A 144179-nucleotide genomic window follows, 5' to 3' on the forward strand; every position below is an offset into this window, starting at 1 on the left:
CACCTCCATCCACTTAGCTTGCACAGGATGGCCTATTTATTTATTTTAAAATATGCATCTCTCAAATTTAAATCTAGTTACATGTTGAGCAGTGAAAACTCTCTCCAACTCCCCTAGGCCAAGATTTAATGTTTAGAGTCTGGGGGCTCCAAGTGTTAAATCAATCAGCTCTCTCCCTCTCTGCCCCCAGTTTTATCTGCTATCATCAGGGGCGGGCAGAAAAGGGAGACAAGGTGCAGGTGCATGGCTACACAAGTGAAGAAGTTGAAGGCATCATAGAGAAATATTTCAGCAGCATGGACTTTTCATCCAAGTGACTTCACAACAGGATGTAAAGTGTTGACCTCAAGAAAGGAATGAAGTCAGAAAGAATGGTACCCTGTTAAACACGCTTATAAATGCATGTTGTAAAAGAAACACCAAAGGATGGTTCTAGTTTGTGAATGTCCAGGATTCATTCTTAATTCACAGTGATATTACAATATTTGGATAATGTGGTTAATGAAAGGAATAATCACTAAAATAGATATTCTTTGTATCTTATACAATATCAGACTATTTTTAATAGACATTTGTTCCCCATCCCAAGTGTTTTCTCCTCCTACAAAATACTGAATGTACATTATCGGTCTAAGCTGTGGAAACCTGGGAGCGACACAGTAAGCTTTTCAGTTTGTCAACAGGATAGATATAAACGGAAAACAAAACTGTTTTTCTGGAGATTCTACAGTCATTGTTTAAGTAACTGTTTATATATATATACATTATATATACATACATATATATATATATATATACATATACACATATACATATCTATCTATATGAATATATCTACATATATATATATATATACATCAATATATATGATATATATAATATAATATATGTATTATATATGTGTATATATATATATATATATATATATATATATATATATATGTATATGTGTGTATATATATATATATATATATATATATATATATATATATATATATATATATAATATAGTATATATTATATAATATATATATATATATAATATATATATATATATAATATATATATATATATATATATATATATATATATATATATATATATATATATATATATATATATACACACACACACACACACACATACATACATACATACATACATACACACACACACATACATACATACATACACACAAACATATTTTCACTACCCATTTAAAAGACAATTAAAACCAGTACCAAAGAAATAACAAGCATCAATTAGCAGAAAAAGCACTTTATTTAGTGAACTGGAGTCACACAACTTCAATTTTATCTTTTATTTCTGAAAGACAGAACATTATAGGTGAACAATACAAGTATATGAATATAGAAGGATATCTCAACTTCCTGCTAGAACTAACCTGAATACTCCGTCAAACTGATCAGACTGAATCCAAGATATCTGTCAACAAATATCTCCAAGTCTATATAAGCGATCACTTAACATATTCAAAAACAAAATTTAAAATTATCATTTTTTTGTGTATTTAAAATAAAAAAAAAAGAAAGTTACATGAAGTGCTGCTTTGCAAGGAAAAAAAACGTAATTTACTATTTATTTTATTATGAGGAGCGGTATTTGCCAAATATTGCAGTGAAACCTCTGTACTTTAGAAGGTGATGCATGGAGTTTTGAGGGTTAAGAATCTCAGAAACCTATCAGTTTACTCTGATGAGGCACTTCAGCATCTAAACAACATCCACTCACCCCTTGGTTTACATTTGGTTTTCTTTTTTTGAGTCACTCTGTTGACTTTTTATATACATAGGGCCAACAAGGTTCAGGTTTAAGCCTTTTAATGTTTTTCAAATCATTTTCTATTGAAATGAGCACAGTTCCATTTCCTTTCACATTCAGAAGCTACAGGGTTGCAATATCATTACATCAAAAGATAAGTGTGCGTGTTCACGCATGTGTATTATATGTTTTTCTTGGTCTAGACATATACAATCAAATGATCAATAATACTTAAATCTTAAACCTCCGCCACAAAAAGGGTTATATTTGATTAGTCTGCCATTGAAACACAATTGTCCAATACATTTCTTAAACTAGAAATAGTCCTCCATAAAAAGACAACACTTACCTACCTCCCAAAGAACTTTAATATTAAAAAAAAAAATCTTCCTTTAAACAGTATTCTTACCAGTCAGGCTAAAGTGTAAACACATACACACACACACACACACACACACATACATATATATATATATATATATATATATATATATATATATATATATATATATATACACACACACACACACACACTCTGTTTATTTATATATATATATATATATATAAATAAATATTTATATTTAAGAGAGTATACTTTCTCATGGCATTCAAAAAACATTTGTTTAAAATTTTGAAGCGACTTTTTACTTGGAGAAAAAAAAAAAAAAGAACTAACCCATTTTGTGTGTGTGTTTATTTTTAAATACCTATTTTTTGTTGTTTTTGTTTAAACACAATGCTGTATACTTGCAATGGCATTCTGGATTTGTTCTTAAGTATTAATCGTAGGGGCTGAAGTCTTGCTCCAGGTTTTCTGACCCGTCGCCGTCTGAGAAGAACTCATCCTCGTCAATGTCATCATCATCGTAGTCTTCGTGCCACTCTGGGACGTGCTCATCGTCGTACTCCTCATCCTCGTCATCATCATCGTCATCCTCCTCCTCCTCCTCCTCACCTGCATTGTTGTTATTGTTAGAGTCAGAGTCAGACCCGCCATCAGACTTCTTCCTGCAGAGGAAGGAGGAGGAAGGAAAGAGTTAAAAAAAAAAAAAAAAAAAAAAAAGTTTGATCTTGAATGCCTGAGACAGCAGGTTGTGAACCACTGCCAAAGAAAAGACCTGGATGCAACATTGTGTGATACTTTCATAAACATAGCCCTAGAATGATTAAAAGTTTGTTTTTATTTTTTAGATGAAATATACTGCTGCCCATATAACCCCCCGCCTCGCCTAGAATTTTAGGATTGCGACAATTAAAAATAAATAAAATACAACAGGAACATAATTACATAATTTAGATCTTTCATTTAACATCATGTAATCAAATAAAACTACCAAATGAGATTGCAAGTGTCTACCGGAAGCCATAATAGTAGTACATGATTTCATGTTAGTTTCGAAAAGTCAAATCTTTCTCAGTTTTTTTGTATATGTAATTCAATATGTTAACATAACATTATTCAGCAGTTTTCATGCGACTATGAAGCAAAATCAGTTAATTCTATAGGGTGATGAAAAACTTGTGTCCATAGCTGTACACCTAGCATGCTAGGTCCTCCCCAGATATACTTACTCCTTGTTCAAGTCTGGCTGGTCAGCTATATTTGAAGACTGAGCCACCTCCTGATCTGCGCCTGTTTTTGACTGATACCCCACTCGAAAATCCTGGGATTAAAATGACAGACAGGTTGTTTACTACTTGTTTCTCTTCACTAGACTAAAAGAATGAGGGTTTGTTCACTGAATATAAAAATCAAATGACCCTTTCAAGAGAGTATGAAGCAGCTGCTCATGAGGACACATACAGTGGTGGTGGCAATGAACATTACAAGTTGTGAATAAAAATAATATATTAACTGAATACTGTTTTGCAAATCACAGATTACATACTATTCTCCTATTGCCTAGGCGTCATGGAGGAGCCACTGTAGCAACGTGTTAACTATTCAAAAATTGTATTCACTTTGTCATACTTAAATGCATTGTGTTGAAAAACTTGGATATATATAAGTAAAAAAGCAATATTCTAGACCACCCATGTAAATCTGCAAGGCTAGTCTGAGTAATAATAATAATAATATCAGCCAAGGATAATATCAGCAGGAGCACTTTTTCTGTGTTAATCTGCAGAACACACTCCACAAAAAAGGAAAGGATCCCTTACAGTTAGAGGCAGTCTTTAGGACGATGATGCGTCTTTTTTCTTCTTTGCTGGTGACAGAATCCTAATGCCAGTGATGTCTCCTCACAGAGTTCAGGTAATTTAATTGCGGCATGAGACATGCAAGTAATAAAGGAGCCTACACAAAACCCAGATAAATATCCTGCACTAGCCTACTTCACATTATTTTTTTTAGGCAAGGTGCAGAATGGTCCTATCATTTATTCTACTTTTATTTAGATTTTCTACCTATTACTTGACTTGCATTCATTTCCACTCTGGATTAACAGTCTAAATGTATTATTGATTAGCTCTGAATATTACAGGGATTCTTTCATGTGTGGGAGCACTGAATAATATTTTACAGCTAGACAGAGTGGGATTTGCATGGCATTTTAATCAAGTGTTCCTAAAATAAAGCACATTCCCTGAAGACTACCCATTTATAGATCTGCATGATGCCAATGGAAATCTGGTTGTTAAGTGTTCCCAGAACACTCCAGCGCATTCCATAACCAACCAGTCTTTGTTGGTTATAACATATTTTCAATATGTTTCAAGGATATCAGGCTGGGAATTGATCTGTCATCCAGTGATCTGCTGAAAAATGGAAGGCATCCAACAATTTTCTTACTCTTACTAAAACTAGTAGATGCTAACTGCACTGAATATCTTGCATGGTTCACTCCTACAGTCAGTCTGTGCAAGAGTGGCACTTTGATTAAAGTGGTCTGGATTGTATACTTATTTCCCATACTTAGTAATGCTCCCTTTTAAAGGTAAATTGTAAACATGCACCCACGCATAAGCTTGTCTACTTGTCTGGGAACTGTTTACCTGTGTGGAATGCTGAAGGATTGCTACCAGCCTTTCCTGGATCCTGCGAATCAGCTCCAGCCCAGTGTTCAAGTGCTCTGGCTTCAATAGACGGATGCATGATGCCAGGTCTGTACACTGCAACAGTGTCTCCTCTGGAAAAAGGAATTGAAGCTTACTGTTTTTGAAATTTCCAACATGGTGGATAATAGTTGACGGTGATAATATTTCACCAATAATCTTATTAAACTTTTTTTTAGTAAAAGTGTCAAATCTTATAATCCAAAGTTTAAGACTGTGAGCCACTCATGCCACTGTATGCCAGATTTGTTAATGCTGAAAAAAGCATAACATTCCATTAGAAATTGACAGGAAAGAGAAAATGGGATGTCAAAATAAATAAATATTGAAAAGGTTCACCTGAAAGATGTTGAATTTGTGAAAAAAATAAATAAAATAAAGAAAAAAAGCCTGGTAAAAAGGTAAAACAAGTAAGTAAATGTTGAGCAAACATCAGCAATGTAAACAGATGTATAGAATTTCTTCTTCTTACCCAGCAGTATCTGCAGTGCATTGGTATGAAGCTCCAAGGTTTCTGTCTGCTGCTCCATAATATCCATCTTCTCAGTGTCCTGGTTATAGTAGCTATAGACACATGAGTAAGCAAGAACCTGGAAACATTTGAATAAAAACACAAGGTCAGATTCAGACTGCACTAGCACAAAGCCTCCCACAGGTGTCTCTCACAGGTTAAAAAAGGGGTCTTATGGAAGATAAAGCTGGGAAAACTGGACAAGCTATATGGTCTCTACTTTTTACATTAAATCCCAGCACACTTAAAATAGGCTAGAACAACTGAAATAAGGTTTACAAGAGATGTGGTTGTCTTCCATAATGTCTGGTTCAAAAAAGGTAAAATGAATCACTGTTAATTTACATGATTACTTCTACAGATATAAGGCATGCTTCACTTTACAGAATTATTTAAACCTCTCACCTTGCGGGACTGTGCAAGAATCTTGCAGGCATCAATCACAAACGTTAGTGACTTCATCTGAAGGGCTTCATTGATGGCAGACACTTTGTTTTCCAGATTGATAGCAAAGTCCTGTTTAAACAAAAGTGTTATGAATACAAATCCCATATGCAATAGTCTTCAAAGTCCCAATTCATGTTCTGGATTAATCATACCAAAGATTACTCAATGAACTTACTCTCCCTTACCTTAGCCTGATTTTGGAAAGTACATCTTTCATTGTAATCCTGAAACTTCTTTTCCTGGCGTGCTGCTTTACTCACCTATAAAAGGGTATAAAATGAGTTATCACAGTAACAAACAATATCGACGCTCCTGTTAGTAAAGAAGTCCAATGAGCTAAAAATATAAATAAAAATATGCTATAAAGTTTCAATTAGGAATATGCTTACTCTATCACTCACCATAGCAGAGCAGTTGTAATAATCTTTGTGTGTTGGTTTCCAGGATTTGAGGCATCGCCAGCAGAATCCATGGTTACATTTGGCACAAGTCATACTGCAGAAAAAGATTAAGAATTTGTATGCCACCATCAAACAAAATGCTCCATGTTTATCAACAGGTGCAGCTCATCAGTATGGCCAGAACTTCTATAAAAATCAAGAATATTAGCAGCCAGTTTACAGCAGAATATTGGTTTGACTGCAGTGCTTCACTGTGAGAAACACTGTCCCACAGGAAGAGGCACAATGTGGTAGAATGGTTAAGACACCAAGAACCATCAGATCCCGGGACTGATTCCCAGTTCAGCCATTGAGAGACACTTGCGCCATGAGTCACAGGTGACAACGTTCCAGCTACGACTACTTACTGCAGACATCCCTCGTTTTTCTCAATTTGAGCCTGGCAGCTTGGGCACCGCTTAGAGATGAGCTTTGCCAGGTGTTTGCTCTGTGCTTCCATGCTCATTCCCTCATAATACCCACCATCGTCCATCCACTGAGACACATGGCTGCAGCTTGCGGGATAGTGAGCCTGAAAAATAAGAGTACACAGTTCAGAAAAAGCTGAACAACTGGAGGCATCCTATGGCCGACAAGGCGCCTGCGTGTCTGCTGTAGAAGTCACTCAGATCTGTGTTGTCCTCCGGCACTATGGGTCTGGCGGCTTCGCTGTAGACCTGCAGTGTGAAAAAAAGACTACTTGGCGGACGGGACACGTTTCGGAGGACGCGTGTGCCTGCCGCCATTTCCCGAGTCGGCGTGGGAGTTGCAGCTGTGAGCCAGGATAAAAATAATAATTGGGCATTCCAAATTGAGGAGGAAACTGGGGTAAAAACCATTGGCAACGACTAAATAAAAAAAAAAAAGAAGGATGAACATTCATGAGGTTACGTAAGGCATCATTACTATTGTGTTGCAACGCTTCAATAAAACTAGAAAGGTTTTACTGAAGTGCTGAACACAGAAAGAAATTGGATGAGACAAGTTTGATCCCCACTGCCCTGTCCAATATATTTCATTCTACTCCCCATTAAGAGACAAGACAAAAACCTAACAATTTTACTTTTTGCAACTAAAAAAGTCCTAGTATTTTCTGAACATCTGAAAAAACAATTTGGTCAATCCCAATACCAGTGTATATGCACTTTTTACAGAACTATAGTGGTCAATGTGGGAGGACTCCACTTACTTCTGGGAAGTTGCAGCTGAAACATGATGACCAGCAGCACTTGGAGCACATGCCCACACTGCCAATGCCTTCCTTACACAGGATCTGGTCGCAGCCCTGTGGGTTGGTGCACCAGGTCAAGTTGGAACAGCACTCCACATAACCTCGCAGAAGGGTGTTCTCATACTGGAAAGGAAAGAGAATTAAGATCTTCAAAATGTTAGTAGTTAAGACAACTGTCACAAACAACCCCAGAAGCAAAATAGGACACGGCACAAAGCTTGGCATTTTATAAAATGTTAGCAACTAGAATATATGCATTACACCTTCAGTGTGTCTTTTCACAAAATATAAACTGTTGTTGCTTACCTTGGCAATAACCTCCTTGTCTGTAATAATAGAGGAAATGAACTTTGTGGTCGGCTGGGCAGGGCAGTCTGAGATGGGACAGGTGCAATTTAAAACAAGGTTCTGTTCGATCCTACTTGTCAAGTACTCCTTCCAACAAGACTGACAAACAAAGGGGAAAAGATGCTGTCAGTGTTGACCATCACTGTTTTACCATTCAGGCATAGCGGTGTCATGTTTGTATATTTTCTAAACAAGGCAACATCACGAACAACAAGGTGCGACTTTAGACAGAAAAAGTCATCGTTAGGTAAATAAGACATAGGAGCATAACTCACTCTACAACAGTAGTGCATGCAGCTGAGGGTGGGGGTTACGTCGTGCTCTCCAGACTGCTGGCTCAGACACACCGGGCAGTTGATGACGGGGCTGGGCAATGGTTGGATGGCCTTGCCCTGCATGCCTGAGGCTAGTAGCAGGGAGTCCGAGTCCTCTGCATAGCGCTGGATCAGCAGGTCCACATTCCACTTGCAGTGCACCAGCAGGTGCTGGGCCTCGTCACTGGAGATGCTCAGAGTTTCGGCGACCTGCCCCACAGTCTGGTTCATCAGCTGCCGTACCTCATCCCGAGTCATTGTCCTGCCGACTGAGAAGAGCACTGCCTCCAGGACCCCGTCCTCAGAGCTCCGCGGGGCTGGGGAGAAGCCGTCCAAACTGGCGAACAATTAGGAAACCTCTCTTTAAATTGGAAAAGCAGGCAACATTCTAGGCTTGCTTAGAAATAACAATTCTGTTATCTGACCTAACGAGGTGTTCTCCACAGGTGACCAATGCAACTCGGTGGTTTTAAAACTGGGCTGCTCTATGTAAGATTCAGCCTCTGGTTTCAGTAAATCAACTGTTTTCATATACCCCTGTGACAAACCAGCCTTTCTAATGCAAAACTACAGCTCTGATTTGTGTGCTTTAGTTTTAGTGTAATCTAAAGGTGGTTGGGCATGACATGGTCCACTTTAATAGAAACTTCAAAAAGTAGATTCCCCAGTAGGACCTTCAGAGCAAGAACAGAAATGGCTAGGGAATTAATTCTCCAGGAAAACCACTTTGTGACCTCAACATTTAGAACATTTAAAAAAAAAACACACACACACAAGCAGTACAAGGGGGAGCTCAGTTTAAGCATAACATTCTACACATTATGAAGGCATACAAACAGCCTTCTAGTGTGACCACTCATTAGTTTTATACCTGAATGGGGACACATTCTCCTCATTGCGCGAGTTGGATTTCTTTATGTCATGCTTGGTAAAGGTTAAGTGAGCCTGGCCCTTCTGTGGGGTGGTGGGATCCTCGGGAACAAACTCCAGGATGTGGGGACTGTCTTCGTTTCTCCTGATGTAGCCCTTGTTGAGAAGGTGCATAATGCAGGACAGCACGTCTGTGTTACTGCAGCTGAAGCGCACCAGCAGTGGGGACTTGCTAGACTCCTGCTTTTGGCATATTTCGATCACCTGCCAGGAGACATTTCATTGGAAATTAAGGAATATTGTAAATTAATAGTTTTTCCTTAATTATACAACAGAATGAGATACAGAGAATTCAAAACAGTTGAAACCAAGTTTGCAATTACTACATGCATTTAAAATGCAGCTGTAGCTTTTGTTCAAAGCAGGTGCTGTATAAAGTCCTGCCACTGGGATAACTCATTTTTAACACAAACCCAGTAGTGCCCGTTTACAAGGCACACAAGTAAGCTATCTATTTTCACATCAAAAAAGACCTTCGGTATGAATAATGAAAACTGGGCTGCACTTTGCAAGATTCAATCCCAGGTTCATCTTACCCTAAACACCAAGTTATCAATGTGCAGCTCCTTCTCAGCCTTCATGATCTGAATAATCAGGCAGTAGATGAAGTTCCTCTTCCTCTCCAGTGTGCTGGCAGCATCTTCATCCACATTCAGGTAAGTCTGTTTTGGCAGCAGGCAGCAGTAGCTTTGTTCCTTGTTCCCACGGAACAGAGTTTCTTCATTCAGACTCAGAACCCCTGTATTACAAAAAAAAATGGGAAGGATTTGGTCATTTTAGTTTCTCAAAAAAAAGAAAAAATAGTACTAGTAACAAAGAACCGTTTGTAGATCATCCAAGCCCTTACCCTTCATTGAGTCCTGAGTAGAGCCAACCTTGATCAGAACTCCCTTGTCTGCAGTGAGGGGCTTCAGTGCCTGGCAGAGCAGGGCTGAAGACAGGCCTGTAGACTGCAGCAGGGACTCCACCGTCACCTCCTGAACAGGGGACATGATAAGACAACTGCTCAAGCTAAACACATTACTGAACTAATGGGTGCAAAAATGAACATAAACAAAAAAGGAGATGCTAACAATAATAGATAAGCAAGATGGGAGAAAGCCAAAGAATTGTTACAGGCAGTTTATAAAGCATGCCACTTAATATACAGGATTTCAATAGATTTATTAGGAGCGTCAATTAATACGCTCAGAAAAAAAAAAAGGAGGTATGTACAAATGTAATCAAGGCTTACATTTTGCTGGTTAAACTGCAGCAGGATGTACATCTGCAGTGTTGACACATAAAGGGTAAAGGACCCATACTTGAGCTCAGCGTGTCCCAGCCATGTCCACTGCAGGCGCCGGGGCTTGGTGTGGGTCAGACTGTACATATACTGACCTGAAAAGATGGAAAACTTTTTACAAATCCACTTCCATTCAAACATATCCTTACAAATATCAGCAGTACATGTAAAACGGCTGGTTTAAAGGGACAAATTGATCATATAGCCACATTTCTCCAGAACCCTTTTTACACTTATTACAGAAAGTCAACCCTGGTACAACAGTTCAATTTGAATATTTTTCACGCCTGGAGTCCTGAAACATTGAAAATATGGGTCTGCTGTTTTCATGGAGTCATCTTTCCTACTCACTGTTTGTGTAGAACTCTGAGAATTCTCCCAGGTAGCTGCAGAGCGGTGATGGAAAGTGTTTGCTGGGATTCTCCAGGTAACAGAGGGAAGAGATGACCCAGCAGCGTGGGGACAGCACCAGCACCTTCACCTCACTCTCATCTTCAGGGGATGATGACTGATCCTCCATCATCTGCAACAGAGCATTAGGTAAAGCTTAGAATACCAAAACTGGGGCATGTGTTCAGGGTTATATTTTCACCAACGTAATGCCTTATGGGTTTTGGATGTTTCTTGCATTTCTAAATATGAACAACTTGTAACCAGTTAGGTTAAGAAAGAACATTGGATGAGTTTCCGCCCCTCCAAAAGAACACTATGTGGTCTTAATCAATACACGGTCAAATTTAGGGTAAACTCACCTCTTCATCCAGGTGCTGCAAGGCCTTGTCAAGCTGCTGTAACCTATACAGGTGAAACTCCTGTTGCAAATCCTCCGACTCACTCAGGTTCTTCAGCATCTGCTGCGGGAAGCGGTTCGGGAAACACGTACCAATCTGTTCAATCACAGCTCTCTCCAACCACACCTTCCCCTGGCCCAGAAGTCGATCACCAAGGTAGTACCTGACATCAGGGAGGTAGGCAATGTCAATACAAGCATATTAAAAACTATATACAGTATACAACTCTAGATAACACTACTAGATGAAAAACCGTTTATTATGGACACTATTTGTTCAAAGAGCTACTAAGTGGTTATAAGTAAGTTACCCAGGGTGTTTGTTGTGATAGAGATACATTTTTAGTGGGCTTTTATCTATAAATTTACAACTTGATATAACAAGAGCAAAACCAAATAAAGTATTTTAATTTGTTTTTGTTGTTACCTGATGTTCTGTACAACAGCAGCAAATGCGTTTACTTTGAGAACAAATTCATGTCAATTGGATCAATTTAAAATCGAAAGTTTTGCCAACATGTACTATGAATAAGGCTAAGATTTTGGCACTTAATACATTTCACAGGGTGAGATGCATCAAAAAAACAAGAATTCACAGAAAGTTCACCAAATAATGTAGTTTTAGCTACATCGACATACACAAGAGCTTTAAAATTGTACACCACATTCTAAAATATAAAGACTGATTTGTATTTTCAGTGCATGACATGCTGCATTTAAAGGAAATAAAGGAAGCGCCTAATTCAGTGTTTACATCCATTTCCAACATTTCAGACTTTTTTCATATTTACGATTTCCGTGACAAAATTGTAGCCTTAACTATGAATATCATTATGTTAACTGTAGGAGAAATTGCAGATACAGTTTATATGGCTTGTGTGGCAAGACCAATATGTTACCTGTAAAAGTGCTCAAAGGTGTTAGACAGTTCAAGACCAGAGAGGAACAGCATGGGCTCCATGAATTGCTGCAGCTGGTTGAGCTTCTCCATGTTCCCAGAGTCTACAGCGCTCTCCTGGATCATCAGGTCGATGTGCTGAGCAAACCTTTCGCTCACCTGTGTGGGTAAAGAAGAGTAAGGCACTGGACTGGGAAAATGTCCGCATTATGAAAAGCTTGTAGTAAAGGCTGCACTAGTAGCTCATCAATTGGTTTACCTTGCCTAGAACTAGAGGAATGTATTACTAATGCCACACAGAGGGGTGCTGGTTACTCACATGCATGGCGGTCAGGACGGAGAGCTGCAGCAACGCGGCTGAGAAACCCTGACGCAGTGCCAGAACAAATGCCGTCTGCTGTCCAAAGAGCTCCTCCATGGTGGTCTTCAAACGCAGATACATGTTACGGTACCGCTCAACAAAATCGGCCGAGCTACAGGAAGAGTCCAGGAACTTCTTAACCTGAGCAGAAGGGGAAAATAGCAAAACATATGAAATGCACCCTTGTAGTTCCCCTTCCAATGCTGTTACATGTTGCAGACCTGTCACTCGGTGGATTTATATTCTGGAATATATAGGGCTAATAGCCATTCTGAAACCAATTACAAATTCGAAATGCAACTGCAAGTGGATTCCTGTTAATCAACTTTCTACTCCTTAGAAACCTGAAATGCATCTTGCTCTCAAAACAATAAAAGCATAAGTACGTATTTGGACAGCACAATCATTATTGGACTTACTTGCTGCTGCACCACCCATTGCCAGCACTGTGCTATTCCTGCAATGCTGCTGGCTTTCTTCACTTTGGGCCTGGCAGCAGATAATGCAGAAGTGGCCTCTTTATTCTTTCCTTCCTTTCCATCTGTAACAATAAATAAGATTAAAAAATACATACATACATATATATATATATATATATATATATATATATATATATATAATAATATATATATATATATATATATATATATACTATATATATATTATATAACACACACATACCACAACACATATAGATAATATATATATATATAATATATATATATATATATATATATATAATATATAAATATATATAAACAATCCTGTGTCTGTATTCATTTGCAGTTTATGTTAAATGAAAGACATTTAACTTGTTCAGAGAAGGAACAAAAAGAAGAAACTAATCTAAAAAGAGAAACAGAAAAAAAATGTACCAAATTAAACTAGACTTATAGCAAATGAGAAGAAATTCCAAGAAAACAAGCATCCTGGAAGCTCCTACCAAATGTAATGTCTCAATGTATGGGTAAAACAATATTTTTACATTTTAATTGAATTTTTATTTGTGTAATGTTTTAAAATGTTAGAATTAAGCTAACGGAACTCTTTTGATCACCAGATACACCGGCCAGATTAGCCATCGCTGGATTTTATTAGCGTATTCCACAGCCCTGGCAAATCCCCATGGACTGAATCAGCAATTTTAAGGATAACCACAGATAGATGCTGTAAAACGCTCTTTAAAAAAAAAAAAAGGGCATAGGTTGATCAAATCTAGCCCTAAGTGAGCTATCAAACTGAAATGTTATGGTAGGAAACTGGCCTGTGAGTTACAAAGTAAAGACAACTTACACTTAATAACTTTGCTTCTGTTGATAACCTCTGAAAATGAGAAAGATATCTTCAATACAGAAGGCGTAAATATAGCTTACTTACTTCCAGAGAGAAGTATTACGAACTTCCAACTGAGGCGTTACAATTTTAGCATGAAATAAATTAAATTTGGTAAAATAGGGTTCTAAAAAAATATAATTTATTGACAACCTTTGATGAGATCTGTAGTGTAGATCAGTCTATTTCCAAAGGAAAAATACTCAAGTACAGTGCTCACTATACATGGAACATCTGACACTACTTTGGGACCTAAATCTTTAACTTGAAGAGGTACAAAAACAGTCTTCTGAGAAAGTGCTGGACTGCTTACTTTCATATTGACAATAAATGCCTCTTGTTTTACAAAAAGGGGAGAAATTATAAAAGGGGCATAGCTTAACAGAGTTCACAATAATGACAAATTAATCCTTACTTGACTTCACGGGTGGTTTGAGCTCCTCTGTGTCCAGCAGGCTGGTGTCCACGTGGACCAGGAGGTGAGTCAGCCTCCGAACCCGAGAATTAAAGACAACTGCCCGACCCTTACAACGCTTCGCAATCTCAGAATTCTCCAGGTACTCATTCAGCAGCCAGGACAGCGGGCTCACCGTAATGTTATCTGTATAAGATACAAAGTAACCCAACTACTGATCACCAATAAATTTAAAACACCACCTACAAAATAATTTTGGTACTTAGACAGAACACACTCAGTATTGGCTAAATTTTTTTTTTTTTTTTTTTTTTTTTTTACAGCAATGGTTCATTAGGAGCAGCACAGGTGGTTTTTTTTTTTTTTTTTTTTTACAGCAATGGTTCATTAGGAGCAGCACAGGTGGTGGTTTTTTTTTTTTTTTTTTTTTTTAAGCAGACTTTCTCATATCAACCTTTTCATTAGTAAGGACTTTCAGCAAAGTCACAGTACTGGTATTTCATTGGGGGGTTACCAAGGAATAAGTCGATGATATAAAAGTTTATAACAATACATACAAACATTTATTTAGATTATATTTATATTAAAAAAAAAAAAAAAGCATCTACACATAGTGGCTCCCGAGTGGCGCATCCAGTAAAAGCACTCGCAAAGAGTGGAGGATACGCACTATAGTCTGGATGTCGAGTTCAGGTTATCCCTTTGCCGACCGAGGACGGGAGCTCCCAGGGGGCAGCCCACAATTGGCTGAGCACCGTTCGGGGGGGAGGGAGGGTTAGTCGTCTGCGGGCTTGCCTGTAAGCTGCCCAGGGCTGCGTTGTCCTCCGACACTGTAGCTCTGGGTGGCTGCATGGCGAGTCCGCAGTGTGTAAAGAAGCGGGCAGCTAACGGCACACGCTTCGGAGGACAGCATGTGTTGGTCTTCGCCGTTCCCAAGTCAGCGCAGGGGTGGTAGTGGTGAGAGGAGCTAAACAAAATAATTGGACACGACTAAATTGGGGAGAAAATAACAAAACACTAATTGACGACTACTAAATAAAAAAAAATCCAAACAAAATTAAACTTTCAGATTATTTTTCTTCAGGTTATAATACAGAAAAGGCGGCAGATATGTAGGGTACCTGACACAGTGACGCTCTGCACTATGGGAGTAATCAAAGCCTCCCAGCATGTACGCCCCAAGGCCTCAGCTGCCTCTGGGTCTGGGAGGAAACGGTCAGCAAACATCTGTTCGTGTCGAAGAGCACTGTTGAACCTGAAAGATAAAATGAATTCATCAACACAATTGTGACAGTCTGTTCGGCTGACGAGTCTTGTTTCTTGTTAGAACACTTCCCTTGTCTATAAAATTTAACTTTAGGGCAGGATTGTTTTAGATGTTATTACTCATTGTGGTAAAATTTTCCATGCATTTACAGCAGCATAAAAAGGTTAGAAAAACACAGTAATTTTTCACTCATAAAGTGTTACTCAACATACTTTAAAAAAAAAAAATTATATATATATATATATATATATATATATATATATATATATATATATATATATATATATATATACACACACACACACCCCTGCTTGAAACCAGGTTTTTCATGATTATCTATGCTTTTAACTGTATAAATTTGTCTATAAATATTTCATTATATGATACGTATACTTATATAAATCTTGTTAATTTCAATGAAATGGTCATCCAAAGCAAGGAGATTTCAGTCTGAAGCCCAAGTCAGTTAAAAGTCTGAAATGTGTACAACACGGTGTTAGAACACTGGCCTAAGTATAAAAGTGTCTTTGTTAGATGTTCTGAGTTAACTAGCATGTTACCTAATTAACCTTTTGTCACCAATTATTGTTAACAGGTGAGGGTCCATGATTACTACAAATATAGGTATCATAGGCACAAGTTTGTCATTCCTGAATGTAAGGGAGCAGAAAACGGCAAAATATGCGCAGTTAAGCAAAGAAAACAAGAGTCTGTAATTACTTCAAGAAATGAAGGTCAATCTTGCAAGAACTTTGCAAGTGTCTGTAACTGCTGTGGCCAAGACAATCAAACGATTTGAAGAAACTGGCACTCATGAGGACCGAACAAGGTCAGGCAGGCCAAGGGTGACCTCAGAATCAGAGAACAAGTTCATTCGAGTCACAAGTCTGCGAAACCGGCGATTAACTGCCCCTGAAATACAAGCTCAGCTAAATGCTACTAGAAGTACAGATGTTTCAACATCAACTGTTCAGAGGAGATTGTGTGAAGCTGGCCTAACTGGAAGAATTGCTGCAAAGAAACCATTGTTAAGAGTGCAGAATAAGAGGAAGAGACTTGCCTGGGCCAAAAAACACAGAAACTGGACGTTTGAGGAGTGGAAGTTAGTCTTATGGACCAATGAGTCAAAATCTAAAATATTTGGGTCCAAACACCGAGTATTTGTAAGACGCAGAGAGGGTGAGCGCATGAGTTCTGCATGTGTGGTTCCCACTGTCAAGCATGGAGGAGGCAGTGTCATGGTCTGGGGTTGCTTTGCTGGTGACAGAGTTGGTGATCTTTACCAAGTCCACGGCAAGCTCAACCAGCATGGTTATCATTGCATACTTCAGAGGCATGCCATTCCATCAGGATTACGGCTAGTTGGGCAGCCCTTTATTCTTCAGCAAGATAATGACCCGAAACACACCTCAAAGTTGTGCAAGAACTATCTGGCGAAGGAGGAAAGTGAAGGACAATTCAAATCTAATGACCTGGCCTGCCCAGTTTCCAGACCTCAATCCCATAGAACTTGTATGGGACGACCTGGACAGAAGAGTCAAAGCAAAGCTACCCACAAGTGCTCTACACCTCTGGGAATTGCTGCAGAAGAGCTGGGAAGACATGTTGGGTGATTGGGTGATGTTGACCGAATGCATCGTGTTTGTGAGGCTGTTATTAAGGCAAAGAGTGGTTATTTTGAGGAATCCAACATTTAGAGACAATTTTCAATTTTCTTGAACATTGCTTTGATACTCCTTATGTTTTCTTTTGTATATTGTAACATGTGTTTTCATTTTCAAGTATTTACAGAAACTCATACGACGTAAAACACGGTCTATGAAAAAAACTAGTTTCCAGCAAGTGTACTGAAACTTTTGACTGGTACTGTGTGTGTGTGTGTGTATATATATATACACACACACACACACACAGAAGCTATGGCACTATGGAGCCACGACTACCGTGTTATAACCGATTCTGCACTATAATGAGGCGCGTTATAACGGGTAAGCACTGCGTATATACAGTGCCTATAGAAAGTCTACGCCCCCTTGAACTTTTTTCACATTCTGTTGCGTCAGTACCTCAGTTTCATGCATTTAAATGAGGATTTTTTCCCCACTTATCCACATACCATACTCCACACTGTTAACAGGAAAAAGTTTTTATTGAGAAAAAAAATTATATATTAAATACAAAACTGAAAAATCATAATTGGATAAGTCTCCACCCTCCGAGTTAATACTTGGTGGAAGCACCTTTGGCAGCAATTACAGCTGTGAGTCTGTTGGGATAGGTCTCTACCAAGTTTGCACACCTAGATTTGGCAGTATTTGACCATTCTTCTTTACAAAACTGTTCAAGCTCTGTCAAGTTCCTTGGGGAGTGCTGATAGACAGCAATCTCATGCCACAAATTTTCGACTGGATTTAGGTCTGAGCTCCGACTGGGCCACTCAAGGACATTTACCTTTTTGATCCTTATCCACTCCGGTGTAGCTTTGGCTGTGTGCTTTGGGTCGTAGTCATGCTGAAAGGTGAACTTTGGTCCCAGTTTCGGCTTTCTTGCAGAGGGCAGCAGGTTTCCTCAAGGACTTCTCTGTACTTTGCTCCATTCATTTTCCCTTCTATCCTGACAAGTGCCCCAGTCCCTGCCGATGAGAAACATCCCCATAACATGATGCTGCCACCACCATGCTTCACAGTAGGGATGGTGTTCTTTGGGTGATGCGCTGTGTTGGGTTTGCACCAAACATAACGATTTGCATTTGCCAAAAATTTCTATTTTAGTTTCGTAAGACCACAAAACTTTTTGCATACTTCAAAATGGGATTCAAGGTGGGCTTTCTTAAAGGCTTATTGGCCACCCTACCATACAGGCCAGATTTGTGGAGTGCTTGGGATATTGTTGTCACATGCACAGTTTGACCAGTCTTGTCCATAAAAGTCTGTGCATTGGCCTCTTGGTAGCCTCTCTGATCAGTCTCTTTCTTGCTCGGTCATCCAGTTTGGAGGGACAGCCTGATCTTGGCAGGGTCTTGGTGGTGCCATGCACCTTTCACTTCTTAATAATAGTCTTGACCATGCTCCAAGGGATATTCAAGGCCTTTGATATTTTTTTTATACCCATCCCCTGATCTGTGCCTTTCAACAACTTTGTCCCGGAGTTCTTTTGAAAGAGCCTGGTTGAGTCTTTGCTTTGAAATGCACTACCCGGCAGAGGGAACCTACAGGAACTGCTGAATTTATCCTGAAATCATGTAAATCACTACAATTTAACACAGGTGGAGGCCACTTAACTTGGTGAAGGTGATTGGTTACACCTGAGCTAATTTAGGATTGCTATTACAAGGGGGATGGACACTTATCCAACCAAGCTATTTCAGTTTTTATTTTTAATTCATTTTCTACAAATTTCTAGAATATAATTTTCACTTGGAAGTTGTGGGGTAGGATGTGTAGATAGAAAAAAAAAAAAAAAAAAAAAAAAAAACCCCTACCATTTTAATTCCATGCTATAGGCAACAAATGGTGAACATTTTGAAAGGGGGTGTAGACTTTCTATAGGCACTGTGTGTATATATATATATATATATATATATATATATAATTAATCATTATTTACTTTTATTAGTGAAAGAGGAGCTGCTTTTTTTTTTTTTAAAATAATCACAATTATGAAAGAGGAGGAGCTGCTTACTTATTAAAGAGCTGCAGGAGCTGCATTTTGTCCTCCAGGATTTCCTGACACCAAGTGTGTGCCTTAGTTGTGTGGAAGAGGTATGTCCTACAGCACAACTGCTCCTTGAACACTGGCCAAAAGGTGGGCTTGGGCCCCAGGACTTCAAATCCATGGATTCGTGTGTCAATGCCACCCTGTCTCATGGGAAAACAATTAAGTATTCAATACTCTATATGAGACATTTGAGAAGTATGCTTCATTTTTCACTTCATTTTTTTTTTTTTTTTTTTTTAAACATAATAACCTAGTTGCAGAGGCAGTAAATTAACTGGTCAGACATAGACAGATTGCTTTCAGCATAAAATGTAAGCTGGTAAGTTGAAGTTAGAGGTACAAGTGTAACACCAACATATACTATTGCCTCACCTGCTGGCACCTTTTGATTCTGATCTGCACAATAGGCCAACTGCGCGTCATGTTCTCCACAAGGACAACACGGTTGGCTGACGGAGGTACATTCACCTGCATTGACAAGGAAGCACAATTAAAAGCGGTTTTAGCGAATTAAATAGTTCCAAAAATCTTGTTTTGCAGCCAGTGACATGCTTAGACAAGGAGCGAAACTGATCTGCGTTTAGTTACTTACTGTGTTAAGTTCAGTGCTGATGTTTGAGGGGTCTTCACCACCCATCACTATTATCCGTGCTGGCATGTAACTGGAGTCTTCACTAGCCACCAACACGGCCAACTGTCTGCGTTAGACATGCACAATGGTTCATTAGTTTAGGCTCAGGGATCATTTGAAAACACAAAATCGTGGAGAAATAGTTAACTTTTGTACGATAACATTTTTTGAATATGTATTTAACTAAATTCAATTCGAATAATAATAATAATAATAATAATAATAATAATAATAAGGAAAATAAATGACATATTCCATTATCAAATACCTGATCATCACCCCCTTGTACATGTAGATGTTGATAAAATGAGAACCTGTGCTGCCATTCGATTCCCAGTATGTTTTTGGGTTCTTATCTGTCAGCTTGTTAGCTCGATGATGATTGGAGGAAACTTCCACCTTTTCCCAGCACTTATCCTCCTTAAGCTCAACACTAGATCCTAAAGGATCAGAGAAAGTAAGACTTGGTTCTTCACTATGTATTCCAGTTCAGAGCCAAGATGTACGCATTTCTACAATAAAACATGCATTCCGACACCTAATTGTGTAGAAAAATACAATACAAAAATTTAGAAATTCTGATTATTTTTTGCGATAATGATGAAATTCTATATCAAGAACAGGACACTTTGGAAAACAGTGTCAGGTAACAGACTGGAAGACAGTCTGTGAAACAACGGAGGCACGGGGAGACGGAATCAGAGATGAGATGATTTTAACCCAGTTGCTCCTGTATAATAATTATTACACAAAAAAGTCATAAATCCCTCAGTTGAATTGCAGTAATTATAACACTTTGACATTGCATCTACTCATGAGAAAAAACAAAGCCTGTTTTCAGCAGTGAACAATCAGGAACGTAATTTAAAGGCTGCTTTCAAATAATGCAACTGCACTGACTACATCTCATAACTATGGGATGCAGTCTTATCTATAAGATTTTAATAGATAAAACAGTTCACTCAGACAACACAGACCTTGGCACAGGTTTCTCAGAAATACATCAAAGAAGGGGATGTTAATTTGTTGATGGCTCCTTCGATGTTCCTCGATCTGTCCCAATACCATCTGCATAAAACAACAAATTGCAAGAAGAAATATTAGACAGGGACCTTAAACAAATTACATACTCTATTCTAGTCATTACAATTGGTCACAGTCCTTGCAAAAAAGAAACTTGAGAGAATGCAGTATCACCGCTTTGATATTCCAAAAACTGCAAGAGGTACTTCACAGGTCTAGCCAGCGACTACTTAACTTAAACTTGGAATCAGCAAACAAGAAAAGCTATGCAGCTATACCAGCTAATAGGCACCTCTTAACAGTTAAGTAAATAAGAGTCATCCCAGCAATGTCCTAGTTAAAACAGACTGACAAAATTTTGCATACGCATCCCCATATACAAACATCACTAAGTGCGCTCCAAATGTACCTGTATGCAGCCAGCCAGTATACTGGTAGTCATTTTCTTGTAAAGGCTGGCGTATTTCTCACAGTCACTGATCAGGTCACGCAGCTCTGGCACCAGCAGCAAGTTTGTGTTGTGTTTGTCCAGGGCTTTGATCAGCACTTCCTTAGTGCCCAAGCGACACATTACCACAGCGTAGTCCTTATTGGTCGTGGCTAGTCGGTACAGGAAATGGATGAACTGCTGCACAACCTTATGCAAGTATAGAAAATAAATAAATGAGCAAGCTTTTACTGCAATTAGGATACTTAACAATAATTCTAAACTGACTATGTGCAAACAATAAAACGTGGTTAGGCTAGGTGTCTGCAATGAACATTGGAGTGGCTCTAGAGAAACACTCAAAGCTACAAGAAGATGCACTGAAGTGTCAAAAGTCAATGAATTAATCATACAACCTGGAGAAAAGGAGTGACGAGACAGTGGATGTTTTGCCAGCATGAACTACATGCGTTTACGTGCAAGGTTTGTTATTTCGTTTCCTTTACCTCAGGGACAGTGCAAAATACATAAATAAATTTTTTGCAGTGTAATGCCTACCAGGTTACAATAGAATTAAGTACTCCTCACACAGTTCTAGGGAAAATTCTAACAGGTCATCAATTTCAAATAAACACATTTAAGACTACTGCTCTTTAAGGGTCATGTAAAATTAACAACTGTACAACAAACAAAGCAAAAGCTAAAATACACCAAAAGTGCACCTTCACCAGCCACGTCTAATCTAAAGGTTTCGGTAAATATTTGTGTTCAAGTCAAAATGTTGTCACAGCCTATGATCCGGCCACTCCAATTAAAGGAGAGCTCTGGAATACTGAGACTAGTTTAATTTAGCAAACTTGACTGTGACAAAAAATGGATGTTACTAACTTGTTATGCCGAATGTTGCTTGTAACTGCGGTATTCATTTAAAAATTGTGTTTTACTCAAAGTGACATGAAACTTTCTAAAAATGAATACAAGTAATGGCATCTGTACGCCTAAGGTTCATACATTTTATATCTCTCTATATACACACACACACGTCTGTCTGTCTGTCTGTCTATATATGAAAACAGTGTGTGATCTGTGTTATTGATATAGATAGAGGTTAAAATAATGCGGCAGCGAAATTTTTGTTGGACAAAATCAATAATGAGAGAATCACAGAATACAGTGGAGTACATCTGTGTACCAATGGCCACTTCAAATGCCATCTGAAACAGAACGTTTTGACCATGTGGCCAGTACAAAACTATTGCCACAGAGGGTTTAATTTTACTTGTACCACATCCACACTAGAACGTGATCTAAAGAACAATTAAATAGTTATGCCACCAGTCTTATGACCACAATATTACAGCCAAATTAGGTCACAGGTCAAAGGTACTGTCTGATAGAGATTTTGCCTGAGGCTTTTTCCCCATAAAATTTAAAATACAAAAGTAGGCATCTTGGTTTACAAGATTTTAGCAGCTGAAATAGAGAAGACAGGGATGCATACTTATTACTGGTGCTTTTCCTTACCTCTCTGTCGCCAATGTGGGCTGTCATGGAAGATAGGCAGGGCTCAATGCTTTCATGCCAGGGCAGCACATCTTCTTGGTAGTTATCTAAAAACTTGTTTAAAGTCCTATACAGAAGAAAAAAAGAAAAGAAAAAAAATAACTAAAACAATGTATTATCCAGGATATATAGACAGTAGAAGTTGGAACTCTACTCGGTTGCAATTTTGACTTTGCAGCACTTATTAATTTCTTTCGGTAATTCATTACTGCACTTTGCATGTGGCTGTCGGAACACATTTGAGCAGATTCTCTGAGAAAGGAGAGAAGGGTTAAAATGGTCTCAGTTGGTATACCATCAGATCCCAGTTAAGAAGTTTGAACTGGCCAGACTGTAGTTTACTGGAGGAAGCTTGACATTGTGCCTAAATGGTTGTTCCTAACATTGACACTGGTTATAGCTTGCAACTGTGGAATTAATTTAAAATGTACACATAAGTGACTGAATTTCTCTAATGTTTGCGCATTACTTTAAACTGGAAATAGAATACACACCATAAAGAAAAAGTACTATGCAATTATTTAGCAGGTTAAGGATATTTCCAAACAGCTGCAAGGTAGAATCCTAGCTTCTGACAAATACAAATTTCAGAATCTGTAAATCTTCCGACAGAAAACTGTAGTTCCGAGCATTATGATGGGCTGCCCAAGAGATATACTAAATCTTAATGCCAAACTCCTGCTTGCTTAGTGGACATTTACAAGAATATAAAGTGACTTGCCTCTGGGTCAAATAAAATGTTTCCATTACAGCTTGGATCTCCTGACTGCTAGTTCTTATGTCTAATCACCATTACAAAACTGCCTGAAGGTTATATAGGGGAACTAGGCAACAGGTTTACAGTGTGCAAGAACAGAAGTACTTAAATCAGTACAGCGTACCAGTGGTTCTCAAATTAAAGTACATCTAATCACTTTAGCTACAGACAGTGTTAGAAGATGACAAAATGTTTAGATACTCTGCAAGTAATTTGACCCGCTTGTGATCAGGTCTTACCTCATCATTCCTGAATCTTTGAACACCATGATGTTAATGTACTACAGAGGTTCACACAGTTACTAGGAAAAGTCACTCACGATTTCTCAGAACTTCAGTGCTGCTGCTTTTAGGACAATGCTCGACCCATCACAGAACATAAAAGTGGTGACTTTACTGCAAGGTCCTTTCCACCCTAAAAGTGACCTCACACCCCAAAGCAGCACCCAGGTGGTAAACTGTTCAGGTCTGAGGATCATTTGAAAGCATGTGACCTGCATTCTTTATGCTGTATACAGTCTTGTAGTTCTGTATACAGAGCGAAGGGGATTACACCATGCAAGAGAGCACATAAAAATGTGTTGTTTGTAACGCACCCATCCTGGATTGATAAAGGCAAACAGTGTTGCCTACCTCAGGACAGAGAGCTGTACGGCCTTGTCCGTCCTATGGTGATCTAGCGCCCGCACCAGCGCCTGGTAGGTGTCCTTGTCTTTCATGATATCACTCAGCTCCAGTTCCAGCCGAGGCACCTCGTCACAGATCAGTCGCTCCAGAGTCAGGATGATCTCCTTGGTTGCAGTCATCTCCTTCAGACTCACCAGGAGCATCTTTAGTTCCATGTCCTTGAAATCCAGCTCTTCCTTGGAATCTGGAATCAACAAGATTGAAGTTAAGAATACACACTGAAGGTTTAAATCAAAACGTAACTGGTCTAAGACCCAAGTTAAATACAGTGAAAACTGAAGAAGAAACATTAAAAAATCTAAAAACAAAAAAAAAACAGCTCAAGAATCTGTGCAACAGATTCAGAACGTGGGAGGCAGCTTGTAAAAATTGAATGTCATGCTTGCTGACTCCATTAAAAAATCCAATTAAAGTGATTGGATTTTCACTATGTATATGATAAAGGTATCTTTCTTACCCAGTCCTGTCGGGAGCTTGTGGACCATTGAGATGTGGCTAAGGGCAATGATGGCCAGCTTTTGTTCTGGGCTTGCTGCAGAACAACTCTTTTTCCCTATGCAGCGGTTCAGGACAAGACAGACATCACAAGCCACCAGCTGCTCCGCCAGACTCTTGTGGTTCGACACCATCATGATGATCAGAAGCAGGCCATTGCATACTGCAAGGGAGCAACTTCGCAGAAAATAAATAAGTTTAAAAATACCAGAAAATGTACTTACTTTCTCTCATAGGACATGTAGGAAAGACTATGGATTGAGATAAATCCCAGCTGACCAGAAAGAACAGCAATATAGGTCAAACTTTACTTTAGCAAGCATGGCACTGTCCCTTTTTGAAGAGACTGAGAAAAGTGGAAAAAAGAGGGAGGGAAAAAAAGGGGAAAAAAAGGGGGGGGGGGAAACACCTGGTAAAGGCTCTACACCGATTCCACGCGGTGTACCTACGCGGTCGAAACAAGACTGTCGCGAAACAAGTATCCGTCTTGTTGATGAAGAAAAGATATCAAGCAGAGAGAGGGAGGGTGGGCTGGTTCTGACCGAAGTCTCTCTGTTCTGTACTGTAGGTATCGGTGATCGACGAGCGTCTGAGAACACCAAACCAAGCTGCTGGTAGCTAAATGATTCTTGGTAATAGACACAGAAAAGACTATAAAAACCTGCAACTTTCCTAGTCATGCACAATAGTTGGATCGCTAAATATTAATTTCAAGGAATGATAAGGGTGTCACAGTCTAAATAACAGCAAATCCCAGTAAACAGGAGTGCCGGAAAACTACTTAGACAGCAGTTTAATTCAGCAAGCCTGACACTGTGCCAAAAACCTTGCTGCTAACTTCTGACAGAGTGTAACTTGCCATTAATATATTTTTTAAACGTATGTTTACAACACTGAATTTAATAAACTTGTTGATTTGTTCGCCTTCTTTTACTTTGAGTTAGGACAATATAAACATCTTGCTAACCTCTATATTGCAATATACAAAGAAAGTTTACTCAGCTGCACAAATGATTCATTCTATTTACCATATAGAGCTGGAATACCAGACCTAAACTATGTACTTATTGGAACCCTAAGCAGAACATACACAAAAAAAAAAAAAAAAGGACTAGTTTTTCTTGGAAATTTTGTGCACATGGAAATCTTGTAAAATGTAACCAGTCATACACTCGCAAAATACATTTTTAAACAAGAGAACGATTTGCATGAAAGTTAAATATCCGAACCACACACTGGACCCCACGTACCCTTGAGTGTTTAACATTAGGTCGATGGCAGCTGGAATGGCATTGAGGAGACCTTTTGACCCTTCTGGGGTTGCAGAGCCAATACTGGCAAAGATCTCAAGCATCATCTGTGCTCCAGACTCAGAAAGTGGGAAGCAGCTTGTAAAACTGCGAATGTCATGCTTGCTGGCTCCAGTAACCACTTTTAAAGCCTATGGAAAAAACCCCCAAAAAAACAAAATGAAGATATCAGTTTTATGCAGTTTTGTTATTACAGTCGGCGCCGCCTTATCAGGATATTAATAAAAATCGGGATTTCTGCTTAAATGGGGACACTACTCTGGGAGATTATTCTTCCCAAGGCTATTACTATTACTGGGGACGGCACTTTGTTTAATTGGGATATAGTATTTTTGGTGAACAGAGATCTCTTTTCAGAGCAAGACAGGTTTGCGTAGCACAGTGCAGTAATTACGCTGTGACTTGCATAAACCACGTTGAACTCTTGAAGGAGCTGGAGTCTCCTGTGGTTTCTCAAGCTGCTGTTGCAAAGAAAGTTGGCATGTCGCCTTGTGTTTATGAATAAAAAAAACTGACTTATTTTAAATTATGTATTTAACATTTAATCATAATGTGATTTATGATTAATGTGATTTTTTTCTCTTTACTAAGTTTGTTTCAACTTCGTCTCATTTAATTAGGATAGTCACTTATTCTCCCTGAGGCATCCCGATAAAGCAGCGCCAACTCACTTATGATCATGGTCATACTCAGAACAGTGGAGTTACCTGATGTTACCTCTTAAAAAAAACATAGGTGTGGCTTATCTCGCCAGGGTATACATTTTTACCTCAACAAGTGTTTTTTAAAATATATATATATATATATATATATATATATATTTTCGGTTATCTTGAAGTTTCACAACTTACCGCCAGGGAAGCTTGCTGCACTTGAGCACAGCTGGAGTGCTCTTGCATGCAGGTGAGGATGGCTTTGACACCCCCCTCTGTGGCAAACATGACCCTCCATTCGTACTTGAGCATGAGGGCGTGGACCAGCCGCAGAGCGCTGACCACCTTCTCCTTCGACTCCGTGATGAGCATCTCCACCAGCATCTTCAACAGCTTTTCTCTGGGGACAGGAAACAATATTCATGTACTAAATAGTGAGGGAGGGCGACAATAGAAAATGGACAAGTGTGGCAGCAAAAAGGAAACTTAATTTCTTTTCTGCTGCGCATACAGCTCATACGTTTATAGGAAACACTCCATAGTATACAAACTCTTGAGATAGCTACAGAGGAATAACCAGAGAGAGACCCCTGTGTCAAGACAAATTACACACACACACCCCCTCACTTAAAAAGCACCAGATTCTGTCGAGTCAACGCCCCGGTTTGAACGATCGTCCTGTCCCCCCCCCCCCACCCCCGTATAGCATATGTTATATGTATATATATATAATAATATATATATATAATATATTATATATATATATATATATATATATATATGTATGTACACATTACTACTAATAGTGTATATATTATTATTATTATTATTATTATTATTATTATAATAATAATAATAATAATAATAATAATAATAATAATAATAATAAGTACATTAAAAATCAGCTTGATTGTATTTTGCTAAGTGCACCCCCTGAAATGTATATGTTTATGCGTGTGGGTGTACCTATTTTATTACTACTATTAAGAACATTAAGAATGGCCTTGACTATACTTCACTATGTGCGCACCCAGTTTAAAGTACTTATGTATGCTTGTGGGTGTACAGTATATGTATTTTATTATTAAGCTTCAGTGGGATAACACACTAGTCTGAGTGAATGGCCACTATCACAGAAAGGGTGGGCATATAATTAGGGAGATATATATATATTACACACACACACACACACACACACACACAAAAAATGTATTTATTTTTTTAGTTTGTATCAAGGCGCTGTTCTCATAGTTCAGAGTTAACTGGTTCAGTAACTGTGTTTTACCACTAAGGTTGATTGTTGTGTGTTTTGACTTGTGGAGGAGCAGATGACGAGTTCATGTCATGCACAAAGTCCGCAAAATGTATGCAAGACAAACGTTTGTTTGTGTGGGCATGCATCGTTTTCGTAAAGATGCTACCACGGTAGCTTTTTTTAAAATTTTATTTTTACTGTCTTTTTATCATTATTTTCATGCTCCCTTAGGTTTTTGGTTTCGCTACCTTTGTATACGTGGTCCGGAGCTGGGATGCGGTTATATTTCAAACAGTTGTTAATTTGTATAATTTTTTCAAATTCATAGACTACTATGACTACAAATGGTAATACTAATTGCTCTAGCCTACCTGTTAATTTCATTAGTTGGAATGTCAAGGGACTCAACCATCCAGTTAAACAGAATAAAGTATTATCACACCATCAACAATTTAAAGCAAGCATTGCATTCCGGCAGGAGACACATCTTCGCACATCAGACCACTTTTGTATAAGGGGTAGGTGGGTGAGGCAGCTCTTTAACTCAAACATTCACTGCAAGTTCAGAGGGGCAGGAATTTTGATCCATAAATCAACCCCTTTGTTAGCTCTTGTGTGACCGCAGACCCGAATGGTCATAAATTGTATTTTGTATTTCCTAAAAAAATCAATAAAAGCATTATAAAAAAGAAAAAACTGCCTAGAAGTACTTGCTCTGTGCATTAATGATTCAGACAATTGGTTGCATGCATGAATAAGCGTCAGACGACGAAGATGTGTTCAGCGGTTTCAGATCAGAGGCCACAGACTCCACAGTCTGATTGATTACGCTTTCCTGTTACGGTACAATCTATATTTTGGATTTTTTTTTTTTTTTTTTAAAAGACACTGCAAGAGCTTGTAACTAAGGCATTTTTTGTATTGAACATTTTAATACTATAGGGCTTTTAAAATGTAGGAACTTTTACTCTAGTGTTTTTGACCTACATGTGGTTTTTCATGATGTGCCTTTGCGCTGCACACTTTTCACACTTGTGAAAATATCTGAAATGACAAAACAGTGGATATACTGCAGAAACTTTGAATTGTAGCTCACCGCTCAATAAATATGCTAATTGTACTTCTTGATTATTTAGCGTGACTTTGTGGTGTGCTCTACCTTTGAATTTTAAGCATGGCTAATTGTAAACGTAACCTATCTACCTAATGTTAATAATGCCTGTAATTTCAACCCCTCCCTCTACACTTCTGCCTTAACAACAACTTTACGCACCCTGGGCACTGACTCACCAGAATCCGGTATATTAACAAACATTGTAACAATCGTTTTTGTGTCCCAATGTATTTAAATTAGGTTTGGGCATTTCAAGATAATATTACAAATAATTACTGAGCTACGCGTAAACATGCAAAGCATAATATAAATACATGCACATTTAATTACGTAGGTAAATAGATAGCTCGTAATTGAGCCATGTTTTATGTATTTTTGTGTAAAGTTTACGTATTGAAATCATACGCAGATCAATGCAATGTAAAGCATCCACAGGTGATAAATAACAACAGCAATAAAATAGCATAAACATTACAACTAAATACCGATAAACGCAAAAATAATTTAGTTTTTACTTGTTCACTCTGAATCATGAAACTAAATAGTCATGTGACTCGTTTACAACTACGGGGGAGATTTGGCAGGGGGCGACATTTTCCATGACACCACTATGGCTTTAAAAAGGTCTTAATACAGTTACAGTTAATTCATAAATAAAATAAAGACTCTGCACAAGACCTGCCAGAGCTATCCCAGTAGGTGGCACTATTCAGTTGTTTGAGAACTTAATAGAGAAATAGACAGAACAGGGTATGGCTTTACCGGATGGTTTGCGCAGAGTCTGTCCTCAGCATGATTTTTTCCTGGGTTCCATCCTCCTCCAGGATCTTGGTAATAAATTTGAGACCAGCCAGCTGCTGCCCCAAATCAGAACTGTTCTTTTTCATGATGTCAATCACCTCACCAAACTTATCCAGGTAGTTCTTTTTCCCCTGAATCTTTGGGTTACTGAACACTGTTTAAAAGAAAGAAATATGGATCATTTCTTCAGCTGGGTAGGAACTGAAGGCAGAGCTGGGATTTAAATCCAGTATCTGGTCAGACTCTGTGAAATAAAAATAAAAAAAATAAATAAAAATATATATTTTTGTATTTCTTCCGAAATACAAATGCAACTCACCTTTCATTTTTTCTTCAAGATCTTCAGGGAACTTGAGTTCATCGTCTTTAGGGAGCTCGCTCTCGGGCTTAGCTGAAGCAGAGCTTGCAAAGTCTGGCACAATCTCCTTCTTGGGTTTCTTAGAGACAGAGACCAGGCTCCCCAGGAATGAGGAGCTGCCTTCATCCCCATAATCCATGGAGTTCAAGATCTCAGGGAGCCTCTCCTGCTCAAGGCCCTCATTGCGCAAGTAGCGATTGATGTAGACCTGGGAGCTCTGCAGGTCACTCAGGCTGGCTGTCTGCGAGTGCTGGGTCAGGTATTTCAGCAACTTCTGGGCAACTTCCACCGGCACCGACAACTGGATTAAGGTAGCATCATCGATCTCAGACATCTGCCATACACAAACAGGGACAATTGTTTAATATTTTCCTAATTTTTGTAGCAAGCTACTGTTTTTTTATATATATATATATATATATATATATATATATATATATATATATATATATATATATATATATATATTTTTTTTTTTTTACAGACCCTAGATATGTGTGTCCTCTTTTTCTAAGAGGCTCTTACTCAGTCTCACCTGATCATCCAGGTTCTGTCGGATGATATTGTTTATCTCCTGCTGCTGCTTTGGTTCAAGTTTCTTGATGAAGAAGAGCACCTCCCACCACTCTGCCCGGCTCAGAGTCCCTGTGTCTTCCCTCACACTCTCAGCCAGGTAAGGCAATGAATACAATCCACCAGGGGGCTTGTAGAAAAACATCGGGCCTACTGCCGATCAAAGACAAACACAGTGTTCAATAGAAAGTGGGGGCTTTTATAGTAATTCAATTTATATACTGTAGAAAATGTGGATGCCGAAGCTACACAAGTGTTCAAGATCAGCTTTTAAAAACCTGCAGTGCCTCGTCCTGGGATATAGATAAAGAGTCTCCTCCAGTGAGAAACCCCATTAAAAGGAGAAATTAAGACAGTAACTCCCGTTTCAATTAAGTCCAAAGCCCCAAGGAATTCTCAATAAAAGCGAAAGTCTTTATTTCAACATATTTAAAACCACGGTAACTATCATAGGATTAGGTTATTCTTATATTAGAGTTCAAGGACAACAAAATGCATTCCTCATTCCGTCCAAAATGACTAGCATTTGGAATATAGATGTCCAGTGTGCCTCTCAAAAGAAAGCAATCAATTAATCTATTTCTGCACAGATTCAGAACGGAATTCTATTATTAGAAAGAAAACAAAGATTAAAGTTGACCAAACAATTTGCTTTTTGAGTTTAATTATCTATCGAATGATGTTAGGGGGGATCATTTTAAAACACTGGCACATTTTGAAGAGCGATCTTACCTTTAAGAAGATTATACAGGATTGACCACCACGCATTGCATTCAAACGTGCCAGGAATATTAGAGATTTGTTAGTTCATTTAGCCCTAAAACTGATCAAACTAAATCGTGGTTGCCAACCCCTCCTGATGGTAATTTTAAGTGCGGGCATTGTATTCATTGCTCTAATACAACTAACACTAAGTATTTTGTTCACCCCAGATCTGACAGAAAAATAAAAATTAAAAGGTTTTATTAACTGCAATACCCCTGGCGTAATTTACGTGCTGACATGCCTGTTTGGACAGGTATAAGTGCGCCAAACAAAAATAGCTTTAAAAATCACATATTGCTGAACATAAAGCAGCAATTAGAAATAATAACCAAGATTATAGGAAAACTGGACATGGATCTTCTCCACATTCACTAAGATTTGTGGGGGTGGAGAGGGTCACTGTTCCTACTCGGGGTGGCAATCTAGTTGACTTCCTTCTGTGACGAGAGGCACATTGGATACTTGCAATACAAGCGCTAAAACGATTTGGACTTAATGAGGAGTTGAATATGTCCCCTAATTTAAATAATGACTATATTTTATGTTATGTGATATTTGATGGATCATACTAACTGAAAGACATCGGAAAGTAACAATTCTGCTGTGTGTCATCTGGGTAATGTGCTAAATTATTGCTGTTCCTTATTAAGAAATGCATACTAGGAGTTAAATGCATACTAGGTGATAAATAGTAGAACTACTATACCTTTGAATTTTAAGCATGCCCAATTGTAATCGTAATCTACCTAATGTTAATAATCCCTACAATTTCTCCCTTAACCAAGGCATGATACTTCATCTCATCAGTATCAGATTATAGCAATAAAAAAATAAAACAATACAGAAAAAACAGGGGTCACACAACGACTTGAACAATGTACAACATGGACCATTTCAAAAGAAAACTAGTGTGTTCCTGCATCTTACTCACCTGTGTTTAGCTTCAGAGTCTCTGTGAGTGACAAGGCCTTCTCCTGAGCTTCCTTCTCCGCGTGCCCGCTCGTGCAACTGCCAACGATCTCAATCATGTGCCAGTGGACCCAGTACGTCCTGCTCAGGGAGTTCCAGTACACCTGCAGGATATGGAAAAGAACTACAGATCAACACTTGGACTCCAGCACATTTAACTTTTTCAACACAGTTAAAACAAGGTAAAATATGTACAGTATGCACCCCCCAAGGACAACAATCATATTAAAAAGGCTCAATAGCCTATACAAACACAGAATGTAGAATGGCACAATGCTGTATGTCCGACGTAACATATTTTGATCCTTTTTCAAGATATAGCCTTCTGAAACTCAGCTAGACAATTAGTACTATGAAAAAGCAGGCCACTGTGTGGAACAAATGTCCATGCAGACACTTGATCAAATACAGGCAAGTGTTTCTGAAGGTACAGCTTTCTTTCCTCTGATATGGTCAGGCTAATGAACTCAAATCTATCTGAGATAGATAGATAGAGATATATATATTTCCACAGTAATGCATATGCTGTCCTTTATTATTGTATCCCTGTAATTTGTAATCCATAACTTAGAGGAAGTAGCTTCCATTGACATTGTTATGATGTCTACAATCACGATTATTAGCTTGTTTCTTCATTGTTTGGCAGTGAGGATTGTTCAATCGTCCTCATTCCATTCAAATCATTTGTCAATGTTTTGGACATTAACAACGTTCACTATGTTAGGATTATCCAACCAAGCTGAGTAAAATGTCGGTTAAAGACAGATTGAGAACATTAACTCAAGACACATATGACGACACCAACTATCAAAGCACTACGCCAAAGTGTGTGGTCTGCATAGCAGACATATTGTCAGAGGTTAAAACAACGTGGCAGTGGATGGGTTTACTTTTACTGAACACTGGTAATGGAAGTTACAAGCTGAAATAGAAGTAGAAGGTGCCTCGGCAGAATGCACACACTGAACAGATGACCAACAGCAAAGATTCCTTCAAAACTGCTTTTCGATTACTAGGGCTGTGTTCAAAGGTTTGTTCGCTAACCAGAAATTCGAAGGTAGCTCTAAACCTTTGAAGGTTTATCAGGCAGCACTTCACACACTATGTTTTTTTCCCCTCTCTTTTTCTCTTAAAACAGAAACCGTTAGACAATGTGTGAATACTATAAAATCACACATTAAATGCCACTCGCATGCAAAATTCGATCTTTTGATTTGTATAATGTATATTACTTAAAAGCTGTTGTATTAAAATCTACTACCAAATTGTTATATGTAGCAACTATATGGAGCCACTGCAGTGTATGGCGCACAGTATAGTATGCCAAAGTACTTGGGTGTACATAGTGGTTGTAGTGCTTCAGTAAGATATGTACTGAATACCTAGTGTACAAGAAAGTGTAAGATAAGTGCCAAGGTAGAATATGTTTGAAACCATATAAAATATACGCTAACACTAATAACTTTAATTTAAAAAACTGAGCACAGTCCGCCCCTCCGCCCTCCAGCTCACGTTACCCAGAGGCAGAACTTTAATTTCTTCATTCACCATCTTGACAGCAGTGTTGTATAGTGTAAGTTGTATTGAAAAAAATGTCTTGAACCCCCTCATGTTATTATTATACTTAGTAATAGTAGTAAAATGTGACTGACTGATAACCTGCTTGGAATGGCGACTGTTAAATAAAGCTTTGTTTTGCGAAGTTCGCTGCAGTTCCTTTAATTGGCCGCAATAAGGTGCTGCTAGATATATGGCTTACTGGATATATTGCAAGCAGCAGCAATTAAATGTACACACACAGAGTGTATTTTAGTTAAATTATAAAAACATAACTCTATAGAAAGTATTTTAAACTACATGTGAATATTTTATTTCATTTATATGGATTACCTGTAAAATAATAGGATTTTCAATCAAATATAAACAAGTAGCTATGGGTGACATCACCAGTAAATTAGTACCATCGAAGGTTCGAACCTTCCTTCGGGAATGTGTTCCGAACCTTCGAAGGTCAAAATGTACCTTTCGTTGCAGCCCTACGAAGTACTGATAAACAATTATAAGACACATAAAGGCTTACCTGTACAGGAGGTGTACCATCGTTGCTGTACCGAAACTCTCCCTCATCCCCTGAGCTGACTTCTTCATAGTCCTCCAGCATGCGCACCATCATCCCGCTTTTTAGATTTTCCTGTACGTACTCCACGTAGGCGGTGCGGCTGGCAAAGTCTGTGCGTGTCTTGAAGCTGTTGGTCGTCGTCTTCTTGGGGGCGGCGGCGGCAGCAGCAGCTAGGATGGTTTGACAGGGGGTGCTGCGGGGCTGGAATATTGAGCGGATGACCTTCTGCTGCTCTTCCTCAGTGGAATTGAGCACAGATGCATATTCCGCCTGCCTGTTCCGATCCCAGCCCATCACCCGCACCAGCTCGGAGATGAGGTTAGCCATGGCCACGGTGAACTCAAACTCGCGCTGCAACCGTGACTGCTCCGTCTGGTGCGAAGAGGAAGCGCAGTCCGACCGCTCAGCATTCTGATCAGTCCCACTGTTATTCAGCTTGTCCATCAGTGATGTCACACAGAGGTAGCGCTTTACCAAGGAGAAGAGCAGCTTCCCAGGTATCTGCAGATCATTTATATACGTAGATATATTTATACACATAAAAAAGTGAAGCTCCTTCGTTTTACAGCATCCTATGACTAGACATTTGATAGCAGCAAAAGAAGATAGATTGCTTGAAGATAGGCAAACATCCATATTCCGTCATGTGACTGTTTTGCAAACCCAATCATTCAGTCTTAATTTTGACTTTAACCTTTCTACTTCCAATCCATCCACCCCAATTTCTTTTTTAACAATATATATATACACACACACACCACAATAAAGCATCATATAAAGACAGCATGATCATAAACTGTATGTGGACAAACTATGATCTATTATCCAACAGCAGAAACTGTTACTTAAAGAGAGTTTGGAACAAAGACCTGAACTAGACCAGCCATGGCCGTCTACCCATGTGTAAGACACTACTGGAGAAGTTATCACATGTCTATTCAGTGTTCCATGAATACAACTTACAAATGGACTTTGCCAATAACTAATCTCAGCTGCACAGTACCTGTGGGAGGTGTATCCCTTCAAAAGAGATACCATGTTCCTCAGAAGAGGTAGTTTCAGCAAACAGCTCCAGGAGGGTGTAGCGATTGTCAAAATCCATGTGCTGTTCAATCCCATCCTGCTGGCTGAGAGATAGGAGGACATAAGCACGACTCCCTGAGACAAGTAAAACAAAAACAAGTTAAAAGCGATAAGTACATTGCACCACCTACAGTAACAATAATCACAGGTTCACTGTATTTCAAAGGCTGTGCTGTGTGTTATGTGAATGAAAGCAAAAGCACACCACACCATTAAACATATTGTAATATATTACTTAATTTGCAACATAGCTGGTACTTCTCTGTGACTTAACAGTCGGTGAGACTGGTGGGGAATAGCTGTTCTAAAATAGTTTCTGTACTTTGCTAAAAAAAAACAAAAAAAAAAAAAAAAAACACAGGCGTGCATACCCCAATATCTCCCATTGACTTGTTTTCCAGTTTTGTATTGTGTTTTTTAAACAAAAGTTACTGTAAGTTTATACTTCAGTGCATTCCTTTTAAAACTACTATTTATTACTATTTTTTTTAAACATAGTATTTTATAGATTTCAATCTATATTCTAAGCAAGTCGAAGCCTCTGGTGTTGAACTGGCAAAGAGGTGAAGAAAGTAGGACATACCAAACTTGAAATTTGGTTTAACAGTGATTAAGTAATTGACAACATATCTTACAGTTTGCTTGTTGTCATCATCAAGTGAAAATAAAGCCTTCAAGCTTATACACTGTTATACTTCTTGGCAGGCAACTAGCCCTCCCTTCACTTTTAACAAAGTTATATGGAACCATGTTTAGTGAATCCCCAAACAGACCGAACTATAGCAGATGTTGTATACTGACAACATGTTACGTACTTTCCCACCACATCCACACATTCTGAGTCTTAATAACTTGTGATAAATTTTGTTCATCAAATTTCATTATAATTGCAATATATGCAAAAAGTGTTTTGTACACACCTCAACAATATGTATTCCCAGCTGAGGATAAAACCTGCTGGTTAACAATTGTAAAATGGCAACTTAAGTCCTGCTTGCTTAAATTGTGAACTTGACATCAGCACAACTGCACACATTAACACAACAAATAAAAACATGATTTAAACTTTCAAAAATAAAATATTGGGAGAGACTTCAGGAGGCCCTTATATTGCACAAGTATACAGTCAGCACTCACATACCCGACCCTATAAAATTTTGACTTCGGTGACAGTTAAACTAATATGACTCGTATCTGATAATTATCTCTGATCTGACGTGCATGTTGGTGAGCACGTTGTAACCTGCCCCCTCCCACTCAAACAACCCCCTGCCCTGCACACACACTTTACGTACGGAAAGAAAAAAGATGACTTGGGTTTGAGGAACTGTACAGAGAGACGTTGATTCTTTCATTGAAATGTTAGCGCACGAGTTGGAAGAATAACACAGCAGTAAGACAAAAACTTGTCTTTTTTCAGGGAACACAAAAAAAGATACAATGTCAAAAACACATAACGGAAGGGACCGTTTTTTAAAATAAGTAAGCTTCCATGTAGATGTACTGTAGTTGGTTTTATTGGTACAGTACTATATTTTCAACAGTAGTATTTTAATTCAGAACGATATGGTTCTGAAAATGTCACTTGCCAAAAGAGAAGACACATGGTCTGTAATACAGTACATACTACTAGCAGTATGTAAAATTCCCCGTTAACGACCCAACAGCAAAATTAAACCAAAAGGTTACCAATGCGCAGAACTGCTTAAAATGTAAAATTCAACTTAGCAAGATTTAAAAAAAAAATTAAAAAAGGTTTCCAGAATTAAAACTGTATCCAAAGTCATTATTCAATATTGCAGAATATAGTGCTTGATAAAGCCCTAATGTCACAGTTCACTTGCAAATGAAAATGCACAAAACCAACTAAAGAGCACAGATTTTAAAAAAATGCATTACAGTATCTAAAACTGTTTAATGATTAACTTTTACATTACCATGCCTTGCCTCATTCGCTTTGTTTTTGGAGGAAGCGCTGTGTAATTGCAATGCACAATAAAGATACTGACTTGCCATGCCAGAAAAACAGTTAAAAAAAGAAAAAAACGCAGGCTGTGATAGTTAAACAAGTCAATTGTAACACTGAAAAAATGGAAATCTCGTGCAATGGGTAAGTGCATTAATTTATTACATAAATATAACGGGGATTGATTTTATTCTTAATACAAGGACGGTGAAACAGGACTGATGTGTATCTGGGTAACGGAAATCCGAGTGCTGACTGATTAGTGTTCCATGGTATATCATGACACCAAAATACTACGATACCTTATATCGCGGTAAAAAAAAAAAAAAAAATAGCCAAGTATCGCAGTTTTTCAATATCGTGGGGTTTTTTTGTTTTGTTTTTGAGCTTTAAAACACAACATGAACTAAGCTTACTCATTTCCGCTTCACGGAAGTGACCAACTTCACACTCTGGGAAAATTAAAATTACTTCAGCTGTAATGGTTAATGCCGAAGAAAAAAGCTTGGTTGTGTGGAACTATTTTATATTTCAATGTTTGGTTGAAGGCGGGCAGTCAACATGTCAAAAGTGTTTTAAAGAACTAAAATGGAAATGCCATCAATTTACTGAAACATCTTTCAGATCGCTTCCCTGATCTCTTTGCCAAAGTTTACTTTTAATGCAGTTTTTTCCGTACTTTTAGTTTAAGTGAATCAGTGCATATTACTTATAAAAAGAAGTCACAGCAGAGATAACATACAACAGGAATGAGCTAGACGCTGATCAATTCATTGATGCTTGTTTGTTTATTTAGTAAAACTCTACTGCATGTCAAAAATTGAACCAATGTTTTTATAATCTTTGGATTTTGAGTTAATCTATTTTCTGTGCATGCAATGCGATAGATGTGAAAATCAGTCACACTGCAAAACTCTGCCAATGCAGTCGGCTACAGGTTCAGCATGAAAGCAATAAAAAGTACTTAGTTTATTATAGTAGCCAGACTGGTTGTCTTTTGTCTAATTTATTTTCACTGCAAGATTATTAACAACCAAATGAGCAAGATGGGCTGAATGGCCCCCTTTCACTAGTAAAATGTCTTTTGAATCAGAGAATATGTTCTTATTTAAGGTATACTGAGACATTTATACACTTAAAAACAATTGTTCTGATAGCACGTAAGAGGAAGGCATCTACATTAGTGTCCAGTTTGTTTTAGAAACGTAGCATTAAATATAATGCTTAATTTTGAATTTTTCACCACTGAATTGTGTATTTTAGAAGAGTTTTGAGTAAAGCAGTTCTTTTCCAAATACTTTTTTTTTTTTTTCCGCTGAACTAATTTTATTAAAATTATGTGGAAGTAGCGATTTTCAAAATATCTATTATAAAATTGTAAAATGAACGCATAGCGTTTAAAATTAAGGAATACAACGTTTGTGTGTATTCCCCAATGAAACACATACGTGTTCGTTTAAAAAAAATAAATGTTTTACAGTGTAAATGAATCAATCAGGCTAGTCTAGTTTAGCATTATACTCTTACAGTATAGATTCATGGTGGTGTTATGTTGTATGTGACTTTAAGAAAATAAGAAACGTTATAAACAAGGAGGTCCACTCGGCCCATCTTGCTCATTTGGTTGTTTACTGATCGAAGCAAGGACCTCATCAAGCCACGTCAATCAGCTTCCACAACAGAGATTCATCTTTTCATTCCTTGCTCACATATTTTGAGCACTTCTAAGATACTCCTGTATGGAAAACACCTCGCCTAATTATAAAAAATCTGCTTCAAGGAAAGTATTTCTGTGTTATTTTGTTATATATAAGAATTAAAATATTCCTTGAAATCGGAGTATTTAAAGCTGGCTGAAACGCCAGTTCACTTTTTATATGAAAGAAATAAAGAAAATGGTGTATTTTACACTAAGTGTTGTGCTTTCTTACCAGACCTGTAATACACTGGAACTTATTTTCAGGAGAAATTAGATTTTATTATATATAAAAAGCAGTTTATACCTCACACTGCTATCTGTCATTTGTGGGAAAGAAAAATAATTATAATACATTTAAATTAAGACAAAACCAGAAACTTATTGTGTATATATAAAATAAATAAATGTATTCATAATTTCAGATACTTCACGTTTATATTTTCTAGCCTCTGGATATATTGTCCAGCTACAGACCCGTCCCTAGCTCAGCGCCGTCTGTCAATTCCAGCTAACACTGTAGTTGCAGAGAGCTGTGTCTACATACGGACAGGTATTTACACCACAAAACACAGGGAATGAAAGAAAACAGCACTTCAGAATAGTTTGAGTTACTGTTGCATACAATGATTTTAAAACCAGAACAGTTTTTTTTTTTTTTTTTTTTCTTTTTAAAATACAATCACAGCGATCCTCTGGGTTTCAGTTTCATTTCCTTTCAGCGTTTCTTTGTTAGTCACATGACTTTTGTTAACTTTAAGGCTTGTTTATATTTTGCCGTTTTTAACTATATGTTCATACTTTGTTACACCACCATGAAATGCACAATTTTTTAAATGTTATTACCATGAAATTTATGAAAATGTACCGGAAGGGACTTATTCATGGGACAGAAAAAAAGGCAATCACTTCCCGAAAAGGTTGTGTAGTGATTTTTATATATAGATTGTACATATTATACATTTTTTTTATTGCAATTTTGTTATGTGGTTCCATGGTGTAATGGTTAGCACTCTGGAGGCTTAAAGAATTGAATCTATTCAGTCTTGAACAAAGAAGACTATGCGACGATCTGATTCAAGCATTCACAAATTCTAAAAGGTATTGACAACGTCGACCTTAGGGACTTTTTCAATTTGAAAAAAGAAACAAGTACCAGGGGTCACACATGGAGATTAGATAAAGGGGCATTCAGAACAGAAAATAGGAGGCACTTTTTTTTTTTTTTTTTTTTTCACAGAATCGTGGGAATCTGGAACCAACTCTGCAGTAATGTTGTTGAAGCTGACACCCTGGGATCCTTCGAGAAGCTGCTTGATGAGATTCTGGGATCAATAAGCCAAACAACCTCCTCTCGTTTGTACACTTTCTTACGTGGAATGTAATAAACGCCATCGCCATTTCCACGTTTGTTTTATTTGAAGTGTTTAAAGTTAAACTTCAGTTTTTGTTTACGTGTTAAGCTACACAAAGCACAAGAAAACATGATATTACTTTATGAAAACATGTCTATGGCCACTGTTTACTGTGAAGAAACGGCAATGGCAAGGAATTAAGAGAGAAATAAATGCGGTGTCAGCGTTATGTATTATTTATTTCTGGAGTAAACAAAACAACATTTAACTTGAGCTGCTATTTGGCTCCTTTGTTTTGCAGTTAATTCACTGGGGTAAAGCAAGGACTGCACAACGTGTTCTTTACTCCTGGGATATTTTTCTACTTTAACATGTTATATATTGTAAGGTCTTGTTGTAAAATAAAGGCTCACACAAAAGGACCACGCCCCCCTGCTATGCTGTCTCTGCCAGCGTTCAGAGCAATATAATGGCTTATTACTTTTTGAAAAACGAACACATATCCAAATGAATATTTAAATTATGAGCGAATATCCAAACATTAAAAAAATCCTGTGCAAGTCCCAGCACTAATATATATATATATATATATATATATATATATATATATATATATATATATATATATATATATATATATATATATATATATAGAGAGAGAGAGAGAGAGAGAGAGAGAGAGAGAGAGAGAGAGAGAGAGAGAGAGAGAGAGAGAGAGAGAGAGAGAGAGAGAGAGAGAGAGAGAGAGAGAGGAGAGAGAGAGAGAGAGAGAGAGAGAGAGAGAGATAGGAGGGGAGAAAGGAGAAAGATTGTAGTCTAAGGAGGGAGCTGCAGGACTACAAACCCCAGAATGCCACAGGTGGGAGCTAGGATGGGGTTCACCTGGCTCCAGCCTGTAATGATTATCACCTGGCCGCAATTAGCAGACAGGTATTTAAAAAAAGAATTTGGCAGCCATTTAACACGTAATGGACATAAAAGTACTGATTATCATGATCATGTACTGATATTCCCTAAACGAGGAATTACAGAACACTATGTGGTTGAATTCAAACTAAAAATACAATTGCTTACATATTGCACAACATAAATCTAAAAAAATAAAAAGACTCACTAAATACACAAGTTAAGTGATTGCTTGACTGGATTCAGTTCTGTGGGAACTAAACATGCAACTTGCCTCATGCAATCAAAACCAAACGTTGGCAACCTTCAGTTTATGACTGGGGCTTTTAACCACTGAAGGACAGAAGTCTTGTTCATACAGTCTACACTGTTTAAATTAAATTAAAAAATGATTCTGGTCAAAAGTACAGTGTCCTAATTTCAAGGCTTTCCCAAAACCGTATTGGAAACTAGTCTGGTTCTGTACCAGTTCTGAATTGAAGAACTGCAGTATCTTCAATTAAGCAGCCCTTAGCACAAGTCATCAAGTGTATCCTGATCTGGGGGTGGGGAAGGGCATGGGACAAGACAGGCTACCAGTAAATCAGACTTTCATTTTTACATATCTAGGAGTCACTGTTACGATGACAAGGACAGATCTGCATCTGACTATATACTTGCGTGTCACACAAAGTTTCTAGATATACCTAGCAAAGCATTTTTTTTTCTACTGTGATGAAACATGGCCTGGACATTGTTTAGACTACTGGAATATGGGGTATTTGAAGGCACCTGTCTATGTCAAGCTAAAACTTTTACATCATGGATATATGGCATGGCGAGCTACTGATGAATTCATAACCGTAGCAGGGGATAAATGCCACCAACATGCTTGTTTGTAAAGGCTAAAAGTATTCAAAAGACAAAACAAACACCAAGTTTCAAAGGTCTTTTCTGGCCTGACCTAGAACATGTGTAAACCTGCACTGCTATTGAAAATGCAGAGAGGAAGCAAGAGCTGTAAAAGAAATATAAATAACCATGCAGAGCTGTGGTGTTGGCACTTGACTGTCTTCATCCCCCTCCTTGTGACTCATCGCAACATGACTTTCTCAAACAAAGAGGAGTGTGGAATCGAGGCCCTCCCCTCCCTTCCTCATATTTCAACAGTGAAAGGGCCCTTCGTTCTCAGTCCACCCAATTTAAAAGCAGGGTGGGGCAGAAGAATGCAGAAGTCAATGTGTCAATAACTGAGCTGGGGGTAGCAGAATGCGTCAAATCTTCAGGGCACAGATTGCAAACCTTCTGGACACTAGAGGGGGTGATGGTGAGGAAGCCTGTGTGAGCATTGTTGTGGGTTGTAAACAGGATGTCTTTAATCAGAATAGATTTCAAATGGGACTATAATTAATTGTCACTACACAGCAAATAAACTAGCTGATCATGGGAATTATACTTTTAAAATACAGTATTTATAATTGAGAACTTTTGATGGAACGAATATATAGAAAGGCATAATGCATTTAACCAAATACTCACCATCCTGATAATAGTAAATATGGTCCCAAGTCTCTCAATGTAGTGTTTTGTAAAGAAAGCTGGGAGCGTTTGCTTAATTTGTGTAAATAGCAAGATCAGCTTGTCTCATTTCTGTTTTTTACAACAATCGCATTTCACCCTGTGATGACTTAGAGGTGGCATTTTAATATTAATTGTTTTAACGATCAAAATATGAATAAAAAGCAATGTAAGAAAATAGCAAAAGCGTGTATTACCAGAGATGCCGTAGCACTGTATTACTGCAGTCACGTTTGCGAGCACACAGCATGCTTTATCTTGTTTATGTAAATAGACCACAAAACAGAGCAGAGCATGCTAATTAAAGTGGAAGTGTGCATTTGTTTTTGAGTGACAATGTGTCCAGACTCAAATAATATGAGCAGGATAACAACGGTTCAGGGATAGTGTCGCTTTCTGATGCTGATAAATCATTGTGCACAAACACTCTGCAGCTTTAATGCAAATATAACATTTCCTGGCACACTACACCAGGGATGTCCCCAAAGTTGCCAACCGGCTTTAAAAAGATAAGAGTAATGAACAATGTTCCCTTTTCTCAAAACTTTTTTGGTATCAGTAAAACTCTGTCATTTGCCTATAACCGACAACCAGTTTGGTTAACAGTACATTCATTCATTCATTCACCTGAGTGAACATACAAACATACTGTGTCAGCTTACCTGCATCGTGTGAAGCCAGGGCTCTCAGCATCTTGCCAGCGCTCCTCCTGGTCTGCCTCTCCTTGTTACACAGCAGCTCCATGAGCAGGTCAAGGGCGCCAGTCTCCTTGAAGACGCCCACCAGAGAGCCGATGCTGGCGTAGGCACTGAGCACGTGGATGGTGTGGGAGATGCTGACGGCAATGTCCACTTCATTGCTCCTGGCCATCTGCCTGTGAGCCCGCCGCACAAGCTGCTTCACGTCTTCCATCATGTCGGAGATCTCTGCCTCGTCAAAGGTGACCCCGGAGGGGAAGTCGCTGCTGGGCTGCTCCTCCTTCACGGCCCGCTGTGCGTCACTCTTGCGGTTGCCCAGCAGCGTTGGGCAGTTGGCATACACATCCTCCCTCGTCATCCACATCAAGATGTTCTCGCTCTTGTTGCCCCCTCCACTTTCCCCTGTTCCCTCTACTCCCCCGCTCCCAGTTCCACCGCCCTCGTCCACAGCCAGCACGCTCCAGCGAATAAGGTACTCCGTCTGGCCATCGTGGGTACGTCGCTGCCGGATCAGCTCCTCCGGGTAAGCCTGGAGATTGGGGCCCAGCTGCACCAGCAGGTTCCCATTCCTACGTTCGCCCACCATCTTGACAGCAGAACTGCATGCAAACAGAAAGAACAAGTCAACAAGATTACAGGTTAGGGCAAGAGGGCCAGATTCTCAAGGGAGTTTAGGGTGTCCAGTTCCCACTGCTAACAAATAAAATACCTTTCTTTCATTCCTGACTTTTCACAAACAAATTCAAGGAGTTTTTTTTTTTTTTTTGCATAAAATTGCCACTGGGCCCTTACAAAGCTTTGCAGAATCTCATCTATTAAAGTGCTTTTGTGAATGGAAGCCTGTGGCTTATCTCTGCATATGGGAAAGTCTACTGTCCGTGAAGAGGAGGATTTTAAACTATATTGTGATTTCTGTCGACCCTCAACTTGATTCCCAGTTTCCCAATTTCTCTAACACATTTTTGTACACAAAGACTCTAATCCTGCTGGTTTGCTAGCACGTGGATCGCATTCTGTACAAGTACAGCCTAATACTACCACTACTACTACGAAGTCTTCCTCCAATTGCTAACAAAGACCAAAGAGGCAACTTTCAGGGGTACCCAAGGGCTAATTCAGCAAGGTCACACCATCAGGAGCTCTCCGGTTTTGGCTGGTGGCCCACAGGGAACCTTGCATGGTGTTTTCACCTTCAGACTAACATGTTTATACGCAAGTGCATGCAACTGGTGGTCAGTTTTCTAAAAAGCTTGCAATTCATACTTGCCCGTGTGCAGGATAATAATAGAAATAAAGGGTAGGAAGACGGCATGTCTGGACATTTTTATACATTATCAAAATGCTTTAAAATCTGCCTAGCTTTAGTTTTTTAGTTCAAATAGACACTGGCTTGATTTCAGAACTGCACTACAATGGCACCCATATGTCGTATCAGAAAGTTTACAACAAATTAAAATAGATTATTAGTTTTTAATTAGTAATGCATTACAATATTTAATAAATAAATATCTCAAAAACTGACACTTAAGATTTGAGTTGTATTGTAAGTGATGCAGGATGTTGGACATTGTTTGTTCATTGAAATGAAGAAAGAGTAAACTATCATTTAAAAAAAAAAAAAAAAAGGTCAAATAAATAAGAAAGTTTACCTTAAAATACCCAGAGATAGAGAGTATGTATTACAATAGTAAACAAGAATAAAACATATTCTTGTTTACTACTGTACATCCCCAACATGACACTGCAGTATAAGCAGTCAGCTATTTACTTCCATCATGTTTCACAAAAAATCTATAAACTATTAAATCGTATTTTCTTAATCTAACAGAAGACAGGTTCAGGTCTCAAGGTTATGTTGAAGCTTGAGCACTGCAGTGTCCATTGACTTTCTGCCCTCTATTCCAAGAAGGAAATAATTAAACTTGCGATCCAGTGATGGAGAAATAATTACTATGAACGGTAAACAACAGGACCTTGTGATTAAAGCAACAGTAATTCGTTTCTTGTTTCTGTAAAGTAGTAGCCATTTTCAAGTCTTTTTACTGTAATAAAAACTTAGGTATGTCTGACACTGTTGCACTGTACCAGTGCCTGAATTCTGCTGGCAAGTTCAAGTTCAGTTTCATTTCACTGGAAGATTCAAATGATTCAGGCATGACTGTTTTTGTGTAATAGTGATAGAGGGCAAAGTATAACAGAAAAAAGAAATATAATACTAAACTTGCTGCACACAATACAAAATCCATAAAATTTGCATTGAAAAATTTCAAAGTGTAGTTACTGTACACAGTATATCTTGTTTGCTTTCTTAAGCAACAGATTTCTCTTTATAATATTCACAATCATATATACTAAAACAGTACCAAACAATTTATTAAGTTGCAAAACCCAGCAAGACTTGAAGGGTAACAAACTTTTAAAAAGGTGTAATGGAGACGCATTGCACTTCTTTCAACAAACTTCAGTTTAAACAGCAATCATAAAAGTAAAAAATAAAATCTTATTGCCTCATTTCCCCCAACGTACTCACTGCATGACCTGGCAAGAACGCCTTTCAAATAGTTCTGTAATACTTGGGGTTGCCAAATCTAAAAGCAAGCTTAACAACTTACTACAGAGATAGCTGCCAGCAAAGGGCCTTTTACTTTCAATGGCTAGAAAACATCAAGAGTGAGTTCCTTGCAAAAAAAAAAAAAAGGAACCACATGTGACCACAACATGTCTTTCTTTTAAAGACTAAATAGGCCACACATATTAAAGGGTAGTCATTTTTAATGACTACCAGTATGGTTCAATAACTAAGACTTTTATCCTTTTGGAATTAAAATAAAGAGAGAGAGAGAGTAGGCTACCATTTTCTTTACCAATAGCAATATTACTTAACAGATCTCAGCAACCATACTCGAAACCATTCTAATTAATCCAGCTCAGAGTGTCCAAAGTACTGTTTCACGTTCAGTCGGGCTTAATGCATCCACACACTATTCAAATAGCTCGGTTACAGTGCAATGAACAGTAGAAATTAATACGACAGTATTCCACCATGCACTATTTTGTTTTAAAATAAATGTGTTATTTATTAATACATGTTCAGATTGCTAAAAAGAAATAAAACTAGCATTTTGGAAAAAGTTCATTTGAACACACACACATACACACACGCGTAGGGTTTGAAGTTTTGGCGCGTTATTTTTTAATCAGGTGACGTCCCTTTAAACAAATTGAGTGGATCTTGTTTTATAATTAAATTCAGAAAAGGCTGTTCTGAGCCTAATTCTGGTCTAAATTTCAAAGTGGACTGTTCATTGCTGATACTATTTTTAACTCGCATTTAATTTTTGCAGTCGCCTAATTTAACGTTGTGCTTTTGTTATTTTCCCCCACTAACAGAGATATGTTAAGCATTTTGGGGTTGGAAAGGCGCTTTATAAATAATATTTATTATTATATCCTGACTTTTTTTAAGCATAAAAATGAATACCGATTGAGGAGTGTACACTGATAGCAAGTCCTTCAGGCGCCAGTATTTTGGCAAACAAAAGCATTTTGGGATATTGGACAAAAAATGTAGTTTGGTATTACAGCATCCACACTTCTGATAAACCGCACTACCTGATGCGATATAATTTAGAACCGGACTCGAGACTACCCCAAAGTGGTCTCGAGTATGGTATTAAACTCTGCAAAGCGTGGACACAAACCATATTTAGCACTTTTAAGCTAATTTAAAAGGCAACTAACACAGTTTAAAGGCAATGTGGACTGGGCCTTAGTTTTTTTTTTTTCTACTTTTTGGGCCATTTTGGGTGTGAGTGAACCTGTTTTGTGTGGCAAATTCTGATGAATGTTACTGTGGAATTGCCCCACCACCAAGATTTAAATTAAACATCCATTTCAAGTGAAGATCAAAGTTTATAGTAAAGACCTTTTAGTTCATTTGGTATGCATGTCCTAGATACACAGGCAGCATTTAAAACCATACAAGCTCCATGCTGTATATTATCTTGATTGCTTCAATTAACATTTTAAATATTATACACCGTCTGAATTTGCATAATATTTTGTACTGTTTATTATCACAGCATGTGTGTTCTTATGGTGCACATCCATAATTTATCTCCCCGCAAAAGTGAGTTTGTTAAAGATTTGCCAAGGAAAATAAAAATATCTACCTGACTCACTGTTTTGGGTAAAGACGCAATTTTTATACTGTGCTCACTACAGAAATTCGTCCATGCTCAGGCTTTTTCAAACTTTATTAAACATCCCAAATAGCCATGAGTGTTGAAACAGTACATAATGGGAGAATAATTAATAAATATGCAAATATACAAGAAGATTATATTTCTAAACATATTCCTTCCTCAATTACATCAACAGTCTCATACTCATGGTCTTTTCACAAACCCTAAAGAATAAGCACTTGGAGACTGTTACAGACAGAACAGTAATAAACTAAATGTGCATTCGCTCTGCTCTGCCATCCCACCCACTGTATAGGACTGCATCTCAACAGTATACAGGTTTCCCCACACCAGATGCGATGTGACTGGTTCGGCAATAGAATGGTACTTTCACTGCGACACTACCTTTCACAGCAGTGGCGGTGTCATGGCAAATTTCGCCCACTCCCCCTATAAAAATATATTAACAAACATTATTAGCAAGCATCAAAACAACCAGCACTACTGGTGTGTCTGTATGAGTCAAATACTTTTTTTGTTGTTGTGGTGTGTTGTTAGTATGCATACAGTTGAGTCACTCTACAGCTAAAGGCTAACTGCAAGTTAAAAAGGCAAGCGACCTCAACTCCTGGTAGACTGTATTTCCATCAACACATTAATAAAGATTGAAAAATTACAATAATTAAATCAGGTCTTGACATTAACAATGTAGTCATTGATTGTATTTAAAATAAAATCAACAAGAAATAACATTTGGTCAGGTCTGTATTAATTCAGCTAATTAAACGAAAGAATATTCTGTATATGCATGTTTAAAGAAAATAAACTGGAACATATTTATATGCTGGCAGACCTGGCTTGCCTGCAGTGCCTAGTAATGTTGAGCCCTGTCAAAGACTGAGGCCATGCACAATAGCACCCAAAGAAAACTTACCTTCCAAGCAAGAACCACGCTGCTTGGTATGAGAGGTCAATTCTCAGACTGCTAAAAAAATAAATTAAAAAAATTCCCAGATACATTGAATTTACTTTTTGTTGGTGGCTACAGAAATGTACATTGGTAGGAAATTAACAAATGACTCAGATTAAATTCAATGAATCGTTATCCTCTTCATTGTCTGTTATTTCACATATTGTATGTACTATATGTAGGTGCCTAACTTGTGCAAAAAACTAACAAAATATTTATTCAGTAGGTTTCACAGCTTAAAACTCAGTTATTTATTAGTTTACTGCACGATATATACTTCCAAACCTTTTTCATACTATGTGCAAGTTATTTTCAGTATAAACGTGTGTCTTAACCAACAGCCTGGGCAAAAATAAATAAAATTTTATGTTATTATAATGAATTTATCATAGTAATTTTTCGTCTTTAAATTGAGTCAGGTATTGGTCTTTTTTGACAGAAAAAAAGTTATTTCCGCGTTTTATATATATATATATATATATATATATATATATATATATATATATATATATATATATATTATATATATCCAGGTAACTATATATATACGTGCGACTAAAACTCAGATTACACGAGATTTTCTTGACCCGTCTAAAACACAATTCCTGTCACTTTCTGTCGGGCATTATCAAAGCAAAGGTCACAATAATCATGGGCAACCTTGGTAATGAGCAGATATGTTAATGCCAGCCTCCAGTGAGCTCGCCAAATAAGAAAAATACACTCATGTATGAATTCAACTTTCCAGCTGGTGTTTTACAGTACTCCAAACCATACATTTTCTCGACAGCAACTCTTAAATTCAGTTAAATGTGTTAAACAATCGTTCCCTAGTTTGGCAGCTGTTCAATTTGTGGAACTATATTCACAAACAAATGTGTAAAGGATAAAAACGGCTACAGACTGTACATGCAACAGCCTACCAAATCACACACACACACACACACACACAGATAAAGAGAGAGAGAGAGAGAGAGACACACACAAAATGAATTTACTGTACACAGCTCTCTAAATCAACTGGATCCTGAAAGATTCAACATACAGTTCAAAATCAGGCCGTCCGGTATTTTTTATACTAGTAGTAATGACAACATAGCCACAATTAACAGGAAGCAGGGTTTTGCTTTAACAAGTGGAAAATCGTTTTTGTTACAGTACTAATTCTCACTGACGTTTCTTCAGTACAGACTGGTCAGCAGTGGGTACGGGTAAAAAGTAGTGAGTCAGCTCATGTGTGTGTGTGTGTGTGTGTATATATATATATATATATATATATATATATATATATATATATATATATATATATATATATATATTACACACACACACACACACACACACACACACACACACACACATAACGGCAGATAAATACAGAAACGAACCAGTACCGGAGTATACAATTACACACCTCGCTTCCATTTCCCCCTCTGCTTTCTACCGTATTCCCGCACCCAGACTCTCCAGACGGTACACTCCTTAACTCCAGCCCACAGCTTCGGCCCGGCCTTCAAGCACCTCCACCCTTACAGAAAGCAAGAGCCCTGCCCCACGTACCTCTAACGGTGTTTTCTCTTCCGACGCTCTCAGTCGAGGAAAGCGAGCTCTCCGCTGTTTCGACCCGGTTCCTGGGCTCGTTATACCGCCTCTTTTCTCTGGTACCTCGGCCAGTTTCTCCAGCGGCAGTCAGTTCCGGGTGTCGATTCGCGGATACGCTGTACTGATCGCCGCGTGGAGAAGGGTATGGCTGAGAGGAACCGCCCCCTCAGCTGTCATTCACAGCCTTCCTGCGCACGCATCCCCCCCCGATCACGTGACGAGTTCAGACTTCAGCTCTAGAAGCGATGCGATTACTGAAAAGGGTAGAGCAGGAGAGAAGCTGAGGATAGAGAGGAAAAGGTAAGCGACGAGGCGTGTGATTGAGATGAACGGCAGCTAGCTAGCTCAGTGGAGAAATCGGGTGCAGTGCATCGCCGGTCATGATTGATTGTTTTTAATGAATACAAGAAAAATAACATTAACTAGCTAACGTTAGCTAATATAGCCAGCCCGCTCTTAGAATTTATAACTTTTATTTGGTTTATTTTCCATCATATTTTGCTTTTCTCAATGTCGCTCAAATATGCTATGGCATATTTGCCAGCTAACATTAAGTTATCCTAACTATCTAGCATTAGCTAACGTTAGCTAACATTACTTGTTTCGCAAGTTGCTTTGGCACTACTGATCTTGCTAAGTTAGCTGACGTTATGTGAATGTGAAAAATGATTTGTTTTTCGAAAAGGATTGGTAGATCTATTGTTTTAGCGAGTATTCATCCGTTTGAAGCCACGGACTTAACGTTATTGCTTACTGTAAGTTACATGTTTTGTGTGTGTGTTAGCAGACGTTACTTCGTTCATTCTAAAAGTAATGATTCGTTCATTTGATATATTTGCTGTTTTTCCAGTCTTTGCTGAGTGCTGGTTTAAAATGTGTGTAGCTAGGTAGCATCTTGCAGCTAAGCATAAAATGAGGCTGTATATACTGTCTTTTATTGATGGCTCACATTTTGTACTGTGTAGTAGCAAACATTGCTATCTAATTAGCTACATAATTAATCAAACATTAATTGTTTTGCTTTTTTCTAGTTCCACTGTACAGTAATACAAACGGGAGAGGCCCCAGAAATCAGTAGATGTACCAAGTACATCATATCATTGTCCAGTTGCTCAACGTCGGTATTTAAACTGTAATGACTGTTCATTTTTTTTTAATTTATTTTTTTAGATTTTACAATTTATAAATGTCACTGGGACTGTAGAGAAACAGGCCATTCTCATTGCTTCCGTTGTCAACAGACAATCATCAAGAAAGATAATTTCATTAAACACTCCCACTCTGGGTGCAACCAGGCTGAACCAATTGTTGAAAAAGCAGCAGCATCAGCAGCTGGAAAGGGTGTTGCAGATAGAAAGGGGGGTGGCACAGCTGGAAAGGGTGATCCTGCAGCTGGAAAGGGGGGCGGCACAGCTGGTAAGGGGGGTGCCGCAGCTGGAAAGGGGGCTGCGGCAGCTTCATTCATTTTGGAATATAAAGTTCAACTCTTGTTCTGGAGTTTTGAGTTCATACTACAGGCTTCTCCCAAGACAATGTGACTGTTGTGTTGCCGTTGTAGTGCTTCATTTGCAGTATCATATTTTAACAGGGTTTGCCCTGGGTTTTGAAATGGATTAGGTGGTGAGGCCACACAGGGGTTGGGCGATTGCGGGATGGATGGGTAAAAAAAAAAAAAAACATATTTTTGGGGTCAATTTCATACAGAACAGGTTTGAGTGGTTTTTTGGGCATGTCTCCCTTAGGTGGTAAGAGCAAAACTCATAGGTGGGCCACCTAGCATGGAGATTGGTGGGGAAAACTCTGTTTAAACTAATAGGGAGAACCTGCAAATTCTTTCTTCAATTCAGAGTTTACACTAATGTAAGATGTTCATGGTGGTTCTGTTTTAGACTGTACATGTTTATGTCATTTCCAATTACACAATACTAACTGCTTGTGTTTTGTGTTTTATGCATGCTTTTCATAAATCACTAATTTGCCAACACACCAACTAACATGTAGAACTAACACGTTTTGTGTATTTACAGCAATCTGGCAGAGTTGATTGTCAAAGGACCTTGGACAACCGTAACTGGCCTAAGAGTAAGTCATATATACTTGGTTGGAAGGGAAGGGATGGAATATTTGTTGTCATTTTCTGTGTACTCATACTATCACAATTTACAGGATTTTCCAGAGCAGTACACAGGCATCGATTGTGGCGTTTTCATGAAGTGAAGTATGCTAATGGACTGTTTAATTCTTTTTGTGGTATGGCTTTCACAATGGATATGGCCTTTAATTTTAATTTGGTGAGTGCTTACAAACATGCAGCAGATTTCAATAGGAAATATGGAGAATGAGAATATGAAATCATTATTTATTGTCAATCGTTTGTGAGACATGCCGGTTATTCATAAGTGGTGGTGTATACTCCTCATGGAGAACTTGTCCCTTGGAAGGCAGGTGTAAGATTATGTTACCTCTTGTTATTTTCATAAATAATGATTAACTCTGTATTGATATATTAAGTTAGTATTTTTTATGTTGAATAGCCATGGAAGACACTTTGCACACTGGACAGAAGAGGCCACCTTTCTGCTAGAGGAAGAGACTATTTGTTCTACAAAGAGACCAGGTATTAGTCTGTGTATTCAAAGTTCTCAATAATTACGAGTAACGCTTGCAAAACATAAGATTCTTCCAATACATGGAAAGTATTTAATTCATAATTACATGAAATTAAAGGTTTAAGGCTGCCCATGTGTTAATGGGTGACGTACAAGAAGCTGAGAATGGGGGGAAAAAACTGTGACTGCAGCCTCCCACAGAGAAACCAGGTATTACTCTCTGTGGTGTCTCCAGTGGATTCCACTTGTGATCTCATAAAGGAAAAGTAGCTAAAGCAAAAAAACGAACTTTGAATTAATGGAAAACATTTTACCAATTGCATTAATAATTCTGACTTTCTTTGAAGGATCCATTCAGATAAGGTTATGTTTTCACTCTTACTTAAGTGTAGTACAGTGTACGCCCAATTTGTTATTGCATGTAGGTTTCTGAGAAAGTCTTAGAAAGAAAACATATTATCATGACAACATCAATCTGCTTGAGGTAAAATATATAAATTTTGTAGTGGTAAATACGTGCACAGACACAGATATGCTTTCTTGCTATAGTCTACATAGGGGGAGTGTGTATATTACAATATGGGTGTCTTCTGCGTCAGTCTTTGTTAACAATAGCAATTTGAAGTTGTCATGGCAACCCTGCTTCAATAAAGGATAAGGTAGCATGCTGCATCATTCTGTTAATATATTATTTACTGTGACTCTTGCTTATTTATTTATTTGTGTGTATAAAGAATATTGCATCATGCTTTTCTTTTTTAGGAATCCAGAGGGATGCAGGCCACCCACTCAGCTGTCCAATGGATGCAGGAATTCAACCCAGCTTTCTCTGCCATTGTTGACTAAGAGTGCTAACCATGAATGAAGAGGAAGTACAAGAAGCTTTAAAGATGTATGAAGAATATTATAACCAAATGCAGAATACAGAGGGGGGAGACCCTGAGGAAATTCCAGCCCTGTTTTGTTTTTATTTTAAAAGTACAAAAGGACATGGACATATTCCTTAAGGAAGGGAGAGGACGAGTGGTTTACTGCTCACTGTATAAAAGCAGAACTCTCTCAATGAGGAACCTTTTTTTTTTTTTCTTTATAAAACCCCTTTGTTTACCTGCATTGTTGTCCCTGGGCCTCAATCACTTGGGCAATCCCGTCACATGCATATATACAGCACTCGTGCGGAGGCTGTCAATCAAAATATAGCTAGCTTAAAGTCACTGGAGTGCATCTAAACACTATGGCGTTGTTTTATGCTTCCTCATGCTTAACAATTCACTTATGCATAACAATATAAAGAGAACATGCAGTTAGCCTACATCAGTGGTTCCCAACTCACGTCGGGACCCTAAGCCATATACAATCAATTTACAAAAAGATTATTGTAGAATATGTACCTATATTAGTATATTGTTTTGGTCATATTTATTTTAATTGAACAGTATAAAGTATTTGCATAATTAAAATATAAAGCACATGGCTATTTAAAGTTTTTGCAAGGCTGTATTTATGCTCAAAGGTTCATACTGTCCGCAACATTACACCAAATATTTTCGTTTTTGGAACGGGGTCATTTGGAGAAAGGTTGATAAGAGCTGGCCTACATTATAGCGTCTGAGTAAGCAGTTTCTGATTACACCAGTTAGTAGCTAGCATGAAACGACACCACAGGCTACACAACAAGGGAGCTAATCTATCCATTCACCATCAATAACAGGTTAATCCTTTACAGAGCCGCGGTGAGCAGGAGCCTAACCTGGCAGACCCTGGACAGGACACCAGTCCATCGCAGGGCACCACTCACACACAGCAATTTAGAGTTGAAATCAACCTGAACAGCTGTTGGACTGTGGGAGGAAACCAGAGTACCTGGAGAAAACCCACGTGAACACAGGGAGAACATGCAGACTCCACACAGACAGACCCCCTAGGCTAGATTCGAACCCATGACCCTGGCGCTGTGAGGCAGCAGCAGCGCTAACCACATAAAAATAAAAAAATAAAAATAAATTACGTTTTCTCAGCCTGGGTCTGCAGCCATACATACTTGGCCACGTGGGCGTCGCTGTCTGCTGGTTGATTCACAAAAATACGTAACAATATACAAGAGATAACATTAGGGGGCAATGTGCACTACCAGCAAAACCAGGAAACACAGCTACAGTACAGTAAGATACTGTATGTATGGTATGTTCTTAAAATACGATTACATTTGTTGCTGTGTGTGCATTTGATTTTGTTAAAGGTACAAAACAATTTTAATAGTAATCATTGCACCTTCGGTTGTACTTGCCGAAAACCATGCTCCTCCTCCCAATGATGTTATCCTGTCAGAAGTCCGTTGTTTCCTGATACGCTGGTCAATTGTATACACTGTGCATTTTTATGTCATATAAATACAGCTTCCAGGTGTCACTGTGTGCTATGCGAACTCCGCATTAATGTTAAGATAAATTAACCATTTCATGCATGGCGACCTCAGATGGGGACGGATACAAAAAAAAACAAAAAAAACACTATTTCCTAGTCTTTATATAGGAACATACGGAAGACGCAAATGCATGATGACCTCATTTGAAAATGCCTTTTTCCCCCCCCATATAAAGCAATGGGGGAAACCAATTAAATAAAAAATATATGTATTAAGTGTCCAAAACTACTTTTTTTCAACTGTTATATATAAAACTGCCATTTTCGTTTCCGGTCAACACAGTTTTTTAAAAGTCAGTTGTATTGACACATTATCAGGGAAGATGCTTGTGAAAGTTGGAGTTAGTCAAGTAAATCGTTTGTCAACTGACGCAGGTTTAAATTTCAAATCTAAACGTATACGTGGCAGCCATCTTGTTTTATAAAACATCATTATTTTCACATATTTGTATCCCATTGTTACTGGGACGATAACTACCATGTTTGGAGTTTGTTGGACAAACAGTTTTCAAACAGCAGCAGTTTAAGGGCGCGTTTCGATAAGATTTATGGCAGCCATTTTGACATGAAAATTTATCACAGCAACTTCTGCTTCGCGAACTTGATGCGGGTTTGGATGCTGATGATATATGCCAAGTTTCAGAGCAATCGCTTCACCGGTTCCCAGGAAGAAGATTTCGAAAGGTTTTATTGAAAAATGCGTCACGGCGCCAATTGCTGGGAGGCAGCAGCAATTTTTTTTTCAGCATCAGACAGCCAATGTATCCAGCTTGTTACCTGCCAAGTCAGAACCTGATCAGTCACACAGCTTCAAAGCAGCAGCAGTTTAAAGTTTTGGGAAGAGAGAAAAATAAAATAAAATAAAAATAATAACAATAATAATGATTTGATAGCTTTTTCAAAACAACTTAAACCTTGACTTCCAGTTTGGGAGAACTAGTGTTTTTTTTTCTTCATTTGTAGTACAGAAATACTATATAGTACCAGTGTAATGTCAGAAAGTGGTACATCCTCAGAATGCTGTATGCATACCAAAACATGACCTGTGTAATGTCAGAAAATGGTATGCTGTCAAGAGTGCAATCACAAGGTTTGCAGGAAAAATTTAAGCAGATTCCAAAGTTCATTATCCATTATTGTTTTGCAAACTTAAACCGGAGAGACACCATTTCTCTTTTATTAGTAAAATTAACACAAAAAAAAATTACAAAACGAACGACAAAATGAGAAGTCACCACAAAGTTGCACAAGTAAAAAAAATGTGCAAGACCCAACGTATTGCATATGATAAATATTTCATACTATTTACTTAATGGTGAAAAAACATCAATTACTTCAAAAACTATGTAAAAAGACCAGAAAAATATGATAAAGAAAATTAAATATTTCATACTATTTACTTAATGCTGCTTCTCTTATTTAGTGCTTTTGTCACAAACAAAGCAGTGATGGTTGTCTAAGCATGATTATTGTTCATGGTTCCAGAGGCAAACTGAGCCCCACCAGATAACATGCAAAAAGTATCTTCTGCAGTTAGGACAACACCGTGAACTGAGACACAGTGAACTACTGAAATTATCTAAATAGTGCCAGATTGAAACACAACAGTAACTATTTAACTCAACTAAAGTAAATAACAATACCTCAGATGTTATAGTAGCTGTAGAAAAGGAATCTGGTAGCAATTTTAGACAAACATTTTGATAGGAAGTCTGAATGTTTGATGGTCTTTATAATCTTTTGGTTCGAAAGTTATGGGGGAGACACTGATATACCATCGATCAGCATGAAAAAAATCCAAACCATTGACTGGGAAAGTCATTTTCCCTATTTTTAATGCTGTATTCGTATTGTACGTTCTAATCTACCCTGGGAGAGGTGGGTGTATAATTGTATTAATACGATTATGTTCCTCTTTTTTTCACCTCATTTCATTCTTAACAAGAAATGTGCAAAACAGACCTTTTTTTTTTTTTAATGACTTCAATAAATGGACAAATTCATCACTAACAATAACACATCATTATGTCATACATGAATCATATTTTTCTGTACCGCTTTATAATTATTTGATTTAGAATCACTCTGTCTGATTCACTTGACAACCAAGGGGAAGGGAACGCGATTTTATTAGCACAATAACACACTCCAGGGTGTTCAAATATGGTTCAAAATCTACAGACCAAGACTGCTTAACACCACACCACAAATAGCAAATATATAAAATGATTACTTTTCACAAGTTATTATAAAGGAGGATACAGACAACATGCCTCACATGTCAACCTGTTCCTATCCAGTTTGAAATAAATAAAAAAAAACTTTTAAACTAGCATAAGAGGCAGAAGTGTTAAAGGGAGTAGGAGCTCTTAAAATAAACAAATCTCCTGGGCCGGATGAGATCCTCCCAATAGTACTCAAAGAAATGAAAGAAGTTATTTACAAGCCGCTAACCAAGATCACGCAAGTCTCTTGGCACATGGGTTATACCTACAGACTGGACAAAATCGAACCAGGTAACTACAGACCAATAAGCCTGACTTCTATTATATGTTATCTATAATAAAGATCCAAAGTGGTTTAGATTAGAGGAGAAACCTCAAAATAGAGCGAGGTAACCAGTGGAGTACAACAGGGATCAATATTAGGTTGTCTGCTATTCCTAATCTACATTAATGACTTAGATTCTGGTATAGTAAGCAAACTTGTTAAATTTGCAGATGACAGAAATAGGAGTGGCAAACACTGTTGCAGCAGCAAAGGTCATTCAAAATGATCTAGACAAGATTCAGAACTGGGCAGACACATGGCAAAAGACATTTAATAGTGAAAAGTGTAAGGTACCATATGGGAAATACTGAAATTGAAGTAATCTATGAAAAAGACCTAGGAGTTTATGTTGACTCAGAAATGTCTTAATGTAAACAATGTGGGGAAGCTATAAAAAAAAAAAAGGCCATCAAAATGCTTGGATATATAAGTGTTGAATTTAAATCAAGGGTAGTAAAGTTAAAACTTTACAATACATTAGTAAGACCTCATCTAGAATATTGTGTTCAGTTCTGGTCACCTTGCTACAAAAAGGATATTGCTGCTCTAGAAAGAGTGCAAAGAAGAGAAACCAGAATTATTCCTAGTTTAAAAGGCATGTCATATGCAGACAGACTTAAAGAATTGAATCTATTCAGTCTAGAACAACAAAGACAATGAGGCAATCTGATTCAAGCATTCAAAATTCTAAAAGGTACTGACAATGCCGACCCAAGGGACTTTTTTGACCTGAAAAAAGAAACAAGGACCAGGGGTCACAAATGGAGATTAGACAAATGGGCATTCAGAACAGAAAAGAGGAGGCACTTTTTTACACAGAGAATTGTGAGGGTCTGGAATCAACTCCCCAGTAATGCTGTTGAAGCCGACATCCTGGGATCCTTCAAGAAGATGCTTGGATGAATAAGCTACTAACAACCAAACGAGCAAGCTGTGCTGAATGACCTCCTCTCGTTTGTAAACTTATGTTCTAACTGTTTTCAATGCTCTTTTTAAAAATGTCTGCTCTAGTGCACTGATAGCGTAAGGATTATTGCTAACTTTGTCAAACAGATAACACAGCAATAATGATACATGATGTGGTATGGATCAGAGCAGCCACAGCGCTTAGCGCTTATTTATTTATTTATTTATTTATTAAATCGCTCTTCTTGCAGTGATTTTGAGGACAGATCTCAAACCCAAGTGCCCTAGAGAGGACATTTTTAAAAGAGCTTTGAAACAGACTTTAACGTTACAAGTGTAAAAAGTTTTCAGGCTGTTAATGAAAATAAATTACAGGTATGCTATTTAAACAGTTGTAGCAACACTTCAAATTTCACATAAAGTGGCAGATCACAATGGCAGGCAAGTAGAACTGAAAAGCAGCTCCTGAACTGAGGTGAAATCACATTTAGACAGTATTTGTATTATCCCAAGTAACAACAACTCTGAATAAGTGGAATCGTCATAAAACGCTAATCCTTTCAGTTCTATCAGGACCTCAAGGTTTGAAACCACGTTGGAACCTCGCAGGACGCCAAGGTCCTAGTCTGAGGTAGCACTCATGTATACTCAAAGGAGTACTTTCTTCTGCTTGACAAAAACAATGCAGGACTGAAGCAGTAAAGGGAATAGTATTAAAAAAAAATATTAATAATAATCCTTCCCTAAATTTGGAGTTAAATGTTCTGTAGCAACATCACCAAAATGATTCAATAGTACTAAGAACACAGTTTCTTGTCTATAAACTGATTCATCACATACACCAGAGTGCCTGGGGGAGAAGAATTTACAAAACACCATAATTATATATATATATATATATATATATATATATATATATATATATATATATATATATATAATATATATTATATATATATATATATATATTATTTTTTTTTTTATTAAAATAGAATCCCTGATACTTTTCTTTCATAGCTAGCCATCTGGTTTCTATTCAATAAGATGTGCCCATGATAAAGAGTTTGACAGTGCTTATTATCTTTATATCGTTGCAATCTAGGTATGTTTGATTGCCATAACACACACACCCACATGTAAAACCATTGTACATTTACTGGCAGTAAACTTCTTACCACAACTTCACAACATGATTTCACACATGGTAAATTTTTCTTTTTTTTTTTTTTAATTCATACATTACATATACACATGTACTGTACAGGCCAATTCCAAAAGAGGATATATAAAAACATGATGGCAGTTTGAACAACAAAAATAAGCCTTTTCATACCTGACCTGGCTGTATGAATTTCCTGGAAAGATCAAAAAAAGATTTTTTTTTTTTTTTTTCACCCCCATTGTACAAATCTAAGTCACTGCTGCTTTTTGTGCGATAAAAAAAGCCAACAATGATTTCAGGCACAAACTTATTTTTTTTTCTTTTTCTTTACAAAACTAGTGATCCAAGGCCCCGGGCTTAATTGAGGCCAGTGATTAGAAGGTGGTGGGAGCTTGCAAAGTCTCAGTAAAGCTAAGAGGACAGTTTTACTGAAATGTCAAATAGGCTGTATCATCTACTTACGGAGTGACTGAACTGTCCACAGAAGGACTTGCAAGCCAATGTCAAGTCTGATCAGACATTGTGTTTTATAGCTGCTTTGTTAGAGTGAAGTATACACCTGTTCAGGGCCCCTGTGGTGTACAACAGTAACACAACCTTCCTGCTTTAAATGCAGTTTGAACAGCCAATGATATCTCCTGCTACATGCCGAGCCACTTTTTTTTTTTTTTTGAGGGGGTGAGTACTACTCTCCCCAAGGCAGTGTGTAAATGTGTTGTGCCCTTCACTGAGGCTCAAATCGTTTTTTGGCACTAGAATGTCCCGTCACAATTCTAAATACTTCAGGGCTTCAGTCCCTGTACTGTCTAGATAAAAAAAAAAAAAAAAAAAAAAAAAAAAAAAAAAAAAAAAAAAAAGAACAAAAACAAGCTTCCTGCTTCCAGAAACAGCCACACGTCATTGCACAAACAGGCAAAAAAAAATAAAAGTTGCTGCTCTCTTCCAAAAAAAATTAATAAAAAGGAACAGAGGGCATTATGTACATTTTGTGGTTTACCTCACCACCCCCACCTTCATATGCTGTACACACACACACACACGAATGAATGTTCTCTTTGGCTGAAGTAAAAACTCACAGCGCCTATACGTCGCAGTAACGGGGAAAAAAACTAATTCAAGGATTCGTAAGTTACAAATTCTCCCTTCCTATAATTTGTCTTTGAAAAAAATAAAATACAATAACATTAATTTAAAAAAAAAAAATGGTGAGGAGAACAGGCATCAATAAATAATTGTTCTTAAATGCTGCTCTCTTGGGCTCCTGTCTGTACCAGTGTGGGACGAGGTGGCGGCAGTCACTCGCTCTTGGAGTTGTGTGCAGCGTCGAGGTTCACAACCTGCAGCTCCGTCAGGTGACTGCTGTTACTCGACTGCTGCCCAATGACCATCTGAAACAGCAGAGGAGATAAGGGATGAGAAGGGTGGGTCCGGGTTAATGGCACGCACATTTCTGGGATGAACAACGCCAGCAACCGGTGTGTTGTGAAACACATATTTAACATTGCAGGACAGGCAGCTTCATTCAGGTCACTGTATTAGGATATTACTGAAATGTAGGACTTGGAAGTTTAAAAAGTAATTGCTTTATCATTAAAAAAAAAAAAAAAAAAAAATTATATATATATATATATATATAAAATAAAAACAGACTTAATATAAGGGTTCCTATATTCATCAGGCATATTTATAACTAGTGTAATATAAACAATATAATTTGTTTCTTTTTAGATATTTTATTAAGTGTGTCCAATTATTTCACCCCCAATTCCCCAATTTGGAATGTCCAGTTATTTTTTCTCTTCACCGCAGCAATTCTCCACACAGCTCCAGAGATCCGAAGATTCAGTGGACGTCCTCCGATCCCACCACCAAGCCATCTTCCCTCTTCAACACCCAGGAACTCAAGAGCACACGACAGCAAACTACCAGCTGCATCACTGTGCAATACATGTAATCCTGAGTTTACTTTCTCTTTTCTCTGCACCTCCTGAGTACGAATTTGAACTGCAAGGAGCTGCTGCACAAAACTGCCCAAACTTTAAACCATGAGCTAAAGACCATATAAAAGGAGGCGTGACAGGAAAAGCACATGTTCACTGCACAAAACACTATTGCACAGCAAAATATATTACCTGTGTCTGGACCACAGGGGTAGACAACCTTGAACTTCCCATTCCATTCCATTGCAAGACTTTGTTTCAGCAAGGTCCTTCAATTATTTCACTGCCCTTCAGTAAGTAGGTCAATGAAATAATTGAGGAAGTGCCTGGAAAAGCCCTGCAGAGGAGTGGACTGGAACAGACACAGTTGTCCATCTTTGGCCCAGACCTCTGGGTGACAGCTGTTATTTGTTTAGGAGGGAAGGAGTAAAGTTTCACTTGTAAAATGAAGATCTTTCCGTACTGGATGTAACTGCACAGCTGAGACAGGTATCTGTACCGTTCCTGGAGGGCCTGTGAGGAACACCTGAGGGACTCCACCTGAACAGCATAGAAACAACATCCGTTAGTTTAATTATTTTTTTTATTAAATTAAAAATTTCCAGTAAAAGTATTCAGTTAATGGACAAATGTAGAGTAACAGATTATTATATAGATGTATACACACACAATTCATTAGAACCCAGCTTTGTTTGCTTCTGCCTTTATTAGCATCCCTTAATAAAGAGATGCAACACATGGCACCTTTGAAGCAGTCCCTCCATATATCACAGGGGTGGCCAACCCTGGTCCTAGAGAGCCACAATCCTGCAGGTTTTCTGGGTATCTTTAAATCGTCAATGGCTAAAGACCTGGAAAAAACGTTAGTGTTGACCAATTAACACTAGCACTGCCATAGCTGCTTTTTGACCAGCTTTTGCAATTTAAATTTTAGTATCTCTGTGTGTGTGAATATCTCGTGCATGTCCGTTCTTAAGTGTTACTAAATTATTGAATTAAATTCCCATACGTCGTTTCAGCTGCAGAACAGTAAAAATTATAAAAGTTATAAGCCCTTGCTTCTTCAACCGCCAAACCTGCAGTTTATGCGGCATATTGAAATCAATACAGTATAGCTGACAATTTAGTCTGGGCTTTGTATTAAAATCAAAGTCATTGTAAAAGAACATATTATAATCCTGTTGAGTGCTTGAAACACTGATAAAAGTCATTCTACACATCATATATTATTATTTACACTACATTTCTCAGGCAGAACGACTGTGCCACCCTGAGTGTGACAGTGGAAAAGAAAAAGAAGCATATTCTAATCTCTCTGCACAGATCAGTGACCATCGGGAATGATGCTAAACGAAAGCCAGAGACTGTTGCATTTTACAACACAACAACGTACAGGGTGGATATACTGGATCAAACGGCACGGCTGGATTCTGTCAAAGGTGCTACTTGCAGGTGGCCTTGTGGCTGTTTTTTATAATGTTTTGGACCTGGCAGCCATCCACGCTTTGGTTTTGTTCAAGGAGTGAACCGGCAACACAATCACTCAGAGGGGCATCATTTTGCAGTAGCCCTGGAGCTACGGCAGAAACATTTTGATCAGAGACACAAAAGCCGTCTGTCAAATGCCACTCAACCTTCAGCCAGCGCTGCGCCCACTGGCACACGGAATAAAAGACAATGCCAGGTTGCTAAATGCAATAAAAACAGAACTTTTGATGTCTGCGCCTGTTATGAAAAGGCAGTCTGTGACAAATGCACTGGTACAGTTGAAAAGCATGTTTTCTACGTAGATTGTACTAGTAAAGCTGTAATAGAACTCTGAGCAGACAGAGCCTGTGAACTCTGTTTCACTCAAAGCGCTTTCATGTTGCATAAGTTATGTTATATTTTTGTTATATGCTATTTTTATAACTAGTTATTTATGTTTTGTAATTGTGTATGTTTATTACAGTTTTTCATATTTATGTATATATGCTTTTTGAAAAAAATAAAAAGTTTAATTAATTTTCAAAGCAAATACAGTGTTTCTGCTCTTCAAATGTTATGCATGATGTTTATAAATAAAAATATTAAAAGTGTATCCGATTGATGGTTTTTCATTTTCATATTGAAGCCGTTTCAAAATGGAGCCGCGGTTCGAAATCTTGGTGGTTCTAGTGTAAAGAAAATATTTGGTTCAATAAGTAACTGAAACTAGAAGATCCTGCAGCTCTCCAGGACCAGGGCTGGCCACCTCTATTACGGAAACCCTGCACTAGTAGTGTTGGTTTTGTTCTATTCTTTTTCTTCTGCTGTACGGCTCTCTAACCCTTGCTCTCCAAAACCAAGTACCGCCTTCTCTTAGCTCTCCGAATGCCTGCTCTACTTTCCCCTAGTTCTCACCTTGCTCCTGCACCTGCCCGTGGGAGACCTGCATGGCAGAGGGGGCCTGGGAGAATGCGTTGAGGACTGCCAGACTGCCGTCAGACAGAGCGGGCGTGGAGGCGTACATCAGCGTGTGGGGGCTGGGGTACATCATGTGACCTGCCATCGTCGTGGGAACAGATGAAGTCACGATTGTGGCTGGGAGACTGACTAAAAACATAAAACAGGCAAACATCAAGCATGGCAAAAACAAGAACACTACTCCTTTAAATAATAATAATAAAACAACAAACCTCAGGAGACTATGTCCTCTTTAATTTAATAATAATAATAATTTTTTCAAGTAAAAATGCTTAGACTTGCAAGCATAACCCCTTTCTTTCTAAAATATGTGTTTGCAGCAGGTACAGGTTTAACCCTTAGCGGTCCACTTATTCAGCGCCTGTCAGGCGCAAGAGTTCCAATTTATTTTCACATGCGCGGTTTATTTTACATGCGCGGTTTAAAAGTCCCCCCCCCCACCACCCCACAGTAAAACAGGTTTAAAAGGCACTGCATATCAACAGGACACTCAGCCCCTTGTTCGTGTATTTATCATTTACCTCTTCATAGTATTGCATACTGATATACCCTCCTGATCACTCGTTTTATCACCAAACTCCTCAATAATGCGCTCCAAGTCAATACTTTATTACTATAACATCTCAAAAAGCTCTGCAAATGTCTGTGATATTCTTTGAGCTCTGGATGCAGAAGCAGCTATCTTGTTTTTTATGTCCGTGTTAAGTCGTGGTGCAGGGCCTCTGTGTATTGCTCAGATACGCCCCCTTTTTTTATTTTGGTCTCACTCGGCCTTTGAAAGGTTTTCTTGGATTTTTCCGGAGACCTGTGCTTGCCATCTTTTTGATGATGTCGTTCAGGGTCCGACATCGGACCGGAAAGGGCAAATTGTAATGTCGGACCTGGTCGGACACAGGACTGCACAGCCTGAACGCTGCTGAGAGCACTGTTGTCAGTTTTATCAGACTAAAGTCTTTATGTTGCCTACTGAAGATGCCAACAAAAGTACGTAACTTGTGGGGTCAGGGCCAGGTCCGGAGTCAAGTTTATGGTGTGTAGGACTTTGTACACACACACTGTCATTACACAGTTCTGTGTAGGCGTAGGTCTGTGTGTACACAGTTCTGTGTAGGGGTGTGTGTGGGTACACAGCTCTGTGTAGGGGTGTGTGTGTGTGGGTACACAGCTCTGTGTAGGGGGGTGTGTGTGTGTACACAGCTCTGTGTAGGGGGGTGTGTGTGTGGGTACACAGCTCTGTGTAGGTGTGTGTGTGTGGGTACACAGCTCTGTGTAGGGGTGTGTGTGTGTGGGTACACAGCTCTGTGTAGGGGGGGTGTGTGTGTGGGTACACAGCTCTGTGTAGGGGGGGTGTGTGTGTGGGTACACAGCTCTGTGTAGGGGGGGTGTGTGTGTGGGTACACAGCTCTGTGTAGGGGGGGGGTGTGTGTGTGTACACAGCTCTGTGTAGGGGGGGTGTATGTGTGTGTACACAGCTCTGTGTAGGGGTGTGTGTGTAGGGGTACACAGCTCTGTGTAGGGGTGTGTGTAGGGGTACACAGCTCTGTGTAGGGGGGTGTGTATGTGTACACAGCTCTGTATAGGGGTACACAGCTCTGTGTAGGTGTACACAGGTCTGTGTAGGGGTGTGTGTGTGTGTGGGTACACAGCTCTGTGTAGGGGTGGGTGTGTGTGTGTACACAGCTCTGTGTAGGGGGGGGGGTGTGTGGGTACACAGCTCTGTGTAGTAGGGGGGGGGTGTGGTGGGTACACAGCTCTGTGTAGGGGTGTGTGTGGGTACACAGCTCTGTGGGGGGGGGGTGTGTGTGTGTGGGTACACAGCTCTGTGTAGGGGGGTGTGTATGTGTACACAGCTCTGTGTAGGGGTACACAGCTCTGTGTAGGGGGGGGGGTGTGTACGGGTACACAGCTCTGTGTAGGGGGTGTGTGTGTGTACACAGCTCTGTGTAGGGGGGGGTGTATGTGTGGGTACACAGCTCTGTGTAGGGGGGTGTGTGTGTGGGTACACAGCTCTGTGTAGGGGGGTGTGTGTGTGGGTACACAGCTCTGTGTAGGGGGGTGTGTGTAGGGGTACACAGCTCTGTGTAGGGGGGTGTGTGGGTACACAGCTCTGTGTAGGGGTACACAGCTCTGTGTAGGGGTGTGTGTGTGTGTGTACACAGCTCTGTGTAGGGGGGGGTGTGTGTGTGTACACAGCTCTGTGTAGGGGGGGTGTGTGTGTGGGTACACAGCTCTGTGTAGGGGGGTGTGTGTGTGGGTACACAGCTCTGTGTAGGGGGGGTGTGTGTGGGTACACAGCTCTGTGTAGGGGTACACAGGTCTGTGTAGGTGTACACAGCTCTGTGTAGGGGGTGTGTGTGTGTGGGTACACAGCTCTGAGTAGGGGTGGGTGTATGTGTGTACACAACACTGTGTAGGGGTGTGTGTGTGGGTACACAGCTCTGTGTAGGGGGGTGTGTGTAGGGGTACACAGCTCTGTGTAGGGGTGTGTATGTGTACACAGCTCTGTGTAGGGGGGTGTGTGTAGGGGTACACAGCTCTGTAGGTGTGAGTGTGTGTACACAGCTCTGTGTAGGGGTGTGTGTGGGTGCACAGCTCTGTGTAGGGGTGTGTGTAGGGGTACACAGCTCTGTGTAGGGGGGTGTGTGTAGGGGTACACAGCTCTGTGTAGGGGTGTGTGTATGTGTACACAGCTCTGTGTAGGGGTGTGTGTGTGGGTACACAGCTCTGTGTAGGGGGTGTGTGTGTGGGTACACAGCTCTGTGTAGGGGGTGTGTGTGTGTGTACACAGCTCTGTGTAGGGGTGTGTGTGTGGGTACACAGCTCTGTGTAGGGGTGTGTGTAGGGGTACACAGCTCTGTGTAGGGGTGTGTGTAGGGGTACACAGCTCTGTGTAGGTGTAGGTCTGTGTAGGTGTACACAGCTCTGTGTACGGGGGTGTGTGTGTAGGTACACAGCTCTGTGTAGGGGTGTGTGTAGGGGTACACAGCTCTGTGTAGGGGGTGTGTGTAGGTGTACACAGCTCTGTGTAGGGGGGTGTGTGTAGGGGTACACAGCTCTGTGTAGGTGTACACAGCTCTGTGTAGGGGTGTGTGTGTGTGGGTACACAGCTCTGTGTAGGGGTGTGTGTGTGTGGGTACACAGCTCTGTGTAGGGGGGGGTGTGTGTGTGTACACAGCTCTGTGTAGGGGTGTGTGTGTGTACACAGCTCTGTGTAGGGGTGTGTGTGTGTACACAGCTCTGTGTAGGGGTGTGTGTGTGTACACAGCTCTGTGTAGGGGTGTGTGTGTGTACACAGCTCTGTGTAGGTGTGTGTGTGTGTACACAGCTCTGTGTAGGGGTGTGTGTGGGTACACAGCTCTGTGTAGGGGGGTGTGTGTGGGTACACAGCTCTGTGTAGGGGGTGTGCGGGTACACAGCTCTGTGTAGGGGGGTGTGTGTGTGTGTACACAGCTCTGTGTAGGGGGGTGTGTGTAGGTGTACACAGCTCTGTGTAGGGGTGTGTGTGTGTGGGTACACAGCTCTGTGTAGGGGGTGTGTGTAGGTGTACACAGCTCTGTGTAGGGGTGTGTGTAGGTGTACACAGCTCTGTGTAGGGGTGTGTGTGGGTACACAGCTCTGTGTAGGTGTAGGGGTGTGTGTGTAGGTGTACACAGCTCTGTGTAGGGGTGTGTGTAGGTGTACACAGCTCTGTGTAGGGGGTGTGTGTGTGGGTACACAGCTCTGTGTAGGGGTGTGTGTGTGTGTACACAGCTCTGTGTAGGGGGTGTGTGTGGGTACACAGCTCTGTGTAGGGGTGTGTGTAGGTGTACACAGCTCTGTGTAGGGGTGTGTGTAGGGGTACACAGCTCTGTGTAGGGGGGTGTGTGTAGGTGTACACAGCTCTGTGTAGGGGGGTGTGTGTAGGGGTACACAGCTCTGTGTAGGGGTGTGTGTGTAGGTGTACACAGCTCTGTGTAGGGGTGTGTGTAGGGGTACACAGCTCTGTGTAGGGGTGTGTGTGTAGGGGTACACAGCTCTGTGTAGGGTAGGTGTGTGTAGGTGTACACAGCTCTGTGTAGGGGGGGTGTGTGTGTGTAGGGGTACACAGCTCTGTGTAGGGGGGTGTGTGTGTGGGTACACAGCTCCGTGTAGGGGGTGGGTGTGGGTACACAGCTCTGTGTAGGTGTAGGTGTATGTGTGTGTACACAGCTCTGTGTAGGGGGGTGTGTGTAGGGGTGTGTGTGTGTACACAGCTCTGTGTAGGGGTGTGTGTGTGTACACAGCTCTGTGTAGGGGTGTGTGTGTGTGTACACAGCTCTGTGTAGGGGTGTGTGTGTGTGTGTGTGTGTGTGTGTGTGGTGTGTGTGTGTGTGTGTGTGGGTGTGTGTGTGTGTAGTGTGTGTGTGTGTGTGTGTGGGTACACAGCTCTGTGTAGGGGTGTGTGTGGGTACACAGCTCTGTGTAGGAGGGTGTGTATGTGTACAAAGCTCTGTGTAGGGGGGGTGTATGTGGGTACACAGCTCTGTGTAGGGGTGTGTGTGTGTGGGTACACAGCTCTGTGTAGGGGTGTGTGCGGGTACACAGCTCTGTGTAGGGGTGTGTGTGTGGGTACACAGCTCTGTGTAGGGGGGGTGTGTGTGGGTACACAGCTCTGTGTAGGTGTACACAGCTCTGTGTAGGGGTGTGTGTGTAGGGGTACACAGCTCTGTGTAGGTGTAGGTCTGTGTAGGGGTACACAGCTCTGTGTAGGGGTGTGTGTGTGTGGGTACACAGCTCTGTGTAGGGGTGTGTGTGTGTGGGTACACAGCTCTGTGTAGGGGTGTGTGTATGTGTACACAGCTCTGTGTAGGGGTGTGTGTAGGGGTACACAGCTCTGTGTAGGTGTACACAGCTCTGTGTAGGTGTAGGTCTGTGTAGGTGTACACAGCTCTGTGTAGGGGTGTGTGTGTGGGTACACAGCTCTGTGTAGGGGTGTGTGTAGGGGTACACAGCTCTGTGTAGGTGTAGGTCTGTGTAGGTGTACACAGCTCTGTGTAGGGGTGTGTGTGTGTGTGCTGTGTGTAGGGGGTGTGTGTGTGGGGGTACACAGCTCTGTGTAGGTGTACACAGCTCTGTGTAGGGGTGTGTGTGTGTGTGTGTGTGTGGGTACACAGCTCCGTGTAGGGGGGGGTGTGTGTGGGTACACAGCTCTGTGTAGGGGGGGGGGGGGGGTACACAGCTCTGTGTAGGGGTGTGTGTGTATGGGTACACAGCTCTGTGTAGGTCTGTGTAGGGGTACACAGCTCTGTGTAGGGGTACACAGCTCTGTGTAGGGGTACACAGCTCTGTGTAGGGGTACACAGCTCTGTGTAGGGGTAGGTCTGTGTGTACACAGTTCTGTGTAGGTGTAGGTCTGTGTGTACACAGTTTTGTGTGGGTCTAAGTGTGAGTTTGAGTGTGTGATTCTGTACCTGCACAGCCGGGGGAGGCCTGCGAGTTCTCAGGCCCGCTGTCACTGGTGCCGGTGCTGTGCTGCGTTGAGGAGTGGACCTGGATTGCTTGCAGCTGCTGAGTCACTGTGCCCCCTGAGACCCAGAAACAGAAACACGTTTGACAAAAGAAGAATACAATTAGGGAGGAGGAGGTGATTGACAGTGTGAAAACCCCAATAATAAAACACACATATACACACACCCAAAAGCGTTAAGCAGCTTGCTAAATTTCTTTTTTTTTTTTTTTCACATATCTTTCACAGTATTAAGATCTTCTATTTCCAATTTTTAACAAGGGGGCATGTGAAGGGTTTATGCTGTGCACTGACCTGCTAATGAAACGGACGCTGGGAAGCGGAAGACTGTCTGCTGCCCTTGAGGCCCCGCGATGCCCTGGCCCGGCTGACCCTGGATAGACAGCGAGTGCGACTGTAGCTGACTGATCGGAATGGTAGGGGTGCCAGGAGGAAGCGGAGTGCCTGCTGGAACAACAACAACAATGAAGAATCATTTTTTTACTGTGTACTTTTACTGTAGATGTTGCTAGCATTTCAACTAAGCCTACAAGTCGTTAATCAACACCGAGAATGGGGCCAGAGGATAACTTGATATTTTGTGTGTGTGTGTGTGTGTGTGCGCGTGCGTGCGTGTGTCCTATTTTAAAGTACAGCCTACATAACCCAGTTTAGCTCCTCTTGGATTCAAAATGATAAAAACAGCAAGGAATTCCAACCATCTAGAGACAGAATGTTAATTCCTGGGCTCTTTCTGGCTTGATGCATTCCAGAAGACCTAGAACTGGAATGATATCCTTTCAACATCAAGATCCCATCCTATCAGGCTTATGATGTCAGTGCCTCCCATGCAAACCTGGCATCCCGGGGCCAGGACAGCAAAGCAAAGCCACACAAGCCAGCTTGTCAAGTCTGTCTATAGCGTAGTAGTGTTTATTCACCTGCCTCCTACTGAAACCAGAAATTCAGCCACATACGCTATACAAAAAAAAAAAAAAAAAAGTTTTTACTTTGAAGAACGTAGTAAAAAGCAGCAGGCTGAAGCACATGCTTCATCTTGATATGACTTCATTGATTAAAAATAAATAAATAAATAAATAAATCAAGACCAATGTATACAATATTTAAAATGTGTAGGACAAAGTGAAACAAGCTAAAACATAGTACAGATGGTGTCAGCTTTGTAGCACAATGTCTCTGAGCAAAGAAGGAGCCAAATATCATTACAAAATCATTTTAATTTTATTTGGTTTACCCTAACCCAGATTCTAACCTACACCTCAAGAGGTATAAAGCTTTATTTGTGCGTTTAACAGAGGAACGAACAGTGTTGAAAGCTAAAAACAGTGTTGTCTCAACAATACCTTAATAGGAAGTAAAATCCATATATTATATATATGTGGGTGTGCTGCCACCCTCTAAAACCACACAAGGGTCTGGGGGCATACGGGTGTACGTGGGACATGGTGCCTACCTGACATGAAGGTGAAGCCGCTGGGGAGCTGCATGACACCCCCAGAGGTGGCCGCCGTTTTGAGCACCGTCCCGTTGGCACTGGTGATGCTGTTGGTGTTGCTGCTGGCAGAGATGGGCGCCAGGTAGTTGGTGATGGGGAAGGAGGCTCCGCTGCTCACCTGCATGGTGGTGGAGGTGGTGGGCGCCGTGGGGTTACAGGTGGAGGTGCCAGGCAAGCTGGTCACCGTGAAAGCAGGCTTTAGGGTGTCCTGTGGAAAAAGGAAGAGCTATAAAAAAGGGCAAGAAAAACTAGTGCACAAACACAGGGTCCTTATAATCTATTTGTAATATCTGTATTTAAAAAAAACAAAACACACCACAGTGCAAGAATGGAAATAAAGACTCCTATTGCACAGCAGTTGATCCATTCCTGGTTTTACTATGAGTTTAGTAAGACACACCTGAGCTTGTTAGCTATACACTGTGACTAATCAATCTCGTAGTAAAACCTGGAATGGATGAAACTGCTATGCAATAGGAGTCTTATTTCCACCCCTGCAGTGTATCTAAAAAGTCTATCAGTTAGGAGGCTGGGAAAACATAGTGGATAAATCAAGGAAGTTATCTTGTTTGCCATCCACCATGAGAAAGAAAGCCAGGCAGACTGACATGATCATAGGTCCACTCTTTGAATGAGAACCCAAAACAAAACACTAAAAACAACAGCAATCGAAAACAAATAGGTTTAAATTGCAATATATTTTAAAAAGGATTAAAATCAGTACACAGAGTATAAATTCCCAAGAGACAAGTTGATGAGCAGTGTCCATTTTTTTGTTAAACGGTAAAACTAAGAATCTTCACCAGCCTAAACATTTCATAAACTTTAGTTTCTACATGTTTTACTGTCAATGACGTGTGTTTGAAGTTATAATCAAACTAACAGGTTTGTCAGCCTGCAGTTCCAGTCTATCTGCTTCCTGTTAGTTGCTACGGAGAGGAACAGGTGGTCCTGGAGGTAAAAGGTTATTCTATTTGGAGTTAACGCCTCATGACAGCTGCATAAGAATGTACAATGAAGAGGCAAACAGAAGGGTGGGCTGTGATATAGCGTGAAAAAATAAGAATTGGACAGCCCCAGTGGGGATAATAAATGCATGCCTGAAAATCTATTGCAATTGCAAAGAACAGTGGGGAATTACTGATGTGTCAATATTTCTGATGCACCGACACTGCATGTGAATAATCTCTACAGCATTTAGCACAGTCACAAATGAAACCACACAATTACCCAGGACAAAATACACACAGCACAAAGTGAATAATGCTAAATTAAAGCGAGAGGTCAGACAAAGTTACTGGGGAATAAATGAGCTAAGGTCATGACAACAATTTATTTATTTAATGTGTTATTTTAAAGTTCTTATTACCTTTAAGGACTTACATAATCTTGGACCTTATCTTCAAGATCTGCTGACCTCCCTGTCCCTGGTCGTTCCGAGATCGGAAAATGCTAATCTCCTTACAGACCCTAAAATTAGTTTGAACTCTGTCGGAGCCATGGCATTTGGTTATAATGTCTCTCGTCTTTGGAACTTGCTCCAGATTCATATCAGGAATGCTAGCACAATTGAATCTTTTAAATCTTGTTTTTGAAAACATATTTGTTTGGGTCTGTTTATTTGTAGGTGGATTATATATTACAGAGGCTTTTTTATATTTCTTTTGTAAAAAGCCAGTCAAGTTCATCCCATAGGGATTCAATTGGACTGAGACAATGACAGAGGAGCCAAGGAGTGTGTGTTAAACCCTGCTTTTCAAACCGGTGCCTGACCCATCTGTGCTAATGGATAGAACTACAGCAGCCAGCACTGTGCCTACTTCCCTCTTCTTTGGGAACCCACACAGATTGTATAACCCCTTAGCAGCCTGCATATCAACAGAAGAAAATCTACATTTTTTTTATGATGCTACACCTCTCCATTCAGTAAACTACCCTTGCTAAATTAGCACTACTCAAGCCCTGGATAGTGCAGAAGGCTGCCCTTGCATTCACAAGGCTAATACCAACGTTCACACAGCAAGTGTTGAAACAAATAAAATGTAACACATTATTAGAACAGGCTTGGGTAACCTAACAACTGATTTGCTTAGGCAGCCTCGCTGGAGGTTGAACCCAATCATCCAGACATCTTGACTCCTGTTCTTAGGAGGATTTCCATTCATCACATCTCTGACAGTTGGGACAGTAAACATATTTAAGCTTTTATGTGTAGGTCTACGCAGGTTTAAAGATTTGTCACACCTGAGCTTGATGGATACAGGTCACAGTAAAACCTACAACTGTTTAAACTGCTATTCAAAGTCTTATCTGTATAATGAACGCTTTACAACTACCTAAATATTTATGTTGCCTGAATAGAGTAAAAGTCTGAGAATGGTGTACTTCTGGGTCATAAGCTCGGTTTACCTGTGTATGACCTACTCTGTCGACTATTCTTTTTAGCACAGTGGACAAGGCAACATAAAGTGTGTCAAGATGCTTGATGCCTTTAAGGCAGTACTGTTAAATTATTCCCATTCACCGATGATATGTACTGTACACCTGGTGACTGCCTATTGTACGCGGATGGACAAATATTGTTATAATTTAAAATCATACTGTAGTTTTGTGCCCTCCAGATAAAAAAAAAAAAAAAAAAAAAAAAAAGCCTTTCATCTATATTTCCATCTTAGGCAAATGAATCGTGTTCAGAGAGGTACTTATGCGATTGACACAACTCCTACATCTCACGGCTATGCGGTGAGAGGGAGTGGGAGTGAAGCAACAAAAGGAGGGCTAGGATATTCATGTCTTCAACACTCACATCCCAGCTTGAGCTGAAATCAGTACCAGCTTCAAAAGCAGGGGAGGACTGTGCACCAAACAGACTGTGGCATCACAAAGGCTTGGTCCTGTTCGGACCAAAACTGATACCAAGATTCTGATTTAGTGTCTTTGTCCAATCTGATACTGCAGTTGCCAGATAACAAGACTTACTGCAATATCCATTTTAAAGTCAGCAGTTAGGGCATAATTTAGCAGCCCAAGTATTAACTAGTTCTGCCCTTTTTGCGCTTCACACAATGTATTACAGGAGGGTTCATTTTGAATGGAGGAACTATTCTTTAAATCACCTAAAAGGAGTAATTCAAATTTCAACTGGTTTCAGTTTATTTTACCTGAAGATGAAAGATGGTAATAAATCATATTAGAAAATTAAGTTTTGAAAGCAGGACATTAATAAACTGTGTGCGGTGATGGACTTTGTTTAGCACGCTTTGTCTGAGGATTTTACAGCAGACACTATTTCTGTGGGCGAAAGGTAATGTGTGTGTTCAGACCAGTATAAAAAGGAATATTTGTGAAAAACAGACAGAACTGACTAGAACACTTATTCTACGTTAAATAACAAATAAATCAATAACAATAAATGCTGTTTAGTGTTTGTATTTCCTTTCACTGTTTTAACCTATATAGCCTTTTACATGAGGCAGGCAACGGTTACATAGTCTAGGACTGAGAGCTACCACATCCTGTGTTTGAAACACACATTCAGCCACCTACCTTTGTGACCGAGGGCAAATGATTCAACTTCCCTACAGTGCTCTTCAGTCCCACCCAGCTGGGAAATGGGGACAAGCAGTTCATATAGGATCAGTGTTGCCAGGTCTGTGGTTTTCCCGCGCAATTGGGCTACTTTAAAAAGACAGCCGTGGGAAATATTAAGGAGTCGTGGGTTGATAATGTACAGTGGCTCTCAAAAGTATTCGCCCCCCTTGGACTTTTCCACATTTTATTGTGCTACAACATGGAATCAAAATGGATTTAATTAGGAGTTTTTGCCACTGATCAACACAAAAAAGTCCATAATGTCAGTGAAAAATAAAATCTACAAATTGTTCTAAATGAATTACAAATATAAAACAGAAAATAATTGATTGCATAAGTATTCACCCCTTTGCTATGACACCTAAATAAGCTCTGGTGCAACCAATTGTCTTTAGAAGTCACATAATTAGCTGAATGGAGTCCACCTATGTGCAATTAAGGTGTTTCACATGATTTTGGGTTAAATATACTTGTCTCTGGGAGGTCCCACAGTAGGTCAGTACATTTCCTAACAAAAACTACAAAGCAAATCTGGAATAAGGTTCTTCAAAAGCACCAATCAGGGGTAGGATATAAGAACATTTCCAAGGCACTGAATATCCCCCAGAGCACAGTAAAATCCATTATTAAGAAATGGAGAGAATATGGCACAACTGTGAATCTGTCTAGAACAGGCCGTCCTCAAAAACTGAGTATCTGCGCAAGAAGGGCACTAGTCAGGAAGGCCACCAAGAGGCCTACTGCAACTCTAAAGGAGTTACAGTCTTCCACGGCTGAGCTGGGAGACACTGTACATATGGCAACAATAGCCTGGGTGCTTCCCAAAACTGGCCTTTATGGGAGAGTGGCAAAAAGAAAGCCATTGTTGAAAAAAAACTTGCATCAAATCTCAGCTAGAGTTTGCCAGGAGGCATGTGGGAGACCGAGACCAAGTGGAAAAAGATTCTATGGTCTGATGAGACCAAAATAGGAGCTTTTTGGCCTCAAAATTAAGCACTATGTTTGGTGCACGCCTAACACCGCTCATCATCCTGAGAACACCATCCCTACATTGAAGCATGGTGGTGGCAGCATCATGCTATGGAGATGCTTCTCTGCATCAGGGCCTGGAAAGCTCGTGAAGCTAGAGGGCAAAATGGATGCAGCAAAGTACAGAGAAATCCTGGAGGAAAACCTGCTGAAATCTGCAAGAGACCTGGCACTTGGGAGAAGATTCATCTTCCAGCAGGACAATGACCCCAAACATACAGCCAAAACCACACTGGAGTGGCTTAAAAACAAAAAGGTCAAAACCCAGACCTCAACCCAACTGAGAATATGTGGAAAGAGTTGAAAATTGCTGTTCACCAAAGGTCCCCATCCAACTTGAAGGAGCTTGATCACCTTTGCAAAGAAGAATGGGCAAAAATTGCAGTGTCCAGATGTGCAAAGCTGGTAGAGACTTATCCAAATAGACTCATGGCTGTAATTGCTGTCAAAGGTGCCTCTACCAAACATTGACTCAAGGGGGTGAATATTTATGCAATCAATTATTTTCTGTTTTGTATTTGTAATTAATTTAGAACAATTTGTAGATTTTATTTTTCACTTTGACATTAGACTTTTGTGTTGATCAGTGGAAAAAACTCCTAATTAAATCCATTTTGATTCCATGCTGTAGCACAATAAAATGTGGAAAAGTCCATGGGGGCTAAACACTTTTGAGAGCCACTGTAATTAGACTGGTGGTATAATTTTAAAAAATTAACGGTTTTCATGTTTGTAATATTGTTTGGCATACAGTACCAGCTTTACTATTTCAATAAAGGGATCACACTGTAATTCGGTTGCTGGTCTGGTACGAATGTTGATTTGTCCTTTCAGATCTTCTGTAAGAATTTGTTGATAGTGACGTGTGGATGAGTTGTGTAGTTTTTATCAAATTTATACCAGGTATCTTTTCTTACAAAACCTTTTTTGTTTTTGTTTTTTTTATGCATAGGCCTACGTGTTAATAATAAGCTTGCTTTCAGTTAAAACAAATATTTGGGCTATTTAAGTGACTTTTGACTCTAAACCCAGTAGAAATCTAGCAGCCCTGTATAGGATATAGTTATGGGAGGGCTGTGATGAATGTACTGCTATACACAGTAGTTTATTATTATAGTTAATTAAGCTGAGGATGATTTCAATAGGAGTTTCCTGTCTGACAATGGCTGCTGTCTAAGGTATTATTGCTTGACAGCAACAATGTGTTTTTGAATGCTGTCCTGTTCTGACTGTAACTGACTACTACTGTACATCGGTTTCTGGACGTGTCGGATAGACTACTCTTCAGTATTGTATTTTGCATGTTTCCACAGTGTGCTGTTTATTAGAATACACTGTTATACTGCTGATGGAGATCCCCTTAACCCAGGAAATCAGTGGACGAGTCTGATGCTAGTGGTTGGATTTGAATCTTTATACAAAAGCAATGATTTTTAAATTGGTAAGGGTTGGGGTGAGGGGTGTGTGCGTGTGTGATACATTTGTTTCATTAATGCATCCCTTTCATTTAACAATTCAGCACCCATTAATACTTTATCAATCAGCATTCCTGTCAATGGAAATAGCATCATCTGCATAAAAAATGCATTACCGCGATGGGTCCATCCGTCCTGTGACAGCACGATTGCTCAGTGAACAAAAAAAAAAAAAAAAAGTCTTACTGCAGTGCTGCCTTGTTTAATACATCAGAACAAGGTGGCAATGCTAAGAAGCACTGCCTGCAAAGGGCACACCTAAAACCTTTAAAACAAGTTAATTAGATCAATTAGAAAAAGGGTGTGACTTATAGGTGACTGACAGGACGGAGCGGATTGAGTGGGTTCTGTGCCAGTCTGTACAAATGCTTTTAACAGCGGAGAGCTCCAGCAGTCGAGTCTGGAAAGCTGACAGCTGTAGGAAAGCTGTTAACCCCTCTATGCCATCTGGGGTCTGCCGAGGTCTGGGGAGTTATCAAGGGCCTGGAGGGGGTGGCGAGATGGGTCATCCAGTATTCAGAACTCACGGATAAGGTGACCTTTCCATCCTTATCTGTGTCTCATTTCTTATTGACTTGACGGTAAAAATGTACAATCAGGGCACAGACTCCTGCTGCTTTGTACTGTGATAGCATCATCTTAAAGATCAGATTTAAAAAAAAAAACCACACAACAACAGGTATAAATTTAAATCTAACTTGCATTACAATTTCAGCATTTTCAGTATAGACAATTCTCTTTCTCTCGTTTCCGTGATGCAGTGTGTTGGTGAGGCCTTTGCTTCAACGGAGACACTTCTCGCACACCTACAAGAAGTGGAAAAGCAATACAATAAAAAGATCTCCTAGCTAGTCGCGATAGTCAACACCAGCTTTCTAACAGGAAATCAAACCCAGAGTCCCATAGCTTTCATGGGAGTGTTCAGATGCAAAGTTCAATTGGTAGTGTGAACTCCAATATAAAACAAAAAACACACTGATCCAGAAAACACAAGGCTGAATATGCAACGGCCTCAGACTCCTTACTGAAGCTTGAAGTCAGGACTGGGCTGCTGAAAAGAACAGGACTGATGTGAAACTGGCTAGCCCACCTCCATTGCACACTGCATACACGCTCTCCTGACCACAAGAGGGCCAAGCTGTAATGCACTATATCATGGGTGGCCAAACTTGCTGACCCTACAAGCCACATACCAAAATTTCCATACAGTCAAGAGCCGCAAGACACTTACTGTAAAACATGAAATGTTTACGAGCAAGACATTTTAAACACTAGCACTGTTGTGCAGTACAGATGTTAAGCTATCTCCTGATGATAGCAAAATACACAAGACAAGGGACAGAACATTGCCTACAGATTCTGTGTAATTTGTACTGTAGATCTACAGTGTATTAACTTTAAAATGTAACATACAACTAGTGTTTTCCATTTGAAAGGGATTACAGTACCTGCTTATGACGAGATGCAAGATATGTAAATATAATATAAATTTTAGACCTGCAATATAACATGTAAACATGCATTCTCTAGTCCAGCACTAACACTCCAATTTTATGAAAAGATTGCCACGAGCAATATTCCAGGCTTGCCATACAAAAGTTGCTTGAGTCGTTAAACCAGCTTCCTTACTGAATGCTGAAAGCAGCATCTGCCTCAGGTCTGATCCAGGAGGATATTCAGGGGAAAATGGCTCGTGAGAGGCGGTATGGCCAGCTCTGCGCTATATTATAAACATAACAGAAAAACAAGTATTTCTGAATGAGTCCATGCCTCAGAATCTCAATTAACCAGACAAAGATTGGACTCCCACAAAACCAGGGTTTAGATTCAGGAGCTGCACTGCCCAATTTCTTGCGACTTACTGTAACCATTTAAAATAATATATTTCAAAAAAGTTACACAGACAAAGAGATGGAGAAGGGATCCCTTTTATTGGACTAACTAAACAATAATTAATCACAAGTGTTCAAGACCTCAAAGGTCTCTTCTACAGGTGAAGAGAGAGATTAATGTTTCATTTATCAACGAGAAAAAGACTTACGAAACCAAGGACTGGGTACAGGGCAGTGCCACTGCTAAATACTTCTTGACTTTTCAATAGCGTGTAGCAATCCCAACTACAAACATACAGACGCACAAAGACACAACAGGTAGAGACAATCCCGCAGCTGGACCTCCTTTCCCCTCCTCTGTCCATTCCTTAATCTTCCACTTGCTGGCTCCCGTCTCCCTGTTTGTCAGCTTGCCAACCATAACGAATTCATAGCTGTTTGCGAGGACTAAAAAAGGCAAGGCAGCCCAATATGGAGAGTGCCAGCCAATAGCAGGTTGCTCTTGGAAAAAGGGGCCTGCTGTACCCACAATCCCTTGCCTGCCCTGGCGCTGCGATAGCTCTGCGCTCTCTCTCTCTCACTACAGACAGCCAATTTTGGAGTAGCCTTGTGATAAGGGGGCATGTGTGAGGAAATTAACTTTCCATTATCTCAGGAGGCACTTGCTTGTCAATCCCCAACTACCACTTACTTAAAATAAGTTAACTTTCCAGTCTGTGTCTACCTTTACCGTAATATTAAATAGTTTAGGTGATACTCATGATGAAAAGTTATCATGTTTGTGGGGGTAGAAGTGCAGCCATGTGGTGCGCAGGGCGAGTCACACAGTGCAGGTTCGCCTCCTCGCTGTGCAAAGTAGGCCGGCCTTCGTTTGGGATGCCGTAGGAAGCATTGCATTGGCTCTGGCATCAACGGCAAAACTGTTTGAGCTACAGTGAGCTCAAAAAGGTGGATACCTGCAGGGCTGGCCTTTATTCTCCAGAAGTCGGTAGCTCACCGACATCCGCTCTCGAGTTCCTGGGTGAAAAAGAGGAAGCTGGCTTGGTCGTGGGATCGGAGGATGCCCACTGAAGCCATGTGGGGAATTGCTGAGGTGAGGGGGATAAGTGATTGTGCATTCCAAATTGGGAGAAAAATTGGGGGTAAAAATTATATTTGGGGGGGGCTTCCGAGTGGCACATCCAGTAAAGGTACTCCATGTTGAGTGCAGGATGAGCCCTATAGCCTGGACGTCGCCGGTTCAAGTCCAGTCTATTCCTTAGCCAACCGAGGATGTGAGCTCCCACGACGCGGCACACAATTGGCCGAGTGCCGCCTGGGGAGAGGGATGGCTGGGTCAGCCAGGGTGTCCTTGACTCACCGCACACCAGCAACCCCTGTGGTCTGGCTGGGCTTGTCTGTAAGCTGTGTTGTCCTCCGACGCTGTAGCTCTGTGTGGCTGCATGGTGATTTTGCAGTGTATAAAGAAGCGGGCGGCTGATGACATACGCTTTAGAGGACAGCATGTGTTTGTCTTCACCCCACCTGAGTCAGCGCAGGGGTGGTAATGATGGGCTGAGCCTAAAAATAAGCCTAAAAATAACTGTACCCCCCTCCCTTAAATTGTAATTTTTATTAACGAAACCACTAAAACTTTAAAAAAAAAAAAAAAAAATAATAATAAAAATATTATATATATATATATATATATATATATATATATATATATATATATATATATATATATATATATATATATATAAGAACACTACCATCAGACGATATATCTTTTATATAAAAATACAATTATTATTATTAATTTTTTTTTTTTTTTTTTTAAAAAGTGACTACAAATTCTTGTAAACCACAGTACATGCTAAAAACATGCAATACATTTGATTATGTTTATAGGTTTGTGTTTCTTCCCCCACAGAATCATGGAGATACTTGATAAGACAGCTCTAATTTGTAGGATAGGATCAGCTTGTCACTATTTACTGTTATTCATCACAGCAAAGTATCAAAAGAGCTTGACAAGCTCAAACGGCTTCCCCTTACAAGATTAACACATTTATTAAACAAAGTCAGGCTTGAATTGTTTTTTAAATGATCAATTTTTCTTGGATCATGTACTAACATTTCATAATATATTGTACTTTGTCCCCTAATATAAACTGACAGTGTCTTTCCTTTGTACGCCTCACCAAACTTTCTCCAAACGAAACGACTACCGGCATGACCAAATAGTTTGATTTTTGTTTTAATTATTCCACAAAACCTCTGAGCAGAACTCAAATCCATCATTCAAATGCTGTTTTGCAAACTATAAGCAATTGTCCTTGTGATGTTTTCCTAAGAGTGGCTTTTTCTTGACCTGTGACCATTGAGACCTTCACCATGAAATACTCAACCTCTGGTTGAAATGGAAACCCCAGTCTCACTTGCAGCCAGTTCACTTTGAATATCTTTGGCAGTCAAGTCTCGGATTGTTATTAACCTTCCTCACACTTCTTCCACTTGTTCTTGGTGAAAGTTTCTCTTTCTTTCAGACCGAGGGAGTGCTGACAGCATCACGAGTCTTGTACTTCTTGATTTGATTACTTCTTATATACGTATATATATATATATATATATATATATATATATATATATATATATATATATATATATATATATATATATATATATATATATATATATATATAAAGCTACAATTATTCTGTTATTCAGCTGCTACTGCATTTTATTTTATTTTTTTGTGGTTCATCATGTTTACAGTACTCCTGCAAGCAGTATTTGAAAAAGCAGACAGGAACTATGTTGAATGTTAAGTAGGCACCCCCCACCCCCCCCCCCCCATGAAGCCCGAGTCAATGGTTTAATAGCCTAAACAGGATCTGAACCCGTGACCTTTTTCCACAGCGTGGAGTGTTCTGCCCACCATGACATCAACACCCTCAGGTTAGGATCTGAGGTGCCGCCATCACAGCCATGGGCAGATTCTGTAGTAACCACAGAAACCAATCATAAATCTATGCACTGGCGTACAAACAGAAAAACCCCTGCCTCCCTGAGGTACAGGGATAACCGGAAAGTGATCAGGGATGGAGCAAGCTGGTGCTCCGCGTTCAGTGACCTTGAAATAGTAAGTACCACCACACAGACTTGAAAGATTGCCATTAGACAGTACAAGTATGTTGGCGTAACATCTCCTGCCATGCTGTAATAAAATACTGAATTACAGCTATCAGAATCATGACAAAGTAAATCAGCACCGACATAGAACCACTGTATGTACTACTTTAAAAATCAGTGGCATGTGTAGACTGACAGACAGGCACTGCTTATTACTGCTTATGCTGTCCATTTAAAATAGTGCTCTCTTTTTAGCACCAGCAACATTAACACAGCTCCCCCCACCCCCTTTTCTTAAGTTGAAAACCTTGGTTTTATACTTTTATTTGTGATCTACAGATAACTGAATGACAAAAGATAAAAAGCTGCTTCTGCTTTCTGGTAGCTGTTAATCACTTCATGTGCTGTACTGCAGTTCAAACTCACTCCAGTGGTGTAGCTGACACCTCAGCTTCGTATTTGAAATACTTGCATACCTACCCTGAATAAAACACACACTTGAGGAACTTTTCATCCTGCTAAAAAAAGGTGCGATGTTGCGAATAGAGTTAATAAGAGGAAAAATAAGGTGATTTTACAGCATGCGTCGTCACTCTTAAAGCCATGCGAGACATAACTTTGCGACTTTGATCCTGTATAGCCAACATTAAAAGATTACAGGACATCCAGCGAATGATTTCTGCCAAAAGTTTCCATTCCACTGATCCACTTTAACAACCCCCCCCACCCCCACCTCAACCCTCCCAATGAAAAAAAAAAAAAAATCACAAGGCTCCAAAGCCAGAGACAGCTGCAGCTTATAAGGAATGCGAGAGGCTTGTGCCAAGAGTGCAGCGAGGGAAACCATACCATATACGGGCATGGAGGCAGAATCTAATTTTTATCAATGAGACACAGGAGGGTGCAGTGTGTGTGTGCATATATGTTTGTACAGTATATGCGTGTGTAGGATGTGTACAGTATATGTTAGAATATCAATCACATTTTCGCAAGGTGGCAAGCTTTAAAAACAGAAGCAGCCTCTTTTACACAAAGAAAAGGGATGAAAAAGGCACCTGTGTTCTGGTCCCAATTCAGTCTCTGCTAAGAACGGTCAGGCTGTACTGTTAAATTAACCACTTCGTCAACGGATCCCTATTCAAGAATGAATGTGGATTTAACTAATGCAGGATGACAGATAGATACACTGAGCACGAACCATTCATTTCATACTGCAACACCAGTTTTTATCTGAAAGGAACTGGTAATGTTATGCACATTTCTTTAAAGGAATACACTGTTTTTAAAACTACAAAAACTTGCTTGGATCCATAATTTCACTTTCTGGCTGCAAAGTTATTTCTAGGTAGTTTAATACCTATTAAAATGGTTTTAATGATTTGGGAAATTCTCTTTTGCTCTTGCACAACTTTCTGAGAAAAGAATGATACAAAACAGAGCAATGGAGTAAATGCAAAGTGAATTTGCCCCCAATTAATTAAATTTTTAAATTAATTAAATTTTTTTTCATTAATTAAATGCAGTATGATTCTGCTTTGCTGATCTTGTAAATGAACACAAATTTGCAAACTTCCTTTTTCTAAAGGATATTGGTAAAACATTTTAAAGAAAAGGCAGGTTTACTTAAAAGGCTGAGCAGTTTCAAGAGCACTGGACATGCATTCGTTAACCTTAATGCACATTACATATGAACCATTTTAAGTCTACTTAATTGTATAAAGGTTCTTTTTTTTTGGCAAAACCAACCTCTGCTTCACACATGGACAACCTCCCAAAATGATTTCATTTTGACTGTTATAGTAATGCAGCAACAATAACTACCAATATGGCCAGTTATGAGATGCTTATGCTCTCTTAGCAAGGTTAAGCCATCAGCCCAGTGCTTTCGTAAAATTAGGCTCAACTCTCTATTAAATCTAGTTACATAAAGTAGCTTTTCTCATTTCAAAGAATGCTTGGGCATTACAGGGTTAATTAGAGGTACTGTTTTGCGTATTATACCTGTTTCACAGTGGGCTTCCACATGGCAGTAAGACCATCCTTGGGATAAAGTAAAAATCATGGCAATGTGCAGTCAGCAGTGAAAGCATAGGTAAGCATTGTAAACTCCAGAGAGCTACGGTCAAGCATGAGCATAGCAAACCACAGTGAACAGTGTTAAATGCACAGCAAGGGGAAAGTATGGGAAAACTGCTACATGATTACCATGCAAATGTAACATTGTAAACTTCTATAAGGGTCTGTTTAATCTTCCTAAAATGTATCAATTTTAGGAATCAACACTTTCAAATATTAGGAATGTTTGTAACCCTCACAGGAAACCCACCACCAATTTGTATAAGCTGCTGCAACATGCATTTGAAAACGAAACTGCACGTGTACAGCATTTCAATGTACTGCTTATGAAAGAGACCACAAGAAGAAATATGAAATACATGGTGCTGCGCTGTACTGCACACCAAGGTTAAAACCTATATTTGGCCTGCATATTATTGACAGTCTTTAAATACGTGTTGTTTACATCCTACATGAACATGCATGCCTTGGGTCCTGTTCTGGTGTTCAACCATGGCTGAAGGGTAATGTGTGTGAAAATAGTATCAGTGCACTACCAAAATGTTCCTTGGTTGTCTGCCTGGGAGGCCAGTTAAATCTCACAGAGGAGGCGTGGGAAGTGAACTCCATTAAAGGTCATCATCTGTTTGATCACCCAGCCAATCATTTGCCAACTGTGCAGGCAAGCACTCCAAAGGGAACGCTTTCAAGTTCAGCCTGCTAGTGATTTCATCTGCTTAATGTGAGGCATTCCACACCACCTCAAACAACCATTAATGCCAGTTGTGTTTGGTCTTGTGCAAATTCTCTAGTACACTGTGTCACGACAGAGAGTTAACGAACACCCACTGGACTTGCCATGAAGAGAGTCACTCGAGTGTTTTTGGGGGTGGGATGGGTTTGGAGCCTGAAGACATTCTAAAGCATCTAGAAAGGGAGCCAAAGGGGTCACTCCATGCAGTGCAACAGGATTTTAGCCTTCCTTCCCAATACAGACCCCCCCCAAAAAGAATTTAATTTAACATAATGTTTCTGTATCAATACTGGGGATGCTTTCTGCAAAGACTGCACAACAGCTATGCCTGTGTTCTGATTATTAGCAGGAGCAAGGGTTAGGATGAATAAGGGAATGATATTGATGATACTGCCATGTATATTAGATATGCTCTGTACGTGTGCGCTTATCTTAGTACCGTCCCTGGGTTGAAACACATGACATACAGACCATGAATATTTTTTAAATTAGACAATACACACATTTTTAATGAGGCAAAATCGAAATCCGCATTACGAATATTGAACCAGACAGTGCCCATTTAACTGAATTTCAGCTAGGAACTCTCCTCTGTACAGTACTAGTCATCACTGCATATACTGAATATAAGCTCTGCAAGAACCAAGCAAGTAAGCAATCCGTTATCTCCTCGTGGATGAGCCTCTTAGAACAGGCCATTATTGAAAATGGATTTGAACTCATACTTCAGGAAATGACTAATTGTTTCTCCCAACTTGGCAGGTTTACAACTGTAGGTGGTGGAGCATTTTGTTGTCACCAAGACTGAGGTGATTCATCGATGAATCGATGCATTCTACCGTTTGACAACTATCGATAGTCAAGCCTGTACGTCGTTTTTGTGTAAAGGGTTTAACAAAGGAACGTTTTTATTTTGTATTAATTTGGAATCGACAATATTTTGCATTAAGAGCAGAGCTTCTCTGCTCCCCTCAGGTCTGACTCACTGAATCTGCATGCGATCTCCCCTCTGCCCCGCCCCCTGGGAGTGTTTGCTGATGGGGTTGGATCGGTGCACGAGTCTTCAAAGTAATCAATTACAAATACTTAAAATCGACCGAGGTACAAACACAATGCCTTCCGATGTTTGGCAATTATTTTCTAGACAGACGGCAAGAGAGTAAAGAAAGTAATGTTTGCTATACTCCGGTAACACAATGAATCTGCATTCATTGTACTGTATTTACAGTATAATCGTAAATCTCGAAAAACTACTCGCTTCTAAATCTTTTGTAGTCATTTTTGTATTACTTTAGTATAAATACATGTTAATTTGGATTCATATGTTGTTTTTTTCTGACTATGTGAACAAAAAGACACACATTTGCCCGTTTTCCCATTGGAAATAGTGATATTTTGAAATATCACCGTCCTGGTCACAAAAGCAAAGTTTGTGGGGAATAATAGCCATTTTCTATACTTTTGGAGGCATAAGCAATTAGGAAATAACACTTACTACCCAGGAACAAAAATTGTGTTACATAGTGTTATAAGCAACTGCCAGTCATCGCTTAAATTAAAACAAAAATGTTCCTTAACACAAAATTCAAATATAAGCCATGGACAACATTATTGTTACTAAAGTGCTGTGGACAGTGATAACTTTTTTAATTGATTATTGATTATTTGTTACTCTGACCTTGTTGTGGATTTAAAACAACTTTTTTTCGGGTACGGTACAAACTAATAAAAAATGTAAAAAAAATAACAACATTTTGTAATTACGATATACATAAACAGATGTATTCAATTTAATATGCATAATACTGTTTAAAACGTCACTAGCAATGTTACACAGTAATCCAGAGCTCCACAAGTATTACAGCGTTTATTTCTTACCCTTTCATAACGTCGATAAATCAATGCATTTGCTTTTTTAGAAAACAATATAAAATCGATAGTGAAAATTAGGCATCGCTCCAGCCTTAATTATCACAATCCAAAGCCAAGGAATTTCTCGCTCAGCAAACGTCGAGACTGGATGAAATGCTAGGTGAATTTCTGTGACACGAAGAGCCACCCGGAACGAGCAGGTTGTGCTGGCCTACCTTGGTCTCTCCAATGCTCTCTGACTCGGACACCTGGTAGGTGAGGTCTGTCTCCTCGAAGCCAGTGGCGCTCATTCTCTGGTCTGTGCTGGGGTCGGAGCGGGGAGGCGAGTCGGGGGAGTTAAGGCAGGTCTGGATCAGTGCCTTGCCTGTCTCGCTGGTGATCATGGGCTGAAGCTTGCGAGTCGCGAATGTGTATACGTGGCCCGTCTCACTTGCCACCAGCAGCAACACCTGTGTGCCCGTCAGCGTTGACAGCTCGTACGCCTGTGAGGGACAAAGACATCAATCCATCAGTCTCTACAGGGTAAGAGAGTTGTAGGACTGTTAGGGTTATTTTTACTCTTTATGGGAGAGGGTGTAAATCAGACACATGATTTGAATAAAAATCAAAAGCAAGCGCAATCCGGAAACAACTGTGTGCCAGGAAGGGACAAGCAATAACTCATGAGTTTCATTCACAAATCTCTCTATACTGTCTATAGTACCTTTACATGTTTACATGCATGTGCATGTCAAACAAAAGGCATTTCTGAACAGACATATGCACATAAATAAAAGTAGTGCTGGGACGAACACAGGATTTTCCTGTTTGGATATTCACTCAATTTAAAACATGAGTTCGGATATTCATTTGTCTTCTACAAGTAATGAACGGCATTATATTGCTCAGAACGCAGGCAGAGACAGTATAGCAGCAAGTTGGGCTCTGTTTAAGCAAGGCATTTTGGAATGACGTGCTTGCCTTTGTGTCCCATGAGATTCTGACTTGCTCTAAAACAGCACAAAGCTTTTTTTAACCCAGATTAAACTGTCCCACAACTTCTGGTGAGGCGGTAAACAAGTGAAGGCATTTTTGTCATTTCTAGCGAAATTGAACACCTGATTTTTGTATCAGAATACATGTCAAAAAAATTGTCGTTAAGTAACACGTTCTGCACTCCCTGTCTCAGAACACATTTCACTTGGTTTACTCTTCATGAAAGATGTTATGATTGGGGGTTTAATGTACGAATGGCATGCATACTGCATACACAGCAAACCAATTTAAAATAAAACATTTTTAAAAATAGACTACACGTCTACGCAGTCGTAACTTTGACTTATCCATATAGACACTGTACTGCTGAGCTATAGACTACATATAAAACTGGATGAAATGCAGGAATCAGAATGTATCGTATACGCCGTCTGTGTAGTGTTATGGTTGAGCCTTATCATCATGTGACACTAATTTGATTGGCTGGTATTGAAAATGTTGCCCTTGTGTTGCCTGAAAAATAGAACATCATCCTAAGTGGTCTCACCAGGGTGGTCACTCTAGGAGAAAAGCTGGCAACATCTGTCGCCCCCTTGTTGCCATTGACAAAAGTCGCCCGTGTGACGAGGCCTTTACGTGACTGCATAATATTTTATACGATCAAGCTTTACTGAGCTAACACAAAAGTTTTTGGTCGATGGAGCACACAGTTAAAACGAGCAAAGTTGCGAATCTGTGCATTACAGGGGCTAAATAATGCCTGAACCCCCTGGAATAGGACCAGTTAAGTGCTCCATCTGGGCATTGATTAATAAGTCTCAATGCCCTGTATGCAATATAGAACCAAGTACAGCAGTTTGGGGGTGGACAGGATTACCACACACTCTGCTGCTGCTATAGTACCGACATTTTATTATGGATCAGAACCAAGCAGAGGGGGTGGGGTGGACAGGATTACCACACACTCTGCTGCTGCTATAGTACTGACATTTTAGATGTTCTGGGCTATCTTCAACGTCAAGCTGAAATACAAAATTAGGACTTAGTTGAATCAAAACTCTGATGTCTTGCTGACAAATTAAACACTGAAAGCGCCAATTTGTTATGTATCGGTGATGGAAATATGACTCCAATTACACAGCCATTCCAGGTTACTGGTTTTATTTTGTATTTATTTTTTACACATCTGAGCTTTTACAGTCACCTCTGAACCAGCTGGCTAATAAATCTCTTAAAATGAAAACAGACCAAACTGTTCTACAGTGGACATGATTTAACAGAACAGAACTTGAGGCCAAAACACAAATGTCCTTTTTTTATAAGTCCATTTATGGTCATAAAAAAGGGGCAACGAGCTTAATAAAAACTGCAGTGCTACATCATAATAAAAGTTATTAAAACATACGCTTCACAGTCTACAGAAAAATGAGAGAAAGAGAGAGACACACACACAAGCTGAAAACACAAAGACTATCATTTGTATTGCTGCACACAGGAGTTCTCTTCTGTCATCCCTGCAGCCTGAGGGTATAACCATGGAAATCCCGGTCACTGTTCACCAGTGCCCAGCAGCTCCTATACACATGCTTGACCTAAATCCCACTGATTTGGTGTCAAAACATGACCGTAGCAGATACTGTACTGCGGACTGTCCTGAAATCCACACGCACTGTATATGCATTAACCCTGTACTAGAATGTGTGTGGGTCATCTTGACAGGCAACAAAATCTACTCACTAAAAAGCTATTGTTTATTTATTCAGTCGTGAGGCAGTTCACCAAATGGTTCAAGTATCTTTGTAGTGCTTTTGGTCATGAAATACACTACAAAGCGACATACAATGAATCTCCTCAGCCCTACTTGCACCGTGGAGACTAGGCTTTTCAATCTTACAGAATACACGTCAGGGATTCCATTTGCATAACAGATTAGCTGGCCTAGTGAGAGGTTGCTCGTTAGTCGTATCTATCGTTTAGTTCCAGCCCTGCATACCACACATGTTGTTTATTACACTAGTAAATGCGTTTTTTTTTTTTTAATAAAAAAAATCCTGGGTGCATAATGTAAACATATGAAATGCATTGTTGTTCATGCATTTTACCTAGGTGTGCAGTATGTCAATGTCAAGATTCACCCAGTTTGACCACATCAATAAGTTATGTTAAGAAGTCCCAGAAATTAGAATTAGCCCTATATAAAAGTTTACAACGATACTTTTACCCTGGTTTGCCATGTTCATTAGTATGCTTTACTGTAACATACGTTGCTATTCTGAACAATGTTTACCTGTGCTTTCACTATGGTAAATATTTATAAGGGTGGGTCTCCAGAGGTCGCGTTAAATGCAATCCAATAAATCCAATCCAATAAATCCATTGGACGGAAAATTATTTTGTCGTGCGTTCACGGGACGCAGACATCCATATTTGTGGTAATTTATTACACTGCAGCAAAAATGATTACAGTACCCTCCAGTCCTGTAGGTGGCAGCAATAAGCCTCATACTTGGCTTAAGCAGCAATTAGCAGGAAGGATATTTACCTTTAGTCGTTTCTGGCGCCAAACCAGTGTCCACGACAATATGGCGAAGCAGTCAGCTTCTGGGGATTCTCGTGAAGATCAGCCATCTACTTCTGACTGTAGGAGAACTACACTGACCGAAGCAGCAGTAGTAATGCAGAGAAATGCAAACGAAAAACACGTTCTTATCATTTGAATGGGAGATTAAGCAAGTACCTGTGGCTTTTTTATCGAGACAGCAAGACGTACTGTAGTGTGTGTGAAAAAGCATATATAGGCAGACGTACAGATGTTCAAGAATCTTTCCTTAAGACACAGCAATGCTGTTGCTGTTAGTGGAATGCAGGAAAATATTAAAACACACTAGATGAAGGCAACAAACAGTGCTTAGAATCCCGTCTCGTTGTCATGGGAACGGTCTACTGTTAGGATACTAGCATAAAGAAAAAGTGTGTCTGTGTTCATATGTGTATCTGTACACAGACAGAGATTGTTTAAACCAAGATAAACCATGGAGGTTATTAACCTTTGTGTCAAGAAGTCATCCTTTAGTATCGGATGGATGAGATGCACAATTTGGGGCATGTGCGTTTCAGGAACGCATGAACAGAAAAGCCAGCACAACCTGTGGGTCTGCTTATAAAAGGATACAAAACACTGAGGTACTGTGTACTACATACTGCAGGGATAGCAATAAGACTTCTAATGCATAGCCGTTTCACCTATTCCAGGTTTTACTACGTGCTTGATGAGCCACAGTGTATTGAGATCAAGCAATTGGGAGTCTTATTTCCATACCTGATACTGTAAAAGGAAAGGTACCTTTCTCAGATTCATTTAGCTTCTGAACCCGCCTCAGTATTTGGCAGAATGACACATGACAAATACTGGCTTTCCAGCAGAACTGTGCCCCAGGAACTGCAGATACGTTTTCAATTAGGAGGGTAATTACCTTGCAGGTCATGTGGCAATGACGTCAAGCCACAGCTCCAAGGTATTCTAATCATCTTAAAAGGGTACAGAAGGACCTTTTTATTTTAGTGTTGCGTGTTCCCATGTGTTGCTACAACTGTTTAAGTAAGGTGTGTGTGTTTTAATTTTTAATTTTTATTTAATGTTTTAACATTGACCACTTTTTTAAACTTCATTCCCTGCCTCAAGATGGCTTCACATATACATGCATGGACCTCTCAGAACTACATTTCCCATCATCCTCCTGCTCACTGGTAAATCCATCTCAAATTACATGCGAGCAGGAGGATGATGGGAAATGTCGCCCCGAGAGGTCAATGCAGGTCCATGTAAACAGTTGTAGCAAAACATGGGAACATGTAACACAATAAAATAAAAAGGTCCTTACGTACCCTTTAAATGCATCATCTTTGTGAAAAACCTAAATTAGCCACGTGCAATACGCGAACCACAACGTTCATACAGCCGATTTATTAAAGCACAAGGAATGTGATAAAAAAAAATTTTAAAAAAGGGGCCACAGAAGGGGCCACACAAAACCCATGAAGCCTTTTAGTGGAAATTTATAAGTTAAAACCTCATCACCCAACACAGCCAAGTTAGAATGAACATATTTGGGATGTTTCAGTTTAAATGCGTTTGCCTCTTTTTAACTGCGCTTTAATTTCTCCATCAGTAGTAGCGTTCCTCTTGCAATTACAGTCAGCGATTCTTGTTTTTCATACAATGTTCGGGACGTTTGACCTGGGTGACCATCAGTCTTACTCAGACCCACCTAAAGACACATTCCAATCAACAATGGTCTTCTTGTTGCAGTCAAACAAGCAGGCCAGAGAAGTGAGTGAGCAGCTGATACAACATGAGCACACACACCCAAGTGACAAGGAACACAAATTCCAGCAACAGGCCCAGAAGATCACTTTAAAATCAAGGTGTGTGTGCATCTGTGTGTATATGGGGTGAGCTTAAACCAGCAACCCTGTGGTTAACCAAACCAGCCAACCACAGAGCAGTTCCAATAGCTCAGTGGTGTGAGCTGGAAGAATGTGATCCCAGAGGCTCTCCCAACAGCATGAATTGGTATTGAGATGATCTGCCATGCTAGCATGGTGGGTGTTAAGTTATTCTTAGCCTGTATTTGCCTTACATAAAGTCCCAACTTTACCATGGCAAAATGAAACTTACACAGATACACACACACACACACAAACAAAAATGTAAGATTAGATTCGACAGACAGCTCAGAGCCTTCCCATAGAAGCTGTGCTCAATCCGACTGACCACAGCTCCCAAGAGACAGAAAAGGAAGAGGTTTGCTGGAAACGTGACGCTCTAGCAGAGGCACAGCAGAGTTACTGTCCTCCCCTCCCTGGGTCCCCCCTTTAACCTTTGTTTACAACAAAACCGGAAGCTCTGCTTTCACTCACTCCAAATAAACATGCTCACAACAGAGCCCCACCCAGCACAACCTCTCGAACGCTTCACTCACACACAAAAAAAAACCTATACAATAGTCTAGTTACAGTATACAAATGTTTTACAACAAAGATATTGAAAAAAAAAAAAAAAAGTCACTAAAGTTTAATTTTTAAGGATGAAGGGTGTGAAAATGAGTTTCAGGTATAAAATCCACACTGGCCAAGAACTTCTTCAGGCACAACGCACTTGCAGTTAAAAAATGCTGTCATTGTGACCATTAGACTTAGCCACTCAGTCCCACAGCTGTAATGGGGCAGACACAGACAGCAGTAGAGAAACCGTCAAGCAGGTTACAGTAAATGGCTCCTAAAAGGAAAGTGTCAATTTGATCAACCTATACCCTGTCCGGATAAGCCACAGTTGGATATTTTTAAAGAATTGTATGAACCACCCTAAAATAGTGGATTCCCTGTTACAGCTCTAAAATAATTCAGCTGTGCCTAATCCCGACAGGGTGTACTGTAGGTTACACAAACCGCTCTGTAAACCTTAGCAGCAGTGCCACTGTGAAGAGAGCAAGACCAGAGCAGCAGAGTGTCCAAAGCGAATGCTTTGATATATACTGCCTAACAATTGTGCCATAATTTAGGGAAGGAGTTATTAATTTATTAATATACATTCAAATGTATTTTTCAACATTTCAGAGGGGTCAATTACCCACCCTTTTAGCAATGAAGGCCGTAAAGTACAGTAATGTTAAAACAGTAGTCATGTAAATCTCGCTTTGATGTGCGTTTTAAGTACAGCTGAGCCAACCCTATGAAAGGTATACCACACTATTTTTACATTTTTCCCCATGGTTATACTATGCATTTACCAGTTTATCCTGGTTTGCCATGTTTATGATTTACCATACCTCGCTATTCTTTTCAATAATTACCTATGCTATGTTTTGTTGCTGAAATGACTCAATAAAACAAAAAACTGTATTAAACTACAGTACACAGTATAAGAACATGGCAGAAAACAATGAGCGACAGATTTACGGACTAGGAGTATGTAGTAATTATTAGATTGAAAATACCTTCATTTAGACATGCTCCTTAATTCCAGTCATTAATAAACCCCTGCTTTGGCTAGATTCCAGTACCAGGTAGAGGGCCATACATGTGTACATATATCTTAACCCAGACAGCTGCTTAAAATATGTGCCTCTGCCTACTTTAATAATGAATTAATGTATGGCAGTGGTACAGTGAGTAAGGGGGCCTGCCAAGCTGGTATTTTAGAACTACATGTATTGCATTGTTGTCAAGCACTGTTAAACTGCAACGCAGCTTTAACCCTTTGCGGTCCTATGTCGGACCAGGTCCGACATTACAATTTTCCTTTTCCAGTCCGATGTTGGACCCTGTCCGACATCAAAAAGACGTAAAGCACAAGTCTCTAGTCGTTTTTTCTCAGGAAAAAGCCGAGAAAACCTTTCAATGGCAGAGTGAGACCCATAGGAGCTGGGAAAAAAAAAAGAAAGAGGCGTATCCGATAGCCCCATGCACCACAGAGACAACACAAACACAAACAAAGGAGATAGCTGCTTCCACATCCAGAGCTCAAAGAATATCAGACATTTGGAGAGCTTTCCGAGATGTTATTGTAATAAAAATAATGACTTGGATGACATTATTGAGGAGTTTGATGATAAAACGAGTGATCAGGAGATGATTTATCAGTATGCACTGCTATGAAGAGATAGGTGATAAATACAACGAACAAGGAGTGGGGCATGGCTGGAGATGCAGTACTGAGTGTCCTGTTGATATGCAATGCCTTTTAAACCGGTTTTACTATGAATAAAATTACTTTTAAACAGCGCATGTAAAATAAACAGTGCATGTGAAAATATATTGGACCTGACGCATCTGACAGGCGCTGAATAAATGGACCCCAAAGGGTTAAGCAACTAACACAGGGTTCATACACTTTGACAACATCAAAATTCCATACCTTTTCCAGACTTCTATTTGTTTTTCCCAGACTTATCCACATAGCCGGGCAGCCGAACAGCATTATAGCTTTTTGATCCAGAGCAGAAGTTGCTCCTGGTTTTCTAAAAGTATTTGTCAGAATCTGACAGTGCATTATTTACAAAACATTGTATACTGCAAGTATACTTGTGCCAAAATAGGACAGTGTAATGGTACCAATAGATTTGTAGCGATCTCGGTTAATGCAAGCAGGCGCAACACACAGGGCGAAGCAATCCACACACAAGGGGAGGGCAGCGTGAAGAATAGTGCCGATACTGCTGTACAAAGGAGCTGGCTCATTTGCGAGGACCATATATCAGGCTTATGTCACTGTGTGTGATTACGTCACCTACCAGCCTTGTTGCTGCCCTTCCCGTGCACGACACAGTATACTAAAACTAATCAATTTCGGCATAAGTATACTTGCAGTATATTACTATTTTGTAAGGGATGACTTCTTTATACCCTCTGTTAAATGCTAAACACTATGGGAGGTAAAAAATGAAATAACAAATGTGCACTCATTATATATTAAAATGTGCAAGTGTCATATATTAAAAACACACAAGTCAAATAGTAAATACAGTACACCCTCGCTATAACAACCCGGTTTGAGTCCAAAGCCTTTTGTTCGCTACAGTAAAAGAACAAACCAAAGCGAACAATAGAAGCTGCTGGAGTAAGTTAAGGAAGCCACCTTGGATAAAGGCATTCGCTAAACTATTAATAACATTAGTACTGTTCTTATTCTTTGATTCTTTATTATTACAACATTTGTTACTACCTCTAACAATAATAACTGTGTGAATAAAAGTAGAATTACAGGTACAGTCCTTATTTGTGGCATGCTGCATCCAGTACTCTGGCTATATCTTATTCCTGAATACAGTACAACCCCCCCCCCCCTCCCTTATGGTTATGGTGGTTACGAACCAACATCAGCAGCAGTTTGTTTATTTAATTTTTTTTAAATCAGTATTTAAATTGTATAATGAAGGCCTATCGCAAGGATGTAAATACTACATCGTTTGGACAAGCACCATAAAATTACCGGTACACTTTATTAATCACATTAAAGAAATTTAAAAAGCAACGCTAACATGCTACATTTATACACACCATAGGGGCCACAGAAAGCTTTTTTTTTTTGTCAGTGATAGTAACTATCGTATTTGATTTTTTTTTTGACCTGGGTTGGGGAAATAACGTTAACAATTTAATAAAGGTAACAACAACATAACAAAATGTGAATCTTGGTGAGCAGTCCTGTAGCTTGTAATTCCAGTCTAACTTAGTTTAAAAAAATCACAGCCTTCAATATAAATGTATATACTTTGGCCATCGTAGTGTCCATTTTACCCTTCATTTCACTGGAGGAGAAAGAGTCATGTGACATATACCAGTGCGCTGACTGGATAGGATTGCTCGAGTTGTCACAGGTGTTACATGTGGCAATGGGATTTGGTTGCAAGCACTGTGACTGTTGCTGTTTGAGCTGCTGACCTCCTTTCGAGATCAATTATTACTAATAAAAAATAACTGCAAAATTATTTTCATTCTCCTGTGATGCTAGTAATATTCCAGACTTTTTCAAGACTTTCATAACGGAGACATGGTTTTTCAAGCATTTTCAAGACCTGGAAATCAGTCTGGCATTTTTCCATACTTTTTCCAGACTAGCGTATGAACCCTGTAATACAGCAGGGGCGGAAATAAGATTCCTATTGCATAGCAGTTTCACCCATTCCAGGTTTTAATACAAGCTTGATTAGCCTCAGTGTACAGCTAACAAGCTCAGGTGTGTCTCATAGTAAAACCAGGAAGGATCAAACCATTATGCAATGGGAGACTTACTTCCATCCCTGTACTGTACACATTTTCAGCGTGGGTTATGCTTGTAGACAGTTTCACAGATGGGAAGAATGAAGTGGCATGAGTTGTGAAAACCTGAACGCTTACCCAGAGCCAAGCTGGGATTGTAACCCAGGATCTGCAGGCACTTAACCCTTTGCTCCAGTTCAACCACAATACTTGCCTTCCTGACTTTATCAACGGCATACTGTACCACTGAAATCGGCCGATTACAGTAGCTTATGGGGAAAAAAGAAAAAAGTTATCTTAATATCTTTTTATATTCCAATTTGTTAGTGACCTATATATAAAAAAATAAATAAAATAAAAAAAATAAATAATATATATATACACACACACACACACACACACACACAAATCCTGAAGTACTGCAGGCCAGGCCTTTTACTCCAGTGTGCAATTAGTCATGATCAGAGCACTCGCCTGTAATTTAATAAAACAACTCAGACAGACACTATATTCAGGAATGGAAAGAAGGCTCCCATTGCACAGCAGTTTGATCCATTCCTGGTTTTACTAGGCGTTTAGTAAGACACCCCTGAGCGTGTTACCGTAGTAAAATGGGTGAAACAGCGGTGCACCAGGAGTCTTATTTCCATCTCCGGTATTGTTAATGCCAGTTTCATTCTTCATTATTAAAACTGAGCACCACAGTATTAACAAACCAACAAATAACAATAGTGCCAAGCTTGTTCAGGGGCTGTCTTTGGGTAGCTAACTTGTGCAGAAAACAGGCACCAACATTTACAGATCAAGACTGTGCATGACTAATGAGAACTGATCATTCGTATTAAAATAATAAAGTCAAATAAACCACCCAGGTCTGCAAAACACTGGCTGCTTTCTCTCCAGACAGCAGAACGTGTGCTTAATGTTTACCTGACTATTTCTACAGTATAACAGATGATATGAAACTGACTCCTTAGGGCTGTTCTGCTCTGATGCATTCACTATGAACATCCAGTGACAAACACAGAACCTGTATCTCATTTCACAAGCCATACTTCTCTGTAAACATAAGACAAATGGAGGCTTTCAAAGTACCAACTAAACATGTATGGGTGATTGGCACTGGCTGTTCATTTAAAAATAATAATTTAAGAAACTTTGGAACAGACAAGGTTTGTAAGTCATGTTTACAAGGTAACTGGCAACAAGCAAATTATACATCAAGGTAGTATTGCAACAGACCGATCCTGTGCTAATCATTCCTTTTGCCAAACTCAACTTCAAATCATTATACAAAGCAATTTAAAACAACCCAAATCCTTCAATATCATCTTCAATCACATTTGGGTAAAAGTTTTATTTAGACCCATAAAATTCTTTCAAAAACCACGAACAGCAGAGTCACCATTCAGCTTAACTATCCCACACTATTGTCCTTTGAAAAGGGGAATTACAAGGGCTGCTGGGCTAAAGAAAAATCCCTATTTGTTCTTCTGTATATTATTTGTTTAGACTTCTATTTTTGCTTTGACTGCGGTAAATTAAACTTGAAACTCTCTGTGCTGCACAAGTGTCCTTATACCTGCTGCACCAGGAGTGAAGCCACAGTTCTACGAAACAAATAAACTTCACTCAATCCAAACTGAAAAAGGGGCAACAGGAGATGGAAATAAGACTGCACAGCAGTTTCACCCATTCCAGGTTTTACTACGAGCTTCATTAGCCACAGTGTATCAGTAAGTTCAGGTGTGTCTTACTAGACCCATAGAAAAACCAGGCATGGATCATACTGTAATGCAATGGCAGTCTTACTTCCATCCCTGGTCAATTAAACTGAAAATGTCAACTTGGAAAAAAGTGCAAATAAGAGGTGAGAAAATGTCTTTCCTAAAGCCAGGATAATTATTAGAGACTTTAAAGAAAAAGCTATTTTTTTTTGTTTTTAAGCAGTCTACTAAGGGATACTGTAATGATTTTAAAGTGAAAAAGTAAAGTGAAAGACTGGTCCTTAGGGACAAAGCAAGGTTCATAAGAGTCCATTCTTTGGTGAGAACAATCAGTTCCTCAAAGAATGGCAGGTAGGAAGTCTTCTAGCCTTGGGGCCAAAATGCTTTAGGAGGAGATGTGATTCGACAAATATTACGTTTTCAATGAGGCACACAGTCCAGAACCAAGCAGTAGGAGGGATTTTAGCTGCATTTGCAGCTGGGAAAAGGTAGATTACAGTTCCATCAGCCTCAACAGGCAATCCAGCACTTGCAGGATGTGTTGTAAAACATCTGAAGCAGAAACAGTAAGGCAGTTATGTTTAGAAGCAGTCAACATTAAACCGAAGTTCATGGCAAGAACACTTTAGCATAAGAGCTGCATCATGTCCGGAGTTCTCCAAATAAACTTGGTGTGCTAATGAAGCTCCAGCACTCACTTTCTACTGAAAGCTTTGTGAACTTACTGTAACTGGGAAACAGCAGGCTCAGACAGAATGCGTCTGGTAGCGAAGGATAATCTCAGGAGATCATAACACATACAGGTACAAACTACAAAGAATCTCAAGTCAGTCAGTCAGAGGCAATTGTTTTGAAACTCTCCATCAGTGCAGAGTTTAAACTAAAATGCTTACCAGCTTGACTTCATTCATTGTCTACACAACAGTAGTGGCAGTACGGTACTGATGCTACTAAACCGTGCCTTTTAAAAATCGCACAGGTTCATATTGTACTGGGTTACGGTTTACAGATAAAAACTGACTTATATACAGCTATGGCCAAAAGTTTTGCATCACCAACAATTTTAGGATTGAGACATAATAAAATAAAAAAATTATTAATATATATAGATATATACTATATATAATATTATATAATCTGATATATATATATATACTATATATATATATATATAATCAGAAGCCCTGAAAAGCATATACTAAACATTACTGCAAGCACAGTCCCCTATGGAGGGGCGCATGTGATCACCAACGCTTTGTGTGCAGGACATAGTGTCCTTTTCAAATGAAGACACATTTAGCTGGATAGGTGTGCAAGCAGGACGGCTACTGGAGTTCTAACTGAAGGGTCAGTCCTTCTGTCTCTGTCCAGCTTATGAACGCTTGGGGGGAGAACATGCAGGCAGACTAGCATTACAGGAGAGATCATTCAGAAACTTTAGCGAAAAAATATACATCGATCATATGGAAAAGTTCAACTTCACGTTGAAAAGGGGCTGTGAACATGACTCAATAAATTATATATAACATTAGGTACTAATAGCTGAACAAAATAAATAAACAACATGTAGCCTATGTCACAATGGTTTTATATGAGACTGAAAAATGGTAAACACTACGCAGTTTAGTTAAATTATAATATCACTGAAGAAACGTAGCTAAAATTTGGAAACGTACTTTATTTATTTTTGCTTTTCTGTATGTGTAGTTATATTTCAACAGTTCCCAAAAACTTAAAGTCCACTAATGTAACTAAACTATATACACGGGATTTACTTTAAACATGCATTTTAAGAAAGTGCATTACTAGCTTCCCCTGTTGCTGTGTAAGTTACTGCATTTTCAAAACTTAGCTCAGTCTAAGGCCCAGGAAGGGGCCACTGCATCAACTTTCAACTTCTCTCTCGGCGCTTCAGGTAGTGTGAACTCTTACCTTTTTCATGATGCCAGTCTTCCTTTTGCTGAAAGTCGTGTATCGCCTCAGTTTGTTGTCGATAAACTCCATTTTAATCTTGACTCTCCCTCGCGTCTTTTTGCCAGGTTTTGCCCCAGCCACCCCACCTGACACCCCGCCGTAGCCTCCCGTTGGCGTCCCGGCTCCTTGCCCAATTACTCCAGTTTCCATCTCAGCTCTCTCCCGCTTTACCCCTCTGCTGATGGACCCCTGACCCAACACTGCCAGGTCATCGTCATCAACAGAGTCCGAATCAGCCTCCGAGCCGCTGAACACCATAGCTGAGGTTTCCCGGTCGGGGTCAAACCTACTTACCCCTTGCCCCCCAATTACTGACCCCATGCTCCCGAGCACCCCCGCTCCTGCTCCTTGCAATCCCGCCAGTCCTGCCCCGTTCCCGGGCCGTTGCCCTCCGCGAGAGCCCCCTGCTGCCCCGTTACCCCCCAACATCACTGCCCCGTTGCCTGATCGCACAACCCCGCCGCTGATGCTAGTAGTACTAACTCCGACTAACCCTGCTTTTGCCAAGCTAGTAGCAACCCCGCTCCCAATCACCCTTAACCCGCGACCCGCGTTACCCTTGCCCGATCCTGACCTGTTCGCTGCTGGTGCCGACCCAGTCTGGCTAGGTAGCATTCTGTGTTACACAGCTGTACTATCTGTCTTCAAAACCACAACGCTACTGGTGTGTGCTTAACTACAGCAAAGCCCACACGCCAACCAGCAAGGAGGTAAATAAACAGACACGACACGGAGAGTGGAAAAAAAAAAATATTCAGTGCCCCTTATAAGTGGTGTGAGTAAGTTTCAGAAGTGATGCTGCATCATTAGACCCTTCACCCCTGCTCAAAGACTCGCTTTCCCAAGCGCTACCTCCTCTAGCTCCAAACGCCGGAGCATTATCTCTAAAAGGAAAACGCGAATCACGCCCCAAATCCTTCCGCTCCCCAATGTAGTCCCACCTTGAAACATTGCAAACGCCCAGAATTTTCGAGTAAAGTTCAACGCGGCCATCATAAATCTTTTTTTTTAGAAAATGTATCTACATTACTGTGGTTTAATATCGGTCCAAACTCACATTTTGCTTCTTTTAACTACCTGTGCGCGGATGGACACGCAAGATCCGAAACTACTTTCCTCCATATAAAGATATACGATGTTTCCTTTTATGGTGTTGGATCTCCTTATTTGGTGAGTCCACCGCACCGCACAGTGACTGGTCAGAGAGTGCTCGACATGGGCTCTGATTGGACGGGAATGCTGTTCATTAGAATAAATACCAAGGTGGTTGCGCTCATCAAACGTCATTCAGTGGAAGAGGCTGCTGGTCGTGGTTAAAGACATAGTTACTGAAAAAGTTAGCGCTCGCAGTATGTGCTGTGCAGCTTGGTTACTCGTACTAGTCACTGACGAGACTTACCAAAAGACATTCTGTGCCCAATAATTTAAAAATAAGAGTAAAATAACTTACCATAACTGAATTACATCTTTAAACATAGTTAAAGATAAGAAGTTTTCGTGAGGTCATTTCAGTGCATTTGAGGCGGGGTTTTTTGGGGCACAGCCCAGAACCTCTGCTGGGCGTGCAGAGTCATATTCCCGGTACCTCTAGTTAAAAATCTCATAAAACCCTTTCTAAATTCTCAACACAGTTGTATGAAGTCTGAGTTCTTGCGTGCGCGCTAAAGAGAGACAGTCCGCTGCCACGTTTGTAGCCAACTTTCAATTACTTCACGATTTCAGTTCGAGTGCCTTTAAGTAAGATGACACTGGCTGCAACTCTATTGTCGTTTTTTATACACACATAAGCTTACTTGATTTGAAAAACGTCATGAACGATACAAGCAACTTCTTTTTCAACTTGGTTTGATTACATGAGTAGTACACAACAAAATATGAAAGCTGAACATTAATTTCAACAAAGAACAACGACAACTTTTTAAAGAAAAAAAAAATATTGTAGCCCACTTCAATAGGAACATAGCCAGCCTGCTATATATTAAACCAAAAAATAAAAACGATCTGGTTCTCTCTTGCCTTTTTCAATGAATATAATTGAATTAATAGCGAATAAAAACATACTACGATAACAGCTATCTAGCCTAAGTTTAATTCATAGTTTTTGTAATCTACCAGCGGCTTCTGTTGCATACATGTCTCTGATAATCGTGCAGACCGTGGGTCGGACCAATGTTCGTGTTGGGGTGCGTATTTTATTTTTGTAATAATCACTGTTCTCCTGGAGTACCTCCGAATGCCTTTTCATTTGTTTGTTTTAAATCATTTAAATGCAAAACCATAACAAAACATATATAAAGCCGTATTTATTTATTTATTATGTGTCCTTTAATTATTTATTCTGCACGTACTACTACTTTGGATATGATGTAGAATACTTGATTGTAAACATCTAACACAAGTACGTACAATACTCAAATAAACGTGTTATGATGAATTTTGAATGTGCGGTTCTTAAGGACTGTATTATTGTCATTGCTTGCGCCCCGGCACCTGTTTCTTTACAAATTAAGCACCGGGTCATTTATTAAACACTCTCACTGACTTATAACAAGGGTCTGGCTCAATGACAGTAATCGAAGAAAATTGAAGAGGGGAGATAGGAGTTTAAAAAAACCTCAGAAAAAACCCATCATTATCTCAGGTGACTTGCAAGCATGGTCAGCTTTTATCAAGCTAGGTGGGTAGGCCTATATAATAGTACAGCTGGAGGTTTGACCTCACTCAGGACTCAAATGTGCTGTCCAACTGGGAAGTTGTAATGGGTGCCGCAAATAAACCATTTTATTATAAATTTGGTGTCTACATGTACATTAGATGTCACACAGATACTTATCAGATGCAGAGAGCTGAGGCACTGGTAGGTCTTAGTAATGATCTGAGTACTAATTTAGTGCTAACATTCTCCAGCACAGGAGCAGAGGGCGGCCCTGACACATTTGCATTGCCCAGTGCATCCCTTCCTATACCCACAGTGAATGAGTTCATAGCATGACTGTGATGCTTCTGGAAGGGTGATCCACAGTGGTTGCCGCCCTGCATGTCCTTCCTCCAGCCCTCGTCTGATGAGCTTGGAAGCTCAGGGTCAGGAGTTAGGGCCTGTTTCCAGCAGTTGGCTTGGTAGCTGTCCCATCTGATGTGCTGCTTGGCAATGGCGTACAGTGGTTAGTCAGCAGCAAGAATGGGGACTTGACCAGGGTTGAGGTACTGAACAGCCGCTTGGACAATGGCCATGGAATCGGTTCTAATTGCGTCCTGGAAATCCCCACGTCGGGTCTATTCCCAGTCTAGTCTAGACTCCCCGGGGTTATATATATATATATATATATATATATATATATATATATATATATATATATATATATATATATATATATATATATATATTTATAATACAATATCTAAAAAATGAATAAGTAGCGTGTGACTGTATGGATCGGAACAACATGTCTGTTTTACCAAGCAGTTCTGTGTTGGAGGAGCAGCCACTGCCTTATCATATGACTTGACCTGAGATCAAGTCACCTGCTGCTTTTATCAGTTGTGCTGCGGAGCGAACGTGACGCACACCAGAACCTGTAAATGTCTGACAAAGCAACTCTGAGGAAGTATGAGAATGATGCTGAAAAACAGAAACACAGCAAGTATAGCATCATCGCGAGGAAGATATGTGAACCAAAACACCAACACTGACACGCTGTTTTAATACAATACCAACAAATGTATGTGAAGGTACCAGTACTACGGAAAAAACATTGGAGAGAAATTAACAGGAGGAAACGACCTGGGTTTATATGGATTACAGTGGGGCAATCTCCATGGAAAAATAAAAATAAGCCTCACCTTTTTCTCACTCTATTTTGGAAGTAGTTTCAGGTTGTGTGTTTCTATGTAGTTTTCTTTCAGACTGAGAAATTCCCATTCCAAATGCTAATAAACTAATTCATGTTCAAGTACGGGAGGCTGTGTCTGAATTCCAATCTGGCCTTGCGCGATGTACTTATATCCTATAGCTTTCTTAAATCAGGTTGCCATGAAGTTTGTAGGGTGTCTTAAAACACAGCCTGTCTCATTTGATCCCAAAAAACAAACAAACAAAAAAAACAGACAAGCTGTAGCGTTACACAAATAATAATAAAAAAAACAGCATTACTTAAGAAAGTGCTGTGTACTGTCCTTGTATTATTTGCTAAACATTTTGATTGCATATATATTTACCACAAACCTATTATACACGTACATATTCGTAAGAGATATGGGACAGCACATTTCCAGATAACTTGCTTTTATGACAAAAGAGTCTGCTGTTTGCACTTCCCATTTTGTATTTGAAACTGCCAGTAACTAACGTTGTGGCCAATGCTCATCTTCAAAACCGGCGCTAATTCAAACATATAATCAGGTAAAATATGGATTAACTCAAAATCGAGCATGGTTGTAGTAAAACAGTAACGACAAGCAGATGAATATGCAAAGAGGGGCCCCAAAAATGATAATAGCCCTGGGACCCCATTAAACTTAATCTGGCCCTGCATGGAATGTTTGATCATGGCCTGTAGTTGTGCACTGTCCAGGAACAATGGCAGCAGTGCATCGATTGCTGCAGGCGGGATCACTGCTCTCTGGATGTCGGCATGATAGGCTGCCAAGGATACCCAATCCATCCTGTCTAACTTAGACTTGGACTCTTTTGGGGTCTCACAAGACCATGGACAGAAGTTACAGTGAACTGTTTTGTGTTCAAGGCAGTTGATGGCACATTTGTGCACTTTGGTGGCAGAGGAGCAACTGACCTAGTGGAGGAAGTGATCTGATTGATGACCAACGCACCACGGTCAAATCCTGCAAACTGATGGGATGGAAGCTGCATATGCAAAATGCCAGTGCCATGAAATGAATCCTTTGCTGTTGCAGAACTAGGATTGTAGTCAATGTTGTAAACTGCTGCTGTCATGAAGAGTCCTTGATGCATTTTTGGTGGACACACAACGTCATCCATCCTAAAATGTTGGCAGACCCCATTGGCTATGTCAGATATCAGTTGCAGGAGCCGGTCGTATGAAACACACATTCCCATGCTGAAGAGTGTGTCACTGAGGTTTCTCTTGCATGTGACAGCATGGATCTTCAGTGCAATGTACAGTGGAATTTGGCGAACTGCACCAGAAGAATTCGCAGCTTGTGCATGTTTCACACTGTTGAACATCAGGAGCTGAGATATGGAGAGAGCTGCCATTGTGCTGGATGCATGAGTTTGATGCTTGATGTTTGGACCATCCTGTATCATGTTCACAAGAGCCAACAGGAATGGTGGTACAGCATCTTGCTGGGATTCCTGCTTGAATGACCCATCAAATGAGAACTTTGTCGAACATTTCTCTGCGCACAACTTGTGATGCCCGTGCCAAATTCATTGCATCACTATCATGGTCACAGGCCTTCCTAAGAGCACCACCATGTAGACCACTACATTAGCACCTGTGCTGTCAGCTTCTCTTGCTTTATTGTAGAGTTTCACGAGGCATTTCAGGTGGTATTAGCCTCAAGGATAATCATGTCCCCAGATGCAAGCTTGGCCAGCAGAGCAGTGTCTTGTAGTTCCATTGCACATCTCTGAACCCTCAAATCAGTGTCATAGGTGGGAGCTTGGAGGCAGCCTGCAGAGCCACCAGGTTCATCACAGAGGAAGCATATGGGCTCTGTAAGGTCAGTGTTGTCATGGCTTGAATGTGTGTGCACAGCTGATGAAGTGCCAGCCTTTCGTTCTTCTCTGGATTTCCTCTGTAGTTGTTCAAGCTTTGTTTGGTTAAAGTTCAAACGGCATGTTTTATGCCAGCCAGCGAGGTGTGTCATCATTGTGGCCTCCATGCCATCCCCATCGTTAAGTCTTTCAATGTCAATGCTTCCCAGTCTCCTTCTGACAAAGCACACAAAGCTCCCAAGTAGTTGTGTCAGCTGGCTTGTGGTGTTTGGGTTTAGGTGTGGTAAGGTCTAACAGGATGTGATGTTTTGCCATGGTGATAGGGGAGGAGAGGGAACCAACACCAGAGATAAACAGGTTAGCGTGCTAATAGTTTCTACACAGGCTGCCACCACTAAAGTGTTTGCAGGGGTGCTGAGGTGCTGAACATGCAAAAGAGATTCACCTGCAGCATACAAGCATACAGCATACAACATACAAGCATACAGCATACAGCATACAAGCATACAGCATACAGCATACAAGCATACAGCATACAACATACAAGCATACAGCATACAGCATACAAGCATACAGCATACAACATACAAGCATACAGCATACAACATACAAGCATACAGCATACAGCATACAAGCATACAGCATACAAGCATACAGCATACAGCATACAAGCATACAGCATGCATACAGCATACAACATACAAGCATACAGCATACAACATACAAGCATACAGCATACAACATACAAGCATACAGCATACAGCATACAGCATACTGCATACAGCATACAGCATACATGCATATCAGAAGTGCAAAACAATTAGAAAAAATACATAAAATAAATATTTTGAGAACATATTTTTTTTTGTGTTTTTTTGTTTAAAAAATGTTTTGTGTGTTGTCAAAATATTTTTTGTGTGTTTTAAATGTATTTTTATTCCGTTTTCTAGGCCACCTTATTGCACAGTGTCGTGAGTTGAAAATACTGACTGACCTCTCGTCTCCATTATTATGATAAACTCTGTGGGACAGAACAACACCATAACGCTCATATAAGTAGTTTATTTTGTCATTTAAACATATGTGCTGTGATGCAGAGTACAGACAACTGTAAATCAGCATTGTTCAAGGTCATTGACCTCTCAATTTAAATCCATGTCAAACATCACCTTAGGGTATGTAGAAACACTGTAGAACATGTCATGCTTTGTCATAAAATGCACAATACTTTTGCCCATCAGCTTTACTATAATGCTCTTGAATTTTCATTTTTTCATCATCATCATATTGAACATGTATTTTTCTCTAACGATGCCTTTATTTGAATGCTGAAAATGAATACATTAAATCTGAATGCCTTGGTTGGGTTTTTGACTACATTTTGCTGTTTCTGCTGTGTTGCTCTCAGCCAGGCAACACTGATAATCACATACCGGTTACACTGCAGCTTTAACTGCCTACAAACTAATGGATAAATGATTGCTGTGCTTTGTATTTCAACACCAAGAACACCTATAATAAAGCTGTCAGTTATGCTGCTGCCCTCCACTTTACACAGTGTGATGCCAGACTGGCTTGGTTGCTATGGAAACTGCTTAACATGATGTTGTATGAAATTAGATTAGGCCTTCCTCAAATATGCAAGCAGGCCATTATAGTAATTATCACGTTCTGAGGAGGATCCGCAGATAACCTAACAAGGGAAGGATGTTGGAATTGAGAATGCGGTTGTGGAGGAGGGCTTGGAATATAGTTTTTAAAATTAATTTCCAGCACTGTCGGGGTCTGACCTTTTTTTTGGGGGCGGGGGGGTGGACTGAAGAAAAAGCACCAGATTAGGTGAAACAACACTGTCAAAAAAAGATAAGAGATCTAGCCTGTTTGACCCCCCAGTCTTCCATTACTATCACCAAGCGCTCAGAGATAAAGAGAAGAGGACAAAGATCGCAATTAATTATCCAGCTGTTTAAAATCAACATAGCAAGACATTAACTCAGTGTCGTGAATAGATATAGCAGAGTTTCTTTGGTTTAAAAAAAAAAAAAAACGATGAGGAATTAGTATTGGTTGCCAACAGTTATGATATACATAAACTATACAGATAAAGTAGTAATAATGAGGCATTTGTGTTATGTTGGTGGAAACATTGCCCCTAATCAAACACTATACTGCCTAACCCAGCTGCTGCAGCATAGCCCCTTCAGTTAATTATTATTTTTTAAATCTTTGTAATGTATCTATTTTATAATGTATAATGTTTTTTTTTTCTTCAAACTTTTGGCAGGTCAACTTTACCAAAGGGGCTGCATAGGCACCATTCTTTAAAGATGATTGACACAATGCTCCTGGGTATCAGCCTGTACATGGCGTAACAGTACAGCTGATTACCCTAAAAACTGTAAAACCTTGCTTTGTGGCAATCTCTCTAAAAGGTCACATTTTATTATTCCTTTGAAGGCAATACGTTATTTTTAATATTAAGACCAACATCTACATATAGTTCCAAAAATATAAAACTTTTAAAAGCGCCACTCAAGAAAAAAACATCCAGTAAGTTCTGAAAACTTGAATGCTCTAATTTGAAGGAAATTTGATTGAGTATTATCTTTACCATGCTTTTACCACTGTTTACCACACTAAATGTTTATAATGGGTAGTGGAAGGTGCATTGTGCATCTGTGCTTAATTGAAATGCAGGAACATTCTCTTCAAAATATGTGTGGTTCTGTACAGCAGTGGTTCTGTACAGCAGTGCAGCACTTAACAACCAAGTGCTTTGGGTCACTACAGTAAACTGGGACAGTTTATGTGCAGTATAATAACAAGACAAGTAAAACATTTCTGTCAAGGGAAAATATTATTCTGTTCAACATAGTGTTTTACAAACAGTTAAATAAACCCTGTTGTAGAATGTTATATAATAGGCCTACACTCTGTGTTGCTACAGAATTAAGGCTGTGCCTCTATGAAGGCAGAGTCAGTAAAGTTTGAATGCAGAGTCAGTAAAAGGTATTCAAATGTATCCTTTTACTATAAAACACCTTTTCCTGCTAACACAGCTATAGCACAGATTAATCAGCCACCCTGGAGTGGAAAGAGATGTTCACTTTTTTAACAGTTAACAGTATCGGATGCTTTGCTACAGTGGGGATAATCTTTGGTGCAGCTATACTATCAAAACATCACCCGAGACATCGGAATTCAGCTTGGTCAAGGGTTTTACCCAACTTCATTGTGGAGATGGCGTCTCTTACCTGTACAATAAATACTTTGTGCTAGTTTATTGTTAAATACAACCAGACAACAAATGTTAAAGCAAAATGAAGAGACTGAATGGGAATACATGAGTGGTTTGAATTATCAAAACTATTTGTTGCAAAGTAACACAATAGCATCGCGTAATAACGCAATAAATATTTGTTTTTATTTGCGGCGTGAATGAGCTTCTGTCAGATATCGCGTTTGCCTGCAGTGAAACCTGGGATACCTGGGGCTGCTTCAGAAAAGACTGTGAATAATCAGTAAGGTCTGACTGTTTGCATTTCAATGGAAAAGGGGGTAAGAGAGCCTGTATGGGATTAGCTAATTAGGATGAAACTGACACTTGAGGTCTTTGTATTGCCGCACAGAGTAAGATAAAAAAAAAAAAAAAAAAAAAAAAAAAAATTAAATTTGCAATTTAGAAAAGCTCAAGATTAGCGAAGGGATGAGTCATTATTAATTATTTTCAAACGCTGCATTACAAGATCTGGAATAGAGCTAATTAACAAAACCAGTCGTAAAAAAACAATAAACATTGATTATAAAACAGTTGGTAGATGTGCTTGGTCCTTTCTGTTGCCCGTGCTTTGCTGCACTGTGATGGGTTTGTTTTAACAGTGTTGTGCTGCAGTAGACATGTGAGATATAAAAAATCAGGCTGAAGCTGTGAGAACAGTTTTGACTGTAGAGGTTATTTGCCTTGAAGCAAAATCTACAGTTGACACATATTTGTGGCCTGAAGTTTTTTGCTTTAACACAACAGCAGATGACAAAATAGCTGGGAGACCCTGGATAAAAACCCCAGCTCTGTCACTAGGATTGGGGTCAGACTGTATGACTCCTGCTCCTCAGTACCACTCAGTGTTTAAACTGGGTAGAGGGAGCAAGAACTACTGGTCTTGATATGCCCAGTGGACTGAATAAAACCAATAAACACTCATTGAGTAAAAGGAGTTGTGCATAGTGTTGCTGTAAGCATGTGTTATATATGGATTAAGGACTAGTACCTAAGATTTACCAGAAGAAAAAGGCAGGAGACAAGATCTTTCTCCCAGCTGTGCCACGGTTTCACTTTACAGCTATCAGTAGCAGCTGAGCAGGATCTGGGGTCCTGTCCCAGCAACACAGTGGCAGTCCCTCCATGTACTGGGCTAAGCTGGACTGGAGGTGGGACAGAGTGCATGTGGCAGGACTTGTCTTAGTGACAGGGGGCCTGGCCTCCTCCCCCCGCCCTCCACAACTAGCAGACTTTTCACACTCCCAGTCCATCTGCTTCACGTCACTCTCATGTCAACAGCACAGCTTCCTCGACAGCGACAGGCTTCCTTTGTTAACAAGGACATTGTCAGCATAGCTGGGAAACCAGCACGGGTGTTCTCAGTTCTAGCTAGGAAAACGCTGGCACGTATTGAGAGCCAAATCGATTTGCGTGATCACAAACAGGCCAAAGGTTGAATGATTGTCTGTCTGGAGGTAAGGTTACTGCCAGGGCAAGTTACCTTCGCTTGGGATTTAAGTGCGGTTGTCTTCCGCAGCTCTGTGGATTAACCCCTTAACCTCCAAGCATGTCTAACATCATTGTCTGTCCAGAAGCCAGCTAAAATAATAAAATGACATCAATCTGCAAAGCCTCCACACCTACAGGTCCACAGGGATACAGGGAGAAAAGACCTCTGGGTGATTGTTGTCAATACAGAACCTTTAAAGAACACCAATAAACAAAATTAACAAGCAAACAGACAGACCCCGAACGTCTAAAAATGTGAAACCCTAACTGTAATTTCAATACTCTACAGACATTTCAGAACTAAAATTCAAGCCAGGGCAACTTTATAGGCCTGATTCTTGATAGGATTTTGATTATTTTCTTGGAAACTAAACATCAAACAAAACATGTTCCTAACCTGAAGAAGCTGGTAGTCACTGCTGTCACTGAACCGAATTACAATCAGCATGTTCAGATTTCTAGGCACCCCCCCCCCTGCTTTTCCAAACTGTCTGTGAGCAGCTGTACAGCTGTCACTGAACCTGCAAATCTAATTAACTTCTGACACCTGGGGCCAGTTTTTCAAAACTTTGGTAATCAGATTTCCGCGTCTGATCTGGATTATATTGTGCAATTGGGTTTTTCAAAACATCGAAATTCGATCGAGATTACTGTGATCAGGATTTCGTTTTGGTAATCCGATCGCATTTTTAAGAATTTAAAGAGGAGATCAGGATTACTTTGATAAAAATACCAGGATAATTGTGATCCTACTGCGGGGGTGGATTTAGCTTTTAAATGAGCATAGAACAGCGATGTTTTGTTTGTGGTATAGGTGTAATAAAAAATCATACGCATGCGCATTTGCATGCGTTATATGTGTATTAACATTATAAGTGATTTCTGTGATTTTAGTTAAAACAATACTATAACAAAATAAATAGAGTTGTGTATTTCTCATTATTGCCACAATCTTTTTTATTTTGTTAAATTATGTTATATCATAAATAATAGCCTAAAAATACAAACAAAAACAAAACAAAAAACTATACACTATTAGGAACTAGCCCATTTGAGACAATTGTGATTATTTGTTATCTGGATAAATGTAATCCAGCAGTGACATTTTCTGAAAAACCGGAACAAAATGATCCAGATAAAAGTAATCTCAATCACAAAATATAGGATCTCAAAATCCAGTTCACCGTTACCCAGTTTAAATTTTTTGAAAAATCGGACCCAGGAGCAAGATCAGATATATAATGCAGTATCCAAGAAGCTGGCACTCCGGACTATTTTCCTTTTAAAATACGAGTGACTTTTAAATGTTTTTTTTTCTTTCTTTTGGTATTGCATGTATCTAATTTGTAGCATAGCGTATGTGTAACACCAAGAGAGTGTCTAAACTGTTGTGCAAAAGAGCCGGGCTCCTCTGCATTGGTGCGTCTAACCTTATCTCATCTCACCAATAGGGGGCAGAATTCGCAATGGCAGCGTATCACGCAACACACATGTCCAGGCAGCTACAGTAGAACCGCAAAGTTACAAACAGTATGTGCTGTATAAAATCAATGTCTACACTTTAAATTGGAGAGCTGTGGTTCACTGGTAAGGATTCCCAGCATTAGATTTTCAGCCAGGAGCTGTGCTTCCGGTTTATAGAAGCTTGTCCAATTGACAGATTAGCTTGTAAGCATGGGATTGGTAGCTCTGAGGTTCAGCTGTACAGTATTTTAAATTGTCAGTCCTCAGCTCACACCAGTAGACTGCAGTCCTATTCAGTAACACCTGGTTCTGGCGCTGAACCCTTGTCACTGTGTGAAGAACTATTACCCAGGAGGGAATACGTCTCTACACAGAGGGAGACATTAGCCAAAACATTTTCCATTTGACTTGATTATTAAAATAAGCTATGGAACTAATTGAAATGCTCAAGCCTTATAGATTTAAAAGCATGCTTTTAGAAGCTGTGGTGGCCTCCGGCTATGTATTTAATCCACTGGCCAGGGTAAGTGCTAACCACTGCTCTTAATTAAGTTTTGTTTGGGAGAAATGAGCTACACAGCATTCCCATAGTCAGTAACAAGTTAGCTGTAATTGTAACAGCTGTTTGACATTTTATTCAGTTTCAATTTCCTCTGTACATTTACTGTGAAACTGGCAACTTGTGTATCTAAAGATTACCTTTAGGAGGAAAAATTAATGTTACCCACTAACTCTGTAGATTATTCTTAAATACAGCCTATACAATTTGAAGTTCAAATGGAGGCATGAAAAATGGTTTGGGAGGTAATGTGAAAAGTATGGATTTGACATGTTGCAGGCTTGACATAAAAGAAACCGGGGCATTCTGCATGGGAAAGCTGATCCCCTGGTTAATATCGCCCCAAAAATTGCAAGCTGCCAGTGAGAAATGTCAAGCCCAGTCAGTCAATGGTTATTTGATCACAGTGATGGATGAGCACTCTGAGGCATTAATCTAGTGAAAAGCACTATATAAATTCAAGTCCCTCTCTTGTTTTTCCTAAGTAATTCTATATTGTCCATGACATTTAGTACCTCATAGGGAAACTTAGCTCTTCACTGATTTCTCAAATGCATCCTCAGAGCTTATTAAACCCGATTTGAACCCAGTCTGAAGGGGTTCCTGTCTGGTCACTGTGACAGGAATGGAAATCACAGGTGATGTGGGAGTTGGTGAACTGTTGCTGAAACAGGCTTTCAAAGTAATCCACCTTCTGGTGAACATGGCGGGCAGCGAGTATGATGAGAGAAAAGTACTGCCCTGGGACGCTGAGGGAGTGCAGGCTCTAGTTTCTCTCCGGGCAGATAGAATGTTCAGGGAGATCTGCCGTTGTGCGTCAGAAAAGAAAACGTTTATGCCCAAATTTCTAACGATTTGAGGTAAATGGACATTAACCGCGAATAAGGTACATTAATCTCACACTCAGAAACACAGAATTCTACCAGATGTCTCAGCCTTGACCTTTTTATATTAATATAAAGAAAAAAAAATGTGGAAAAGTTATTTACAAAAATATAGTACAACAAAATACAGCTGCATCATACATACAACTATAAGATTTAACATCATGTTTTTCTTTTTTTAATTGAAATTTGTACTACTCTGCAACTACCAAAACACAAAATGCTGTGTAGTAACCAGTGATTAAGTAGGTAATTATTTAAAGAGAGTTAAACCTCGAAACCTATTTGCACAAACATACTGTGAGAGATACGGTCCTGACGCCCACCGTGTTTTACAGAGAAGTCTGTCCGGCAGTACACGTGAGAGTCATACACACGACTTCTTTTTAATGAATGACCATTCTGTGGCAAATTCCTCTCGATCTTTTAGATGAGGAGGAGTGATTTTTTGTTCGATTTGTGACTCCTAATGTAACTGATAAGCAAACAAGTAAACGTGCAATTGATAATGACAGCAAGGCGACATTTGCGCAGTGGTTTCTGAAGGACCCCTGAACCGGTTACTAAGCAACCCGGCTCAGAGCTTTTAGAATACGCACTATGAAAACACACAAATTATTGAAATAATCTATCATAAACATTCAGGGAGTACCCATCATTTATTTATTAAAAACAAAAAACAAAAACAAAAAACCCGTAGCATTCTACCCCTTCGACGTAGCGCCATAGCAGAACATCCACAATAATAGCTGCTATAGGAACATAGGTGCCGGTGGCATCTGCGTCTGGGATATCAGTTTATTCATTGCTGGCCGGAAGACAGGACACCTTATTATACCGTGTAACAATTTTTTATTTATTTGGTTCCTGGGTAGTAAGTGTTATTTCCTAATTGCTTATGCCTCAAAAGTATAGAAAATGGCTATTATTCCCCACAAATGTTGCTTTTGTGACCAGGACAGTGATATTTTGAAATTTACCTATTTTCCAGAACATTCCAGACAGATTCAGTACTGAGTAAACTTGGAGTAACTTCTAGAACTTTCCAGTAATATAAATAGTAGTATAAATACAGGGGCCTTAAGCCCACCGGTTCAGTTTAGTTCCAGCTGCCTAAGTGGATATATATCTGCATTTTTCTGAGATGGCATCAAGAGGCTGCAATGGTGGCATTCCTGATGGGTCTCCAAGGCGGTTTTACCAAGTTTCCCTGCTATCTTTGCCTTTGGGACAGCAGGGACACAAAGGTGCACTACCACAGGTGGGACTGGCCACAGCGGACCGAGTTCTCTGTGGGGAGGAACAACGTCAAGTGGGAGCCACTGGTGGACCCCCGGAAGGTGCTGATGCCACCACTGCACATCAAATTGGGATATGAAACAATTTGTCAGAGCTCTAGATAAGGAGTCGGCAGCCTTCAAGTACCTTCAAGACTTCTTCCCTAAGCTGTCTGAGGCAAAGGTCAAAGCCGGTGTCCTCGTCGGACCACAGATAAAGATGATCCTGGAGTTCAATGAATTCCCCAAGAAGCTAGTAAAGAGAAAGCGGCTTGGAACAGCTTTGTCGCAGTGGTTCGGGGCTTCCTGGGCAATCACAAGGCCGAAAACTATGTGGAGCTGGTTGAGACTCTGGTGAAGAACTATGGCACAATGGGCTGTAGGATGTCCCTCAAAGTCCATATCCTTGATGCTCATCTTGATAAATTCAAGGAGAACATGGGAGCGTACGCGAAGGAGCAAGGCGAGCGCTTCCACTAGGATATATTGGACTTTGAACGCCGTTACCAAGGACAGTATAACGAGAACATGATGGGAGACTACATTTGGGGGCTGATTCGTGAAAGTGATTTACAGTATAATCGTAAATCTCGAAAAACTACTCACTTTAAATCTTTTGTAGTCATTTTTGTATTACTTTAGTATAAATACATGTTAATTTGGATTCATATATTGTTTTTTTCTGACTTTAGGTGAACGAAAAGACACAAATTCGCCCGTTTTCTCATTGGAAATAGGTAAATTTTAAAATATCACTGTCCTGGTCACAAAAGCAAAAAGTTTGTGGGGAATAATAGCCATTTTCTATACTTTTGAGGCATAAGCAATTAGGAAATAACACTTACTACCCAGGAACAAAAATTGTGTTACATAGTGTTATTCAGGCCAGTCTGTGGATGACAACGCACCATTAACGACACCAATTATTTGTTCAATCAAACATGGAAACAAATGCAAATTTGTTGTAACATCCGGTAAGCTGTTTATTAAACACATTAATATACTCTGTTTCAACACATCAGGAAAATGTGATGGAATGTTGCCATAGATCTGGTTTTAAAGCAGCACTGTGTGGGGAGTGAATCATTTGCAAGTATAATTACAAGTATAGTTAGGTAAGTGTGTAGATATATACACACACACACGGTCTATAAAAATATAGCAAACTTCCCGACATTTCGGTATGTTAGACTTCCAGGCATTATGCTACTGAGTCTGTTTATCCATTTTTCTAATGTACATTATCTATCTCTCTAATCTGCTTGTTCGCAGAGCAGTGGCGTCGTGGTGAACATAGTCGGAGTTATCATTGTAGTGCCATTTTGTGGAAGTTTAAGACGTGGCAGGGACATTTTAATTATATTCAGAATTTAGGTAAATCTGTTGTTTTGGGTCATATTGACCAGATGAAATTTCAAAGTAATTTAAACAGCCTTAAATTGATTAACTGTTTTTATTTCCAAAGGTTTTACTCTTTTCATCCAGGAGCTGTGATAAAACTTTGACGGCTAACCTGGGAGTTCCTCATTTTGGAATGCCTTTACCAGTATACTTTGTAGATATATAGTTTGTTTTTTTGTTTATAAATATCTACAGACAAGTGCAGCCATTTCCACAGAAAATACAAATATTATTATAATAATAATAATAATAATAATAAAATAACAAATTGAAGACGTCTGTTTTATTCCTGCGCACAAATCTACATAGATAAATGCCACGGGTCACAGTGACCCAAAACATCTATTTGTATACTTGACCTGTTCCTTAAAAAAAAAAAAAAAAAACACCTCAAAAGGTTCTGTTTTATAAGTTCATGACCCCAACTTAGGAAAAGTCATACAATACTATACAGAAAATGAAAAGAAAAATAGCATTTAAGCTAATTGGAAACTAGTCAGGTCAAATAGAACCAAAACCTAATAGGAGGGTTATTCTTTCTTACATGGCCTATACAAAATACACCATAGATGAAAAAAATAGAATAGACATAGTATACTATACTATACAATAATAATCTTACAATCAATATTTATAGTTTATGTATGGGCGCATACACTTAACTCAGAAAAGCATGCAGTTTCCCAAACTGTTCTGACGATAATATAACAAGTGCTGGTGTACAGAGTTAACAAGTTCCTCAATGGCTCAAGCACAGGGGTGATAGAAAGGGAGTTGGGAATCTTCACCCTGAACCTTCCTGAATGTAACTGTTGCTCACTGCTGGGCATACAGTTCTGTATTTGTGTAGGTGCATATATTCAAAAAGACAAAATTAAAAACAGCCATAAATGAGCATACCCTGGAGCGAGACCAGTCACTGAGTAAAAAGTTATTTTGCCTTTACCTCTGCACTGTTGAAAGAGCTAAAAATAGTCAGTCAGAATTGTAAATATTTCACCAATATCTCATTTAAATGGGTCATTCCCTTGCATTGCAGTCTTAGTATTTTTTTTTCTCCAGAAAGGATTTAGTCTAAATCATTAGATTGTTTGCAAGAGAGCAATGGCATGAATGCCTGGATCATGTTATATTTCTCATATATATATATATATATATATATATATATATATATATATATATATAATATGCTTTAATAAACGTATAAGGGGATGTTGGGTACACACACGCGTGCATATGTATAATTTTTATTTTTTTTGTCCAATGTTTTCCACTTGAAATAACTCTCTCGAGCAGCACGTGGTATAAATCATGGCTACTATAACCATTTGCACAAGCCGATTTAAAAAAAAAAAAAAAAAAAAACCTTGGTATAAGCGCCTAGATTTCAATAAACTGCTAAATAAAATTTCATTTTTTTTTCACACTTTAAAAAATAATAAAAATGTATACAAAATGTTTTGTTTAACCAAAGAATTATATATAAAAAAAGCGGCCTTAGCATTTCATAAGATATTGTAAATCTGCCAGAATTCCTTCATATAACAGGCACTTAAATATTTAGCACAACAAGCCTTGTGTCAGTTATTTTTATTCCCTCTGGCTTTTAAAAGATATTTATTGTACAGTGATATGTATTAATACAATGCCTAAAACATATACAATGATAAAGTGAAGCAGTACCATTGTGGAAAATAAAAAATAATAAAACAGAACCTTTTGAATAAATAAACAGGTTCCTGGATTTCCTTCTAAAATATAAAATCCTAGTATTGGTTAGCATGTGGATTCTACAGTATGTACACATCTCCAGGTGGGCATGAAGCCTCAGCCAAGTCTTCTCTCCTTCGTTACACTAAACAGCACTCCCCTTGGGCTGAGCAGGTAACCTTAACACATATAAAACTAACACAACAAACAGAAAACAGCAATGTTATTTCACCACTGAACTTAGGACTTGAAATTCAAGAACCTGGGATTTTCATAATGAATGTGTCTGATGCGATTTGGCTTTAATGAATAATGCAATTTTGTCCTTATTATGAAATTGATCAGAGGATGCAAAATCATGTTTGTTATAGGCTATGTGTGTGTGATGATGCAGCTGTAGTTTTACTAAGACACAAACTTTCATTCTTTTTATTGTTGTGCATGTAGTAAACAACCTCAATAACCCAAGGAGTTCATTATATTTGTATACACATACACGACTTACCAAAATAAAATTGTTTTTACATCATAAGAACAAAATCAGGATATATGGCTACAGTTCCAATTATAAAGCAGCCCTTTAAAAAGCAGCTTCTGAATTTCAAGGCCTGCCTCAGTACTGATAGAAAAATGCATTGTGCTTAGTCATCACAGAGTAAAAAGTACAATATTTCTCTTTTTTACGTTGCTAAAAAGACCCCCCCCCGACAACAAACGACAAATTGAGTCCCTACACAGCACAGTATTGTAAACCTCCAGCATCAGATTTCTCTGTGTGGTTGTTTTAAACTCTGTTCTTCTGCAGGTTTGGTGCTTGCTGTTGAGTGCGGTTCTTATGGATGAATTGCTGTGACGGAACCCTGTGGGGTTTATTTGCAAAGGTAGTTCCCAGAGTCACGCGCATTGAAGAGTTCAGTCTGCAGCGATGTGGGAATGTACCCTCCATGCACATTTTTTAAAAGGCCTTTAAAAAACGCAGAGCTTTTCCAGCACGTTCCTAAAATTTCCGTACGTGGGGGGGGACATCTGGGGGGGGGGGAGTCATTAGGCAGAGACATCTATCCGTCTTGTAGAGTAAAACTTCGTTGACACTCAAGAAGTACCCGGGGAGCCTGCAACAAAAGGATTTCATTTTCAACGCTTTCATTCCATAGGTTTGTCTTAGTTTTGTTGTTTTTAAATATTCCAATGCCCAATCTCAGCCCCCCTCCCTCCCGCCCCAGCGGACTCCTGGATTCAGGCTTTGCTGTCTGCCGGGATCTCTCCGAGTGCGTTGGCGAGTTCACTGAAGGAGGGGCGGTCCTTAGGGCTGGGGGCCCAGCAGCGCACCATCAGCTTGTAGAGCTTGGAAGGGCAACCCTCGGGTGCAGGGAGCTTCATTTTACCACCTTGTAACCCTAAGAAGGAAAAGGAACGTATTCCATTACATTGGACATGACATTGATAGCTTAAACTTCAGACAAGGTTTTTTTTTTTTTTTTTTTTAAATCTATTTGCTGCCACCTTTTGCATTCAGGAGGTATTGCAGTCCTAATGGCTATAATTGTTACAATGGCTAAACCATCAGATTAAATTAACACTGGTGTCACCATATGGTCACTCTCTTATTAACACGGATTGTTTTTAAAAAACCTGGTTTATGAAAAATGACATTAGCAAAGCTTATATCAAACAGAATAAACCTCCATTTAAAATTACCTTCACATTATGAAACGTGGAGACCTCTTTTGGGTGACAGTGGCACTCTAGATCATCTCGCCAATGAAAAACACACATTTCATACAGCATATGAAGTGTGTAGGAAGACAATATGTTCTTTATGCCACTATGAAGCAGCTCTGTCCAGTGCATATCAGTATTAAAATTAACTGGTATGTAGTAGGATGGAAATACTCCCACTGCATAGCAGTCTGATCCATTACTGGCTTTACAATGAGTTTAATAAGACACACTTTAGCTTGTTATCTATACACTGTGGCTAATCAAGCTCATGGTAAAACCTGGAATTGATCAAACTGCTATGCAATAGTAGTCTATTTCCTACCCTGTACATTTTAAAAGCAATGACTGCATACCTTCAAGCACCTCATCGTCAGTGAGTTTGATGTAGGGTTGCTCTCCGTGAGTGAACACCTCCCACATCAAAACCCCGAAAGACCAGACATCTGATTTGGTGGAGAAATCGTCTTCGAATATTGATTCAGCTGGCAGCCAGCGCAGTGGGATCCATGCCTGGCGGAAATGGTAGTACTCGCTGCAGGGAGCACAAGACCGAATCAAAAGCATCACAGTAGAATTGCATTTACTGAAATGATTTTCCTTGTCGAATTATAGCATTGACCAAGTTAGCACATGGTTTTCATTTGTGTGCCATTTTGCAAGGATCCTCAAAATATGGCATTGCCTGGCACATGTACAGTGGATTTTATTCTGCTGAATCATATGGAAAATACAGACAATACAGTAATGAAGGACATAACATTTACAACATCTAGATAACTACAATTGGTTTAATCTGAGCTATTCAATGGAACCTCAAAAAAAAAAAAACTTCACCCCCATAGGAACACAGTAATATCAATTCTCTCTCTCGCCGCAAGTGTTCCCCTACCTGTTGTAGACGTCTTTGCTGAGGCTGAGAGCAGACACCTTGACCTGCCTCTGGGCACTGATGAGACAGTTACGAGCTGCCAGGTCCTTGTGCACAAAGCGATGGTTCGAAAGGTGCTCCATCCCCATTGCCACCTGTCCGCAGATTGAAACCTTAAAAAAAAAAAAGAGAGACCCAAGCAAATCTTTACAACTAGGTTTAATATTGGACCCTTTATTCGCAGATGTTCAATTATTTGAGAAGCATGGAGTTTATCATTACCCAGGTAAACAGCATAGATTACATTACAGGGGTTATTAGTAGGTGTCTACTTAAATTGGAGAATTTACATATTTTTCGCAGGTAGGTTACGGAATAAAATTAGGATTTCGCTGACCTGCTTAAGATAATATTTCAGAGCACTACAAAAGTCTAAAAATAGTGGTACTTGCTTTTTTACTAAAACAGAGTGCTGTCATTTGTTAAAGGCAAGCATGCAACATCCCTCAGCATTTGCTGCCTACATTATCTGTCTCTGTGTTGAAGACTTACCCATAAATTGAGACTGCATGTTCTCCATCCACTGAATTGGTTGAAAGTTTAAGGCAAAGCTTTGCAAAGTTACAAATGTGGAAATCAATTGCAAAACAGTTCCAAAACTCTGTTACCCTCAAGGGCATCTGGCATCGTTTAATAAAGGCCATATATGCAGCTCGTTCGTTGTCATGTTTGTCTCATGCAGGAATTTATTTTATTAGTACAGAGTCAAAAGAAAGAAACATGCCTATTTGGGTCTAAAATTCTAACTGCGTTTAAAAAGTACCCAGCAGGATGTTTGAAGAGAGGTAGCTGTGCTGGATCCTTTAACTTGGCTACAACCGACAGGAGTACTCTTCTGCACTGACTTAAGTTTTTTGAAAGCTGTTATTTGTTTTACGTTCTGTTTAGCAGCCTCTGTAGTATCCTTTAGTTTAATAGCTAAATAGCGATTGATCGTTAGCAAATATGTGCAAAACAATTTACCTCCATCTGCATGTAAAAGTTTCTTTGGGAAACTTCTTGACACGATCCTCAGCCGAAATATACTTTGCTTTTTTTGCTTTGTTGTCCATTTTCGGTATTTTACCTCCAATGCTGAAAACTTAATTTTAGCAATCTAAATCAAAATAACAATGAAACACTGACTTTGTCCCACCTCCTGCTGTACAGTAGAGGTCACAGAAAAGCCAGTACAGATGCACTGATAGGCTGATTAAAACATTGTTGTCATGTGAACAGTAAACAAGGAAGTTAACCACTTTAGGAGTATTATTATTCTACAGAATTAAGATACGCAGTTTGCATCGCTTGTGGTGTGCAGTAGTTCATTTAAATTATTATTTTTTTTTTTCTCTTTGTATTTGTCCGGTATGCATTGGACCCTAAAAGAGATGACTTTCATTGTGACCCCTCAATTTCCTGATTTCCGTGAATTAGGTAGACCTCTAGTTATTAGTGCATTTTCCTCTTTCTAAAAACTGAAAAGTGAATGTAAGAAATGCAAAATATTTTGGAGACAGCTTATATACTGTAATGGGGACAAACTCACTTTCTGTTTAGTGCTAATTGGCTGTGGTTTGATCTTCTCGTCTTTACTTTTCGCAATTTTCAGGAACTGCTTTAAATCGCCCTGTAGGTTAAAAAATAAAAACAAAGCCGCTCATTAAAATGAAATGCTCTTTAAATGTAACAAAGGACAGAGCTGTCCAATCTGTCTGGCTGTTAAAACTAAAAACAGGAGCAAGAGAATGTTTTCTACTGTTGATACAGCTCTAAAAATATGCACAGAAATAGTGCTCTTTTGCATGAAATGCAGTGCTTAGATTGGCCAGTCTCTAGACTACAGCAAGAAACTGCTTATGTTTATTTATGCTTAATCATGCGTTTCATTTTCATTGTACTGTTAAAATAAAAACAAAGAAAAACCATTCCTTCTTGTATTCCTTTCTAACTAATTAACAAGTAAGAACATAAGAAAGTTTACAAACGAGAGGAGGCCATTCAGCCCATCTTGCTTGTTTGCTTGTTAGTAGCTTATTGATCCCAGAATCTCATCAAGCAGCTTCTTGAAGGATCCCAGGGTGTCAGCTTCAACAACATTACTGGGGAGTTGAATGTGCCTTTGCTGTGTCCAGTATTGTCTATCGTAGCATTACATTTTGAAACACATTGCAGACTGTGGACATTTTTAAAATCACACATCATGGACCCTAAATATTCTGGGGATTGCATTTCTCAATATTTAAAATACTCGGGAGCGTTCGCTAGGATTGCAGTGTATCCAGATTATGCTCCCTCCTGCAACAATGCTGGTTTTCTGTTGCCACGATAGGCCACACATTTCAAATCGGAACACCATTACTGTTGTAGAAGGGAGCATGACCTAGATATACTGCGATAAAATAAGAAACCTTGTACTCCTGGCTAATTGAGTAAAAGTTGAAGAAAAATTTGCATGTGTGAACAAAAATAATGAAAACTAAAAATAGGGATTATGCTGAAATATATTGCTGTAATATGGACAACACTGGATACAGCAAGGTAGGAATCAACCCTTAAAGTCAACAGAGTCATAGTTGGACAGCTTTGACTGAAAACAAATATTTACCAAAAAAAATGGCTCTGAACCTCTAGCTCAGTCGATCAGTTTTTAGTTAAACAATATTGTTATAATTATTAAGGGGGAAGCTGTTTCTTACCAGGTCGACGTACTCCAGTATCATGTAATGGGGCTCAGCCTCCCTGCACAGCCCCAGGAGTCGCACCACATTGCCGTGGTTCAGCTTGCCAAACATCTCAAACTCACGTCGGAAGTCCATCTGGAGCTGCTCGTCACGGGTCTGCAGGCTCTTCACCAGCACCACGGTCTCCGTCTCCGGGTCTTCCACACCCTTCGCCTTGGCCAGAAATACCTCCCCGAACTCTCCCTTTCCTAGAGAGAGAGAGAGAGAGAGAGAGAGAGAGAGAGAGAGAGAGAGAGAGAGAGAGAGAGAGAGCGCGAGAGAGAGATTAGAAGGGACAGACAGACTGCAATACAGCACATTGATTCAACTAGCCTTAAAATGCCCCCCTCCCCACACATTTAAACTGCAGTAACCAGATGATTTCACTAAAATCAAATGCTATGTTGAAAGGGAATGGGAGAGAGATGAAGGCTAAAGTGTAATGCAGTGTTTTGTACAATTAATACAACTTACTCCACCATCAAAAGCCTCTTGGTTAAAAACACCTACAAGACTAATTATTGTTTTTCATACACTTGTTTAATAAAAGCAGTTCTCTTTGGAAATTGAAAATCAAAAGGTTCGATTGCACTAAGCAGTACTGTAGGATCTGGAGAGCAAAATAAACTTGTGAAAGTGCTTATTAAAATCAGGAAGCTGGCAGCTTGATGACTGACTAATATAAATATTAGCCAGATTATTGAAGTTCTGAAAACACCTTAACGCTTGCCAAAACAAGTCCTAAAATGATGGCTATAGAGTTCAAAAGGACATTTTGTACTTCATCTGCCTCATTATTTGAAGAAACAGGAAGACAACAACAGACACTTCTTGGGGTGAGAAAGTTACTTCAGTTACAAATCAGTCTTTCAGAAAGACAGTTAGCAAGTGATCTAAGCAAATGCGCTACTGGAAAGACTTAAAACCATTGTTTGAAGAGAGTCATAAATCCATGCAACAACTTTAATCATGGGACATCAATTAAAATGTGCTCATCCGAACCCAGTAAAAGGGTTAACCACAGTGCGTGCGTACAGCAAACATCCTCCCCCTCCTTTACATCTGTTAGCCTGGCTTGATCATATCCTGACATTCAGTACTAGGCCTGTTTCATGCAAGTAATGACTAAGGCGAAATGTGTGGTGGCATAAATCAATCTCTCGCATTAGCGTGCATTACTGAAGTCACAGTGCATCTCTGCAGCACGTACCGAGTGAGGTGATGGTCTGCAGATTGGTGCGTGGAAAGTGCATCTTGTCATTGCTGCTGTGTCGCTTGTTGGCTGTGACTGTGGTGCCCATGTCAGTCAGAGCCACCTCCTCTTGGATCTCAGCAGTTGTCTGTCCATTCTGCTGCACAGCGCTCCCGCCTGTAGGTCGGGTTATTACATTAATAAAACTTGAAGAGCAAGACACAGAACTACATTAGGCTACTGGCTGCCGATTTAAATAAATCAGCAAACCAGTTACTAAAAAAAAAATGATAGCCAAAGTTGTTTTTTTTGTTTGTTTTTTTTATGTGAGGATGATGATTATTAAAATTAGTGATTTTTTAAATAAGAATTAAGTCTTAATTCAGCTTTGAGAACCAATACTCCTCAATTGCTATTACATGTGGAGTAAGCTGAAAGTTATTTCATAATGCTATAAAATTAAGGGTTCCAGGACAGGTTAGTTTAATGTTTCTCACATTAAAGCAACATATCCTGTGTAACTGTAGTGCCTAATTTATGCATTCTATTAGCAGGATGTAAAAAAACAAGTATAATCGTATTTACAGTATAATCGTAAATCTCGAAAAACTACTCACTTCTAAATCTTCTGTAGTCATTTTTGTATTACTTTAGTATAAATACATGTTAATTTGGATTCATATGTTGTTTTTTTCTGACTATGTGAATGAAAAGACACACATTTGCCCGTTTTCCCATTGGAAATAGTGATATTTTGAAATATCACTGTCCTGGTCACAAAAGCAAAGTTTGTGGGGAATAATAGCCATTTTCTATACTTTTGAGGCATAAGCAATTAGGAAATAACACTTACTACCCAGGAACAAAAATTGTGTTACATAGTGTTATTTGAAAGCAAGATAAAATATTTCTCACACAGGCATTGCCGTCTTTTGCCATATTAAAATCACGTTCATTTATCCTACTCTAAAATGATGGCTTGGTAAATCAAACTAATTGCCACAAATTTAATGAATAACAGTATTACCCAATAAGTCATTTTTAATATATATATATTATTAATACTACTGTTATTTTTACTACTACTATTGTTTAGCATTAGACACCAAAAGAAATCACTCTTTGAATAATTTCACAAAAGTCATTTCAGCACATCTACAGGCGCAGCAGGCAGTGGTGCAATGCTGTTCTGTAGAAGCAGCGATATGCATTAACCCTCCAGAGTCTGACACGTGGCTGGCTGTTGCTGGCTTTCTCACCATTCAGACACTCCATCTCAGGCTCCTCTCCCTCGGGGCTCTTCTGCTGCCTCTTGGCATTCCTGCGCTTCTTGCAGTAGAACATCAGGCCCAGGACGACGATGATGTAGGCCACCGCTGCTCCCACAGACAGGCCGATCGTCTGGATCATCTTGTAAGGAGTCTGCCCGATCTCATCCTGCGTTTTAGTCACTGGTTTTTCTATGTGTGGTTAAAAACAACACACATTTCAAAAACAGAAAAAAAGTATACACACACAGGAATGTGGCATTATACTGCAAAATGTCTGCAAAATCAATTCTCCAATGGTCTGCATTTCTTTTGTAATTTATTTTGGTCTGATTTTGCAGTGGGTTTTGCAATTCGCTTTCACTTTCATTTTGCAAAAAAAGATGCATCCTCCCCCACCCCCATAAGATTTACATCAGACTTCAAAATTATTGTTTGTGGAGGCAAATCTGGTCCCTTACCATACCGTGCATGTGAAACCTGTTGACGTTACATCACATTGTGGTACACAAACTGCGTTTTAATCATCAGATGGCACACCAGGGATTTGCATTGATGAGACAAGGCTTTGGAGGTGCAGACAACCGGAAAAGATAATATTACCTCCAGGGTGGCAGCACCAGTTTTGGGAGAGACTGCAGCTATGTGAAGCTGTCGTACAAATCAGATAGCACTGAACGGCATTTCAAATGAAACAGGAAGATGGAAAACGTTACGTTATTATCATAAACCTGGTTTCCTGAAAACAGAAATGTAATCACTACCGTATGGGTATTTACTTCTTAAAGACCCGAAACCTGAATAAGACCAAAGCTGCTCGCAGAGCCTGTGACGCAGTCATGGCCCCGCCCCTGAGGGTATAAAAGGGCTGCACGCACAGATCTCAGTGTCATTTTTCCTAAGCCTGCTGCAAATCATAGACGCAGTAACATTGAAGGTTAATGATTACATTTCTATTTCAGGGAACCAGGGTTATGATAATAACCTAACATTCCCTTTTCAAGTACAAAATGTAAACATTACTGTATGGGTGAGCGTACCAAAGCCGTCGCAAAGGCAAGACTGCAGAACGCTATAAGGCTAAGCCAAGAGGCTGTCTTGTGAGTTACCATAAGGAACCCCATTACAAGTAGCTAGGGCTAAAAAATTGAGGGAGAACTTGCCTCTATGTCTGTGTTGTAATGGTCGACTGGGAAGCCGCCGTTAACATTCTAGTTTCAAAGCCATGGTTTTCAGTCTGTAGAACATTGTAAGAAGTATGGGGAGTTGCTCACACCACTGCTTTGCATATGTCTTTGACAGATGCACCCTGAAATAAAGCCCACGAAGTTGCCTGCCCCTGGTGGAAAGGGCAGTGAGCTTTTCTGGAGGGGGCAAGTTGGCTCATTCAAAGGCAGTCTTGACAGTTTGCTATCTATTTGGACAGCCTCAGCTTAGACATGGCTTGACCTTGTGATTAAGCCCCATAGCAGATAAATTGCTCGGACAACGTAGTATGCCAGGGCTAACACTGGGCACAGCGTATGGAGCTGTCGCTCCTTGTCAGACTGTAAACAATGTCCTTCATAGGCAGTCGAAGCCACCAAGCCCCTTTCAAAAATTGACCCACCAGGAAGTGAGCTCTGGGGAGATAGTCAATTTTGACATGGCAAGCCGAAATGGCTACCAGATAGACCTTTAATGTGGAGGGGGATTTCCCTTCGTCTGCAGCTCCAAAACACTGGTGTGGAGACCCTGCCTTGTGCCCCACTCTGAGCTGAAAGAGCTCTGAACTGGCTATTCTCTGCACTCTGCTGTCTGACAGAGTGGACAGCATGGACCTGGAGTCCAAGCACACTACTAGATAGGAGGCTGTCTGGGACGGCATGAGCGAGCTCTTCACATGATTCACAGCAAGGCCGAACAGTTGAAAGTTCTGTGTGGGCCTCTGTATGTGCTGGGGACTGGGTACAAATGAGCCAGTCATCCAGACTGATGTTAGTCACGCCCTGAAAGCGAGGGGGCCGTGCTTGAACTGCAGTGGAGTAGCTGGTCTGAATGGTAGTAAGCACCTAGATGTCCGTGGCCCACTGCGCCAATACTCCACATGGCTCCCTAAAAGGGGCCCTGGGCCTGTGGCAGCAAACTCCCTAGGGCTGTTGCTTGGCTTGTGGCTTGGTCTGAGGCTTCTCTCTCTGCACCAGGCTGCAGAACCTATTAAAGCCTATGCGGTGAGCAGCCGCGGGCCAGTTCTTAACACCACCTCTGGTAGCAGGCGAACCAGCTACTTTGTGAATTCCTGCACGCGGTGAGAGCGCTGCAGCATTATGTCCACCACAAGATCAAACATATGCCCAAAAAGCATTGCTTTGTCCCAGTCAGGCATATGTGCCTGGGAAAGCCACAGCTAGGCTACCAGAATACTATTATAACTGCCTATATAATAGGCACGCTTGAGGATCACCGCCAAGACACTGCTCAAATCTGCTTATAGATAGCAACCAGGCAGGTCAAAACCCGAACAAGACTGGTTTGGTACCGAACCGGGGGATGTGAGCACTGTTTTGTAGCGGGCTGTGGGAGCACTGGGACGGTACAGTACGATACCAGGTCAGGAACGGAGTGGGTTGGTGACCTTGGTACCGGTCTACCAGTTTGCAGTCATCTGACTGCATGTTAGATGGTACCAACAACCATCGTAATGGGGATACAAATAGCAGTCACCAAAAAAGCAGCAAGATACTGTGGATGAGATTGCAAGATTGCCCTGTAGTCTGGCCCAGGTGCCTGCGGGCTTGCCTGTAAGCTGCCCGGGAGCTGCGTTGTCCTCAAACGCTGTAGCTCCTGGGTGGCTGCATGGTGAATCCGCAGCGTGTAATGAAGCAGTCGGCTGATGGCACACGCTTCGGAGGGCTGCGTGTGTTCATCTTTGCCGCTCCCGAGTCAGCGCAAGGGTGGTAGCGGTGAGCTGAGCCTAAATAATAATTGGTCATTTCAAATTGGGAGAAAATAACAAATAATTGGCAATGACTACAAAAAAAAAAAAAAACTCATTTTAAAACGAGAAATTAAATAACTCCAGCCAGAGCTATGCAGCCTGGGGGGAGGGGGGGGAGCACAAAAAGTCAGACTTTTTTTTGCTGGATCCCTGGGAAGCAGAAGTTCAAGTCGCTGGCTTCATGCGGGGCACAAGGCCGCAGTGGGAGATAACAGGAAGGCTGTAGTGCACAAAATATGCAGAATTTGTCAAAACAGAGATTGTAATATCACATAATTTGTGTAAAAACACAATAAATGTGAAATATATAGCAGAAAAAGTAAGAAGTAGGTATCTGATCCAGGTTCTCGTCAGGTCAGTTCCGTTCAAGGAAAAATGGTGCAGAGATCTGTGAGTGCAGTACATTTATGCCCTCGAGGGGGCAGGCCATGACTGAGTCACAGGCTCTGCATGCAGCTTTGATACATCGTATTTAGATTTCTAATATTTAAGATATAAAAACACACACGCATATACATACATACATACACACACATATATATATTATATACATATACACACATATATATATATATATACACACACACACACACCACACAGGCCTCTTATTCCAACTGGTTAATTTATTTACACACACCAGCCCTGTGACATTCATGTCAGCTAACCGTGCTGTTGGTAATTTGCTTTTTAGGGAAAAGTGATGCTGACAACATTGCTGACTGGCCTTACCTGAGAAGAGAACACAAACTGCAGGGGAGTTAGAGGGCAATGATGCAGTTACATAACCCTTCCGCAGCTTGGGGCATACAGACATTTCAAAAGCAACAGAAAAGCGCCATTAACCAAGTAACAAAAAACAAAAAAAAAAAAGCCACACAATACAATGTCCATGACACTTCAGCACACATCTGTCCTCGGCATGCATAAAGTTGCTTCGCTATCTTCACTGCTTACCTACGACATAGAGAAAGGCGTCCTTGTGTTTGATATTACAGCTGTTTCCAGCTATGCAGGTATATCTCCCCGAATCCTCAGTGGTCACATCATTGATAATCAAGGAGCCATTTGGCATTTTCTGAAACCTAGGAGGGAAACTGGAAGCAGTAAAATAAGTTTTTTTTTTTTTTTCTACATGCTGTAACCATTTGAAAATACAGGTCACGTTAAGTACACTTGCCTTTACATGTGATTATTAACATGTATAATTCTACATTTAACATCTTGGTGAACTGGCTGATGTAATGTTGCTTTACACTCCTCAAACAAATTAGGAAGGGAGGATACGTCTAATCTAAGGAATCTTACACAGGAAAAACGGAATCTTACTTTGACCATCATTCACTGGATTTAAAAATAAATCCATGTAATCATAACTGTTAAGCAACTACCAGTATCTCTATGAAGTGAAATCATTATTTATGAAACAGCTGTGTATTTACTATGAGTAACACACAATTATTTTATTTTAATACCAAGTATACCACAGAGCAAATCATTTACCACTCGATCTGATTTATTTTTTAATTGCCAAGCCTTTTTTCCCCCTTTAAAACAGAACTGGACAGCTGGCAGCCGTTGTGGGGGCTTGAGTGACCAGATTTGACCAGAATAACTAAATAAGGGAAAAAAAAATTGCATTTTTTATCATCAATTAAGGGACTAACATGAAAACAGCAGTTTGCCATCAATCAGGCATTCAAGTGATTACTTGTACACAGCTAAACAAATAAGAACTCAACATTCATTCCAAAAAGGGTTTAAAAAAAAAAGACAGCCTGTAAGTGGCTGAATGGAGCAACTAAATGCCATTCCGACTGTGCAGGGTCGACTCTCTAACAGTACAGTGTTGTGGAGCTGTAGGGCAGGAACTGTACAACCCAGACAAAACAGCAGGGTGCAAACTAGATAAAACTCATTCCTGCAGTGTGGCAAAAGAAAAGCCGGAAGTCAAAAAGAACTGGGGAGACAAGTTTATTCATCAAGTCAAGACTAATGCCATAACCCCCAGGTCTCGGGAATGCACACTGCAGTCATCCAAGTAGGCAGGATGTGGAGACAGACATGGTCTGTGGGTTGATCAGACCAATAAACATAGGATTATAAAACGGACAGACTGAATGGCGGTAACAGATTGATTATAGTCTTAATTGACAATGCAACAAAATAGGCTGGAATCGATGCACTTGGTCCGTTCTCAAAAGTAGTTGGGGGCTCTTGCAATTAATATCACTCGCACAGTACACTTTCACAGTGTAAAGACAGTATCAGTACACCTTCAAATCTGAACTCCATGAACAAAGGAATCCCACTTCTCTACCTCTCAACACGTGCCTATTTTATGCTTGACGCAGCAGTGCACATTTCGTTTGGTACCCCCCTCTTACTTTGGTGAGTTTTTGCTAGTATCCAGGATCCTGTCCTTGATCTTCCATTGTATGGAGGGAGCTGGGTCTCCAGTAGCCTGGCAGTGAAGAATAGCCGTGTGCCCCTGGTACACTGTCGTGTTCTCAGGGTCCAACTTGAACAGTATATACACTGTGGAAAAATTAAAGAAATACATCAATAAAAACCATCCAGCACAAGAGAATATTGCAGTCCATCACTGTCTCACTACTGCAGAGCCCTAATAGGAACCCAGCAAATTCCTCTCTCTATAAAGAGTGGATTAGCTGGGCTCCTCAGAGATTAACAGCAAAGGCACGACACGTCCATCAGATAACATTCATGTTACACAGGCTGACAATAACCAGGGTGATTCTTGTCCTAGTAAGGGTTTCATTAAAGAGCAGCTGTGCTCGAGCCGATTAAAACGGTCTCGGTGAACAATAAAACTACATTCTTTGTAGATACCTTGTTGAAAGCTACACAGATGAAGGACCATACCCCCCCCCCCTCCCCAATAAGTCCTGCAGCTTCTTACCTGCCACGTTGAGATGCACCATTGCCCGGATCTCCCCCTGCTGGCTGTTAGATGCAATGCAGGTGTAGTTGCCAGCATCACTCCGTGTCACTTTGGTGAAATGGAGTATTCCGCCCTGCTGCTCAACATAAGGTGGGATTTTGCCCTCATCTGAAGGAATGTTTTATAATGATTAAAATAGGATCTAAGCAATTTCATGGAAGATAATGGGGAACGTAATCCATATTATTAAACCATAGAGTGAGAGTCACTAAACTTTTGCTCTGTTGCAAGTCTTGCATGCACTCCTAGTGGCCATAGGGGTAAACACAACATTAAAGAAATATGGGGATGGGGGGGTTGGGGGCCTAAAGTGCAAACGGTTAAAACTGCATTCCTTGGTTCATTCATTAACAATGTCGAGTGTCTTCAAAACCATTGACTATTTTACCCCCCACATTTTAAATCAATAACAGTTGATATTAAGATATATGCGTGTGATATTAAGTGTCCATTTCTTTTCAGAGCAATGGCATTCCCATGTTTGGAACAGCCTAAAATTACACGTCACTTGATTCTGCACTAGGACAATGTTCAAGTATTCCCAGCACGATGAAAATGAGAACAACTTCCTTAGACAGACAGATGTCATGCATGCTTCCTATATACACAAACTCCTTGTCACAATCTCGCAGGGCACACAAACCACAGATACGCAAACAGATACTATGCCGGCATAATGTGTGAAGAAGACCTTTCTGCCAGGCTGTGCTCACTGACCTGCTTTTATCCACTGGATGATGGGTTTCTCCCGGCCTGTGGCAGAGCACTGCACACTGGTCTCTTTATCCAGCTCCATGCACTGCAGGGGCTGTGGAGGAGGGGTGAACTTCAGCCGCTCTGAAACACACACGCAAATATTAACCGAAATCCAGCCAAGAGGCCTGGAAGAACGACAGAGGTTCCTCTGCCTCACACAGGTTACACCTCCATTAGAGCTAATTCATAGTCATCGGGGTCCAATGGGAATTTGTGCAACACACAAGCTTCATTGATTTGCATTTGGTACATACAGTATACAGGCTGTACAAAAGTAGTGCTACTAATTTGCCTTTTTTTTGTGTGCCCCAAGGTGCACCTTATTAAATATTTTTTAATCCTGCCCCATAATTATGTCAAACTTTGTATTTCTATATGAGCCGCACTAGAACAGCAATGGAAAATACAAGTTCATTTTCAGGATCTTTTCAAATGTAATAAGTAGGACAGTTCTTCAGACCAAGGCTTTTTGACCCGTCAGCAGCATTTGATCTTAAAAAAAAAAAAAAAAAAAAAAAAAAAAAAAAAAAAAAAAAAAAAACACCACCACACACACATAATCAAAACAAGTTCAATATTTGACCACATCTCCACTTTTTAAATATTTGGGAGGCCTGAGCTACCCGTAGGCAAAACCAGCAGAGGCCTAGTTAAAAGGTGAAGTGTAGTTTGTTCCCAGTCTGCAGGTTCAGAGGGGCTTTCTGTAGGCACACACTCAGATAATGGCTTAATTTTCAAAGCCTGGTCACTTGCGTGAAGTTAATCTCCCTTAATAAAGGCAAATCATATTTTGTAAGGCAGTACATTTTGCCAAAATCCACTAAAGAGTTTTGAAAAATACCCTGCTTGGAGTTTACTGCTAATGTACAGTACATGTGCACTCTAAGAAAACCCCCAAAGGGCCTTGTACAACACACTTCCCTACAATGCCATCTTTTGGTTAACCAGTGTAGTCTATCGAGTTAGAATCCTCACCCAGCACATGCACCCGGGCCTGCCCATCTATCCTGCCTGCGCGGGTGCTGCTGGAGCACTGGTAAATGGTCCCGTCATACACCTCCACTTTATGAATGCACAGGGTCCCGTTCGGAAAGATCTCGAATCGACCGTCCTTTATAAAACATGTAACACAGCAAAGGTATAATGTCAGAAATAGACAGAACAAACAGCAGCAGCCAACATAATCACAGATACAAGAGTAGTTTAAAAACCCATCTGCTTTTTGCTGCGACTAACAACTCATGTATGGTACAACATATCTACTAAAATACCTATATTAAAACCAAGGACAACTGATTTTTTTTTTACCATATCCTCCCGAGTCCCGAAAAACACCACCGCTGACATTTCCAAAGCAGCAGATGTCTTAAGGCTTAATAGTTGTTATACTGTATAAATGTAAAAATTAATATGAATCTATCTTATTAGCTTACCTACACTAAATCCAAGTTTCTAGAAAAATAAAATGACCATATTAATTTGTATGCCAATTAAATAATGCAGTGTTAACATGGACGTGTATTCACTGTAAAGTTTCACTGTTCACTTTCTTCTAGGCTATGAGTCTTGTCCCTGGCCCCAAGCTCAGTGCTCGACCTTCACTATGGTGGTTGAGTTCTCAATCAGCCCCTTACGTCAGAAATGTCGATGCTGTTGCGGTACCAGGTCACGTGTGGGTCTGGAGTGGCTTGGGTCTGACAGTGAAGGAATCCTGGCTTACCCTCCTCCAGCTGACTGTCCACGGGCTTCGTTACCCACTCTGGTTTGGCTGCGAGACAAACAAAAAAATTAAAGTGTCAAGAAAGTGCTTTTAATGAAGTAGAAAAGGTGCATATAAAGTCACATGGGGTCATAATAATGGCAGAGAAATGGTTTTGGTAAAGGGGCAGCAAATGCAACTCTTGAAAAGGGACTGCGGGAGAGGGTACACTCACTCGCCACAGTGATGGTCATCTCCTGCTTCTTCAGGCCAGCTTTGTTCTCGGCGAGGCAGGTGTATGTCCCAGAGTCCCCTCCTTCTATGGGGCTGAAGATAAGTTCCTTGCCCTCAGAGTAGACTCGCCCGCTGGAGGGGATCCTGACGCCCTCCCTCTCCCACCACACAGCCGGCTCTGGGTGTCCCTGGGGTGGGCGGCAGTACACACGCTGCATGGTGTCCGCAGTGAAGACTTCCGCTTTCATCGGCATCATGTCTTCAATATCTGGGGACAACAAGGCAGGCTTATTTGTACTTTTACTGCATTGCCTTCTACATGTGCTACCAGGGCCACAATATTTTGTAAACAATTTTACAAATATAGGCAACCCACGTCATACCAGTGTCTCTACTGGATTAAAATCAAAATGATATATTTTAAATAATGAAGTATGGTACATAGTCTATTAGTGTAGGTTTGCTTTCATTTCATTGTAGATCTCGAGTGCTCCATAACTTCAGCTACTAGTCAACCTTCTAGACAATATGGAATTTAAAACTAAAAATGTAAAACAATATTTACCTGCCAGATTCCTTTAATAAATGTTATTTATATATAAAATCAAGGTTATTTTATTAACCAATGACCATTGCCCTTTTAAAAGGTTACGTTATTATCCCTTTTTAAAAAGTACTGTATATTACATTGTAGTATATTAAAATACAAAGCCTGTGGTGTTTTGTGAAAACAAATATAACCTGATTGTGTGCTTGTCTGTTAATAATTAAACCTCAATTAAACCTGTTTTTAAAGATTAAATGAGTGGCTTAACTGCTTGTAATCATTTCTGACTCTCTTGCACAATCCAATTTAAAAACTGTGAAGGATTAGTGACAAATTAAGTGAATTAAGCAATTAGATAGGGCTGTGATTCTGTAAATTAACAATGACAATATATAGCCTGCATATCCCTGGTTTAAATCCCATTCCAGACCAAACTCTAAACATTAAGCAGGACTGGACCGCAAGTTTTTTTCTAGTAAAAGTAATATTGCCACTCACTTGGGTCACTCCCAAACACCTGTTAATAGCTGTGATTGACAATTGCTTTCATTTGCACAAAAGCATGCAATTATACAACAGAAGCAGTGAGTGAAATTGCTTTAGAAGCAATCCTCCAGCTGATTAATGCCCCAAAGAAAAAATGAAACAGAACAATTGCAAATGCAGAAAAGACTTTGTGTTAATTTGAAAGTGTTTGCTTGCATTTATTTTTCTGTTCAATTCATACCTGCTATTCTCAGTGTTGCGGTCAGCTCTGCAGAATTGCCTTTTGGTCCCTTAGCCACACACTTGTAAACCCCAGTGTTGCGGGTCTTCACTTGGGTGATCTGCAGGGAGCCATTGTTGAACAAAAAAACCCTACACAAAACAAAAAAAAGTGTGCTTGTTAGAAACACTACTCCTTCACTGGACTGAACTTAATATAGAACAAGGGAAAAAAGTTTAGGAATGTCTGACCTTTCTTATTAACTGAATATCAACGTAGGTTTTATTGCTGTAGATCAGATAAAAATGTACATCTTTGCCAAAACGTCTCAAAACTGTGTGTGATCACTGATGTAATCTTAGCTGCAAATTACCTGTAAAACTGTTGTCAAAATACAGCAAGATTAATATCTAGACAATTCCATAATTATTGTCTGTACCAAAGTTTTACCAAGCACGATCCTACAGAAACAACAAAAAATAATTCAAAATGAACTCTGTTCTTGACAATACAATCTACTGTACTGAAAAAAGAAATTAAAATGGGAAGAGATATGCATATAAGTATAATATATTTGACTGGCTAACTTCTCTGCTCTCTTGAAGTTATCTTTCTTGTACCTGAGAGTGACTGGCAGTTGAGTGGCATTAAAGACCTTATTCACCATGGAGGAGGACTCCAGTCGCCTGCTCTCCAGTTGGATAACATGTTCCACCAAATAAAAACTTAGTAAGGGTTTAAGGACACAGTTGGACAATACCTGGACTAACAAACGCAGGATGAATCTCATTGTGATGGACAAGCACTACTACTTATGCCGTCAAACGAAATTTGCATGTTCATTTATTTAGTTAATTTAAGACGTGAACTCACCCACTGACCCCACCCCCAACACACAACCAAATGCTGAACATACTAGGGTGGACAACTTAAAACCACATACTGGTTAGCATGCATGATCAAAGCATCAGTAAAAACTGTTTGAACACACAAGGAGTTTTCGGCTGTTGTTCCATGTAATAAAAATTACAATGACATTTCAATAGGTTTAAAACAGGAGGCCAATACAATCATACTCTTAACGCATTAAGCAACTTGTCCGTATTACTAGTATGTCATATTTAAGGATTCCTTTTAACATGATTGAAATGCTGAATATTTCCAATAATTATATATTATTATGCTGATCCCATATATATATATATATATATATATATATATATATATATATATATATATATATATATATATATATATATATATATATAATTATTTTTTTTTGCAGGTGAATAGAGATGCCACTGTATGAACCTATTTATCTTAAATTCCAAACACCACACAAAAGAGCAAACAGAAAACCTACAGAGCAATAATATTCAAACAGAAACTACCAATCAATTACGTACGTTTCAATAAGAAATATCCACTGCCATAGCCAGTACATACTTGTCTGCCAATAAGCAACCAACCACTATTTATCCATGTGACCAAGCAAAAATTATTTGGTTGGTCCATTTGATTGCACTGGTACACTTGAAGTTTTTCTAAATTTGACTGAGCGGGTATGAATAAACTATAATAAAAAAAACCAAGGCAGTCTGCTTGTAAACCTTTCTGCAACCCCCTAGGGGATCCCAACACCCAGTTTAAAAAACCCTGCTTTATAAAGGTACTTCAAATTCCACTTGTTCCCAGATTTACAATAAGCTCCGTCACAAGGCGACTGAAGCACAAGCGGTAGATTACCAGACCCCCCCACCTAAAACAAGCCCCACTGAAACATAAAGCACCTCAGAACTCAAACAATCCTGTGTGGTAACATCAGAGGCATTTACTCTTCACACTCGACCCATTAAGCATCCCAACATGTCAAACACATGTTTCGTGACACTGCCAAACAACTCGCACGCACCAAACTCCATCCCCATTATCACGCCCAAAGAAAATAAACACTCCTCTTAAATGGAGGGGAAATGCAAACAAAATCCAGACTGCTATTATAATACAATCTGACAAACTGTCCTACTAAAGTCACGCTGAAAGAACTTGGTTTTATCTGCTAAAGGGCTATCTTCTTATTAAAACAGCAGAGATGGCGGTTATTAGTACATAATCAACATACATCAGGACCTCGAAGCTATGAACACATAAGAAAGCGTGACTTGGGGTTCATAAGGCTGAAATGTCTTGGAGTACAACATTATATTTCACATAGCTAGATAGTGGAACTACATTTATCCACGCACTTGGTGGGACATAGGTCCATGGATGTGTGAAATCCAAGGATAAATTAGGTGTTATTGCGTGTGACTAGAATGCATGAATAAGATACAGAAACTAGTAAGGAAAACCAAATCAGCATTTACTGGAGATGTATGCAATACAATACAAAGAATGTTTCAAAATTAGTTACTAAATACTCCTTGCAAAATCTCTTCAAAAAATGTATATATATCATCCTGAGCCATTTGAAAAAAAAAGTGATAATACCACAGTAGTGACGTCAGTGATAATTCCTCTAGAAGAAAATATACTTTAACTTTGACCCAATCACTTTCAATTCAAACACAAAATGTCTCGTTTTCAAATCACTCGACAACACCCACAGTACAGAAATGTTCATAAAATGATCAACAAAACAAGAATACTCATCACAAGGGTATCCATGTATTATAAAAAATAGATGGGCCTCTTCAGTGAGTTAAAGGAAAACAATTCCATCTTGTGTTTCTGTGACAGTTTATAAATTACTTGACATACAGTCTTGTAATTTATGACATCACAGAAACCCTTGATGAAATTATTTTCGAAACTGAAGCCCATCTATTCTATTCTCTTCCCTCTCTCTCTCTCCTCTTAATAAAATGGTCATTTTAAAGAAGAAAACTGCTGTGTACCATAAGGTGCAAAATCAAAGAAAAAGGTAATCTAGGTACACAAATGTAAATTGATTAAAAAAAATAAACAATTATCAGGTTTTTTTCAGAGTAGAAGTCCTTCTTCAGCTGTATGGAAAAAACAGTATGTAAATAAGTGGTTATAAAGAAAAAGTTCTGGGTAATGATGACATGATGACCAAGAGGTTCCAAAGTGCCTAATTTGAAAATTAATTCACATTCTTTTCGTTTCCTGGCTGCATTGGTCCCATAGCAGCGATTTATACCACAAAGTGTAAGGTCATCTGCAGTGTGGTAATTTGTGTTAATGTCTGGCAACGTGAGATGTAGAGGTGTTAATTTTTATACTTTGTAGATGTTCTACAAAGCGATCAGCTAAACGCTGTTTTGTTTCTCCGATGTACAGTTTGTTACACTTCACACAACCAATGCAATATACTATTCCTTTACTGGTGCAAGTAAGTCTCATGAATAGTGAATTTTCCCCTTGATTACTGTGTGGTTGTGAATGTATTTACAAATGGCACAGCGCGACAGGTTGCATGGAAATTAGCTTTTATATTGGTCACAACTAGGACATACTATGGACTAAATATTATTAGATTTTTGTCTCTGTTGTAAGACATCAATGGTAGATTATTGAAAATAGGAGCTGTAGAGGGATCTTCAGTGCTTAATTTGTGCTGGGGCTTGCCAGGCCATAGCCCCAGAACCTCTGGGCGTGCAGAGTCATAGCCCCGGTACCTCTAGTTAAAAATCTCATAAAACGCTCTTTAAATTCTCAACACAGTTGTATCACGTCTGCAAGTTCTAGTGTGTGCTAAAGAGAGAGAGTCCGCTGCCACGTTTGTAGCCTATTTTACAATTTCAGCTTGAGTGCCTTTAAGTAAGATTGCTGCGACTCTATTGTCGTTTGTTATACACAAACAAGCTTACTTGATTTGAAAAATGTCATGAACGATATAAACAACTTCTACACAATTTGGTTTGATTAAAATGAGTAGTACACTACAAAATATGAAAGCTAAACATTAATTTCAACAAACAACAACTTTTTAATGAAAAAAATGATTGCAGCCTACTTCAATAGGAACATTAGCCTGCTATATTATATTAAACCAAAACAATAAAAATAACGACCTGGTTCTCTCTCGCCTTTTTCAGTGAATATAATTTAATAGAGAATAAAAACACACTAAGATAACAACTACCTAAGTTTAATCATTTTTGTAATCTACCAGTGGCTTCTGTTGCACACACATACATCGCTGATAATAATGCAGACCGTGGGTGAAACCAATGTTCATGTTGGGGTGCATATTTTTTAAATTAATGTTGTCCTTCTGGAGTCCTCCGAATCCCTTTTAATTTAGTTTGTTTATTAAACCATTTAAATGCAAAACCATAACATATGTATACAGGCTTTTATTTATTTATTATTTGTCCTGCAGTTGCCTTTAATAATTTTTCTGCACGTACTGTTACTTTGTATATGATCTAGAATACGTGATTGTAAACATCTAACACTAGTATGTACAATACTCAAATGTGTTATGATTTTGAATGTGCGGTTCTTAAGGACGGTATTATTGTCATTGCTTACGCCCGGCACCTCTTTCTATACAGATTAAGCTCTGGGGATCTTGCAGAATATCAACATTTCTTTGTATGATATGTCGTATTTTTTTGGTCACTGGGTGATAGGTAAGAATTAGAGGGATACGATTATTTGTATTCTGTGTGGTGCTTTTGTACAAATAACGAATATAAAATTATATAAATAACAACATTTTACAATACATAAATGGCAAGAATCCAGCTGCTGGTGTCTTGTATAGCTAGTGGAATTGTAGGTTTGGTGAAAAATCACAATAAAAATAATTGCAGTTATTACAGCAGACTTTACTAGAGGAAAAACAGCAATCTATCAAATACTAGACCATCTGTGCTAAAGGAAACTTTGTTGTTGTGCATTTCTTCTGGTCCTCTTGCTAAAAGCCGGGTGTCTCTGGTTCTCTTTGTTCTGCAGCCCCAGGGAGCTGTATGTTTTCATTCACTGCTGGTCACATCCTGCTGTGGAACCAGTTAGCAGAGCCATGCGAGAGGTGTAATCCCCTGGTCAAGAGGCAGGGTCACGCGCACGGCTGCAGTTTTACAAGGGTATAAAAGCCACTTTAAATCATTGAGAGACAAGGTTTAGACATGGGGCAATTAAACCTAGGCCCAACCATGCCTACTGCATCTATAGATCGCATCAACTATAGTTACTTTTTTATTTTTATAAATAGGTCACACCATCTTCTTCAAGACACTTGCATCTTTGCAGATGTCGCTACTCTGTGTGCTTCCCACCGGCAAGAAACTTTGAATTTGTGACTCCACCTCTATCCCACTGTTAACTCTCTTTGCCTCACACCACCAGATGTGGGACTGCTTCAGCAATTTAACTGGGTCTGTAACACTCTGGTGGCCACAAGAGTTCACACCTTTTTATAAAACGCAAGGATATATAACAGTAAGACCAAGGCCAACTGGAAATCCATGTGATACATATGTGAATATACACAGTTGGTGAGTGTCACTCATAACGCACTGTGGCTCACTGCTATCTTTTATAAAAATAAAAAAGACAAATGAAAACACTTGATCATGCAGTGCATAGACCAGAAGCATAGATTTTGAGCAATGAGGCCCCTGTTCATTAAAGTGGTCTCCTGGCAACAGGTAATTTCGTTGGAATACCTAAAGTTTTGAAGGAAAGTTCAAAACCTCGGACTGCGTGCCGGAATGTAAGGATTTTCTAAACCTGTGCTGCATACGACACATTTTTGGCTACATTTCAGTTCCTCCTACAGACGAGTTTCTGTTGTGTCTCTTGGGTTTTTACTGCATCAAGAAAATTGAGGTATGCAAGTCTCCCACCCTTAAATTAAAATAATCTTGCATTTGGAAAGTCATTCTGTTTGAATTGCATAACACACGCATGTTTGTGTGTGGTTTTTCTGCACAGGGCTCAAGGCTTAGACATGCTCATTCACAGACTGAGCCAAAAGATGATAGCCCTGTCTGGTTAAATAAAGTTATCACATGTACAAATCCCTACCAAATCCTTGTCACAATTCTTTGAAAATTGCATTCTTAAAACAGGTACTGCAGGGGATAAGGTTATATAAGGTGGGTAGACAGACAATCGGCGCAATCTGTAGACTTGGACAGAAATGGAGAAAATTAAAACGTTTTCCATACCGTGTCTTGTTTGTGACAAGTTCACCTTCGAAGAACCACTCTTGCAAAGGCGGTGGCTGGGCTGTAAACTGGCAGTGAAGCATAACCTCCTCATTCCTGTTCACTACCTGGTCCTGAGGAATGATCAGCGGCCGCGGGTAACTTTCATCTGGGGGGGGGGGGGGGGGGGGGGGGGGGGGGGGGAACGGGGAATGGGGAACGACACCAGCATGCAATTAACATTTACACAGTGCAAGCCTCTCAAGGCTCACTATATTAAAAACACCAGCCAGACAATTATTTTACTGTAACATTAAACTAAGTATACTTTTGTTTCTAGCTAATGCAAAATGAAAGAATATTCGATTACATTTTGAAAGTACAAAACATGAAAAATCCATGTTCGTCCCCACACTAGTGAAATAGTGGAAACTCAAAGGGTGCAAAGCCAGAAGCAAAATTGGGGCAAACACTTGAACATTTTTTTAATCACAATTCTACTGTCATCCAGATATCCCATATATGACTATTTGCGTATATATTTTGAAAAGATTCATTATTAAATACTTTGAGATAACTTACATTATCACACAGTATTTGGTAAATCTTAAAATTAACTGTCAGAAAACCGACTATGCTGCAGGCAGTCAAACAAGATGACATTAGTACACTGTACTTGGCGTTAAAAAAAGAAAAAAAAAAAAAGCAAACATAACTCAGGTATATGCATTTACCGTCATTTGACCTTGCCTACAGCTGTTGAAATGAACTAATCTACAATAACACCTGAAGACAGAAAAGGTGGAGGATCTCCAGGTGTAAACAAGCGAAGAAAAAAAAGTTAGAGCCCTTGACGTTTCTCTCTGGCCGTTTCTTTTTTAAATTAATTTAATTAATTTTACTTTAAAACGGGCCATCTGAACACAAAGCGAACACTAAAATCATATGAAATTTTACTGTTATTAGTGCCAGGCCATCGTTAATCTCCAGCAAATAAATGTAGCTGGACAATAATATACCTCTTGGTGGCTGATGTTTTAAACATTACTTACTGGAAAAAGAGTAATATGAAGAGCAGAACACAACCCAAAACACTCAGCCTTGGTTATTATGGCTCATCAATCACCAACATACCGATTTATCACTCCCCCAGTTCCAGATGCTTCTAAGAAGCTGATCCGACAAAGCCCATCAGCAAACCCCACAAACCCTCAACAACACATTTTACTGCCGGTACTTAACGGACAGCCATTCAAAATAAATAAAAAATAAATAAATCATCAGTGGTTAAAAGGTGACTAACCATTCACACAGGCATAACTTAATTCCTCCTCAATCTCTGTGCTGTGTCGTTATAATATGGGCAGCAGCATATTTCAGAGCTGTCCTTCATGTAAACAGACTATTACATGGAATACGGTATGATTTTACACAGCTTAAAGTAAAAAAACAAAACAAAAACAAACATACACTAATGTAAAAACATTTATGGGATAAAGGATACATGTACAATATAATTTGGGTGTGTAAGGGTTAAAAGCACGAGACTACAGCAGTCTACACAGTAAAGGGGGGAGAGGATGCTCAGGGTATCATTTCCTGGTGAGCTTCCTTCCAATCCCCCTGTGGCCGGGACTGGAGCAGTTTTGTTAACTGTGGGGCAGTGCACATTTACCTAACATTTGCCTTAACCTCCAGCCCCTATACGGTATAAAATAACAATGAACATAATGCAATAATCTGTTTAAAAACATAAATCTTGCAGTTAAACACTCCCAACAACATGTG

At 39.6% G+C, this 144179-nt stretch overlaps 3 protein-coding genes and 1 long non-coding RNA gene across 9 annotated transcripts in view; 1 reads left to right on the top strand and 3 right to left on the bottom strand.

Annotated features, from left to right (window-relative positions):
- Positions 1–2440: 2440 nt before the first annotated feature.
- Positions 2441–50773, bottom strand: LOC121316774 (cullin-9-like). Of its 2 annotated transcripts, XM_041251949.1 has the most exons (42): positions 50600–50773; positions 43850–44484; positions 35628–35782; positions 34586–35125; positions 32468–32609; positions 30734–30924; positions 30160–30532; positions 29802–29994; positions 26869–27070; positions 25958–26148; positions 24670–24884; positions 24159–24396; positions 22731–22836; positions 21189–21416; positions 20734–20824; positions 20025–20196; positions 19718–19823; positions 19498–19593; positions 19090–19265; positions 15263–15396; positions 14142–14327; positions 13688–13717; positions 12814–12935; positions 12353–12535; positions 12035–12192; positions 11098–11299; positions 10697–10868; positions 10295–10440; positions 9908–10037; positions 9597–9799; positions 9002–9264; positions 8092–8467; positions 7775–7915; positions 7427–7591; positions 6606–6769; positions 6199–6292; positions 5983–6057; positions 5756–5866; positions 5312–5429; positions 4780–4913; positions 3355–3446; positions 2441–2790 (listed from the first exon to the last, which is right to left on the bottom strand). In XM_041251949.1, exons 2-42 carry the CDS (start codon positions 44469–44471, stop codon positions 2562–2564), a joined length of 7665 nt encoding a protein of 2554 aa, XP_041107883.1. In that variant the 5' UTR covers positions 44472–44484; positions 50600–50773; the 3' UTR covers positions 2441–2561. The 2 variants fall into 2 exon arrangements, with proteins under 2 accessions (XP_041107883.1, XP_041107884.1); XM_041251950.1 differs by lacking the exon at positions 13688–13717.
- A 79-nt stretch (positions 50774–50852) lies between these two features.
- LOC121316775 lies at positions 50853–55162 on the top strand. 2 transcript variants are annotated; one of them, XR_005950452.1, is made up of 4 exons: positions 50853–50941; positions 52669–52723; positions 53176–53258; positions 54013–55162. It is a non-coding gene; the product is annotated as an uncharacterized LOC121316775 (long non-coding RNA). The 2 variants fall into 2 exon arrangements; XR_005950453.1 differs by lacking the exon at positions 50853–50941 and adding an exon at positions 50948–51396.
- Positions 55163–61463: 6301 nt separating this feature from the next.
- Positions 61464–101686, bottom strand: srfb (serum response factor b). Of its 3 annotated transcripts, none has more exons than XM_041251952.1 (8): positions 100774–101686; positions 87595–87861; positions 71616–71865; positions 70457–70606; positions 70107–70220; positions 64615–64806; positions 62696–62772; positions 61464–61680 (listed from the first exon to the last, which is right to left on the bottom strand). In XM_041251952.1, the coding sequence occupies exons 1-8, from the start codon at positions 101428–101430 to the stop codon at positions 61588–61590; spliced, it is 1800 nt and encodes a 599-aa protein (XP_041107886.1). In that variant the 5' UTR covers positions 101431–101686; the 3' UTR covers positions 61464–61587. The 3 variants fall into 3 exon arrangements, with proteins under 3 accessions (XP_041107886.1, XP_041107885.1, XP_041107887.1); XM_041251951.1 differs by having other exon boundaries at positions 70457–70609; XM_041251953.1 differs by having other exon boundaries at positions 62671–62772; positions 70457–70609.
- Positions 101687–119642: 17956 nt separating this feature from the next.
- Positions 119643–144179, bottom strand: part of ptk7b (protein tyrosine kinase 7b) — an 84952-nt gene continuing 60415 nt past the window's right edge. Inside the window, exons 6-21 of one of the 2 annotated variants that reach the window (XM_041251954.1) lie at positions 142413–142560; positions 136291–136421; positions 135018–135284; positions 134718–134851; positions 134059–134194; positions 133045–133164; positions 132286–132435; positions 131750–131900; positions 130320–130459; positions 126380–126580; positions 125139–125297; positions 123905–124137; positions 122755–122835; positions 121188–121339; positions 120652–120830; positions 119643–119973 (exon numbers count right to left, since the gene is read on the bottom strand). In XM_041251954.1, the coding sequence (XP_041107888.1) occupies positions 119813–119973; positions 120652–120830; positions 121188–121339; positions 122755–122835; positions 123905–124137; positions 125139–125297; positions 126380–126580; positions 130320–130459; positions 131750–131900; positions 132286–132435; positions 133045–133164; positions 134059–134194; positions 134718–134851; positions 135018–135284; positions 136291–136421; positions 142413–142560 (2543 nt within the window). In that variant the 3' untranslated portion in view covers positions 119643–119812. The remainder of the gene's footprint in view (positions 119974–120651; positions 120831–121187; positions 121340–122754; positions 122836–123904; positions 124138–125138; positions 125298–126379; positions 126581–130319; positions 130460–131749; positions 131901–132285; positions 132436–133044; positions 133165–134058; positions 134195–134717; positions 134852–135017; positions 135285–136290; positions 136422–142412; positions 142561–144179) is intronic. The other variant, XM_041251956.1, reaches the window with a different exon arrangement.

This window comes from Polyodon spathula, chromosome 6 (assembly GCF_017654505.1).
Source record: "Polyodon spathula isolate WHYD16114869_AA chromosome 6, ASM1765450v1, whole genome shotgun sequence".
NCBI lineage: Eukaryota > Metazoa > Chordata > Actinopteri > Acipenseriformes > Polyodontidae > Polyodon > Polyodon spathula.

Coding starts and splice junctions, on each gene's coding strand:
- LOC121316774 (XM_041251949.1), bottom strand. CDS start 44,471: ATGGTGGGCGAACGTAGGAATGGGAACCTGCTGGTGCAGCTGGGCCCC. Junction 6,058..6,198: donor ATTACAACTGCTCTGCTATG/GTGAGTGATAGA, acceptor ACCCTTTTATAG/GTGAGTAAAGCAGCACGCCA. Junction 5,867..5,982: donor CTTTCCAAAATCAGGCTAAG/GTAAGGGAGAGT, acceptor TTGTTTAAACAG/GACTTTGCTATCAATCTGGA.
- srfb (XM_041251951.1), bottom strand. CDS start 101,430: ATGCTACCTAGCCAGACTGGGTCGGCACCAGCAGCGAACAGGTCAGGA. Junction 87,862..100,773: donor AGACTGGCATCATGAAAAAG/GTAAGAGTTCAC, acceptor TGTCCCTCACAG/GCGTACGAGCTGTCAACGCT. Junction 64,807..70,106: donor GGCCTCCCCCGGCTGTGCAG/GTACAGAATCAC, acceptor TTATGTTTTTAG/TCAGTCTCCCAGCCACAATC.